At 35.9% G+C, this 144,179-nt stretch overlaps 1 long non-coding RNA gene across 1 annotated transcript; it reads right to left on the reverse strand.

Annotated features, from left to right (window-relative positions):
- Positions 1 to 9,315: 9,315 nt before the first annotated feature.
- Positions 9,316 to 113,764, reverse strand: LOC101788396 (uncharacterized). Its single transcript, XR_010045874.1, has 9 exons — positions 113,580 to 113,764; positions 66,354 to 66,405; positions 63,800 to 65,611; positions 63,541 to 63,573; positions 61,009 to 61,106; positions 20,714 to 20,855; positions 14,065 to 14,141; positions 12,272 to 12,374; positions 9,316 to 9,649 (listed from the first exon to the last, which is right to left on the reverse strand). It is a non-coding gene; the product is annotated as an uncharacterized LOC101788396 (long non-coding RNA).
- Positions 113,765 to 144,179: the final 30,415 nt, after the last annotated feature.

Here is a 144,179-nt window from a genome sequence, read left to right on the forward strand (position 1 = left end):
ATAATGTGATACTGGTGAAAGAGGAAGTGTCATGGTGTATGTTGTGTCCCCCAGGCCTCAAGAGTTTGCATCGTGCATTTGTGATTGGTTCATCGTCTAGTGCTTGGATTGATGGTGTGAGTGCTCCACCCACAGAGGGGTGGAGCCAGGATGTGATGTAATGGCAGGAAGAAGGTGTGTCAGGCTCTTTTGCTGGTTTCAGCCTTGCTGTTTGCAGCCTCCATGAACTGCGGCTATGCCATGCCACCCTGCCTTGGAGCCAACTGAGTATGGACTGAAACTGCCAAAAACTATAAAAAAAATCTTTCCTTTCCCACTTTGTGGGATATTTTGTCTCAGCAATGAGTAAAAAGTAACCAAGACAATAAGCAAAGAGATAAATGAATGCAATAGTGAGCCTATAAATAGCAACACAGAAATATAATCAACTGTGTATTGGTAAAACACATACAAAGTAGGTAGACGTAAATAAATGACCATGAAAATACTGGACATCTGGTTGCAAAACAAATTAATGTAGATACAAACTTTATAAACTTCACAAAAATTAACTCAAAGTGGACCATGTTCTTAAAAATAGACTTCAAAACTGTAAAACTCATGGAGGATAACCTAAAAGAAAGCCTAGGTGACTTTTTGATGATATCTCTAATAACAAAGATATTAAAAAATAGTTGAAAACACTCACTTTATTAAAACTGAAAGCTCCAGCCATGCAAAAGACAACAATAAGAAAATGAAGCCACAACCCCACAGACTGAGAGAAAATGTTTCTTCAGTAAACATCTAATGAAAGCAATATTCCAAAATGTACAAGCGCTCCTTTATAATAACAGTAAGAAAAAAATTCTGATTGCAAAAATAGGCAAAAGATTTGAGCAAAAGTCTCAACAAACACAATCATAAATGACAACATGCATTTAAAAATGCTTATAGTCACATGTTTGGAAGAGCTCTAAGATTCCCATCACCTTTGGTTATCGGTTTCTACTTTCTTCAGCCTTCCAGTTCAGACTTACACAGATGTCACACTAGTCAGTTTCCAGGCTTTTGATCTTGGACTGGTGCTGTGTCCTTGATCCTTCCTGTCCATCATCCTGGGTTGAACAGCTTGTGTATCTTCCAGTTCTCCCTCACACAGATAATCACTGTGGACTCTTCTGCTTCTCATTCTGTAACCTTACTAAAAAAATCCTCTTGAATAAGTGTTTGTATTTTCTACTTATGCTGTTCCTCTGGAGTACTCAAACAAATATGTCAACATACTAATTCCAACTCTATGACTTTGTGGAATACTGAAATCTGTAAGGACAGTAAAATGATTAATGGTTTTCAGAAATGATTAGAGCTTGAGGGAGAGGGATCCTTAGCCAGCAAAGGATATTTAGGGTGATAAAATATTGAGTTATGACAATGTGTATATGGTCATATATTGTCTTAATCTTTAGAATATACAACTCCCAGAATGAATTCAAAAGTAAGTTGTAGATATAGTAATAATGGTTTATATACATAGTTTCATAAACATCTACAGATATAATGCTCTGGTGAGGCATATTAATAGTATAAAGATTGTATAAATATGATGAGAAAAGTTTTCAAGAATTTGTAACTTTCATTTAATTTTTGTGTTTTTCTAAGAAATAGTTTATTAAAATTGATTACAAAAAATATCTTGTTAATTAAGATAAATACAAACAAGGTAATGTGTTTGTATATTTACAAATGTGCATGTGTATGCACAAAGTCTTTATAAAATGATTAAATTCATCATGAGGAGGTGATACATGTGAAAGACTCAATTAGTTATTTTTTTTACTATTGATTTCTCTGCTTCCCCCATCAATCTTTTGTTTCATAGATTCAGTCTTATCCAAATTTTCCTGTAACACATTTGGGAAGTGACTGGAAGTTCATTTATTTTTTTTTTTTTTTTTTTTTTTAACTTTTTTTTTATCGGTACCGGGGATTGAACTCATGACTGTCTGCTTGCAAGGCAGGTGCTTATGCCGCTGAGCTAAATCCCCAGCCCCGTGGAAGTTCATTTAAATTTTAGAGTATTAAAATAAATATTTTTAGGCTGATTCTCCATGAATTTCTCCTAACTCTAAAAATATGCTAGGCAAAGTGTGAATGCTGAAGAAAAGAAGGGCAAAGTATAAAATCTAGTGCATTTAAAGGACCTTGGATGCAATTCCTTGTTAAATGTTTTCTACTAACTTCAAACTCCCGAAGGGAGAACAAATGCCATAAGGCCATGAGTACCATAAAACAAAATGACGAACACTGTAGTCATTCTGCAGGGTTCATTTTTTGAGAATGCAAAACTAGTGATTATTGTAAGAACTGGCAGCACTCTGAAAGTAAATGCAATAACCAAACTACACTCGGTGCTGTCACATACATTTAATCAGAGGAACACTGCAGTCTATATACCATCGAAGAGTCCATTTATCTATTCAGTTATTCTGGATTCATTTTTGTCAAGAAATTTTTTATCATTGAAATTTTATACTTAGAATATATTTAAAAATGTAGAATTTAAAACTTTCTAACATTTTTCTACTGATGATGTTTCATTGTGATATTTATTATTACCTTGTGGGTTTCCTACTACAAAGAACAAAATTGACCTTGTTGAATAGTTGATATTATGCTTTTATTAATAGTTATGCATTGATTGCACAATTTATGTAACTGGTCAATAATTTGCTATTCCTTTTGAAGAATACACACTATATACAAAGTAAAAAACAGCATAAACATTCCATGACTTTATAAGTTATACTTTAGGTCCCAAAATATTCATAAATATATTTTTGTATTTTTATAGCAATATAATATTTACTTCTGTATGTTATAATGATATTTTATATTTAGAAAAATTGTATTTGCTCTTTATAGTAACTGCAAATGATTAAAATATTTTATAGGCATAAAAATTCAGGTAAATACAGAGTACTGCACCCTTGAAAATTGGTCAACTATGTACTCAAAGAGGGTTTCGATCACATTAAATAGTCTAAATTTATTTAAGTATGATATTTTGATATTCTGTTCCTCACCATAATCAAAGACTCTAAAGTCAAAATCAAGCACATTATCAATTCAAAGCAAAACTACACTATTTCCAAGTATAAAGTCAAAATTAGTAGATAGCAGTGAAGATTTTTGTAATTGTACATTATTACATTCTAAAAATTAATGTTTTTTTTACCCAAATGTCTTGTTTCTCTAGAAAGAAAAAAAGAAAAAGAAAAAAGTATGTGGCACTAGTTAGAGCAAAAGAGATATAACATTTCAGAGGCAGTGCAAGTAGCTCAAGATCAATAACTAGTATTCCCAAATAAGCCGCTTTATGTTAGACTTTTCCCTGCATTAGACATTGCTGACACTCTACTTCAAACCAAGGGAAAAACAGAAATATAAAAGTAGTCTTTAACATGGGGATGATAATAAATGCATTGCTTATAGGTCAGTGAGTTGACAATATTATCCTGAAGATTAGTAAATCTATTGTGTCATTCCACATTAATTACTACACAGTCATATCTATGAACTGTTCCAATAATAGAATAGATGAAGAAAAGTGAATGCAAGCAAATTATACATTCTCCATATAATTACTCTAGTGACTCCTGGTAAAATACACACACACACACACACACACACACACACACACACACACACACACAAATGCTAACAATGTGAAGACAAAATAGCAGGACATACTTGGCAAATGTGTGGCTTGTATGTGTTTCTGTGTGTTGTACTGTTGGCTGCAGTTAAAAGAATGCATAAAGGAGAGAGAAATTTCCTTACAAAAATCATGTTATAATTTTGAATTTTAGATAAAAGGTGATCAAAGTAGTATAGTATATCATGTATCTTCACCATCAAAGGAAGACTACGCATTGCTCAACTTTATAATTAAAGTTTATAAAACTGTATAATAGGCTAGTAACCAAAAATATCAAAAAGTTATAAGCTATAAGGTCATTTAAAAGAATATGGAGTTTTCTCAATCTACAGCGTGTTTTATGCTAATCAGTAAAACATGCTCTCTAGAATGACATTTAATTATAATGAAATATTCAGTAGCTATTTAAAATATATGGTAAGATTTACAGACAAAGATCAAAGAAAAGTTTCACTTTTGGCAAAAAATTTAATAATGTTTTGTTAATATCTTATTAAAAGTATAATTTGATCCTTTTTTGATTTATCACTTAAAACTTTGCATTTGAAAACATTTGCTTTGCTTTGAATTATTAAGATTTTGATATTTGTGTTTAGTGAAGATAACTTGTCTTATTCATAAAATCAACAAAAAAATTTTGAAAATTGTGTTGTGGCTCTGCATTTAACATCTCTACATAAGGAATATAATTGAATATAAATCCAATGAATCCAACGAATATAATTGAAAAACAAAATTCATTTTATTATTCCCTGTGGATCCCTCAAATTGTATATTAATTTTAGTGTATATAATATAATAAAAAATAAGGTATACATTTAAATTTGTAAAACTATCACTGTAAAAAACACATAAACATTAATTCCCATTAAACTCTCTCCTTTCCTTTAAACATATTTCTTTCACCATTCTCCTCAGCAGTTCTTAATTTTTAGTGAGTGTTTTGTTAAATCTGTTTCCAAGTTTCAACTACTCTGAAATAATTGGAACTATTTTATATTTTTTCTTTATTTTACTTTATTCAAAATTTTAGATTTTAAAGAGAATTTTAAAATATTTTCAGGATTATCTGTAAATTGGAGTTTGTGGCTTAAGGTATAAAACATAATTACTGGGTTCAGATTGACTTTTTTCTTCAAATTAGTGACTCTACTGACAGTATAAATTAACTAACTTCTCCAATATACTATTTGTCTCATGTGTAATTTTAAAAATTTATAATCACAATGATAATTTGTCATCTGTTAGCTTGTAGACATAACTGGGCACATGTGAAAAATTAAAGAACTGCTAGACCTTGTTAGTACGTGACAAATGGTCAATTTTTTTTAACAACTTAGAGATTCAATATATCGTGCAGTGGATCGAGCCCTGTGCTTGGCAAATAATTTTTCTTTCACTGCTTCCAACATTAATTGTTATATTCTTCTTTCTTTTTAGTGTCCAAACTTCCACTGTTGCTCTGATAAACTTTATTTCTAAGCTAGTGAGTAAACTGTACATGCAATACTTGTTCAAAGAATACAAAATAGAAAAAATATAAAGGAAAATATTTCCTCTGATAATTATTTCTTGGCAGCACAAAGGCATATGATATTAGATAAGGTGCTTATACATTAAAATTTCCACATTTCTAATAAACTGTCATAATTTATATAAGAAATTATGCTCCCATTTGCCAGCTATAGCTCTTTGAACTGACTTTTCAAACTTGATAGGAGAATTCAGCAAGAAAATATTCTATCATGAGTTTATTTTAGAAATGACTGGATGAAAAAATTTAATGATAGATGACAGTGAACTGTAAAAGTTCTGTGTCATAAAACTAGTGAAACATGAAATTACCCAAATCAATTGCTTAAATAACTTAATAACTTGAAAATTTGAAATTTATTCATAGATGGAGGACAAAGAGGAATTATAATATATCAATAAAAGGTCACTGGAAAGTCTTCATTTTAAGTATTTGCCCTCAAACTGTATTTCACCATTTCTTCTTAACTCTCAAATCTCTGTTAAAATTTACTGTTGTGATAAATTTTAATATTAAATTCATAGTGAGCAAGCAGATATATTTCCTTTGGTAACAGGTCAAATGGCAGATGAAAAATTCAATACACTATTAAGAATAAGAAGACAGATTTCAGATAAACTCAATTAAAATAAAACTGATTAGAAATAAACACATATGGGGCCTGTGATCTTAATGATGAAAATGATTTATTTTACCAAATAATATTTGAAACTTCAAATATATATTGTTACTCCTTTTGCATTAGTAAGGCTTACATAATGATTTGAAAAAACTTTCTGAGGAGACAGCTACTCAAAGTGATTTAATTATGATTTTTGTTTGATCAAAAGTTATTTTTGTCTCCACAAAGAAGAAGAGTAATAAAAGTAGCTAAAGTGAGGGCATTGTAGTTAACTTCTATATGACACAATGTTTTAAAATCAATTCTTATTGAGCTATTCTTATTATTATATTCACTTCTATTGTCGTTAATAAATATATGTTATATTTCTTGACAAAACCATGGTCCATTTAATCATTCAACATTGTTTACACACACGTGCATGCACACATGCACACACGGACACAGGAGGCTCCAAACAGTGACATTGTGCAGACAACTACGGCATAGACTTGTTTAAGGACCTCTAGCAGCCCAGCAGAGACACATGTCACCACAAAGTGTAGGAATATTTGATATAGATATGTTCCTAAAACATTAAGATTTGATGGAGAAGACATATAATTAGGTGAGAGAGGCAAAAGAGGGCATTTTGTGTCTGTGGGGAAAACAAATTCAAAGAAATTTATAAGCTTCAGCAATGTATTATTATGCGGATTGAGTTTAGAGCAGAGATGAAGGATCCAACCTCTGAGGATGCTGAAGAAGGGTAAAGAAGGGAAGTAGTGAAACTTGAACTCTTGAGGAAGAGCTTGCAAACTGAAGGGGACTAAGCTTAATGATCTCCTTGAACTGTGGGAACTGAATGGCCCTGGAATCCTATAACAATGGCAAGCCATGAGTGACACATTTAAGGGGATGGCAGGGATTCAGATGAGAATGACCTAGATCACATTTTTTCTTTATTTTACAAGGTATGCATGTAATGTGTGAATGTGCATTTCTGTATCTATAAATCAGTATTAATTTAAACCTGCTCATTAGTGTCTTAGTTACTGTTCTTGTTGCTGAGAGAAAATACTCAGCAGCCAAATAAAGGAGGAAACATACCTTTAGCCCACAGTTAAAAGATTTGAGTCTGTAATTGGCTGGATCCAAGGGAGGTGTCATGTCAACAGGCACCGGGGAGGAAAAACAGTTCATGGAAGGGTGCAGGTAGAAAACCAAGAAGGGACACCCATAGCTCTTTCTATCCCTTATATCTCATCCAGGACAAAATAGGATGAGTGGCACTCACACCCTTAATCCTAGTGCCCTAGCAATGCACCGTGAATCAATTCAAGCATCCCGCACTCTAGATCCAGTCACCTCTGAAAAAGCCCCACCAATGACTGCGTGAGAGCTGGGAAGGCATCTTTACACAAGCCATAATTAAATTTAAATTTGTTCATCTGATAGGTTCTTTAGTAAAGGAGAGGTGATATTATGCATTAAAAGTGGTGCTATAGGGATTGGGGATTTAGCTCAGCGGCATAAGCACCTGCCTTGCAAGCAGGCGGTCGTGAGTTCGATCCCTGGTACCGGTAAAAATGAAAAAGACAAAAACAAAATAAAAGTGGTGCTATAGTTTCAAAATGAAGAATTCTATCCCAATTAATTAACAATTTGATGCTAAGAAAATACTTTATCAGTCTTAGTATTTCATTCTTCATACTTGTCTAAGATTTACACTACTTGTCTAAGGTTACTAAAAATGCATAGAAAAATATAATTTAGTATAAATCTACCTTAGAAAAGTGTAAATATATTCAATGAAAACAAGATTCTTTGGTTAATACATAGTGGGACCAAAATATAGGGCAAAGGTTTAAACTACGTAAAAACTTACACTGTCTGAATTTCATCTCCACTGAAAATGTTTTTTTCAATCATCACCTTCTGCCTTTGTTTTACTAAAAGAATTTCTAAATGATCTCCTTGATTTTAACAAACCACACCTGCTAAAATTCATCCTTTATGCAACGGAATAACACATTTTAAATGTTATATTTTCAAATGTGTCAAAAATAGGAACAATATTAAATTGTCCTTACAAAGTATATTCAAATGCTCACCTAAGGCATAGGCCCATCCATGAGCTGTGCTGGCCCATTTATTTGCTCTTGTCCACTATTCTATTCATACTCACTTATGCTACTCCAGTTGTACTGGTTTCCATGGTATTCCTCATTCAGGCCAGCCCTATTAATGATTCAGGTCCCCTACACCTTCCTCTTTCAGCTAGGAACTTTAATGATATCATTGTATTTCTGTTCCTTTTCATCAGATTTCTCTCGTTAAAATTCACTTTATCACAGATGTCTTCCTTCATCATATCACCTAAAGCTAAGTTTAAATTTATTGTTGTTGATGCATTTCTGAGTTAAATTATTTTTTCTTGCTTTTTCTGCATGCTGTATCTCAAAGTTAATACTTGGAAACAGGGTTGTTTTCTTCATTTGCCAGCCTATTTGTGCCACTTAAAATAGAAGCTGACACACAGCAGATGACACAATGTATGGAATTGAAATTAGTTTGGTATGAGAGTTTCTTCAGTAATTAGAGAAAACATTGTAACTACTGCCTAGATAAAATGAAAACATAGAGATATCTAGAAATGATACAGATTGTAAAAATATCTCCTAAACTAGAAAAACAAAGTATTTATAAAATTTTTATAACATGTCTATATCACTTACACGTGAAATAAGCACTACTTATTAGAAAATAAAATTTGATTAATTTTTTTTCAGAATCTAATAACTGCCAAGCACAACTGTTAATGTTGCAAAATAAATATACTGTAAAAAATTACATATGAACCATTGTGGAGAGATTGGAATATAAGGCAGTAAATATTAAGTCTGAGAACAGAGGTGTGAACCTCACAGAACAGAGGTATGGACTGAAACCATGCATCACATATGTGGACATAACTCAGAAATTGTTAATTTTACACATTTTAATTTTTTGTGTCGTAAGCATTTGAAATCCACTGAACATTTCACAACTATAATGTATTCTAATTTAGACTATATACCTCTTAAATGTTCATTAGAGTTAAGTGCAGTACAGACCTGTAATTTCAGCCTTATCCGAGTGTAAGCAGGACGATTTCAAGTATGATCCCAGCCTGGGCAGCTTAACGACTTACTGGCACCGTGTCTAAAAGATCCACATGCACACACACGCACATGTGCGCGCACACACACACATGTGCGCGCACACACACACACACGTAAGTAAATGATTACAGTCACCTAAGGTTGTAAAGCTCAATTCAAAAGCCCAGAGTTCAATGTCTAGTATGGAAAAAAGAAAAAGAAAGTATTCAGCACAAACACTTTCCTACAATCATATCATACCGGCTTACTCCAAGCAAGAGTTTGTCTCTTTGGTCTTGTAATCAGATTGTAAATGACTGGCTCAATTTTCCATGTATTGAGTTCTGCTCACTTTGCAGCAAATTGAAGTTCCTCAATCACATGTTTTGTATGTATAAATGATGGCAAATGACATAAATGAAAATGTGAGCCAGCAATGAAATATTCTGCAGATCATCAAAAATTGTGAGTCAAATGTTAGGATTCCTTTAAATGTGCATGTCAGAACAAGAGATCCAGAAAATAAATATATTATAAAGAAAAAATACAGAGGTAGAGATACTAGAAATAAAATACATATCCATATACATACATGGCACATATAGGTGAGAGAGATGTTAAAGAACTAAATTAACAATCTTGTGGGCTGTCATGGTCTCACAACTTCAGAACTGTATAGAGTGATAGAAAGTTGGTATTAACTGTGATGAAGAGTATATTACAGAGAAAAACTGAATTAAATTAGTAAGTAGTTTACCAAAGTCAACCATAAGAATTGAAAGTTATAATTGAAATTATAAGTTAACATTGCAAGGCCCTGATACTTTAGTGTTCATAATTCACTTTTTTAAAAAGGTCAATTGGAGCAATTCTGATGCACAGAAAACTCTCACATCTAAAATTTTATCAAAGTAAAATAGCATCTTCATAGTACCAAATATATTATTAATACATTCAGTATTATGGTTGTATTAATTTAACTTTATAATTATATCTACTAGTTTAATCATTAGACACAACTTAATTGTAATTTTACCCACCACTCTTATTACAAATTCATACTTTGTTTTTATTTTTTACCCTAACTAAAATTTATGATTTAGTCTAGCACAAGTCACACCATTCTAACCCATATTCTAATCAATCCATGTGCAATTTTCAGAAACAAGTTATAGCACAATTCATATTATATTAGGCCATCTTAAAATAGGCTTATTATCTGAACTGTTGGGATTCAATTTAGTTGTAAGGTCATATCATGAACATGAGGCTAGTAATGATTCATTTTCTTCCATAATTTAATAATATTAACTTAGTAGCTTGAAAAATGAATCAACAAAGTCCTATGAATAGATTAACAGTGTTTAAAAATGTAAATCAATGATAAAATATAGGTTATTTCACTGAAATTGTTAACAAAATTCACTCCAAATTTTATGGAAGCAAAAGTAGTATTTTATTGTTAATTGCTATAATATGGGATTAATTAGGCACCTCCAGAAATGTATTAAAACTCTAGGGTACCATCTGGTAAATTACCACTTTAGTACATCAAAGGGTACCTAAATCATTATAGTGCTCACTTCCTTCTTATGCTAACCCTGAACTTTTCAACTATTAAGGATAAAGATTGCTCAGGGCATTTAAATTTGGAATATGAAGTAAGAGACTATGACTGACAGTGTTTGATGGATTCCTGGGAGGCAAGTGGACCTTCTCTTTCCTGATAACTCAGACATGAATCATGTAAAAATCATATGGATGAGACTAAGAAACCTCTTCCACGTGGCCTATGAAGCAGTTTCTCTTCTTATCCTATTCTTTACCTTTAGTATTTGATAGTGTGCAATCTACTACAATCTAATAGAAGTAATAATCTAGCTAAGTGCTCATATGTTTATCATTCTTAAACAACATATTCAGTTTTATATATTGTGCAGCATTATTGTACACTTGCATAATTAGCTTTATTAATTTGATAATGTTTGCATTCATATTTGTATTGATTAAATTTTTACATTAATGTTTAATAATTAAACACATGCTCATATGGCACATATTCTGTATATGCAATAAATATTTTTAAGTTGCACATTATTATATAGAAAACTTTCAGGAAATCTACATCCTAGTCCTTGTGACCCTTTCTATACTTATAATGGTTGTTCGTTTAGTGCATGTGTCTGCAAAAGTTTGTCTGTGCTCTGAAAGATATATCATATACCTGCATGCATAAAAAGTGCATTTCTTAAGTGCATAGACATTAATAGGCATAGACAAATATTACATATGCTATGCATAAGTGTGCATATTTATCATCATGCCTACATTTGTCTTCCATATCAAAATAATATTCTTTGGTTCCATTCTTAGTATTTTAAGAGAAGTAAAATGTTTCATAGTGGTAAGTAATTCTTTGCTTTTTCACAGATTTACAGTTTTATGTCAGTTTTGTTCTCTTTGATGTAGCTAATACAAACAATAAAATGAATATTAACTCACATGACATGATATTTACAGGCTGTGCATTTTCAGGAAAGCGAAAACCACAGCAATATAAAATATTCAAATACTTAAGTTATTTTCCCAGTATGTTTATAGCCATCTTCAGAAGGCATTATGAGTACCTGACAATGCGTCACATACTTTCACATTTATTACTAGAAAAAAAGACAATCATATATAGTGAGAAATTATATTAAATATTATTTCCAAGTTAGCTATGGTGGCATTACATTCCCACACTTAAAGAGTGGATTGCACAACATTTATGTCACCCACTCTGTTCTTCTTCCATAGCTCCAAAGGAGTTTATGAAACACAATACCTGGGGTGGGGAGTAAAATTTTTACTACCAGGAAAGAGATGAAAGAATGGCTATTAGACAATCAACTGGATGTGTCTGCCATAAATTTTATATTCTATGAATCAGTTTACCAAATGTGATAAATGATGTTTACAAAAATATTATTTTGTATTTCTTCTGTGATTTTCTAGAGAATTTCTAGAATTCTAGAGAAATTCTAGAGAATTTCTAGAGAATAGGTGCAAAGAAAAAGAGGGCTGTATTATGGAATTCAATAAAAACATACAAATATTCCATTGACTTTCATCATAGGTTGCAACTTTCTATCACTGTGACAAAATACCTGACAGAGACAACTCAAAGAAATAAAATTTTTATCTTATGATTTTGGAGGTTTTAATCCATACTCATTTGGCTAATCTTTTTCTGGGTGTATGGGGAGGCAGAGCGCCATGGAAGGGCATGTATAAGGAGCAAAGCCACTAACCTTATGGCGGTAAGCTGGGGGATGTATCAGGGTCCATTATATCCTCAGTGGCCTATTTCCATCAGTCCTCAAATTCTAAAGCTTCCATCACCTTTCAACAATACTTTATGGTGGGAACATGTCTTTAGAACATAAACTTTTCTGAGGCATTCTAAATCCAAACTATGTCACATGTAACACATAAATATTTGCACATTGATGATTACAGGATGCATTGCTTAATGGCAATGAAAGAGCTAGTTAAAATTATGTCGCATTAACAAGCAATTAAAAGAAATTGTGCTAAACCAAGTGGATAATTTTATCAGCCTGTAGTTATACACATGACCAGCATAGCACTTAATGCAGGGAGGCGAGCCCAAATTTTCAATGTTATTTGAAAGGTAATAAAAATGAATTTAGTATGTGTCAACTGGTAATTTGATTCTTTTTCATTTTTGAGGAGCAGCTCTTTTTATCTTATATTTTTATCAATTTGGGATAATTTTGAATTCAGGGATAAATATGAACACACATATATGATATGTAAGCTAGCATATCTATCACCTATCTCTAGGTAAATATATATGTATATGTATAAATATATATAATATATATATATATATTTATATACATACAGAGATGGAGAGAGACAGAGAGAGATCACTTACTTTCCTAATTAGCAACAAGTTTTTCAAATCTTTTTAAAATAGTGGTTGAAAAATTAATAAATTCTAATCTATGCTTCTTTCCTATTGTGACTCTAAATTTTATTCAGAAGAGGATTAAATAACTGAATATCTTAAATATATTTTCATGTATTCATTTTTTTCTTGTTGCTTATTCGCTATTTGAATTATGTTGGGAAATTGTTTCTCAAGAATCATTATTTCGGGGCTGGGGATTTAGCTCAGCAGCATAAGTGCCTTCCTTGCAAGCAGGCAGTCATGAGTTCGATCCCTGGTACAGATAAAAACGAAAAAGACAAAAAAAAAAAAAAAAAAAGAAAAGAAAAAAGAAAAAAGAAACTAATCGTTTCTCACATTTTGAACTTTTTATGCATAATTCATTGATCTACTATATGTGAATAACAATAAATGATTTAACTGTCTAAGGCTGGAGAAAGCTTTTTTTCAAGTGGTTGCCAACTACCCAAAACCATTCATTACATGGTTCTTCCTGATTTTAAAGACAATTACAACAATCAATTGGACAAAACTTTTACTCATGAACAATCCATTGCTATAGAAATTAACATATTGTCATAAATAATAGAAAAGTTTATAAAACAGAGCTCTAGTTTTCAAGTTGTGTTTAGGATGAAGGAAAGGATGCAAATTTCTAAGAGAACAGAACAACTAGTCCATCATGTGGAGGTGGATTTGAAGATATAGTGCAAGAGTACAAAATTCAAATATCCAAGGAAATTAAAAGGACAGAATATGGTAAAAATATCCTAAAAGTAAGTGACAAGGAGCTAAACAGTCAAATTTTTTTTTCTAAATGAGAAAAGCACTTAAAAAGATATATTGACCAAAGTGATGTAAGAATGAGTAAAAATTTAAAAGTTCAATATTGCCAGTTACTAATACAATTCAAATTAAATCCACAGTGAAGTAGCACTATGTATAATCGACAATTGCCACAATTAAAGAGGCTAGTAATTCCAAGTGTTTCTAGTGAGTTAGAGCTATCAGATCTGGTGGATGATTTGAATAACTGTACAATCATTCTAGAAATTATTGTGGTAATTTCTTACACACATAAAAATACACTAATGAAATGATTCAGCAATTCCTTCAATAGGTACTTACCCTAATTAAACACTATGAGTGTGGACATTAGTTAAAAATTATGAGCTCACTCATCCAAACTGGCTTTATTCACCGTACTGAAAGTCAAACAAATGAAAAAGTACATTCAGCATAAATAAATATACAAATGTCACTAAGTTCAAAATGAAAGCAAAATATTTACTCTGATTTTTACTTTTCAATACTGAAATGCAAATCCTAGATAATGTAAGAGGATATGAAATACAATCTAAATGTGTAATTACTAGAAGGAAGAAATATTTTTATTCATAAATGATGTTGTTGGGTAGAAATCTCGCTCAAATCAATAACTACTCAATTGTATGGATATGGTACATTGTCTGCTAAGAATTACAAAAGCTTTGCTATAAGAATGAAACTAAACCTAACATGATGTGTTATAAAGCTCAACATGTATGCAATTACAGTAAAGGTAAAACTACTGTGTAAAAGAGTAAATCAGTAATTTCGGAGCCTACTTGATTTCAAGGTGCTCAATTTCATATAAGAAAAAAATGAATGTTCTGAGTGTAGAAAGTTGATCTTGTCTCAATTATGGTACATCACTATATATATATATATATATATCTCCAAATTTAAATTGATAAGCTAGATTTTGACAGTTGACTCTTTATAAAAGTAAAAACAGAGCAATACAATGCTTAAAAATTTGCTTAATGTAAACTAAAACAAAAGTTTCCAGAATCCAATCATGAGACAGTGTTTTTATGAATATAAATATAAATAAAAATCATAAAAATACTCAAATTCATCATGATATCCATTCTTTCTAATTTAAATGTTTATTATAACTCAGATTACATTTAGATGCTGAATATTTAGGTGTTGACAAAGAGATTCAGAATTATAAAGAGAGCTGGAGATATGGCTCAGCTGTAGAGTTCTTGCCTCGTAATCACAAGGCCCTGGATTCTATCTCTGGCATTGAAAAAATGAAACAAAAACAAAAACAAAATTAAAAAGAAACACAAGAATCAGAATATCTAATACTATAGCACTACTTTAAAGAACAGCAAAGTTAGAGAGTGGACACTATCTGACTTAATTTATGCTACAAAACTATGATAATCAAAAAGTTTGATTTTGGGGGGTGGGGGAATAGAATTGGCAAATAGATCAATGGTACAAAAGGCTCAGAAAGCTCATAAAAACATTCGCAAAGGTATAGTAAACTTATCTGAGAAAGATTGTCCTCACACGCTGAGATAACTGATCATCTACATTAATAATTTAAGAAAGAAGAACACAATTGGCTGGGCATGGTACACACCTGTAATCCTAGCACACAGGAGGCTGACACAGGAGGATTGTTGCAAGTTCAAGAACAGCCTGGGCTACAAAGTGAGCTCAGGGTCAACGTGAACTGCATAGCAAGACTCTGTCTCAAAAAGATGGGAAAAAAAACCACAGATGCCTTGTACATTTCAAGTAAATACATAAAATAGAAAAATATAAAATTCTTAGATGATTACATAAGAGAAATCTACAAAATAATGTGTTAGCTGAAATTATATACAATAAAAAGCATAATTTATAAATTAAAAATTCTATGTTGTGAAATCGAATATAATTCAAAAGTTCTGCTGTGTGACAAACCATGTGAAAATATAAATACAGGTCTGAATTTCTTTGAAAAAGGTTACTTGACATCTATAGTATTTGATAAATAACAATTTAATAAGTAACAAGAATAAAGAATAACTACTAGAAAAATTACAGCAATAATTTAATATTTTTATAAATGTAAGTATGTTCATTGAAAACCTTCTATTAGCCAACTGTGGTGGCTCATGCCTATAATCCCAGCACTTGGGAGACAGAGGCAGGAAGATCGTTGTGAGTTCAAGATCATCTTGGGCTACACAGTGACCTCAAGGCCAGCCCAAACTTGTCTCAAAAAGACAAAAACAAAACAAAACAAAACTAAACTAAACCAACAAAACAAGAGGAAATCTTTCATTAGTTCATAGACTAAAGAGATCTGACTGACATGACTCCTAACCTGACAATATATAGATCAGTTAAAACTTCTAAACAGCGCATATTGGCACAGCTCATGTTCAATAATTCAAAACAGTATTTGATCCACTGAAAGTGACAATAGTATTCCTAATTTTATAATCTCATTTTTATAGAGTAATGAAATAGTATAAAACTGTATAATTAAAAGAGGACTCCTATGATTTCACAAGAGATCACTCATATTTCTGCTGCATGCTTGGGTTCAGTGGTTCTAGGTGGGATAATCTATGCCCATTTGTCTTGGTTTTGCTTGCTGACTTCTGTATATGCCAACCGCACATGTTTAATCACTGTGGAGAGTGGATCCTCTGCAATAAATCTTCATTGGACAAGTAGATCACCCAAAATAAATCATTTGTGGGTGAAACAACTCTGCTCACACATGAGCTGCTGGACAAGGAGCTTATCTGTCATAAACCACACAGAGATAAGTGGCTCAAGCTTGATTTACTGCCTCTAACCATAACTATGGTTTTGCCTCACCTAAAATATACCATGATTTTACAAGAAGCACAGTTTTTGCAAAATAAAAAAGTGTTACCTCCTTAATATTGCCTTTGCAAACATATTTTCTAATATATCATGGCCAAAATAAAAAAGTAAGATACTAGACTATTATGAGGTTATATTAATTTAGCAATAAATAAGACCAAAAAATTGAAATTATTAAAGAGTAAATACAAAAAATTCCATACATTAATGTAATATTAAGTATATATTTCCTTTGTAAAGTTTCAGTGATAATAAACAGACATATGGATATTACGAAGGATAGGTTAGATGCTCAGTAAGTACAAAATTACACTTGTCTGCTTGTCTGTTTTTTGTATAGGCATATGAAATATGACACACACTACATTATTCTTATTTTATGAGTTTGTAGCAAGGTATATAATCAGAAAACAGTATGATAATATTCAAACAGAACTATGTTGTCAATTATTAGAACAAACAGAAAAGTTGGACTGTGATAGACAGCAAAAACTCCCCCAAAATTGAACTTCATGAATACTCTAAAAGTTCAAACGATACATTAGATGGACAATGGAAATAGGGACTTTATACAATAAGGATTAAAATTAGTGTTGGTGTTAGTGGACACTAAATATGAGAATCTGTAACTCTACACATTTGGACATGTGTGAAGTTATAAAAGAATTTAAATCACTGAAAATTATTTTTTTATCCTAGACCAAAAGGGCATCACTAGCACGAAGAGAGAGAGAGAGAGAGAGAGAGAGAGAGAGAGAGAGAGAGAGAGAGAGAGAGAGACTCCTGTAACACTTATTGGTCTTTTCTGATCTTATTTTGTCTAAAATGTCACTATCTTAATTTGTGTTACATAGAAGTTGTTATCCTGCAAACCATACCATAAAACACATTTTGCCAAAACATTTTCTGTTAGAATTGACAAAATATATAAATTTAATATCTGTGGAAATAAACTTGCAAACATTTTGGCAATACTAGGAACCTATTCACCACCTTTTGACATTTATTTTTCCGTCGCATTTAATATTATATTTTAAAACTCATTTTAGGACTTTATTTTCTAATATGTTGCTCATTCATAAAAGATGTGAGGTTGATTTAAATATATTAAGTTAATAATATTTTGATTCTAGAGTAATACAAAGCATTTGACTTTACCATCTAAGTTAGGAAGTTTGTGACTGTGTAATAAAAGAAAATATTATTTACTATTCTCTTGATATTCTTTAGTACAATAAAAAGTATGCTTTAAGGATTTATTTTTATTTGTGTGGTTTATTTTTGTTCCTGTGATTTGTCTAAAAAATATTGTTCTATACTCAGAAATGAACACAAAACTGTCTTTTTTTTAAATAGTAGAAGTATAATTCAGGGTGTGTTATATAGACATTTTTTCATAACATATTGTGAACTGATAAGGGATATATAACAGGTGAAGTAAATATTCCTTCTTAAATAAATTGCTCCTGGTGTAAAAGAGTGGATTAAATAATTTTCTCAGTACCTGGATTTTAAAAGAGAATTTTTCACATCATTAAGAATGGCTTCATTTTTCTCCCAAGGTGAATATATTTCTAAAGTATATGTGTAACATTCTAGATATGAAATTCCTGAGGAAAAATTGGTAAAACATAACAGCAAATGAGAAAATATTCTAATAGCGAATTCCTCTTTATTGTGTCTGAAATTGTCTATGGTTTTAGATAGATAGACTCAAGGATACATAGATACACAGATAGATAGATAGATAGATTTTTTAGGAGATTATATATATATATATATAACCCTAAGATACATCAATATATTTTTATATGTATACATCTACTTAACAATATGAAGGATTATATCAAGATCATTTGTATTCCTGTAAAGATACAGATACCAGTGATAGGGAATATTTGGAAGATTGTATAAATTCTTCATTATCTCTCTAGTACGACATTTTCAAGAAAGTTAAATTATCATAAGCTGACTCCCTAAATTACAATTTTTAGAGTTTCTCTCTTTTAAAATTTTAATGTCTTTAGTAAATAAGAGTTAATCACTAAATATCAAATATAATGTGTTTGCAGTGCAATTAACCTGTATATTTTTGACATAGAAAGTTACTTAGAATTATGATTGCTTGCACACACCAACTTCAGACAGCTTCTTTCCCAGTAAGGGGAGAAAGAGAACAGAATCGATCCTTTCTATGAATTAATAGTTGTTCCAAATAAAGCAAATTTAATTATATATATATATATATATATATATATATATATATAGTCAATTTCTTTCTTTCTTTTTTTTTTTTTGGCTTTTTTCTTTTTTATTGGTACCAGGGATTGAACTCATGGGTGCCTGCTTGCAAGGCAGGCTCTTATGCCACTGAGCTAAATCCCCAGCCCCCTATTATATCAATTTCTATAAATTAGTTTGATGACTGGTCTTAGGTATAGTAATTGAAGTGTGACACTATTGGTTTACTATACTATATTTTTTTCCTAAAGTATTTGTACCATAAACTACATAATGACTGTCAACATGCAAAAAGATAGATAAATGTTTCAATCTGTAAATCTCTATTTCTTCTACCAGACCGTAGTCAGGTTTTTGCCATGGCTAGCTGTCCTGCATGAATAGTTTCATGATCTGTATTTTAGGAAGAAAGGAAAATATTTTCAAATATTTGTGGATGGAGAAAAACAGGAGCTAGATAGCAAAGTATTCACATTCCTGAGCTTAGTTCTGAGAACTCTGTCATTGCCCTACTCACTGCTCTTTAAAACACAGCCTCCTCACTTGTAGAAAATTAACTGCGGGCGCCCTAATGCCAAGGCATTTCCCTATCACAGTAATTTACTGCCAACTCGTCATATCTCCATAAGTCATCCTTCTGGACAGGAAGCCCTCAGCATAATCTCTGCTTGGACAAAAAGCTGATCTATGTGATGTGCATTTTGTTAGTTGCTGATGCAAAACATCATTGTATCATTTATTGTATTTTTGATATGTAGGCCACATTTTCCATGGCTTTTACTTGCTAAGAAGTTTTTTGCAGTAATATAACTTTTACAACAGTTCACAATCAACATAAGAGTGAGTTATTTTTAAATTCTCTCCTCTTCTTAAATTAATGGCAATTTGATGAAAGATGGATGATTTGTGCTGCCCTTTTATTCTTGGGTACTGTTGGACCCTTTCTTGGTGACTTTTTCTACTTTTCCATTCTTCTGTTGCTAATTTCCTTATTTTTCAGAGGCTTTTTCCCTCCACATTTCCTGCTCGTCACCTTGGACTTGAACCTTGCTGATGAAGTATTTTCTTTATCCCATTTTCCTTGGGAAGTTTGAAGGCACTCTCTGTCCAATCCTCCTAATTCTTCCCATTTTCTTTTTCTGCTGTCAACACTGCGATCCAACTTGCAAAAAACAGACTGGCTTTCATCATGTGTTGTTCCTTTGCACAGTTCATACAGAGCCAATCAGCAAGCATTTGTTAGACAGCATTTCTCGATATGTCCTTTATGTGGTTTAATTTTGATCTCTCCCTCCTAATTGGATATCTTGACTGTAAAGTCCCATTTTACAGACAGTCTAATCTTTCATACTGCATTATACAAAGATTTTTCAAGGGAAGTAAAAGTAATAGAGAAAATGTTTGATATTTATGTCATAAGTTTTACTCTTATTTTAGAAGTTCTTAAGTTTTAGTGTGCAAGAGATTAAGAAAAGCATATCTGCTTGTTAATAAGTACATAGTCTACTTTTCACCTGTAGACATTTTTATGGAGCACGAGTAGAAGACCAGGAACACGTACTTCAGTGGCAACTTCATTGTCTTTTGCTGCAGACAGCCTGAGCTAATTTACCAATTTCCCAGTAGCCATATTTTATTTTTTGGAAGATTTTATACATTTTCAATATTTGTAAATAAATTCTTACTTTCTTTGATGTTTGGCCTAGATTGAGTCTTCAGAAAGGCATTTCCCTTTCAGTGTCCAGGGAAGAAAAATTCAGTCAGCTCAGTGAATTGATTAATTTGCTTTAATGTTTACCTCATAATCTGATTTCTTTAGAACATTTTAAATTATAAGTTTCTTATAAAAATATAAGAAACTTGTGATACCTACTCTTTGAAAAGTGCATCTTGTATCTCTTCTGTGGCATCGTCATCTCTTTGCCTGTGCTCTAATATCTTCCCTTCTTATCCTCGAATGCTCCATGTTCCTCTGAGGGCCAGGCAGAAAGCTGTCATTTGGTGCTGAAAGAAAGCTAACAAAAATGCCCTAATATAACTTTATAATGTTAAAAGTTTGGGGGAACAAAATCTCATATGTTAAGTTATTTTTTTCCTCAATGCCAAATGCAGAAACCCTCATAATTTTCTGAAAGTCTTTCCCTAAAACTGTCACACTAGAGGTATGTGTAAACACTTACTACAGTGTGGACTTGTGGCCTAAAATTTTACTGATAATCATACATGAAGTGGGCTGCATGAAATCTGTCCTATTTCTCAACTCATGCTTTGCATCCCTCCTTGCTTCTTTTCTCCACCATCTCTCAGTCACCTCGAGGCTATTTTAATACTGCTGAGCTGAATATTTTATATGGCATATTCCTGATATCACATAAGTTTAAAACCAAATAGCACTTTCACAAAATAGACTTTACCAATAAAATAGCCAAAGAATATTTCCTCCGTCAGAGCCCCCAAACTAATTTATGTTACACCATGATATTATTTTTTCTAAGTAATTCTAGTACTCTGGAAGTTTTTGACTCACTTACCTACTTATTAATTTTAGTATTTATGTCTTTCATGGCCTACACAACAATGGTAGTCATTGTACATTTCCCTCTGTTCTCTCTTCAATATTTGAAACACACACACACACACACACACACACACACACACACACACACAAAGTCTTGTACTGCAACTTGGTCGCAGTGACTTACAAGATTAACTTTGTTTTGCTCCTTCTAACTGAATTCAGAATCATGTAGATAGCTTGAAACTAGTCAATGAAGAGCATTTTTACCACCACAACCAGAAAACATTAAAATCGAGATTTTTTTGAGAATCAAAAAATAATATTACCAGTAACTACATCGATGGAAAACGCAGAATTTTTCCCTCCCTTGCTTCCCTCCCCCCAAACTTTTCAATTCTAAATATCAGACAGAAAGTGAAAGGACAAAATGATTTCTTTCCTATAACTAAAATCTGAAATAATATAACAATACGTGAAAAGAGACTTCATTCTAGCTGGATGGAGCATAAAAGTTTTATGTCCTGTTTTGTCTTAATCTCTTTAAAATAAAATGAAAGAATTTAAAAGAATAGAAAGCAAGAAAATAAGACTGAAGGAAAGCCCTTATGAAATAATGCATCCCAACAACCACTTGGTTTTCCAGTTTTGAAATCAAAAGCAAATGTGATTAATAACTCACTATAATTTTCATCCCAAATATATATAAAATCCAATATTAAACACTTATGAAAATAGAGGGAATTGTAAGCTGTTTTAGCATGTAGACAAGAAAAGCTTTCACACTAGGTAATTATTGTCCATAACTACTACTTGCAATTATAACTACATTCTCCTTCGTTCTGGCTATTATTCCACTTTCCAATTATATAACACAAAATCATTTGTGAAATGTAACTCTACCTTTTCTTAACCACAGTAAGTATTCCAGTGTGCTTATTTATGTGCCAACATTATCAATCCATTATGATGTATGGAGAAAAGAGACTTTTTATAATTCTTTAATTTCTAAAGAATGCATACCAAAATTAAGGACTGTAACTTCTGATAGTAAGATAGATTTTTAATCATAAAACAAAAGCTTGAGCTGAGTATGCCAGAATTTCAGTGCTAATGGAAAGAATATTTAATAGTGTAGATATAAAAGTTGCCACCAAGAATGATTCAATGTAATATATTGTTTATGTAAAAGGAAATCTCAAGGAGGAAAATGCTATTGAACAATTAGTTTCTTTTTGTGTTTATTACACCAAACTGTATAAAGTACTTTTTCAGAAATTTTCTCACAAAGTCAATATCATAGCAGTACTTGTAAGTTTTTTCTGTTGTTTCAATTTCTAGATTACACTGACACCCTGTAGAAAACATGAGATTCAATGTTAGATGCCCAAAGTCTATATTCCATAGGATCTCATATTCTATTCCATAACATAACATTAAGTCACAAAAATTGTCAGTGATGACAGATAAAAGACCATAGGACCTCAAAGGGTATAATCATTATCATCATCAACATCACCAATTTCCACTAGGAGATGTTGCTCTAAATTTTAAAACAAGATACACATGTGTATATTTCTGTTACTGTCTCATCAAGATATACATAGATAAATGTATACATATGCATATTTGTTCCTCAATTTTTATTTTTTATCAACGTTTTACAGTGCAAAATTATATTCAGAGCCAAACACAGCTTGATCATTATTATTTTGGAATGATGGTTCTATTGTATTTAGTTCCTTATCTTAACATGATATATTCATTATTCCCTTTGGAATATGATGTATCAATTCTATTGCTTTTCTGTAGACTCTTACAATTTAGTAATGTGGAATTTAGATTTCTTTTGGGTTTGCTGACATCAAGTTTGAGAAGCAAACATTCTTAAGTTTGATGCTCAGTACAACAGCAATGACTGTACTTCTTTTAAGGCATAGATCCATTTATCAACTTGATGATGGGAATTACTAGAAAAACACATCTAACATTATGCAAAAGCAAAACAGCATAGTTAAGAGTTGCTTATTATAAATCATCTTAAAAGAGTAGATATAGATGATAATATAAAAGATATAGATAAAGAAAAAACATTACTCATATTTGCCATTTGTGCCAAATTGGTTGGAAGTTTAATTCTAAAATATAAATTGAAGATTCTCTGAGGGATGGAAAAGTGGGAAACGTACTCAGATGTGTATTTTGAGTCTTTTTAGTGCAGCATTAATCATCCTGAAAAACAGTTTATTTGATAATTTAACTATTAATTTATTTTGCTTGAGTAAAAATAGAAACAAATATGGAATGCAAATCACACTTGTTATGTTCAGTTAGGCAAAAATACATATGAATGTTACAATGTGTGCATAATAGTTTACATTTATGCAAGGAGTAAAAGAAATAAATACTATCTATAGCATTTTTTCTGAGATAAGATGTGATACAAAATTTGCCTAAAAGATATAAATTATTTGATTTTAAGGAAAAAATCTACATGACATTAGAAAAATTTATCTTTTGTTGGTTGGAAAATAAGAATACTCTCATAATAATTAATAACATTGTCTTTTCATCATGAAATGTTCCTCATTTTTTAAGTAAATGATTTTGAGAAGAATCTCAAATAATGGGCACAGTAAGTTAAGGTGCAATCACAAATAGAAACACTGAAGTGACACCCAGGATTCTGAGACAGATCTTTTTTACATCAACTAGCACTGATTGGGATCATTTCCAAAGTATCAGGCCCTGATCCTTGGCAATTTGAGGCCTATATGTGATAAGCAAGCAGAAAGCACCAAAGCAGAGTAATTAGTGTTTATTCATTGGGATTTTTTTGTTTGTTTGTTTTTTTGTTCTGGAGATTGAACTCAGGACCTTGACGTAGGAAGTGACTTCTCTTAAATTTTCTGAGACTGTTTATAATTTGTATTACTTTTTCCTTAAATATGTACTAAATTTTCAAAGAAGTTCACTGGTAAGGAGTTTAGTTTGTGGGAAAGCTTTAAAATGGAATTTCAAAGTCTTTGATATAAGTATACAAGGATACTATTGTTTGTTGATAATAGTATACAAGGATACTATTGTTTCCTTGAGTGAATTTACTTTTGTTCTTCAAGTTGTCCACACTACCCGAGTTACCAAATTAAATGACATAAGCCTGCCCATAACAATCTCTTATGTGATTTTTTTTCTTTTTGCTAAATTTTTCCCTCAAATTGGTATCTCACTATTTTGTGCAACATGGATTCCAACACTGGGCTCAAGTGGTTCTCCCATCCAACCTCTAAAGTAACCAAGACTCATTATATTCCTATGAACTTGGCTGTACAATTCTCATTTATATCTATGTTTATGCAACCTATAACACTGTCTTTGTATTACTCATATTTATGTTTTCTCCTTTGAAGAAAAATAATCTGCATAGAGGTCTAACAACTACACACTACAATACAAGGAAATAGTTGTTGATTTTGTTGGTTTTTTTCCTTTTAATGTACTATTTTATAATATTTCTTTACTGTGTACATATATTTAGATTTTTCTGTTTCAAGTTTCTTTTGCAGTAGGTTTACATCTATGATAGGAGATTTCCTAAAAGGACATTAATTGCTATTCAGTTTTCTATGAGTATTTTCTCAAATGCATGACAACAATTGTTTAGGTCACTTTATTTTCATTTTACCCAGTTATAACTAATTTTTAATTGCATTTTTAACTTTTCTCATTGCTTTGATCATGGTTACTGTAATTTTGTTAATTGCTTTCCGTGTATGTGGGTATTTTACTTTCTTTCCTTCTTTCTCTATGCCATGCTGGGGATTGAATCCGTGGTTAAAGGCACTATGTGGAGCATGCTACAGTGAAATAAATTCCAGCCTGTGTTCTCAGATTTATATTCCTTCCTACTATTGTTTGATTTTAATCAGAGGACAATCTACATGTTTCACATATCTTTATAATTTATGGGCATTGTGTCACAACCTAAAATATGATCTACCCTTGCAAACTTTTTGAGTAAATTTAAAAATGTTTTCTTCTAACTTTGTTCAAACTTATGTAATTGTAATTAGTCAAATTAATTGATAATATTATTTAAAATTTTAACTCCTAGCTAAATTATTGTATATTTATTCTGTTATCAGTTGAAAGAAATGTATGGCTGGCACCATGTTTTCCACATGTATTACTATCATATGTTGTTGTTGGTTTTGAACCTTTATTAGCAGAGGCAAAGTTATTTTGTGTTTACGTGTACCATCTATAAATTAAAACTTTTTAATTATGAAATAACCTTCCTTATCTGTAGTAGCATTATTTTTTCCAAATCTGCGTTTCTGTATGTTCATATGCCAGTATTATTAGGTATTGATTAGTATTAGCTTTGTTTCTCCATCATTATTTAGATATGTTTATGGTTTTAACTTAATTTTAATTACATATACAGAGGGAATAAAGAGAGACAGGACCCACTTCAACTCACTTGTCATTGAGATCCAGGCACGTTGCTCACTGGGGACTCCTGCCCGAGCCTATTTGGAAATCCCAAACCCAAGCTACCTGGGCCCTGCAATTTCCTCGGGAGCGATTTACCTGGCCTCCTCATACCAGGATAAATTAAGGGTTATTTGCTGCAAAGGAAACCTTGTGAAGGAGACCGGCACTGAGCACCACCAGGTCCCCTCCACCTCCCGCAGCAGCCCCAACAAGCGAGGCCCCCCAACGTACAATGAGCACATCACCAAGCGTGTGGCCTCCAGCCCAGCACCACCTGAAGACCCCAGCCAACCCCGGGAGCCAAGCACACCCCACCGCTACCGCGAGGGGTGAACAGAGCTGCAGAGGGACAAATCTCCCAGCCTGGAGCGTGAGAAGTCCCCGGGCCGGATTCTGAGCCTGCTGCCTGTGGGAGCTGTGAGGACTCCACTGTCCCAGGTTAACAAGGTCTGGGACCAGTCTTCAGTATAAATTTCAGCCAGAAAAATCGACTCCTCATTTCAGTTTGCAGAAGAACACCAAACACACTATGGAACTCTGCTGCAGGGGACCCAAGCACCTCTCCACTCAGCTGCCCCATGGCACAGCTAGGCCCAGACCCACCTCGGCACAGACACCTCTGTCTCCAGGAGGTGCAGGTGACTGAGGCTCTTTGAAGCTGTCAGTGCTCGGTGTCTCCTCTGGGCACCTTCCTGCAGTCATCCTCTTTGCACTTTGTTACTCTTTCAAAGCATTCATAAACTTTTGTACTTAGCTCTAGCCTGTACCAACTCATCAAAAAGGAACCAACCAGATACTGTGTGGTTACAATCCTAATTAGCTACTTCAAGACCCTAGGCTTGGTTGGTTTTTGTTTTGGTTTCTTTTCTTTTCCTATTTGTTTTTCTTTTTTCTTTTTCTCTCTCTCTCTTTCATTTTTTTTAAGACAAGAGAATTCTTAATAGATTTGAATAGCAATGTAAAAAAAGAGAGAGACAGGAAAAACAGTTGAATCCTACTTTTTCTGTGTTACTCTAAAAAATTCTTGCTTATAACTTTCAGCTTGCTTTCATTTATCTATTAATGTAACTTTTTATTATTTTGGTTTTTTTGTATTTGTCCTTTTATTTTTCCTCTATTCCTTTTAAAACATTATTATATTATTACAACTTTATTGTTGTATTGACTAGATTTACTTTTAAAAACATTTTTTTGTACTTTTTGGTAGTTCTGGTGATTTTACCCATGCATGTTAAGCAATAGCTCTACCACCAAGTAATATCGTCAACTAATTAATACCTTTATTTTAAAAATAATTTTGGGTTTATGGAATAATTATAAGACTAATAAAAATAGACATTTGCCATATACTAAATTTGTTCTCTAATTTTATCTCTGGAGACTTCACTTACTCTTGGTCTACTGAAAAGTATGCTGATTAATCCAAATATTTTTAATTTTTCCAGTTATGTTTCTTTTATTGATCTCTAGTTTTAGATCATTGTGTTCCAAGAAGACACTTCATAAGATTTCTGTTCTTTTAAATTAGTTTAGGTGTATTTTGTGGTCCAGAAGTGTTTTTCCCCCCCCTTAGGAAATGTTCTATGCAAACTTGAGACAAATGTGTCGTCTGCTGCTGTTGGATAAGCCAGTCTACAAGTGTCAATTAGATCCAGTAGATTTAATGGCAAGATTTGCTGTCACTGTACTCTTATTGATTTTCTGCCTGCTGAGTCTATCAATTATGGCATGAGAACTGTTGACACCTCCACTTGTAACTTCAGATTTGTTTATTTCTCCCAGCAGTCTTATTGCTTTTTGTCTTCATACTTGGGCATGTTTCTGTGAGATGCACATAACCTCATGATTGCTCTGTCTTCTTGAAAGACTGATCCTTTTTATTGTTATCTTTTGACTCTTTTTACATCTAAAAATTATTCTCCTCCTGAAATTTACTTTAGGTGAAATTAGTATAGCCAGAGTAGTTTGCTTTAGTGTTTGAGTGAAACAATTATCACTATCTCTTCATTTTTAATCTACATGAGTCTGGATATCTAAGTTGTCTTTTAGGTGGTATGTTTCTCCAATTAAAAATCTCTGTTTTTGACTTGTATGTGTAGAACATTATATTTCAAGTGATTACAAATATAGGTCCTATCTGAGTAAAATCTATCATATCTACCTGACTGTGGTGGTGTTTTCCTGTAATCTCAACACACTGGAAGGCTAAGCAAGGAGATCACAACCTACGGCACAGCCTGAGCAACTGAATGACTTAGTGTGACACTGTTCAAACAAACCAACACCCAGGCAGACAAAAGCTACCCTGTCTGTTTTCTATTATTGAGGATTTTTATTTTCTTTTTATTTTCTGTACTTTTAGATTCCCTTATTTTAGTGGAACTTTTAATATGACAAATATATGGGTACAAGCCTTACACATTTCTATTAAAATTTTGTGTTAATGTTTGCCCTACTGTGGACAATGCACATTAAGTCTATGACCTAAATCTTAGGTCCTCTTCCAATTTGTACTACAGTGCTACATTGCCAGTGAAGACATAATAGTTTTTCATTCATTACAATATATTGATTTGACTTTTTCATATTTAATATCACAAAATACATTTTTGCTTATTTCAAATAATTATCTATTAGATTAATTAAAAGTTAAAAATAAATTCATATTTTACATTCATTCACCAGAAGTTTTCTTTATTATGAAAAATTTAATGTATTTAGAAGTCAGATCTGCTACTGACAAAAGACAACTTTGATGGATACTGGGTGTTGTTTTGATGTATCTTTTTATTTTAGCACTAATAATTTTGATGTATGTTTTAGCGTGCTTAAATGTAAAAAATTTTGATGTATTTTCTTTATTTCTTAGTGGAAAAGTTTTTCATCTGGTTTAATTTCTTTTGAGATGTGCATGTGTGTATGTGTGTGTCTCTCCCTCCAGGAAGTTAAAATTGACCTGATTACATGTTTTGCTATTCTTTTTTTGGTATTTATTTTTTGCAACTCTGAATTAATTAGACTTACGGTTTGTTTTCTTACATTGATTTTGAAAATAATTGTTTATTGTTACTTCAAGTATTTCTTCTTCTCTGTTCTAGTTTTAGTCTCTGATATTTAATTATACTTGTTATTTCTTTATGAATTGTTTTATATTTCTTGGATATTCTAAGTCATTTCATTTTTCTCCATTTCACAGTGAGCAGCAAATCTTTCATTTAAATTCATTTCATTGACGAATTTTTCAGCTTTTTATTTCACAAAAAGCTTTTATTTTACCTATTTTTTACAAAACACTGTTTTTGAATGCAATGGAACGTTCACTGTCTTTATTTCTCAGTACATACAGATACTTCTCTGTTTTCTTATTTGCACTGCTTTTCAAGAGCAATGTAGTGCTATTGTTTCTTTTTAGCTTCTTATGTCTTGTATCTTTATTCTTGATGCTTTGGAGGGTGTTTGTGCTTGTGTGTGCACATGCACACGTTTGTGTGTGTCAGATGGAATTTGCACTTACCTATGTCCCTACCCTAGCTTTGTGCATTCATTTTTACTTTGAGATAAAAATCTCACTGAGTTACCTATGAAAGGCCTGTCTTAGCCTGCTCAACTGCTTGGTTTACAGGCATTAATTCACGGAGTGAGTTCATTTTTATTAGTTGTTTTTGCAATCCTATTGCCATGTACATTAATTTTATATCTTATTTTTCTGAATTTTCAATTTTTTCATTTTTATTGTATTGGTACATACTGTTTATACATATAAATGAAATCCATTGAAGCATAACTATTTTTATGTATAAAATAATTTGATGTGTAAAATATGTAATGATGAAACTCAGGACACTAAGGATTGTCATTTCCTAACATATTTATATTTTATGTGTATTGGGAAACTTTTGGCTCTCATATTCAGTTTTTAAGAGTAAAGCATAAATTATCTCCTAAAGTTATCCCATGTGTTATCCTACACCAGAACTAGTTGCTCATATTTAATTGTATTTTGGCATGCATTATCTAATCTATCGGTAGTTCTCATCCCTTAACCTTTTTGTCCCTTATGACTATCACTTTATTTTCTACTCCACTGAATTTTTATCTTATACAAATGAATAAGAACATGAGACATTGTCTTACTCTGACTGACATTTCACTTAGGATAATTAATTTTCTCTAATTGTCACATTGCTGTGAATGACTGCATTGCATTCTTTCTGTGGTGGAAAAATTCTGCTTTCAATATTAACCACAACTTCTTTATCTCTTCTCTGTTTCATAGGCAGCCTATATGACTGTGTTTTTTGACTCAATAATGCTATAATAAGCATGAAAGTTTAGGTTTCTAAAGATTTCATTTCCATTGGATGTGTACCCATGAATGAGTATGGTGGATCATATGGTAGTACCAGTATTAAAATTTTTTTTGTTAGGTAACATTCTACTATTTTCCTGAGTACCTATACTAATTAAAATCATCAAATAAAAATTCATTTTTCTCAATATTTTTATCAGCATTTTTATATCTTTCACTTAATACAACATTGTAAATTTTCTTTGTTTTTCACTCATGTTTCATAATATCAGGCTTAATCAGAAAATTATTTTAAATGGAATGTTTTATTATATATGTAAAATGGATTTATATAAGCAATGAACGGGAAGCTTAAAAGTATATATATTCTCTTTATATAATTTAAGAATTACAGAAATATGCTCAATTTCATTTGCAATATATTGGCTAAAATATTAAAAATAATATATGAAAAATTTATTACATTGCTTCAGATATGACAAACAGCAAAACAGAAGCAATTTAAAAAACAATTTGATTCCTAGAAATGAAACTAATAGTTTATAGTAAACATATTTTCTGTTAATAAATAAACATAATACTGTAATATATCACTTAATCAAGTCAATTTTTCAAATTAAATATACATTAAATCACATGAGAAGCACCCAGTAAAGCAATTAATAAACTATATGTATTTATAGCTCTACATCTGATAGTTTTAAAATCAGCAGTTTTCTTAATTTTGATATCAATTTATTCAGTTAATTTCAGGCATGTAACTATTTTTTCAATTATAAGCAGACCTTTTATATTTTTATTAGAATTTATTTTACATAAAATGTATTGAATTTACCTTTCAAAAATGTTCTTTACAGTCTAATTCTAATTAGCATGTTCATATTTGGCAAAAAGGCACCCATAAAACCTCTCAGATATAAATACATGCAGTGTAAATGAAAAAATTTGTCAACAGTACTGTATTTGTATCAGCTCTGCCTATCCATTCCTCATCTTCTCATGTTGAAAAACTCAAGATGCATCTGCTACAACAATAAATCACTTGATCTTCCATTGCAAATACTAACAGAACTCATTCAATTAAAATGCTTACAAATTTCTGACTACATCATCCTATTTTAAGTCTTATGCTCAAAAATTTCTTTTTTCACTACCATATCAATACAGTAATATATGAATATTATAGTATATTATAATATATGAATGGTATTTTTGAAATGTATATCAAAAATATTTTTCTTCATATCTGCCATAAATACAATTGAAATAGATTGGACATCTCCAAATAAACTATGGAATTGTTTCCACAGAAAATAATTTAATATCTGTTGATCCATGATTCAAGTGTTTGATAACTTCTATTTGATGAAAGAGAACATCTAGTTGCTCAACTGATAGCGCAAGATACATTGAAATGGATGGCTTGTGCACCTACAGTTTTCCAAATATGTAGACTTTTCATAATATTACTGCCATTAAAAATGAATGCACAGGAAGCATGTTCATCTGAGTCTGAAAATATATGCAGTATTAGTGAGGATGTTTGACGTGGTATACAGCTTAGTTCAGTCACATCAGGTCCTTAATATAAGAAAATCCTAGTCTATAATGACAATTTCATTACTTACTATTGAATATAAACTTTAACTGTAACTTATGTTTCTCTTGGATTTATTGTTATTCACTTGACAGTTATCTGAGTGTCATTATGTTACAGATACTTTATTTGATATTTCTGCTATTCTGTTTCATATTAAACCTTCTTCTACAGACTTACATTCAGATCAGACAAAAAGATAAGCAATAAAGGTGAATAACAAGCAAATATCACTGTGCATAAAAGCAAAATAAATGGTATGAAAAAATATCATGGTAAAATTTTCAATATTTAAAGGGAAAATAGGTAATATGGAGAACTAGACCGGACACTTTAATATGTGTGGTTGAAATAGCAAGTCTTAATTTTGGATAGCAGGGCTAAGAAAGTTTTTATGAGGAAGTGAGAGATCTGTAGATTCACCTCTAGAACTGTTCCATCCATGGTGTATGACCAGTGAGAATATCTGAGCACTAGTGGAAAGCTCACACACAAAGTACAAGCTTCACACATTCCAGTGAAAGACAAGAGATGGCAGACTGGTGAGAAGAAATAAGACAGAGAATAGGCCGAGTAAAGGGAGAGAAAGTGAAAGAAGGAAGCTTGGACGTATTCTCCTCAAAAGGTGTTTGTTTGGTTTTTGGTTTCTATTTATAAGAATTATATAATTAGACATACATATAATAATTTAGAAATATTTAAACTTATAGCCCTATGTTACTTTAAATCATATTGTGCTAATGCATGTTTGAAAACATTTGCAACAGTTTTAAGGAATTAGATATATAATACAAAAGAGTTCTGTAATAATGTTCTTAAATTGTTTAATATATGCATGCTTTTATCCATTCATTCAAAAAGAATTACCCAATAAAATCTAATACTTGCCATCAAATTTACAACTTTGCAAAATAGTTGTCATTATTTATATATTCCTCTAGATTTTTGTGTTTTAATATGTTCTTAAAGCTATTTAGATAATCAATAGTTATACATTTGAGTGCTTTTTATGTTAAGAAAGAAAAAGGACAATTTCAAAGATATATTCCATTTTGTTATTTTATATTTCACATACTTTCAATTAAAAAAAGATTAAAGCTAAATGGATATTCTACATTTTAAAGCACATTTTAACTGTTATAAAGAAATATATTTAGAACAGAAGTGGTATTATAAAAGCAATGCATTGGTATCAATAAAAACTGGATAATAAAGATTTGCTTGTGTTGCATGAAAAATATATGATGTGATTCCATGAAAATTATGAGTTACACTAGCACTTAAATGTACCTTATTATATGGTATGTAAATGGCTAAGAAAACCAGAAATAAGTTAAATAAGTTTGCCACTATAATATCATCCTACATTTCTGTGAAAATAATACTATTTTTCAAAATTATTTATATTTCACTTAGTGAAAGTCTCCCATGACATATGTTCTCGTTGTGTCTGTTATCAAATGAAGTTATCTTACCACACTAAAGTTAATGTGCTATCAATTTGTTTGCAGCGTGTTGCAATGATCATTAAAACCAGGGTTATAAACCACTAAAAGGAGTGCTAAATGTTCTGAAGTTTTGTATAAAAGTTATTCTTGCATTACCCCCACCACACAGCTGATAGATAAGAACTTAAAAAGTCTACCATTTATCACTAATATACATATTACAAACTTTAAGCTTCAAAAGTAATGATGATAAATCCACAAATCTATAAGATATTAAAATAAATGCACCTGTGAGTATTTGACTATTCTGAAAACAAAGAAAGTAGTTTATGAATTGTTGTGTTATAGTTTAGTTTAATATAGGATTAAAGAAGCAAGAGGCCTTCTGGGATGGCAGGAAGATGGTGACACATCTTCTCTGATATTTGGAATCCAGATGCTAGAAGAGCGCAAGGGGAAGAAGAGAGAAGTGGCTTCCCAGGACTGAGCAAGTATCTAAGGTGAGAATTAGGGCCCGCAGAGAGAGAAAGGAGGGGGACCAAGTGCAGACATGGGAAGTGAGGAGTGGCACTTTCTCTCTGAGCTGTAGTGTGGGAGGGGTGGCTCAAACCTGTAGAGGTACATTGACTACGGGTGACTACAGAGAGCTCCAAAGAGAAACACACCAGCAGAATGGAACAATGGATGCTGCAAACTGCTGTGCCTGGTGAATAACTCAGTTTCACTTCAGAGATGATGACCATAATAAAGGTCATGATTAGTGAATCTAGAAAAGAGAAAGAAAAAAATAGAGGAGCTTAGGAAAACGAAGCAAGCCATAAAATCCCAACATAAGAAAGAAATGTAATCCATGAAACAGATTCAATCAGATATCCAGGAGTGAAATATGTGTAGCAGAATGAACCATTATCAGGACAGAGTATCAGATCTGGAAGACAGGATTATATCGTGGTCATGAAAATAAAGGGTTCTTAAAAATAGCAAAGGGCTGTGAAAATATCAATACAACATTTGCAAGATGATGCAAAGAAAAATAACTTAAGATTGACTGAGTCAGTGATAAAACAGAAGACAGCACAAATAATATAAAAATGTATCCAAAGAAGTAATGGCAGAAACTTGTTGAACATGTAAAAAGAATTTTACAAACAGATAACTGAGACACATACAACTCCAGTTACCATATATATATATATATATATATATATATATATATATATATACCCGAAGGTGTATAACAGTAAGGATTCCAGGAATTCAACACAGGAATGGAATATTAAAAGTTCATACATAAAGAAACAATTCACTTACAAAGGAAAGCCCACCAAAATTACAGCAGTCATCTCAATTTAAACCCAAATGCCAGTGTACTCAACTATAAAAAATGAATATTAAATACATGAAAAATCAGATAAGCACTAATGCAATTGTAATGGGGGAACTCAATGCTCTATAGTCAGATATAAACTAGACCAAAAAGATCAACAAACTCTCAAAAATGCATCAAATTTTTGAAAAAGTGAATTTAAGTGATACCTGCAGAGTGTTGTATCCCACAACATCAGAATACATATTTTTTCAGATGCATTCAGAACTTTCTCTAAAAGGGAACATATATTGGTTCATAAAACAAGCTTGAGTAAATTTAAAGGAACTAAAATTATTCCATGCATATTGTCTGATCATAGTGCAATGAAATTGGCAATCACTGGCAAAAGAAACCAATAAAACTACTTAAAAACATGCAAATTAAATAACATTTCAGAGACATGCAACTCTTTAATGAAATTCAAAGTGAATCTACTCTCCCAAATTCATTCTTGGAAATAAGCATCACCATGAAACCAAAACCAGTGAAGGACCTAATGAAGAAACAGAGATACGGGAAAATCTTCCAAATGAATATAGATGTAAAAATCCTCATAAGATATTGGCAAACAGAATACAGCAAATCATCAAGATTACACAGAACAAGCAAGGATCATCCAATGGATGCAGGATGGTTGAAAATAAGTATATTAATGAATTTAATACACAATATTAACACAGCTAAGGACAAAAATGGCATGATCATCTCAACACATGCATAAAAAGCATTTGACAAGTCAAATATGCAAACATGGGAAAAACACCAAAAAGTTGGTATAGATAATTTTTATCTGATACAACATTTATGAGATCTATGAGAAACCAACAGCCAAACCAACAGCATACTGAATGGTCAAGAACTGAAAGAATTCCTGTGAAATGAGGAACAAGACAAGGGTGTCCACTGCCAGGAATCCTGTTTAATATAGTTCTGGAAGCATTAACTGGAACAACTAGACAAGAGAAAAAATTAAAAGGAATAAGGATAGGAAAAGAAGAAGTTAAATTGTGAGTATTGTGATTGACATGATACTCTACATAGAAGACCCCATAAACAGTACCAAAATAATTCCAAATTTAATAAAAAATTCACTACTGTAGTTGCAAAGAAAGTCAACAAGCAAAAATCAAAAACATCCCTATATATGAATAGGATACTCACTGAGAGGAAAATTATGGAAACAACACCTTTCAAAATTGCATCCAAAAAATTTAAATATTTAAGTTTCAATGTAAGGAAAGAAGTAAAATACTTTACATTGAAACATACAGTTCTCAGAAAAAAAAGAGACTGAAGATGATATGAAAAAAATGGAAAGATTTTCCTTGTTCTTGGGAAGAAAGAACACATACAATGAAAATGGCCATCCTGTAAAAATGATTTTCAGATTTAATGCAGTCTTGGTCAAAATATCAATATCATACATTACAGATTTGGAGGAAACAATGCTAAAATTCATTTGGAAGCTGAAGTGATAAGCAAAACCCATTCTTGGAAACAAAGGCAAGGTAGGATGGCATCACAATCCTTGACTTCAATTATACTATCAAGCTACAGTGACAAAACAGTATGGTAATGGGGAAATAACAGACCCATAAATCAATGGAACATACTAGCATATACAGAAACAATTCCAAACACAGTCAGCCACCTTATCTTTGACAAAGGAGCCAAACACTTTCATTGTAAAAAATACACCTACTTAATAAATTATACTGGAAAAACTAGCTTTCCACTTGACAGATTAAAACTAGACCCATATTTTCATGATACACTAAACTAAAATTGATCTGGATCAAATCCCTAATTATTAAAACAGAAACATGAAATCTGCTAGAAGACTGAATAGAACATCGAATAGATAGAACTCATGATGATATGGAAAAGACATTATGAATGTTGCAGAGAAAGTATCACAAAGAACTTACAAAAGGGATCTAGTCTTATTAAAAATCTTTGCACAACAAAAGAAACCAACAGAGTGGGAAGAAACCAGAGAGTGGAAAAATATTCCAGATAAAGCACTAGCTAGATAGCTAGAATACATAAAGAATTCAAAAAGTTCAGACCTGGCAAATTTTTTTAAAAAATAATTTTCCTTTTTATCGGTACCGGGGATCGAACTCACTACTGCCTGCTTGCAAGGCAGGCCCTTATGTCGCTGAGCTAAATCCCCAGCCCCAGACCTGGCAAATTTAATGATGCATTCCAGAAATGGACATTTGGAATGAATACATAACTGCTCAGATGAAGAATTAGAAATTGCAAATAAATATACCAAAACAAATTGACAGTTGTGGTCATTCAAGAGATGCAAATTACAATAACATTGAGGTTCCATCTTACTCTAGAAAAAATGGCTGCTAATCAGAAATCAACAAATAGCAAATTCTGGTGGGGCTATGTGGAAAAGGAAACCATCTCCGTTCCTGTTGAAAGTATAGACTGGTGCAACAATTATGGAAACCAGCAGAGAGATCCTTCAAAAAACTAAAACTAGGCTTTGTTGGTTGCTTACCAAAAGAATTAAAAGCATCATACCACAGCAATATATGCACACCCATGTTTATAGGAGCACAGTTCATAATAGCTAATTCTTGGAAATACCCCAGCTTCCCATCAGCCTATAAATGAATAAACTGCATGTAGTTTTTTATACAATGGATGTGACTGATATTTGAAACATTTCTATATCCGTGAACACACTTTGAGATGATACTCTATCCGTGAACGCACCTTGAGATGATACTCTTAAATGAAATAAATTGTGCACACATGTGTAATTTTTTTCCTCTGGTGTGAGAAACTGAAAGTATAAATAAGGACCAAAATGTATAATAGATAGTGTGAAACAGGAATAAAATGTTCAAATTGAAGTGAAAATTAGGAAGGGGGATGGGGAAATGGAGGAGAGGAAGAGGACAAAAAGAGAAAAGGAGGAAAAAATAGAAACAAAGCTTTTGTAAATAAGCAGGGGAAAAAGAGTGAAAGGGAAGAGAGAAAAATACAAACATAAAGAGGAGTCAAGATGTATCATGTCTAACAGCTCCTGCCTGGAAAGTGTGAGTTTGATTCTCAGTACAAAGAAAAGAAAACATCATTTACAGGTACAAGTTCCTCCATGATGAATGTGGACATCATGTATATATAAAATACAGCAATAAAACTGATTTAAAATAAAAAGTAAATAAGTAAACAGCAAAACAGTTACTTTAGGTACTATGATTACTTTTTAATTATACATTTATGAGTTTGAGAATTATTTTTGTGTCAGTTTGCATCTATTATGTCATAAATACTATTCTACTCATTCATGTTCTTACTTATTAATTCTCCAGCAAACAAAATTTTAAAGAAAAATTGATACACAGATTTTAAAATAAAAGAAACATTATGCAGATTTCCAAATATCTGATACTTCTAAGAAAATAGTTTCATTGACTAGCAGTTTAATGTTACTGTATAAAATATAATATTACAAGTATTTAAGCAATTTGAAATTTTTGACTGTATTCATTGAGAATTATATAATATTACAAGTATTTAAGAAGCAATTTGAAATTTTTGACTGTATTAATTCATTGATAATTAAAAATGTTAACAATTTCTTGATATTAATGATTATAGCATCAATTTATTAATTAAAATTTAAATTTTAAAATATTATGTTTTTCTAGTATTGTCAGCATTTAACATCTTTAATAAATACATAACATGTTGAGATTCCATAGTTAGACATTAAAAGTAAGCTACTGGAAAATGTCAGTTGCTTTCTAACCCAACCCAGTGCTGACTGTGTCCTTACTGGGCTGTAAATATTCCATGGATTTGTGGTGTGAGAAGCCAAAAGTTTAAATAAGGATCAAAATGTTAACAGGTTTTGGGAAAAGGGAAAACAGTGGTCACATGAGAAGGAGGACAAGGCACTGGGGTTGGGAGTGGCAAGAGAGAAAGAATAGAAGGAAACAATGGAAATTTAACTTGTAAATCAAGAAAAGAAGAGGGACTGCAGGGAGGGGAGGGGACAGGAAGAAAAGGAGCAGCAGGAGGTACACATATAGGCTCAGCTTTCCTATGATGAATGTTATCACTGTATACTAAATGTACCAATAAAAAATTAGAAAAAACTATAGCCTTACTGCTTAATCAATGAAAATGAAAATTTTCCAGGGAGTGGACACCAGAAACTGATACTGTTCCCAGATTCACATTATAATGGCTTATTGAGAAAGAATCACCGTTGAAATTGGCAGAGTGAGGTCATAGGAAGTGAATCTTCACCACTTGTCTACTAACTCAGAATTGAGATCAAATGGTGGAAAGCATAATTCCAAGGATCTTCCACACTTGATGTCCACAGGTGACAACTACATCTAATCTATGAACAGATGAAAAGTACAAAGGTTCTGATGATTAAAGAAAGTAAGGGGGGTGTGAATGTAATACCTATCACATTAGAATTCTAAGTTTGTAAACATTTTTAGTTTTAGTTTGCTTTTAAGATTATACATATATATATATATATATTATAATCAGCTTCACTAGAAATTATTGAGTAGAGTCTCTTTGTTATTGGGAATGTAATATAATAGTTACTAATATTGGGTAATCTCAGTAATCAGAAGATATCAATCTCACATGAAGAAACCCATATGTTGGTCAATTAAGTACTCTTTGCTCAATTATGAAAAGTAAGAAATTACACTTCACCTCACCTGTTCTAGTCTACCATCTTTACAGAAGAATGTAGCAAGTGAAGCAAAAAAAAGAAAGTGACAAGTATATGAAATAGAAAATAAAGCACATATCTTAGAAAATGATGACCCCATATGTAGGGAAAGATAAACAATATCAAATAGAATATTATGAAGAAAATTCAGCCAACTCAAAAACAATTAAAAATCAATTGTACTTATATATTCCAGCATCCAAGCATTGAATATGTAAACTGGCTCTTTATATCATAAAAAAGTGCCATTAGAGGGGAATAAACATCTGTCATAGTGTCTTGATTGTACTCATTTCTGCTCAGTGGTCCATGTCTCTCTGTCAGCGTTCTTTATCTTTCTAGAATGAACCTAATTTATTTCTTATTCTAATTCATTCTTTTGTCAAAATATTTTACTTTGCCGTTAATTTCACCATTGATTCTGTAGAAACTGGGTTTAAGTGTATATAGACCTATTTATCATTATGAATTAGAAAGTCAGAGATGAATTTTGAATGAAAAAAATATCATTAGTTAACAAATGCCATTAAAATGAATATTATGAAATTGCAATTTTCTAGAAAAATTAAAGAAAATAAAATAAACCATTAAACAGATATATTTTCATGAAGTAGATGAATATTACAAATTAATGAAATAATACATGATTTAGGCTTTCTAGTAAGAGTCAAAAACAAAATGATTGAAGTACCAATAATTACTTTTAAAACAAGTATGAGGGGAAAACATGCTATTATCAGCTAAAACAATGTCATATTTTCTGTACATAATATCATTTAACATTCTTTAAAATGGTACATGGATATTTTAATAATAATTAATATAATCATTCATATTCTAATAATTTAAATAGTGTTCATCTTTTATCCTCATCCATAAAAGCTGTGAAAAATAATGCAAAAAAAATTACAAGAGAAAACATTGCAAATTTAGATAGTAAAAATATTATTTAGTTTTAAGTCTCTAAATTAGAATACTTTTTGCATATAAAATGTGCATGGTTTGCTTAGTTTATGATAATCATTGTTCACACCAGATAATGCATTTTTCCTTAAGCAAAATGAACCATGTAATATAATGCAAGCATACTATATAAGTAAAATAAACAGTGTTTCTGAAATTCTAATAAAGAAACAGCAAATAATCCAGTAAAATGCTTTGTTATATAATGCCAATCACACTAAAAATGTTGAAAATTAGAAAACATCATCACCAGTTATAATGTAATGAAGTAGATACCATGTACATGGGGGCCCACTGTAAAGTGGTGATTAGTAAAGAATTCTGAATTGAAATAAATTAAATTTAAATAAATTTATAGCTCAATTCCTCAACTGTATTAGTTGCATTTCAAATGCTCATGAAGCACAAGAGGCTAATGCTCATGGCTACCATAATAGATCATGAAGAAAAATGGGAATTGCCATTCTCACAAAAATTCTTATTTTATAGTGTCCATTATAGGCACATAATTTGTTTCTACTTAAAACACTTGTCTTAGAACATTTTTCTATGTTTTGTTCACTTTTAAAATTTGCTTTTTTGGTTGAAATTTTCTTATTATTTTAGGCTGAAAATATAAAGAAGATAGAGATTTGAGGTTTATACTGAACACTTGATCAGCTGGCAGAGGCCTCAGCAGCATCTTTCCCCACCTGGAGGATTTTGGAGGGCTGGAAGAGTGCAGGTGAACCTTCCCAACACCCAAGGGAAGCTGGTTGGGTCTGCAAGATCCCCTGTAACACAGTAGGACCCCGGCTGTAGTGTACTCCATGGACAGGCAAGTCCAGTGGCCTGGAAATGTATGAACCTGCAGCAACAATATTGGCTAAAGTTTGTATCATATCAATATGCCTAGGCTGGTTAGCTCAGGAAGAAACCAGGACCAACCCAACTGACCGTGCAGGAGGAATTTAGGTGACTGGCCTGTCTCCTACAGTGTGGGGCTCAGCAAGTAGGTGAATATTAGCCAAAGTATGACACTGACTGAAACACACAAAAAGGATTGACAGAACTAGTGGGATTGAAATGATTGAAATATAAACCAAGAAGTTAAAATGACAATATAAAAAACAAAATGCAGTCTCAGACCTCCAGCCCATCTGGAACAAGTACAGGAGATACTGACATAGAAGACATTGAAGAAACATAATTTAAATTTTTGTAAAAACACCAAGTAAAGTAAAGAAACAAATCCATGAGGCTATAGAGAAAATCAGATCAGAAATAATCTCTAAGCTAATGTAACAAATGACAACCTTAATGAAGGAATTTTTTACCTCAGCTAGAGAAGACATAGATGAATAAAGGAACACAGATGCACATAGGAAAATGATAGACATTTTGAAAGAATAATATAAGACATAAAATGCATGAAGCAGATACAAAGAGATATCCAGGAAATTAAAATTCTATTGAAATCTGGCAAAATAGCTTGAACAAAAATGAAGATAGACTTTCAGATCCTGAAGACACAATTGTAGCTACTGATAAAAAATGAAAAAAATCTCTTAAAAATATCAGAGAACCATGAAATAACAGTTCAACACCTCCAAGATGATACAAAGAAAAGTAAGGTAAAACTGATTAGATATCAATTAAAAAGCAGAAGTCAACACAAGTGATATAAAAAGAAACTATTTGAATAAGAGCAGAAAATTGCCAAAGCATGGTGACAGAATCCGAAATACAGGTAACTGAGGCATATAGAATCCCAAAAAGGTATAACCAAAATAAATATACACCCAAATATATAATCATCAAGATTCCAGAAATTCAGCCCCCCAAAAATCCCAGAATGGTAAAAATTGTTAGACCAAAGATACGGGTCACATATAAAGGAAAGTTTATTTCTGAATCACACTGACTTCTGAATACAAACCTTCAAGTCAAGGAGAGCTCAATAAAGGTTTTTGAGTCCTTAAAAATCAAATTAAAACAGCTTGCTGCCCAGATTGATATAACCTACAAAAGTGTCTTTCAAAAATAAGAGACATAAGATATTTCCATGACAAAGAACAAATGAAGAAATTCATGTCCACTGAAACAATCCTAGAAAGGTTACTGGAAGAAATACTAGATAGAGATAAAAATGATCACAAAAATAGAAAGAAGCCACTGGACAAGACAAACAAAGAAAAGGGAAAAACAAGTAAAAAAAAAAAAAAACACACACACACACACACAAAAAAGCTAGGCCAATTCTTCATCAGTTATAATCATCAATGTAAATGGCCTCAATTCACTAATCCAAAAAAAAAAATTGTCAGAATGGGTCATGAAACAAGATCCAAAGATATGTATACAAGAAACACATTTAACTCAAAAAGAAATTCATGCTCTGAAAGTCAAAATATTGAAAGCAGTACTCTATGCAACAGGAACCCAGAAAAGAAATGGTAGATACTCTTTTCACAGATAAACTGAACTTAAAACCAAAAATGACAGACTGAGATAAAGTGACTGCATACTTGCTAGGGGAAAAGTTCAAGAGAAAGGGGTAACAGTCTTAAATATGTATGCATCCAACATGGGAGTGCCCAAGTATACAAGAAAAATATCAATAGACAGGAAACATCAAATATGAGTAACACAAGGATAACAGGGGCATAATAACCCACTATCACAAAGGGATAGATCAAAAGACAGAATGTCAGCAAAGAAATAGCAGAAATGAATCAAACCTGTTAACAAATGGATTTAATAGATGTTTACAGAGGGTTCCACCCAACAACATCAGAATACACATTCTCTTCAGCTGCACGTGGGATGTTCTCTAAAATAGAACACGTACTACCCATGAAAGATGCCTAAGCAAGTGCAAAGGAACTAACATTATCCCATGCATATTATCTGAACATAATGCAATGAAATTGGAAACTAATGGCAAAGAAGCTACAAAAACTACATAGACACACGAAAATTAAATAACCCCCTCTTGAACAACCAATGTGTCACAGATAAAATTAAAGAACAAATTGAACAATATCTACAGTTAAATGAAAATGCAGATATAACATACTTAAACCTGTGGGATGCGATGAAAGCAATCCTAAGAAGGAAATATGGCAGTGAATTCTCATTTCAGGAAAACAGAACAGCACAAATGAGCAATCTGCAAGTCAAGACCAAAGCTCATAGAAGGGAAGAAATTGTAAAGATCAGAGTAGAACTTAATGTAATTAAGACTAAGAAAATAGTACAAAGAATTAATTGAGTTGGTTCTTTGAAACAATCAACAAAATTGGTAAAACCCTAGCCAACATTATCAAGAAAAGATAAGAAAAAACTCAAATGTATGCAATGAGAAATTAAAAGGATGAAATCACTACAGATCATGTGGAAATTCAGAAGATCTTCATTAATCACTTTAAAGGCCTTTACTCATGCTGGAAAACACAGAAGAAATGGATAGATTCCTAGAAACTCACCAGTCAGCAAAGCTGAATCGAGAAGATACAAAAAATTTGAATAACCTACTATCAACTACTGAAATCAAATATGTAATTAAAAACTTACTAACAAATAAAAATCCTTGTGGATTTATGGCTGAATTCTAGAAGAAATTTAGAGAAGATTTAATGTTAATACTCTTCAAACTCTTTAATGAAACTGAAAGGGTAACAACGCTCCCTACCCCATTCCTGGAGGCAAGCACCATCCTGATACTGAAACCAGAGAAAAACTCAACCAAACAGGAGAACCACAGGCCAATCTCTCTAACGAACATAGATGCAAAAATTCTCAATAAAATAGCAGACAGAATGTAGCAAATCATTTAGAAGATTATACATCATGACCAAGTAGGATTCATCCCAGGAATGGGTCAGTATATGCAAACCAATAAACATAATGCACCACATCAAAAGAGCCAAAGACAAAAATCATATGGTCATAGCAATAGATGTAGAAAATGCTTTTGATAAAGTCCAATAGTCATTCATGATAAAAACTCCACAGAAAACCAGTATAAACAGTCTCTACCTCGATATGAGAAAAAGCATCTATGACAAACCAATAGCCAAAATCACACAAAATAGACAAAAACTGGAAGCTTTCACTATAAAGTCAGGAACAAGAGAAGGTCATCCAATATCACCACTCCTTCAATACAGTTTTGGTAACAGTAACCAGAGCAGTAGACAAGAGAGAGAAATAAAACAAAGATAGGAAAGAATAGGTTAAATTATCATTATTTGTAAATGGCATGATACTCTACATAGCAGACCACAAAAACTCCACCAAATGAGTAGACTAAATAAGTAAATTCAGTAGCATAGCTGGATACAAAGTTAGTACCAAAAATTAACAGCATGTTTGTACACAAAAACCAAATTGACTGAGAGAAGTATTGTAGAAATAACACTTTCACAATAGCATCCAAAAAAAATGAAATACCTTGGAATAAATCTAAGAAAGTACATAAACAATCTGTATACTGCAAATTACAAATTACAGTATGCTTTGCTCATGGATAGAAAGACCCAATATTGTGAAAATATGGTCATACTCCCAAAACTGTTACACAAATTGCAATGCAATTCTGATCAAAATACCATTAGCATACCTCACAGATATAGAGAAAACATTTCTAAAAATCATTTAGAAACAGAAAAGATCTAGGATAGCAAAGCCAATCCTGAGAAACAAAGGCAATGCAGGAGGCATCACGATCCTAGATTTGAAATTCTACTACAAAGGGACTCTAATAAAATCAGTATGGTACTGGCAAGGAAAAAGACATAAGGAACAATATACTAAAGTAGAAGATGAGTACAGAACTGTAAAGACATTCAGCCACTTCATTTTTGGCAAAGGAGTCAAACATGGTCACTGGGCAAAAGGCTTTGTAATAAATAGTGCTGAAAAAACTGGCTTTCTACATGCCAAACACTAAAACTAGACACATGTCTATCACCATGAAATAAATTAAAATCAAAATATATCAAAGATCTAAATATTAAACAGAAAAACTAAATCTAATGGAAGACAATGTACATAGATCTTGAAGACGGGTAAGCAGTGATTTGATGAACAAAATGTAAACTGCACACGAAATACTTCAAAGAATCAACAACTGGGATCTCAATTTATTAAAGAGTTTTACACATCAAAAGAAATCAATGCAGTGAAAAGAAAACACACAGAATGGAAAAAAAAAATTATCTAAGTTTCCCTCAGACAAAAAACTTCTATCTAGAACATGTAAAGAATTGAAAAAAAAATATGATATCTAAATTCAAAGATGTAATCCAAATAAAGGCATTTTAGAAGAATATACACATCTCAGATAAAGAAGTATAAATGGCAAGTAAATACATGAAAAAATATTCAACATCACTGGTCATTTGAGAAATGCAAATTTAAAAAGCACTGATATTTCATCTCACTCCAAAAAGAATGGTTTTCATGAAGAAATCAATCAATAACAAATGTTGGCATTGCTATGGGATAAAGGAACCCTTATGCCCAGTTGGTGGGAGTGTAGACTGCTCCAATCACTGTGGAGGTTCCTCAAAAGGAGGTTCATTTCTAACCAGCTATTCTCCTTCTGGGTATTTTCCAAGAAAAAGTTAAAACAACATACCACATAAAAGTTGTGCCATCTCTCAACAGTTCCACAATCTGTAACAATAGAGCACTTGGGGATATTTAAGATTTTGTCTTAGTTACCTTTCCCTCATTGTTGAGACAAAATACTTGACACCCAAAATTGAGAAGAGAAGGTTTATTTCTTACAGTTTTGGGGGTTTCAATGCATACTGAGCTGGCTCCCAGGCAGAGTGGCATGGTAGGCTCGCAGTTCATGACCACCACAAACAGCAATAACAAACAAAAAAAGAAGGAAAACACACCTTCTTCCTACCGTTAGAGTGTGCTGGCTCCACCCCTGGCAGCTCTTACACCACCAATCCCAGTGCTAGACAATGAACCAATCATGAACACTACTAGATTCACCTGCATCCACATGGGATTATTACTTGCTTCCTTTAAGAGTAGTGGATTTAAACATTTGAAGACAGCAAATAATTTGCTCTACTGAAGTCAGATTGTGAATTTCAACAAGAACAATCCTCTAAACAAGTAGATGAAAAATTAAAAGATGTATATCGGTTGGCACTAGTGGCTTTCTAGTTGCCATGAGCAGCATTTTCCCATAAACAATATGAAAACCTCTGATGCAAAGCTGTCCAACATTGTCCTATACATCTTACCTTCCCTACAAAGGGACACAGATCTTGTCTTCTTGTTAGGTCTTTTCCCTTTAATCACTATGCAGGAATACATATAAAATTATAATAATAATAAATGTGACAAAATTACGAACTCAAAGAATATTTCCCAATGCCTTGTCATTGCTCCACATCCCTAAATAGTCATCTACATTAAGAGATTTTATAAAGACTGCTGGAGTGTGTCCTACTTAGTATTGTTCCTTTGAAGTTCAGCTCATTCTTTATCTACAGATTCAAATTTTTCTGAAACTAAAATCATATCTACAAATGTAATAGAATTTCTTCCTGTGATGTCCTTACTGTCACTCAATAGGTAATTCTTACGTTAAATACAGCTGTTTCCTTGAGCATCATAAGGTTCTGACTGACTTAAGCAGTTCTCACAAAGACTAGACTCAAGTGAAGAAGCAGCATGTGAAATGAGAAATGGGATGGGAAGTGACAAAATGAGTGGGTACAGGTGAACAAAAGCCCTTGAAGGATTCTTTCCACACGCATGACTAATGCTCTGCGGTCAAAGCCTTTACAGTGTACACTATGTTCTTTGTAGTTGAGTTTTACACTGATTTAGCAAATATCCCCAGGCTGGGGATATAGCTCAGCAGCACACAGTCTGCTTGGTAAGTGCAAGGTCATGAGTTCAACTCCTAGAAGTAAAAAAACAAACAAAAAAACCAGTATTTCCTATATAGATTGATGCTTTTATATCATCATTGCCATATTTGCCACTTTTGATTCATCAGTAAACTAGATCTTTTTGTTTTGAAAATGTATTAAAATTATTCATTTTAAAATACATTTTATTCAGTTGGCTTTGTATAATTTTGATGATTTGGTACAGTATATTTTAGTTAATAAACATGATCATGAATGTACAGTTCATACTGAAAATTATTTGATAAGACATATAAAATATAATAAGAATTAAATTAAATAAGATTAAATTAAATTAAATTAATTAAATATAATAAGAAATATAATATAAAATGTTAGAAACCAATATTTTAAAATTTTTCACATAACTATTTCAAAATATGCATTAATTATATTTGTACCAACTCCCTTCAAAGAATGTGATCATTATGTGCTACAAAATCATGCTGATAAAACATAAAATGTTGAGAAAAATATTTTAAAATATATTCAAAATCAAATTTAAGTAAGGTAAACATACACAAATTCAATCATGGAGTGCTCTTAATTTCACACAGATTTTAAAGTTATTTACAGTGCCTTTAGTGCAAATATCTTTCATTAAGTTGCATAATATTTCTAGTTTAAAACATGTTTTAATTACTTATTTTTTAATGTTGATCTAGATAATTTTAGCTTAATGATGCTGCACTTCTTAAGAAATGTCAGGGTAGTTGAATTGCAATTTTAAATTTTTACATGAGAAGATATACCTGTCAATCATTCAAAATTGCTTTTAGGTTTAATGAATACATTTCCAATACTTAGGAAACAACCAAAGTAAAGACTGTTGAGAGGACCTTGATGTAGAAAAATAAGAATGAGTTTGAATATTTAAGAGTAATAAAATCATTCTGTTGCATATATTTTCTTGTGTTTAAAAAATGTTTTGACCTGGACGTGGTGGTGCTTGCCTGTAACCCTAGCATGTAGCAGGCTGAGGCAGGAGGATTCCTATGTGTTTGGGGCCAGCCTGGGCTACAGGGTGATTTCAAGGCCAGCCTGAACTGCATAGCAAGGCCCTGTCCCAAAAAAGATAAACAAAGATTTTGATTATAATCAAATTAACATCATTTAAAATATCTGTGGCTTATACATTATTCACTTCTAATCAAACTGTAGTTCTAAATATCAAAGTGTTACTTTAAACATGAATGTTACCATGTTTCATTATCAATAGTAATGTTTTAAATGATAGAATTCATCTAGATATAGAAAAATATCCATATAATATATTAGGATTTGATTGACCTGTTTGCAAAATGAAAATCACATGTTTATTTACATTTACTAGATGATGCTTCACACATTTAAAACAAACTTTCTTGTCAATCTGATGTGAAACACACCAAAGAAAAGCTGTTAAAACTTTCCCTGTGGGGCAGCTTTTGTGCTACTTATTTCACTAGAGCTAGTGAACGTATCGCGCTACTTTTTTTCACCCACAGGGTCTTAACTCTTGTTTCCAGGACTCTGCCTTCTAACTACAATGCCCTATTACTCACCACCTCTCCTATGAAAATTTTTAGTTTGATATGGTATCTTTCTCACAATTAATAGAGTGAGCATGTGCTCATTGATTTCCTCTTACTCTTTTTCCCTCCACTTGATTCTGAATGGGAAATAGAATTTACTCTCCACTGAAACATCCACAGTAGAATTTAAACTACAAAAGAATTCATCAGAAGTTCAGTCTACTTTTGCAACAGGATTTTTAAGTTTCAGTGAAATAAAAATCAAATCATTTACAACCTCAAGAATGGTGTCTGAAAAGCAGCTGAGTTTTAGAAACATGTTATGGTACATAATGGAAAAAGAGAGAGAGAGAGACAGAGAGAGACAGACAGACAGAGAGAGACAGACAGAGACAGAGAGAGACAGAGAGATAGACAGAGAGACAGAGACAGAGAGAGAAAGAGAGATGTAGGTATATATAAACATTACAGAAAGACACAAAAGTTACTTTTGAAAATAATGTCTACAAGTAAATTAAAATTCATATTTTGTCTTTCAAAAAGACAAAGCAGAAGAAATAGTAACTGAGAGAGGAAATAATAGCCAAAATAATTTTAATGCTTAAATCCTAATAACAAGTTTATGCTCTAATATGAAAAGACATTTCATATCTGTCCTCCCAAAGAAAAATACAAAAGTTTGTAGATACAAAATTTTAAACTGAATGTGTTGCAATATTTCAGACAATAGTAATGAGGGATATAGGAAGAAAAATACTCTGGAAATAATTCAGTATTGACTGATATGAAACTTGAATCTATTCTATAAAATAGAATGTATGTATAGTATGTATACCCTAGGAAAACTAAACTGCGTAAAAGAATATATTGTTATCTTACAAGGAGTTGTTCAAGTTATAAAATCAAAGCATAAAAAATGATCAATCAAACAATGACAGCACCAAATATTGTTTGATGAGCTAACAAAAAATTAGTAGTATGGTTATCTATCTTGCACTGGTTTTGCTTTTTTTCTTTAAATAAAAAATAATATATTAGTGTATAATTCTGAATATAATTTAGGAAATAAGTAAATTAAAATCATTTATGGTAATATGAAAATTACTTTTAAATGCAATGATGTAAGAAAATTTCAAGAAAAAGGTGAAATAAACACCAGATTTCCACTTATGTACAATGTACAAACATAAAATACAATCTTTATGCTTATAAATACATTTAAAATCATAAAATATAATATGCATTACAGACATGAGATTTGAAAGAGTAGTTATCTTGGGATATCTTAGGTACAAATAACATTACTAATATACTATTTAATGGATCTTGTATCCAAAAATAGTTTTATTTTTATCATTTTTTTCACAAAGTATTTATTGTTAAACATGACAATGACAAGAAACTATTATTACCCCTCATATGTGCAAAGAAGACAAAAGCAATAAAAAGGTGCTTTAATGAAATACACTAACATTAGATAAATAAGAGAAAATGTTACCCGTTAAAATGTCAAGAACTTTTTAATATTTCCTGACTGACTGACAGACAATCATAAAACCAAAAGATGCGAACCCTGGAGTAATTTCCATACTGCACCTGCAGCTTGTCCCTCTGACCTCACCTTTCCTCTCAGTGCCATCCCCCTTCTGTTTCACCCTTTTCTTGTGGAATAGTTGGCAGAATACCAGCAAAGATGTGGAGATGATCCTTCTAACTCACTTGGGTAAATCTCCAAAGTAACGTAAAGCACAGATCTCCAGGAATCAGGCAAGTGTGGTGGGTTCTTGATCTTTAATCTTATTGCTCAGAGAAATTGTTTACTAAACACTGGAAATGTAATAAAAACCAGGAATCATGCAAGTCAGTGACAAAGTTAATAAAAAATTTTATCCAAAATAGTAGTGTTAACTATATTTATATTTAATTAGCCTCAACAATAAATAAATCACACTTTTGCCTAAAATTGTAAACTACATAACAGTACCAAATTAAAGATAACATAGTCTACTAGCAGTAGCTTTTCTCTAATCACAAATTCTAAAATTTGATTCTGTGAAAATTCAGATTCACACTGTTGGTATTAAATATAAATTTTAGGTCCTGCATTATGTTTTCCTAATTCACAGAAAATATTATTTTCAAAATTGTTAATTCTATGCAACTCCTATAAAATGATCACTTATTTGCAAATTAAACAGATTTATGATTCCTTGACAAATAATCATGTTAAAAACCAAATGACAACAAAAGTAACAGAAATTATGCCACATCATATTTATAATGCAAATTCTCAAAAAAGACTCATTGCATAATCAATAATATGAGAGCTGTTCAAATTTCACTTCAGTCTCTAGTGTTCCCACTGTCCTCATTTCTAAACTTTATGTACTGATTGTTTTCACCTGGGAACAACGTGATGAAAACTAAATAAAACACTTAAGGTTAAAAAAAGGAGGTAAACAATGAGTAACTGTTAGATATTCAACAATTTTATTACTTAGGTATTTATGTTAATACACTTTTTATTTTGTAAGCATGTTCATGAAACACTTATTTCATGTTTCCACAAGGTGAATTGCTAAATACTTAACTCGACTGTAGTATTTTTTTCCACAATACAAAGGATATATAGGAACAATTAAAACATGTTTTTATGCCTCTCCTAGGTGCCTTTGATAACATCCTCTGTTAAAGGCCTTTTTCACTCCACTAATTAAGGGCTAAGATTGAGTTCAGTAGTGAGAATTATATGCAGTTAATTTGGTACCTATTGGAGGATTCTGTAGTTCATTACTATCTTATCAGGCCACGAAATTCTTTTGCTATATGAAGAAAAGTCTCGTGTTAGTTACCTGCTGCTGAAAGTATCTGGCTATCCCCCATCTCTGTACTGTATTGCTTTTTTAAGAGAATCCACTTGTAACACTTCTTGTCCTGAACTCTTTTTTGTCAAATTATGATTACACGTGGATACTGAGTGCTGCTAACCAAGCAGCTGTCCTCACTGGAGGCTGGCAACAAAGGGGGTGCCAATTATTTTCTACAGAAAATCTTCAGGAAAAACAACCCTTGATGTGAAAAAGCTGCACTTTCATTACTCTCTGGTCCTATGTCAATATTTCTTTAAGTAATTGACTACAAGTTATAATTAACCAAGTGGGGACTACCAAGTTTTAACAAGTTAAAAACAGCTCGACTATAGTTTCAAACACATGTTTCTTTCTTTCCTGAGAGAGTGAAAAAGTAAAAGATACAGTTAACACTCAAACTAATTTATTTTTACATATTTTATAATCAATATCATGATAAAAGAAACACCAACAACCTATGCAATAAAATAATCTTGATGTTAATTTTTTTTAGTTAAAGGAAAGACACTGGAGGCTGAGTCAATGATATCTGAAAATGATTTATGCTTCAGTGTCTGAAATTCCATAACAGTCAAGCACACAATGATCTAAGTGAACAGCTAAAATCTGATTATCCATGAGTAGTAACTAAAAAGGCCGCACAGAGAAAATCTTTGCCAGTAGATGAAACCTTCATGTTTTTAAATTTTATTAATCAATTTTTCAAAAAAACATAGGGGTAACAAAGCTTTTAGACTTAAATCCTGTGAAAGTATTATTTTTCACTCTTAGAAGAATGCTTAACGGACATCAACTTTCTCAATCTTGATTTTGAAGTAAGCTTAGCAGGAAAGAGCTTCAGCTAAATGGAAAGTGTATTAGAGTTTTAAATGCTTGATTGTCTTTCACGGATATAAATCAGTTTCTAGTTTCTGATTCCAACTTTATTTTTGGATAGTTATCCCAATTATAAATGCTTGTAGTTTCATGATAGTGTGTTTCTGGGCACATTGTTTTCTATTTAAAGCATTCCTTCTCAAAAACCAAACACTGTGGAAATTGAGTAGGTTCAAGAAGTAATTGTGGTGAATTAAAGAAACTTTATACAACACAACACATAGTAACTTGTGTTGTAAATGCTGAGGTCCACTTAAAGCACCTGAAGAGAAAGTTTTAGTATCACAAGATTCCTCTCTTCAAAAGTTACTTTATCATTTTTCTAAAGTAGAAAATAGCATGAGGAGCCAGAGGCATAAGCAAGTCAATGGTAATGTCCAGGCAAACAATAAAGTAACAAGAGGAAATGTAACTCGTGAAGTAAAGAATGATAGTAAAATGAAGTTGTCATGAAATCTTCAGTCACATTTCATAGCAATGTTTTGTGTGGCATTGTGAGTAGTCAAATAATATCAATAAAAAGGAAGTTGCTTTAAATATCAAACATCTACATTTAATAAAAATGTTGGCCATAATATAATGATAATTTCCATATGGGTCAAGGGAGAATGAGAAGTTGTCAGTCAAAAGATACCAATTTTCACTACACAAAGGAAGTAAGTCCAAGAGATCTAGAAATTAACATGTAAGTGACTATAGTGAAAAATATTGTATACTTCACAATCACTGAGAATTAACTTAAATCTTCTCACCACCAAATAATAAATATGCATGATGATTATTGAACACATTGGCCTTTGAAAATCTATACATATATGAAAATATCAAATGTAATATATGCATGCATATATATACATATATTAAAAATAAGTGCAAAAATTAGTGGTCAGATGGTATGTTCATGAATTTGGAACATCAAAAGTTGCCAAATGATGTTATATTCTAAAGGATTTGTTATTAAAACATTAACATACTGTTTCTTCATATAGCAAAAGAATTTCGTGGCCTGATAAGATAGTAATGAACTACAGAATCCTCCAAGAGGTCCCAAATTAACTGCATATAATTCTCACTACTGAACTCAATCTTAGCCCTTAATTAGTGGAATGATAAAGGCCTTTAACAGAGTACATTTTCCATACAGTCTTTTAAGTGTGTTTCTGTTAATACCATTTCCTGTGCTGCACCATGTCACTGGCCTATGAAGATGATGTCCCTGGCTTGCATAGTGTGAAGCTACTGTGGTCGCATAGTCCTATTCTGACACTTTGGACAGAGTCTTCTGAAAGGATGGACAAGAGGTGGGAACAAAGCCCCAACAGGAAAAAACTACATGACTGCTACAAAGAAAGATAATGTGACTGTGTTTCAGCAGCCATTTGCATATTGTAAATTTTGCTCTAAGTGCTAATCTCATTAAAATTAAAAAATAAATTCTAAAACTTTTATTATTATTATTATTATTATTTTGTACCAGGAATTAAACTCAGGACCTCATGCTTGCCAGACAAGCGTTGTTCCACTGAGCTATATTCCCACAAACTAATGCTTACTAAAAATAGTTACATGCAGTTTATTAGCTAAATACCTTGATTCTGTATGTAAATAGCTTTCACTTATGGTTAAATTACTTTTAGTCAGCTCTATTTGACACACTAAGTATCACTTTTCTCCCATCAAAGCAAGCATGTTGTTTAGTTCCTATTTATAGCAATAAATTGCCACTTAGATCCAGAATGTCACTTCAGGGTCACCATATTAGGTAAGCCATATTTCCTTCAAGTTCCATGAATGATTATTTATAGTATTTGTAGTTTAATTTTAAAAAAAAACTAAGAAAATTGCTAGTGACCTCCATCTGGGTCTTGCTTCAGATGTAATTCCTTTTACTTTACTGCTGATCTGAGATTTCAGATTCTTTTTTAAAGCCATGATATATTTTTTTTCAAAAATTTCTGTGAAGTTTATCTATAGTTCAGCTTTTAAAGGATGTAGAAAAATGAACTAATAATTGTTGAAAAGAAATTGATGTTTTAGCACTACAAAAGACACAGCTCAAGATTAATAGCCTGCTCCATTATCTGTTAATGCCTTAGTTCTTTTTATACAAAAATATTTCCTTAAAATTTTCATTTTCAATGATTAAAGATATTTATTTTTCTTTCCTTTTTCGGCATAATGTTTGCTTTTTTCATGTAATAGGAAAACCAACATTGTGGAAGAAAAAGAAAAGGTCCAATAAATTCTAATTCTCTGGGTCGCAGAGACCTATTGGAAATGCCATCATGCCACAAAATGTCTTCCTGTGTCATCACTGCAGTAGCATCTGGCCACATTTGACCACACAGAGCTCAGGTCAAAGGACGGGAGTAACGAAGAGAGGGATATTCTGTCTAACACGTATCTTAGACGATTAGAAGTACACTACATATCAGGTAATACAGTACACTGACTATAAAAGCAAACATACTAAAAGAAAAAAAGTGGTTGACAATAAAGCAAATATTTTTAAATTACACACTTAAATTTTTATTTAGCAGCACAAAGAGGCATCTAAATTTATGCTGCAGGTAAACACAATGAGAGCGCATATAAGACCATTATTTTTTTCTAGCAAATGTTAAAATTACAAGATACCTACCACATAATTATGACGCTATGGAGCAGAGGTGATTATAAATTCAAAAGTGCTGTATATGTCACTTAACATAGTACTTTTGCTTTCTAGTAAAAAAGAAAAGTAATAAAATGAAATCATGTTGGGACTGGGGATTGGCAAGTATGAGGTTTTAAGTTTGATACTCTGCCTGGTACACACATATACACACATACACAAGAAGAAATCATGCTGACATTTTTAAATTAAACTCCATACTTCCACATTCAATAATACTAGTTTAATTAGCACTCATGTTGTTGATTAAAAGATAAACAATGAGCTGGGATTTAGCTCAGCAGCAGAAGCACCTGCTTGGCAAGTTCAAGGTGGTGAGTTCAATCCCTGGTACAAAAACAAACAAACAAAAAGATAAACAATGAAAAGTCAGTTGTTTCTGTGACATAAAGAAAATTACTGAATTTTAATCTTAACATAATGCCAGAACCACTAACAAGTACTATCCTATTGGGACTAATATTTAACTGTTAGTTTTTCAAAGATTTTACTGAGTGATATATACACAATATTATATTAAATTATATATATGTATTTATTCTTTTAAAATTGTGTCTGTTCATCTGCATTACCAACTTGAAAAGATGAAGAGACTTTGAAAGAAGTGATTGGATTGTGAGGATATCAACCTCATCAATGGGTGAGTTTATCATTGAGTTTACAATGAAGTGGGCTTTAGGGTGTGGGTCCGGCTGGAGGAAGCAGGCCACAGAGACAGGACCTCGGGGACTGCATCTGTCCATCAACTCTCTTTGGCTTTGCCCTGTTCTCCCACCCTTCTGGGATATTTTGAGCTGCCTTCCTGTGAATGCTCTACTGCCATGATATTTGAGCCTTAAAATTAACCAATCATGATTTGAAAACTCTGAAAATGTGAACCAAAATAAGCTTTTCTTTTAAATTATGAGGTTTGGAAGTTTTGTCCAGCAACAGAAAAGTGAACAGTTCAGAAAATTTCCAATAGATAAGTGAGGTCATTACTGTAACTACACATGACCATGGGGCTCAGAAGCCTTTGTAACTATTTCTCAGGAGGAATGTGTGATTTGGTGATGTGGGCTTCAGACTCCTAGAAAGCTATAAACAGAGACTGATAGATGATTATCACAGTAGCTCAGAAGCTCTGAATGTTAAACAGAATTTAGAATAAAAATTGTACTCAAGAAGCTTTAGACTTCTGATGGAAAAAGAGAATTCTTTTGACAATTGGACAAGAGACCAAAATGCTATATTCTTACAAATCATTTTTCTACAGTTTATCCACACACTAAAATTCTGTAAGGTGGAGTTCAAGGATGATGCATTAATTGGTCTGGTGGAGCAAAAATACTATAAGACCAGCATCCCTGCCTGCTATGAGATCCTGAGGGGCTGCTGAGTCCCTGGGAGTGGAGTGAAGCTGCAGTGGATACCACAGAAACTTGGAGATGCCAGGAAAATGGAACATGGTCCAAAAAGTTATAAGCAAGGAGCAGAACCAGCAGAAGAATGAGGTCAGGGTGTATTTGAAGATCAAATATATTTGAAAGATATAAGGTTATTGAGAAATTAATCATAGTTTAAAGATGTGTAATTAAGTGTCAAATTGATAAAGTGATAGTCTTCAATCAGTTGAGCTTCACTGTAGTCTTGACTGGACTGAGAGACTCCTGGAGAGGTGTTAGATTGTGAGGGCAGTAACTTAATTAAAACTGAGTTTGTATTTGAATGGGCTTTTAGGACATGGGGTATAGTTTAATGAAATGAGTCAAGAGAGCATAACCTTGTGGACTATATTAGTCACTGAAACTTTTTTCTTTGGCTCTTTGTAATCTGCTCTGCTTTCCAAATGCCATGAGTGTAGCAGCTTTCCTCTGTGATGCTTTTCCACCAGGGGGACTGAAATCTCTGAAAGTATGGGCCAAAATGAAGCTCTGTGCATTTAGATTGTAAATGTGAGACATTTTTGCCCCCAAACAGAAAAGCGACAAATGTGATTCTCAAACAATCATAAAATTCAGATATCTATCTACCTAATATATTGTATGCTCTAAATACATTAAACACTGACAATCAGTAAACTTAACATTTTCAGTAAGAATATATATATATATATGTATATATATATATATACATATATATATATTCATCTATATCATATATAATGTATATTTATTTTTATTCTTAACAACCTAGACTGTGCAAGTGTCATAAAGACATCTACAAAAATATGTTTAATATTTGGAAGCCTCTTGATAAGAGTTTTACTTTTCAAGTTATAAAACTTTTTTCATACTTGAATTCACAAAACAATTATATAATGCAGAAACGAATGCAGAGTCATTATATGTATTTTAATATGAGTAAATGGCGAGTGAGAAATAAGTGACATACCCAAATTCACATAAAAGCTAAATAATATTCTTAGACTAGGTCCTCTAATTCAATTTCAGTATTTAGTTGTTCAACTCTGGAATGTTCCCTGAAAGTCCACATGTTAAAGGTGATTCCTGAGACTGCGAGGCTGTAGAAACAAGAGTTGGGGCTTGGTGAGTGCTGTGCAGTCATCATGAACACATGCTCTGAGGAATTATGACTCAGACTGTCTCTCTGTGCTCACGATGTGAGCAGGGTTACTTCACCACAAACTTCATGCAGTCTTGTGCTGCCCCTTCCTCATCAGAGGACTGAAACTATTAAGTCTTTCTCATCTAGACTGCAATCTCTAAAACTGTCGGCAAAATTAAACCTTTTCTTTTCATGAACTGACAATCATACCTTAATTGACTAATACATTTATTTCACCGCCCCTCATCTCTGAACTATGGTGGAGAGATTTATGCATTCCAGTTAATACCTCCATGAGATACTCTTAGAAACTGGTTCACATTTATTTACTATTCTTACCATATTGAGTTTTTGTTAGAGACATGTTTTTGTTACTTTCATGCTATTCTGTTACTTAAAATGAAACATATTTAAGGAGACATGGAAGCCAATCTGAGAAAAAAAAAAACTGTCGATTTCCCTATTTATTAAAGAGTGATATATTTTTGAAAACAATAAAATATACATCTTAAATAAAAGTTATCAAATAAATGTTTCCTAGATGTGAATGTATGGGCTAGTAACTAAAGCAATGATTTACTTTATTTTTTAGCCTTGACTAATAACAGTTCTTAAAGCAAATCCCACAATTACTATTATACTTCATATTGTATTGAGACAATATACTAGGTGTTATAATACCTATTAAGTACATTTAATAATATGTTACCATAGTGATATAAAATTTCATATTTTTAAACCACTTAGAAATTTTGAATTATTCACATTTTACTTTAAAATAATAGAATTTAAATTATGCAAACATCTGAAGTACTATTGAGTACTTTGAATATAAGCATTTTACTATTTAGCCACAAAGAAAGATAAATTTGAGTTTTTAGGAAAACGATTGCATTCTGAGAACAAAATGTTAAATGACATTAAACAAGTGCACAAGTTGAATACCACATGGCTTTTCTTATATGAGTTAGGAAAAATGTATAAAGCAAAATAAATGATAGGTAATAAGAATTAGGAGGATAGATCTTTCTCAGTGGAGAAGGGGATCGCCAGGTGGAAGGGAAGGAGTACTGTAAAAGGAATTAAAGTGTGTTATGTACTTGTAATAATTCTCCACAAGACATATAAATAGTATATGTACTATATGCGTATACAAAGTAGGATAAAAATAAATATAATTTTAGAATGTCATTAGTAGTATTACTTAAAATGTAGTTAACTGAATATAACTAAATTTCATGGGCAATGTTGCATTTGTAAATCAATTTTTAAATTTTCAATTTAGACAAAAAGTGCATTTAGCTACCAGGACTCATTTAATTTTACATAAATAATAATCTCTTTGAGACTGTGGCAAATCTGATTGGTTTTCAATGTGAAATTAAAATGCAAAAAAAAACTTCTCTTGGGCTTACTTATGAATAGAATTTTTCACTAATCATTATTTAACAGAGAGCTGTATGATGATCGGTATTTGACATTTTCATGTGGTAGATTTCAAAGTTTGAAACTACAAAAGGTAGGTCCACCCCAAAATACTGTTTATCTTGGAGTCTTGCGAACTTTGTCCCTGTGAAAAGAGCAAACTTAGCAGCAACCCTTTGAATTCTATTCCTCTGTTGTAATCTGCAAGTGACAGAGCCACAGCCACTGCTAGTGAGTAGCCTAGCAGCAAATGGGAAAATAAACAGGTTAAAATAAATTAAGAAAATTTATTTATCTTTAAAACATGTTTTGATGTAATTACTGTTAACTTTATCACTGAGTACTAAGTACTTATATTTTGCAATGTTGTTGAAAAGTAAGCACAAAATATTCATTGTAAAAATGTTACTATAGCGTGAGGGCAACTACTGGCAAGGCTGAGGGGTATGGGGAAGAGGGCCCCCCTCACCAAGCCGGCCTTGGCTCCCTACTCACTCAGAACCACGAGAAGGGCACCCCTTGACTCTGGAGGTGCAGGCACGTTTTTAACCAGCAAGAAAAAGTCACCCCGGACTGGCATTTCTGGAGCAGAGCGGGGTTTGGGGCTCCCGTGAGGAGCCAGGACCCCTCAGTGCTGCCCTGTCCTCACCTTGACCATTTCCAGGTTGCTGTTGGAAGAATCGGTCCCGCAGCCCCGCGTGCCCAGGCGGTGCCAGGTGTGCACTAGCCTGAGCCCCAGAGTTTGGGGTCATCGCTCCCACTGCCTGTCAAGGAGCTGCCCGGCCTCCTGCACACTCTACAGCTCCTCCGGTCTTGGCCTGCCTGCCCCAACCCTAGTGACCCTCTCTCAATCCCAGGAACTGGGCTGTCAGAGGCCCAGGATTTTATGATTCAATAAAATCACCAATAAGCTGGTGATACATTAAATGTTCATTTTTCTAGTATTACAAATAAGTTTATGCAATAAGAAATAATTTATAACATTATCTGATCACAAATAATAGAAATATTCCTTTAAAACTCAGTAAGCATTTGTATGTGCATCTGAAAAGAATATGTACAAAGCAGATTTATTTGCAATTTTGTGAGGTCTTCCTCTGATCTTTATAGTATTTATTCTTGAATCTTTACTACTCACATGTAGTGATTTAAGAGTACATTTTCCTTTTAAATACACTAATGTTTTTCATCATGTAAATAATATTTGAGTAAAAATTCTGGCTTTAAAAATAGCTTTCATACTTTAAAGAATTTCAAAATTTTCAATAATCGAGGCAAACCTAACTAAATTACTTTGTATTTTATTTCATTTGAGAAAATCAGACAAGAAGCATATAAAACAGAATTATGATACAAAATTTTTTATATCAATTTAAAATTTATCCATTCCAAAATAACCCAAAATGGATTGCTCATTATAAGTATAGTTCAATTGATTTTCAAAATATTTATTCAAGTTTTTCAAAGGTAAACTGTCATAGTTTTAAAAATTGGTCCATTTTACAATCATAGTATTGGAATGATTTTGATACCTTTCTAGGCAATGTAAAATTATTAAAACTCATGTATGTAATTGGATTCATAAATTGTGATTGATAACTTAAAAGATATGAAGAGGCCTCTTCATCCTGTGTTATCTATAATTTGGTATATTCGTAGAACAAATTTCAGGTCATAGATTTTAAAATGAGAAGTTTTTACCGCTCAGAAAATAGTATATTTACTTTTGGCTCCCTAATGCTGCTTATAAAACTAGATACAATTAATTTTGTACTCTGCCACATGTAGGTTTCAAGATAGCCATGAACACTGGAGAAGGCAACAGGGTATCTATAAAACATGTAACAGTACAGATTTGAAGGAACACTTGACACAAGTTGTTGGAGGGGGGAGATATCTGTCCACTTACCTAATCTTAGTTGCAAAGTAGAGGAGGAAAGATAAGTCCTTCTATTTTAGAAACACCATATTCTAACCATCTCCAGGAATGAAATGTGTGCCAATAGCCTGGAATATGATCAAAGTAATTTAAAAGATACTTTTGCAAAGTCAGCACCGAGAGAACTTTTACGATAACCAAGCAAGACAAATATCGCCTGAAAATTCACGGCTATTGTTTTATTTATGTGACCTTAGTCTTAGCCAGCTTTGGTGCTACAGGCCTCTAATTTCGGCTTTAGAGAGGGTAAAGAGTCAGGAGGATCACCATCCCAGGCCACTTAGTAAGAGCTTTTCTAAATAATAAATTTGAAATTTGGCTGGGGATATAGTTCAGTGATTCTTGAGATCAATGTCCAATACCTCAAAATAAACAAAACAAAACATACAATATTTTAAATCCTTGAGGTTTAGGACAAATAACTCTCCTGAAGTCTGAGGAGATATTGGACGAACCTATGAGAGAAGTAAGTGGTCAAGAATCAAAAAGAGAACAAGGCCCCACAGGTGACATATCAGAGCTCATGTTCACAAACCTCATCAAGGAACCATAAAAGTCTACCTGGAGACCTGAGAAAGCACTACTCAGGTTATTAACCAGAAGAAAGCAAGAAAAGGAAAGGTGCTAAACTGTAATGACATTATCACGGATCCTTTTCCTCCTTAGGAAAGCCTTAAACTAAAAGCAAAGCAAAAATATTTTAAGGAAATAAAATATTGTACAAATATCTCCCATTGATATAGACAGAAATAAACAAATACTGCTTTACAAAATTTAGGGTTTATGAGAGAGTATCATCATGATGTGAGTGAAGCAAGGCTATTCCAACAATGAGAAATAAATTATTTACTGATTAAAAGACTAAAGATGGTTAATAACAAATTTGTCATACATGTGGGACAAAGAGGAAACGATTAAAAAGAATTATAAGTAGGAATTATTTTTTCAAACACCTATTACAATGATGTTTTAATATTCATATTCAAAATCAGAGTTAAAGACCTAGTGAGGCCAATAAGTAAATGAAAAAAAATAGGGTAAACATGTCAAACTCCAACCTGTATATGTGAATGTGTGTTAGTTATAGTATCAATTGTGTCTCAATAAAATGATCAAATAATTAAGGGAATAATCAGTAAAAAATAAATGAACTAGAATTAAAAAGCAGAAAATTGATTATGTAAAACTACTTGACAGTTGTACATGGTACTATTTTAATGTCAAATATATCAATAAATAGAAAATGAGAAAAGATGTCACTCTTTGCAAATGAGATGATTATCTAAATAAAATATCAATAAAAATCCAAAACATGTTTACAATCCAGTGATAAGCTGTAAGAAACAAAATCAGTATATAAATTATATATGTGAAATATCCATTATCACAGGAAAACCAGTGGAATTCTTACCCATAAATCTAGAAAATATCTGTGAGAGACTTGTGTTGAAAATAATAAAACTTCCTCTTCCGTAGTCCTCCTGGTGTTTGTTACCCCTGTGTTCTCTGGGCTTCCTCTTGTGACATTCCCGCTTACTAAACATGTTTCACACTTACAGATAAGAAAATTAAACAGGTTTTCATTGTACTTTCATCCAAGTAGTCCCTGCTGTCCTTCTTATTCTTTAATGATTATGCTGTCGGACTGTGAATCAGCTGTGTATTGAAGTTATAAATGTGACATAAGGCGCTTTTATGAAAGCCATTTTGCATATCTACATCTTCTTCCCTGCATTTTGTTCTGGCTTCTACTCAAAAACCTAATGGGCTGGGAAGGCAATAAGGACCCAAGAAAGATTTGAAAGTTTTATTAAATGACTACTTTTTAAGCCATGCAAGGAAACAATAACTGTCACAAAAGTCTTCAAAATCTGAGGTATGAAAAAGAGTGGGGTTATTGACCACCAAAAAAAAAAAAGTGCAAAACAAGACAAGAAAATCTTGCACAGAAAGAGCTTGAGAACATTCCACAAATCTGCTGCTGCTCCAGGGGAGCAGGAGAAATGAAGAGCGAGGCTTGGCTATGAAATCCTTAGGAAATCTGAGGATGAAATGAGAAGCAATACACACATAAGGCTGAAGACTGGAGCCCATGGTAGGGCCACCCATGAAGCGAAATCATGCTCAAAGGACCAAAAGAGAAACAGCAAATGGCATCTTTCAACTGACAACCTACACTCAAAGATGGTTGTTACCCTGCATTCATTAGATGACCTCACTATGTCAGACTCTGCAATGAGTCATTGAAAAGGCTTAATTCATGTTTTATGAAACAAAAGCTGGTCGAAACAGTAGAAGACAGGATTTTCTTGGTGTGATGATTAGTTTTTTCTCCAAATGTGATGGGGATTTCCTTATGAATTAAGCTTAAATATCATAATTGATCATGTATTTTTTCTGTACATTACTTTTTAGGCTTGTGAAAAGTAGTAAGTGTTTTCACAGTTGTACCTTTTTCAAATAACCACAAGTAAGAAATTCCAAATATTTTAAAAGACTTACCAAAGTAGAGGGTCTTTGAGTTTGATCCCCATACTGAAAAAAAGAAAAAGTAGAGAGTCGTATAAGAGAATGTATAACACTGTGATAGAAAAATACCCATTGAAATTTAAGAGGGAAATATAGAAAATCAGAGTGCCCTTGGGGACTAAATTGTATATTAGTGAATCAAGGGAATTTCTATGAATCAAGTAATTAAACAAAGGCTTTAAATTCTGAGTAACTCAACAATTCAGTCACTCTACGTGGAATCAGAACTTACATTTTTTTTTTAAAGATGTGTTTGCAATTTCTTTGGGAATCTGAAAGCTGGTCTTTTCATGCTGATTAAAAATAAATCAAAGCTGAAAGATGTGTGTCTATTTAATTATTTCAGGAGGAACTGTTCCCGGGGCTTAGGAGGGTATTCCTGATCCACCTTTTTGCCTAGTAATGTTGGAGGGGTCTTCTTGGGAAGCTCCAGGACATTCTCCATGAGTCCAGCCCCAACGCACTGCACCGCCTGTGCCGTTGGTATGTTACAGCAGATCCTACACAGCAGCTGCCCTGGTGGGGAGTCAGGGAAAGCTGAGAGGTCGGGTCCACGTGGAGGTTCCCGACTGGTAGGATGTTTCTACTTCCGGAAACATTCTGTTACTGTAGATTTTCCTCAGGGTAGGAATGGCAGCAATGTTTTCCCCTCAAGCTGTGGAGAGACTCTGAGATACTGTTACTAAATGTTAGTAACAAGATATTGTTACTAACACTGTGGTAGTGTATTGTTATCTTCTCTACACTGAGGACACTCTGGTGCAGTTCACTAGACCAAACAAAGCCAAACTGAAAAAACAACAAAAGAAAATTCTTGTCATCCAAGAAAACACTGAATGTCCAGTTCTGCCAGTGATTAAAATGGTAAGCCTTTTAATTGGTCCCAAGTATAAATATGCTCATTTGGCCAGTCAAATCCCCAATCAGCATTAATAACGCTAAAGTCATTTGCTCATCTACATTTTTAATGGACCTTCTCATCTTGGTATTATTTTATTCTTGTCTACATTTTACACCATAATTTTCTCCATATGTAAAGTCAAAAGAAAAGTATTCCAGGTTTTGGCTTTTAAAACACCAACAAGCACTCTGTCTATTGTATCCACTTACAAACAAACATCTCTCTGTGCATGTAGAGTTTCAAGAGGAGTGCAGCTGTTCATTAGTTCAAATGGAGATTTACATCTTAGCCTGATGCTGGTGTAACAAGTGTACTTTAGGATTTGACATAGGTAGTTAACTTTAGTTCAGGGAACACCAAGATGACAAACTCAAATTTTATTAATTTTGGCAGGCCTCATAACAAATATTATCAGTTTGGCCTGGAATCAGATAATCTTAGCAGGCCCAGTAGGGAAGCAAACAGATTACACAGAGAAAAAATGAAGACCAGGTGGGAAGGAGGCAGCAGCTGATACAGGTGTGCATTTAAGACCCTCTCTACTGAATTACCTTGGCCTTTATTCTGTTTTGCCTCGTTAGGCTAAACAGCATGATTTTTCCCACCAGCACAGCTGCACCTGAGGAGCCTGCGCAGGAGCATCCTGACTGTCTGCCTGCACTCTCGGGCTTACCTGAGGCTCTCTGTTCATGACTACCAGAAACTGAAAATCTTCATTTCTAATTTCATGATAAAACCCGAGAACGGTATCTGTTAACTTCTTCATCTTGTTTAAGTGGAACTCAGGTCCTTGTTCTTTGACACAAAGTATATTAGATAATTACAAAGGAAAAAATACAGGTTTTCCAGGTAAAGAATCAAGATGATTGTGACATATCCGAGAGCATTTTTCTTTCTGCATGTCTCTTCTACTTCATTTCATTTTTACTGCCTCCTTCATATTGTGCAACTTTCTTTTTGCATGCACAGGGATCCTTTGCTGTTGCCCGACAGCATGCAGTGCTGTTGCATTTGGCTTGATATCCATCTTTTTCTATCACTGCAGTCTTGTCTTCTGTTTTCTGCTGTTTCCTAGCTGACCTCTCCGCCTGTCCTGTGGGTTACAGATTCTCAGTGAACAGCTCACACAAGTATAGATGTTCCCTACAAACAAGAGAATAGTAAGAACAGCAAAAGAATATAATGCAATAATTTGAAAATATATTTTAGTAGCTAAACACACCACTAATATCATCAAGTATTGTTAGTTCTGTCCAGTCAAATGGCTACAATCATTTCCCTCCTAAGTCACATTTCAAATTAAACCTTGTATGTTTCCGTGTCTCTGCACTATGTTGTCTTTATGTTTGCCTCTATTTTTCTCTACTTGCTTTAATTATTTGTTATAAAAATACAGAAAAAGTACATTAATTCTTCGTAGTGTTGTAGTTTAATAGGTAGTAAAGAATATGTTCTGGTGTCATTGGTTATCCCCAGAGTACTTCACAATTAGTCTGAAATTTTAGCTAAATTTCATAAAATTCAGACAATTTCCAACTATTTGATAGATGCTCTGCTGTGCGCACAAAGGACACTGTCTTTGTTTATAGCTTAAATATTTATTTGGTGAAAAAGTGACCTATCTCACAGTTATTTATCCTTCAGAAAAGAGAATCCTTTTATCTGCCCTTAGCATGTCTGAGCCCATTCAATGACAACTTGGTTTCCATCTATGAGTATTACAACTTACCTCTTTTCTAAATAGGATATATATGTAACTTTCCTTCTTGAATGCCATTTTTATGCCTTGACTTCCTTGAATTCTGTATAATTAAATATATTTTTCCGTAATTTTATTTTTTTACACCCTTATTGCCTGTACTATAAAAAAGTACATGATACTTACACTCACAAAAAATATGTGTAGCAATTTTGATTATTGATTCAACCTGGTATTCCTAGATGGAGACAAAGTTAGAGAGAGAACGTAAGGACAAACATTAAAGAATGAATTTTTTTTAAACTATTTGCTTTTTCCCTCCTCAGATTTCAGGATGTATTTAGAGGAGGGAATAAAGATTTCATCTACCAGACATCATCCACACATCTCCCAGAAGGCAATAAGTGGAAAAAAGGGCACACGAATGCTTTGTCTATGACTTCCATTCTACCATGTGATTGAAATGTCACCACCAACTGAAAAAAGAATGAGGAGAAGCCAGTAGGAGCCAATACTTACAATAATTTGAACCAGGTATGTCAATCCAGCAAAATTCACTAACAGCAAATGTTCCGTGGGTCTCTCTTGCTCCCCAAAACCTTGCAGTGCGTCGACTAGAGAAATTTAGCAGCTTATATGTATAACTCAGCACTTCTACATCCTACAGTGTAGAGGACATGCCCTTAGGGCTCTAGGATATTGTCGGTGTCAATTTGAAAAGTTTAGAAGTTTAAGGGACTCAGCAGGGGGTCAGGGTCCTCACTTGGGAAAAGTTCTGAGACTGTGCAAGAGAGGGGCAGAGGGTCTGAGTGTTAGACCAGCAGAAGGTGGAGAGCTTGCGTACAATATAAGAGAGGAAAAGAGGTTTGTTCTCCCCTTTTTGCTGTTGTTGCTTTGTTGTCTTCTGCAGCCTTGAACTGTCGCCCCTCAGTCAGGCCACCTCCCTTGGAGCCAGCTGATTATGGACTGAAACAAACTGTCTGCCATATCAGGTGGTCAGAAAAGGAAGAAGAGTGGCACACTTTTAACCAACTACCAGAGTCTAGGTATCTGTGAAGTGCACTTATTTCATCTCTAAAGTCTATGTCTGATGTGCTTGGGAGATGGCAGGTGTTATGTGCCTGAAAATGATCTGAAAAATAGTTATCCTCCTTGGTCTTTCTGCTTGGGTTTCTTGTTATCTACATACAATATTTGTGTAGGGAAGCATTTGCTTACCGAAATTATTATCCACTTTATAAGTTTCAGAATAAATGTAAGAATATTTAAAGTATTAATATTTATGTAATTTTAAAATTATTATGCACAAAATGTACATCAATGAAAACATATTACAGTAGGTTAAAGTGCAATAAAACTATGACATCATTTTTGACAATAATAGATTTTTAAGGTGATAATGAGGATTAAATCAAAAGCTATTTTCATGCAAGGTACGTGTTTTACCACTAAACAACATCCCTAAGTCAGAAAAAATAATGTTTTAAAAATACTTGTATCTATTAACGTATAATGCTATAATGAAGTACAATGCAAGTATTTATGATGGAATAGAATGTATGATTATTTGAATAGGAAGGTCAGCTAAAAGTACTTCATGTGAAGTATTATGTTTATACTATGTGCTTCATTTTAAACATTTACATTTTCTTTAGTGAGGACTTAGACTTCACCAGAGAGTATCATTATAATACCATCAAATATGGGTTTCTACTCCTGAAAGTTAAACAAAAATATTTAATGAAAAAGTAAAGTGTTCAGTAAAATATCAAACCAACAGAAAAAAATTTAAGTTATACTTTGGTGTGCCTGTCTTATCTATCTTCCTTTCAGAGCATTTTGCTACTCTCAAAATTATAAAATTTTACCAACAATATCAGTTAATTCTCACACACCAAAATTTATTTAATTTTTTCATTTGTCATATGCATAAGAAAATTGATATCTGAAGCAAAAAGACAGTTATATTAAACATCAATCTATATTTAAAGAAATACATATGTGATTTGTTAGAGTCACAGGAAACAAAAATCTCATTATATGTACAATATTACGTACTCAGGAAAGAAGTCAGCAGTTCAGATCAAAATTTATGTATGTTTACATTTACTGCAGCATTGTAGATAAAAGAAATCAGTGTAACTACTTACATGTGTTTTTACTTTTCTACCAACATTTCACATCTTCCATAAAAAGTATGACACAATGTATTACATATTCATTATGAATAAGTTGTGATTTGTATTTATCAAGAAATTTGGTTGGTATAAAAGTATAATACAGTAGTGCTACAAAAATTAATAGGGAAACAAAGTTTTTGATATATGTGTCTACCTTTATGACAAAAATGTGAAAATTTGACATGAGGGAAAATTGGAAGCTTCATACATAGCTGCTGAGACAATGAGGGGTTGTAGCTGCTATTGCCATTAGTCTGCAGGACCCAAAGTCTCAAACCGAGAGACACCAGCAATTCCACGTCTAATTAAGTAGACAGAAATGCCAACAAAACTTGGAGGCAAAAATTCATTTCCATGTCAGGTTTTATTGCTCCGTGGTGATGTTTAATTCATTTTCTTATTGTAAATTCCACTGAGGTTTTTCAATAAGAGTGAAATAGGCCATGAAAGTCTTCTGCTATCACTGTGGAGCTGTTTATTTTCCTTTTAATGCAAAATCTTCAAGCAACACAACTGTTCACCAATTGTTGAATTAATTTTTAATATATTATATAGGAATATGATGCAATATTGTCATCACTAAAAAAGAATGAAGTTCTAATAGGTTCTATCACATGAATGTACCTTGTAAACATCATGTTAAGCGTAACAAATCAATTATGATAGGGGATCTTTTGTATGTTTCCATTAAATGAAATATACAACAGACAGACTTAACCAGACAAAAAAGTATGCTATTATTTTTCCAGGGTTGTATGTTGGAGCTTGTTGAAGGAATTCCATGAGGAAAAAGATGTCCCTGTTAGTGTGCATTTATCTTTTCTTACTGGTAGGTTATATATGTAATAAAGTTAGATTTTGATAGTGATTGAAGAATCATGGGAACTTACTAAAATTATTCAATTTTCCTTTTAAAATAGATTGTATATCGATGAAACGTCTAAAAACTAAAAATATTTAATTTCAAAATCATTATAGTATTTTATAATTCTGATTACTTTTATTTATTTATTTAATTTTGGTACTTGGAATCAAACTCATGACCTCGAGCTTGCCAGGCAAGGGTGGTGCCACTGAGCTGTATCCCCATCTGATTAATTCTAAATGATATATAAAGCTCAACAGTGGATAAAATCTCTTTTAAACATGTGGAAGCCATTAACATAAAATACATTGAGTATAATTACCATGAAACTGATAAATATTAAATAAAAATTCTGCCTCATTCTGCACAATCCAACATTTAATGCCTGAGAATTCTACATACTGAATTTTACTGAAGTTATTACAACTATAATTACTTTATAATAAAAATTCATCTAGCAGTTATGTCTGAAGATATTTTTCTATACAATAATATACAGCTAAATCTGTTTATTAAAAAGTCACTGTTTCTTGAAAACATCACAGTTACCCTTACCTAACATTATCCACAGATGTAGTAAGGCTCTGTATTGTTTTGATTATCAAGCTACTATTAACTTATGCATAACTAGAGATACCCATAAGGAAAAAATGCAGTTTGAGAAATCCTGCTGTGATAATTGAGACATGTTCTGTATTGATCCAGGAAGTACTTGGCTTATAATTTAACATTTTCCAGTTTGATATAACAAAATAAGCATTCACTAAACTGTTCACCTACACAGGGAACCATGATCTTTCAATTACACTGAAGTTTATTGAGGCCATCAATAGTAGTGATTTGTAAGGTCAAGAAGCTCAAACTTCTAACTCTGTGTTGGAGATCTGGTCACAGATTTTGTGGATGAAAATATAAAGGAAAGTAAAGATGTAAAAATTATAATTTATATTTTATGATTTGAAATTGTCTGGAATTTAAATCAACTATTTTTCATAGTATCCTCTTAATGTTTATTAGCTGTAAAAACTGTTTTTCATTCTAGTGAAGTTTCAAAATAACAGGACAGTATACTTTTTTGATTTCTAACAGGAGAACCCATGTATTTCATTCATTTTCATGCAAAGTACTACTATTATAACTGATATTGTTTATTTTTAATGCACAGCGGTATGATATTTGGTAGTATTTTTACTTAATTAGCAAAATATCATTGTTAATTTTACTACTTCATTATCAAAAGACTATGATATTAATATTATAAGTAAACACATACTATCAAACATAAATCAGGAAAAGTTAGTAATAAATGATCCTTAAAGAATCAAATGAATATTGTATTAGTTACTTTTCTTATTGCTGAAACAAAATGCCTGACACCCAAAGTTCAAAGAAGAAAGGTCTATTTGGCTCATGGTTTGTAGAGGCTTCAGTTCATAGTTGGCTGGTTCCAAGGCAGGGTAGCATGGCAGAGGGGCAACTCACAGGAGGAAAAGGTCATGGTGGGCAGAAGACATCAAACAGTGAAGTAAATGAGAAGCAGCTCACAACAACTACCCTCTTTCTATCTGCTATATCTTATTCAGGCTACCCACCCTTAGCATTCACACCCAAGGTGAGGCATCCTTCATCCTAGCATGGCTCCATGAATCAATCCCAACATCACATCCTTGATCCCAGCAGCACACGTCTTAGATTCATCTGTGTCCCAAAAGCTTAACCTATGACTGCATGAGGATGTGACGTGATGTCTAGGTACGAGCCACAACAAATGTCTGGGAAATTAACACATCAAACAGAAAATAAGCAATAGAATTATAAATGAATTTTAGACTTCTTGACTTCTTGTCTTTTAAGTTATAAAATTTATTAAGTATATATTTAATAGGCCTCACCACAAACCATATGTACTATCCACCACATGCTTCAATGATTAAATGGTGCTTCAAGTTCAAATACGAAGTTGTTTGTATTATGTTATCAATAATATTAAAAGAGATAAAATACTTTTATTTTTTGTTAAAAATGAGATGCAGACAGACATGAAATGCATAGTATAAAGTTTTCCTTTGGATGTTACATGAAAAATTTAAGAATTTTCTAAATTATTTTTTTTCTAAGTTATTTCTTAAGGAGTAAATATATCGCCTTATCGGTATAAGACTGGATGATATATGAGGATGACTTACCTAACTACATGTTGCTTGATCTTTACAATTTTATTTGTCTCACAAAATCTTTTATTACTGACTCTGAGTTCAATGGCTTTAAATATATAACAGTCTGAGATTTCTTAAATGCTATCACTGCTTTTATAGGCCATATTCAATTACTTGATACCTTATACTCTCAATCCAGCTTTGTAAATGTCTAGAAAATATTAAAGTTATCATTTCAGTCAAACTATTAGGTTGTATGAAATTTTCTTGAATATAAGATAAATATTTGATTTAGACTTACTGTCTGTATATTTCTTCACAAACTGCAGAAAGGTTTGGACAGCAGATTTGAGAGGAAGCATAAAAGTAATAAATAAAGAACAAATTTTGGCCTTACAATTGATATATTTTGGATTATTTCCAAGGAAATTTTATTTGGACAAAAGTTTTCAGGAGACAGAAGGTCATTAAAATTGCTGAGTTAAAAAAAATTACCAATGCAGGAAATTTTATGAAAACGTATCTTTTGTCAGTATATTCACATTATTTAATAAATGAAAACAAATAAAAATTTTACAAAAAGAGTAAAACAACCAGAACTAAGCTCTACTGCTTATTTTTTCTACTGGAAATCCACCTTCTATAACATTGCTCTGGTTCTTATAAATAAAAATAAAATATTATTGTATAAAGGACCTTTGTAATTCATCATGAAAGAATACTTAAAGTAGGAAGTTGACATTAAAAATAAACTATTCTAAACAGTTTTACCCATTGCTTTTTTGGGAATTACATGACATAGCATCGAGCAATAGCTTATCAAAATTGTTTTACCCGCACTAGCAGAAAACTATGTATACTGCAACATTTTTTCTCTTGTGCCCAAAAACTTCACAAGTTCAAATTTTCTATAGTTGTACAGGAATTTAATTCAAACAATTTTTGATAATTATGTATAATAGTGTTCACTTAAATTTGCTTACATAAATGTTCAGTGAAATTAAAAAATATTTTAAAAGGCAGTAGTCATTGAACAGCTTCCTTATAAATAATTGTGAATAATATCATCTTTATGGAAGAGATCTCACTGTTCGATACTGATGCTACAAATGTTACATGAATTATATTATAAACTTTGAGTTGAAAATTATGAAGTGTAACCATCTTTATTACCTTAATTTGTTTTCATACTTCTTAAAATAGTTTTAACCCAATGCATTTTATCATAAAATTGATATCATTATTAAAGGGAGTGTCACTAATAAGAAAATGAAAGGGGAATCAGCAGATGAGAAATAGACGTATCAAATCACAGATAGGATAAAATACATATTGAGAATATATACTGACTTGTATCTCGAATATATACAAAGACTTCAAAAGCCAGCATACAACCCCACACATAAATTCAGAAACTATCTGATCATATATTTCACCAAAATAAGAATAATGAATTCTTATCATAACATAAGTGGATATCAAATTAACTATGATTCATAAATAAAGACAGGCAAAACTAGTTTTATGTAAACATTTAGATTGATCTATTGGAAATATAATTTAATTTGTTATGGCTGAAATTGCCTTGATGTTTATTAAAAACAAATTACATAGAGGTTAATGAACGTTTTAGCAGAGAATGTATATCATCAATATTTGATTATGATAATGATCTGCCAGCCATATACCTACATGTAAACCAATTAGCTGAAACAAGTAAATGATTTGCATTTTTGTTTTATATTGGGTATAGCTCAATAAATGTAAAAATATTTTTAAAATGAGTATGTATAATGCAAGTTCTATCTTTGTGGGAATTTTCAGGATTTAAAATATATGTTTTGGAAATGTTGATTGAAATAAGGTCAAAAATTATTTTAAGTGTGCTGCTTTTGTGAGTTACCTAACACTCTGAATAGTAAATGTTTAGTCAGATGGTTATTCTTCATAGAAAATATTCCAAACTAATTGTGAAAACTTTTATTCATGAAGTAATAAACTTAATATGTAGATATAAACTGAAATAAAATCTAGCTTGTTATTTATGTTTTTATTTCTGACATTAATTTTATTACAGTTCATTAACTGTCACTTAAACCTACCCAGATTAAGATACTGTTTTTTAACAAAACATATATTCAGAAAGCGATAGCAGACTAAATTAGGTAACCACCACAGGCTGATCCAGGAATTCCATCCAAACCATCAAGTACATGGTGCTGTGAGGTTACAGGAAAACCATGGAAAGTGTGAGACAGAATTTGAACAAGGTAGGAATTTAAGTGATTACAAATAGGGAAGAAAGAAGTAAAATTATCCCTATTTACAGATGATTTAATTCTTTAGCAAAAATCTGCATCAGAATTCTTTCAGTGCTTATAAATTAATTCAATAAAGAGGCAGGATATAAAATTAATACATGAAATCAATTGCATCCCTGCATGCTAATAAACAATATGCTAAGAAAAAAAATCAAGAAATAATTTCAGTCATGATAGCTTTGAATTATGTACCTTGGAGTTAACCTACCCAGGAAGTCAAAGTCATTTAAACTAAAATTTACAGAACTCTGAAGAACAAAACTGAAGCTGACTTTAGAAAATGGAAAAACTAAACTAAAAGAAAATTGAAATGAATTGTTACATTATTAAAATGACCATATTACCAATAATTGTGTGTAGATTCAGTGCAAACACTATTAAAATACTAACATTGATTTTCGCAGCACTAGATAAAAGATATTAAATTTCATTTGGGAACAGAAAATAATCCTGAATTTAATCTGGGATGGAAAAAACAAAGGATAGCTAAATCTCAAGATAAAAGACCAAGGCTGAAGGCATCACTATGCTGAATTTCAAGCTATACTGCAGAGTCAGTACAATGGTAACAAGTATTACATGGAACTAGCATGAAAACAGAAATGGAGATGAGTGGAGTAGGAGAGAAGACAGAGAAATAAACCCAAGGGGCCATAGCTGTTTGATTTTCAACAAAAGTGGTACAACACATCCTAGACAAAAGACAATGTCTGAAAGAAGAATCTACTGATAGAATTTTTAGGGTCTCCTATGTAAGTAGTCACATCATCTGCAAATACTTTCCTATTCATAGCACACTTACTTCCTGATGTAAACTGCCTGGCCTGGCTAAATTTTAAGCACTATATTGAACAGGTGTGTGGAAAATGCATACACTCTTCTCCTTCCCAATTGTCGGTGAAAATTTCATTGTGGGGTTACAATGTATGGCTTTTATCAGTTTGAGGTAAAATATTTCTGCAGCTTCAAGGTTTTTAGTTATTAACATATGTTGAATTTTGGTGAAAGTTTTGTTCTGCGTCACTGAGATGCTCACTTGTATATACATGCATGTGTATACATATCTGAATTATGTATATATTATTTAAAACATATTTTATGTACTTGACCATGTATATATAATACATATATTTATATGTATATAAGTATAAATTCTATATAGCCCAGTTAAAAGCATTGATTTTACTTTGTGCTATGACTTTTGCCTTTGTTATTAAAAGTTTGGTGATTGTTATTCAAGAATTTTTACTTTTAACTGCTATTCATAAGAAGATTTTGACATTGGGAAACTTTTTAGGAAATTCAGTAATTATAAGACTTTGGCCATAATATATTAGGAAATTCAGTAGTTATAAGACTTTGGCCATAATATTTCCAAAACTATATATGTGGGTCAAAAATACAATTTAATTTATAAATTTCAATTCTTATACACTAAATAGTAACCAAAGTGTACATAGTAACCATAGGTAAAGTTCACATTACACTTCAAAGAAAACCCCTAATTAAACTATCAGTTGGGCCATACTTACTTTCAATACCCTGGAGGAGAATTCTTCCTTATCCCCTCTACCTTCTGGTGGAGTCTGACATCCCTTGGTCCTTGGCAATATACTATATCTCCAGTCTTTGCAAGACATTCTTTTAGTATCCTTGTATCCCATATTCCTACCTTTTCCTTTAAAGACATGTATATTTGGATCGAGGGCACACTTTAAATTCAGGGTGATCTTATTCTGAGATTCTTATTCATGTCTCCAAACACTGTCTTTTTTTCCAAACTGAGATCATATTCACAGGTTCCTTGGATGGAGAGGATATACCTCTCTGGGAGTCACTATTAAAGATGCTACTCATACCAGCTTTTCTGAAAGTAACTACTATGCAGAGTTACTGAGATATTTTCAAGAAAAATATTTAATTGATTAAAGAAATAGCTTCTTAAAGATTTGCTTCACGTTCTGTTTTCTCATATTCTCTCCCCTCCTCTGTCTCTTTCTCTTCATCCTTTCTCTTACCATTTCTCATTTCTCCAAACACACACATACACACACACACACACACACACACACACACACACACACACAATTCCAGTGTATTATTTTATATAGTATATTATGTTATTATTGTATCATTTTAATTCCATTTATTTAGCTGTATGTCACATATATCAGTAACTTTTTAAAAATAACTTTACTAATTTCTCTGGAAATATAATTTACGTGTGCAGGTACAAAACTGGAATAGCAAGAAAATCTTATGCCAAGCTAGAATGATGACAAAAGTTCTGAAATTTGAGTAACATCTAATTTTTAATTAGTTATTTCTTTTTATGTTAACAACAAAATTTAAAGTATAAGCATAGGCATTTATAGCTCCTGTTGATATGAAAAGACATTGCAATTAACAAGATTGCAGTTTTAGTAAGATCAAATGGCAGGTAGAACACAGGTAAGCAGGAGGACCATGCATGTGACTTCATACTCTAATTTCATCAGTTGCAAACGTACTTTCAAGATCACTTCATACACCAAATCGTTCCCAACTTACAAGTCATCCTACAGTCATCCTGGCTTGATCTCTGTTGGGTCAACCCATTACTACTTTATAGATCACCTTTTCTTTGAAAAATGACTTCACCCTATTGTACATCCTCAGATGTACATCCTCTGCCTGCCATTTGGAATAGATGCATTCTCTAAGTTTAAAATGTGTTTTATAAAATTGATGGCTTTCCAAACACAAGTGTTCCTATAAGATACTTTATGCTTGATACTAAGACAAGATGTGATTCCAATAGATAGGAGAATTTCCAACCAATGAAAAGAAGAAATATTAGGGAAGGACAGTTTCTTTTTTTAACATAGCAAACAACAATATCATTGATACACATTTCTATAGTAACCTTTTTCTTTAAAATTATTTTCTTAATAAAAAGTTTTTGGTATGTAATGCAAATGTTTCTTCACAGGTCTTGGCAAATGTCATTTGGATAGAACAAATATCACTTTATTTCATATTTTGAAGGACATTTAGTGACATGGATACAGCAAGCTATTTTTAACTGTTCACTATTAAAATTTTAACTAAAAGAGTATAGTTCAAATTTAAAATAAGACCTATAGCTACTTACAAGACTACACGCTTTGAAAAGTTTAGAAGATCAGATGATTTTTATTTTAGACACTAAGCTATTAAAATAATAGTAGCATATGTGATTTGGGTAGAAAGTGCACACAAGAGAGATAGAGACAGAAAGACAGAGACAAATAAATTTCTTCTTTACTATAAATAATACTTCAAGATATATGTCAGTCATTTCAATTTTCTAAAATATTATGATATATTGCACATTACATTTAACCTCAGCCTTTCGGATATAATTCATCAAATGATGCCAAAGTCTCAGTTTTGTTTTGTTTTGTTTTGTTTTATGAAACAGAGTATGTAGCCCAGAACTTGTTACATAGTCCAGTGGTGTCACTGTGGCTTATTTCAATTATCTTGCCTCAGCCTCCTCAGTGCTGGTGTTAGAGGAATGTACCATTATGCCCATCTCAGTATCACATGTGAAATAAAAATATTATTACTGTATCAGAAAACTACTCAATTTTTTTCCTAAATGGCTCCTTTACTTCATTTTATCAAGATATTTTACTGAGATTGATATTATTGAAAGATAGTTACACACCAAATAAAATTATCAGAATAATTTTAAATTTAAATACATATTAAGTTACTGTGATCATTAATCATGATATATGGACTTGAATGGATTATCAGCTCCACATAAAAATGTAAACATTATGTGCTGCAACTATGTACTAATAAAAATATAAAAATAAACATCTAGGGATTTGTAAAACAGTTTTCGTAGTGTCCGTGGATGTTTGATGTAAAGGACAGCAAGCTGGGGTGAGTAGATCCACCTTGGATGTGATTGGCATCAACCAATAGGATTGTAGCTTGAAGAGAATAAAAAGGGAAAGAAAAAGGAATTGGTCCCATTTTGGAAAACATACTGACTTTGTCTTAACTTTGGATATGATCTGTAGTGTCTTCACCTCTCAATGTAAATTCACACCTGTGACTCTAGACTGAACTTCCAGGGCTCTAGGTTTGGGATGGTGCTGTGTTATTAATATTTCTTTTTCTGGCACTTTCATCCTCTTGGACTTCAGAGATATTGGACCTTCCAGCTCTCCATGGTACAGATGGTCATTGTGAATTTTCTGCTTCTGATCTTTCAAGCCTACTTGATAAATCTATATTCTGTTCCTCTAGAGAACTTTAACTAATACACTTAAATATTATTATTCTAAAGAAATGTAACAAAATAGGATTTGGTAAATTAGTTTAGTAAATTGAATCAAGTCAAGGTATACACATGCGAAGGTTGTCAGTATGTCACATTCTTAATTATTCAGAAATTAATTATTAATCTTCAGCTAAAGTAAACTGAATTGCAAAATGTAAAGAATACTTTCCTTGACCAAATAATTGTATTGATGTTTTATACAGTCCATTCAAAAATAAACTTCCTAACCTTGGCATGTATGAAAGCAAGTGCATATATAAGTGATATAGCAATGATTCAGTTAATAAGGTAGAGACTGTAAAATCTGAAAATAATGCTGTGTTTTTTCAATAGATATTGGCATGAAATAGCACACTACACTAAAATATAATGTACTCCTTTAAAGTCACAGTTCAGAGTTTGATGCCTCGGTCCTTCTCTGAGTTTTCCTTAAAGTTTAACTAACTTCTGCCACTTTGTGGTGAAACCACACGTATCTACTTTAAGTGGATGTTCTCAGTTTTGTTCTTAGAGTCCTAAGGTCCTTAAGATGATACGAAAATGCAACCTGAACTTTTTAAGCTTTTATAAGTATAGTTATTTTGTTGAGTTACATAACTGTGGGAGACAGGGTATTTAGGGCTTAAACTATAAAAACAGGCTTTTATACGCATTTTTCTGACCATAATTGGAATTCGCTGTTTTACACAACTTGCTGGTGCTCTAGGAGTGTAACCAAAGCAAACTTTGGTGGAACAATCTCTTCTACATGTTTTTAATTGACATAATGATAACATTTTTTTCCCATAAGAAGCGGAATGAAGTCACAGACAGCTTCATAACCTTTTTTTTTTTCCTCAGAAACCTTAAGGAAATAAAGACAACGTACAGAGCATAAGCTATATACTTACATACAGATAAGAAGAAAATTGATGGCACATTTATATATAAAAATAAAGAATGCGTACTGCTGAATTATGCCCCAAAATCATTCTTGCTTTGAGAGTGGTGCCAACATACTGTAATCTCAACTACTTAACAGCCTAAATCAGGAGGGTTTCAAGTTCCAGGCCAATCTGGATTGGTCTCAAAATTAAACAAATTAAGAGCATTTGATACTCTGCTGTATGGTCCTATCTCTGCTAGTATAAAAAAGAAAGGAAAGGGCTAGGGATTTAGCTTAGTGGCATAGCGAGAAAAAAAAATAGCTTTTATACAGGGGATCAAACTCAAGACCTGGTGCCTACCAGGCAGGCACTTATGCTGCTGAGCTAAATCTCCAGCCCCCTGATTTATATCTTTGGTAAATTTGTCAGTCATGCTTTGTTGATTTTGGCCAGATCTTATTTGATTCTTCTTTAAACACACTGGCCAGTTTGTCAGTTCCACTCCCATTTTAGGAGCTTACAAAGTTTCTTTGCTTCCATTTTAACCATTTGTGCAGATTAGCTATTTGGTGTTTTTTTCTTTTTTCCCTCTCCAGGAGTCTCCCTTGTGTCACCTTGGAAAAATTGAGAGTCAGTAAGTTTGTGATCTCAGAAATTCATATGGTTACAATCTACTCATGAGTATGGGCATACTGGGAAGTGGAATCTTTGGAGGTTATACGTTAATGTGAAGTTATAAAAGTGGTGCCAAAGAGTGAGAGTGCTGTCCTCATAGGAAAAGGAGGAGAGATCATAGCTCCTTCCTCCCCCATGTAAAGACACAGAAAGAAAGTTCTGTAAGCCAGGGTGAAGCCTCACCAGAATCAATCAGTATTTTGCCCCCAGAATCCCCAATATAGTGACAGCAAGAAACTGTCTCTTGTTTATATACCTTGCCTAAAAAATATTTGATATGATAGTCCAAACAGATTAAAATACTTCATATAAATTTCAAAGGAAATTGTGGAGAAAAAAATAAAGGGAAAGAGTATAGAAAGAACAATATGCCTGCTGGGCTTGTTGGTATAGACCTATAATCCTAGCACTCAGGAGGCTTTGGCAGGAGAGTGTCTGGGAACTTGAGGCCAGTTAGTGCTACAAAGTGAGTTCAAGGACAGCCTGAACTGCATAGTGGGATCCTGTCTCATATAAACAATCCAACAAAAATCAAAAACAAACTGCATTCTTTTTATACTTAAAATTGAAGAATAAAAATCAAACTAATTTATATTAATCTTTGAGAAGAAAGGATAGGCAGCCAGACATATCCAGTTCTTTCATCTTGCTTAGAGGCATTAACTTTTAAATATGATCCAACCTGGAAAGAGAAGTGAATCTGCAAAGATGGTAACAGATGAAACAGTATGTTTTGGGAGAATTTAAATGAGGGAAAAATATTGTGACATAAATAGTGCACCTGAAAAACAAAGTCTAACATGACTTTTATAAAGCAGGTGTTAAAGACTTGTGTGGTATAGAATGACAACTGGAAATTTTATGGTAAAGTTGGTGTACATTATCATTTAAGGTAAGTAAAATGCAATCATTAATAATTTTATTTTACACACAGGTATGATCACAATGTAACAGCTTGGTCAGAAGCATGGATGTGCTATTTAACTAGTTAGTTTTCATGACTAAAATTTTCTCTATAAGAAATATTTCAGCCCTTCCAAAATTATCCTTTCCAGATTACTACAAATTCTTTTTCTTAGGGACAACACAATGGCACTGTCAGATATTTTATCATGGCCACTTATTCCTGTTTCCAATGTAGGTTTTCTATATTTTTAACTCTGGCTTGAGAGAGTTATTCCACAAAAAAAAAGTCTTCAGACTCACTTTCCTTTTAGTTTACAACCTAAGAATTCAAATTTTCAGGAGGGATATGTGGTTCAAGCTAGAGACTTGCCTTGAGGATATTTTTTCTCCATTAAAGTAAGAAAAATCATAATATATATAAAACTTCTTTCATGGTTTCTGCTTTAGGCCTGAGGTTCTTTTTGATCCTGGGAAGAATATATGATAATTTTCATAGTTGCTTCAAAGTTTGACACTCCCATTTTACACATAAAGGAACTGAATTGAAAATGAATAAATTATTTAAATATACACTGGTTTTTAATTATAAATGTTTTGTTGAAAGTTACATAAAAAGTCACTAAATTTATTCTTATCATTGAGATAAAAGGGTATCTGTCAGAGGTTGAAGATTATATAAAGGTTCCAAGATAATTACGTTCAAAACATTTGCCATGTATTGAAAAAGTTTGTTTAATATACTTAATTAATGAATATGTTTAATATGCTTAATTAATATGTTTAATTCACATTAGTGAATTATTTATATGAAGTATTTTTTTCTTTTGAGAATCAATATTTTACAATCACTCCATATCAAGTGAGTATTCTTCCAAACCACAGCTAATAAAATTATATTTCTCAATTACATAGAAGGTTCAAAGTCTATATCTTAATTTGCTTATCTTGCTTTAGTATTTTACATTTAAATACCATTATATTTTCCTCAAAATACCATGTTTCTTTCATGAACCCTGTATATCATAGGCAAAAACTTTTGTTTGCAGAAATTTGGATGAATAATTATGATCTGATTAAAATGTAAAGTCTTCAGAGATTCTGTTAATCACACTTCTGTTGATTTTCTATTTGTGCAAGTGAGTGAAATGTCTTTCATCATCCTATAACTGGGTAGCAATTCATTTTCCCTGTGTGTAAAATGTACAAATTTAAAAGACAGGTCACATTTAGTGCCACATCATGGTCACCAAAATAATTACTTGGCAGTTTCCCTTTAGGATTCTTCTGTATAAAGTTGCATAGATTTATGTGTTTTCAATCTAAATAACATTTAGGTTTAAAATGTGACTTACTGCTTTTTGAACAGCTCCAAATTCAGATCTGTAAATGGTGAAATCTAGCTTTATAGATCATTATTTTTCTATGTTTGAGAAGTAGTAAGTACCAGTCAGCCTAATTCATTTTGTTAGTCCTTGATCCAGTACAGAATCTCTACCAAAAAATTCTATGATATATTTTCTATATTAATAAATTTAGAACAGTTGAATATTGTCACCAAATAAATACAAATCTAAGAGTTTAAGTTCATATCTACAAATAATAGTTTCAACTATGCAGCAAGTTACAGTAAACAGTCACAACCAAATGTATCTTACATACATAGAAGTAAACACTTACATCATTCTTGAAAACTGGGTATTTTTATAACCTTTTGCTTTTGTTATCTTTGCATTACCATTACACAAAGGAGACTGGAGGTGAATCATTAGGACAGATTGCCCTGTTTCCTATAGAATGATATGAGCAAATTAAACTTCTGAGAGCTAAGTTCCTCTGAATTGTGTCAATAATCAAAGAGGTATTTCTTAAATTCAGAATGTACTGATTTTTTACAGAACACTGATTGGAATGCTTTAGTCACTCACTAATTCCTTCCTCCCAGATGTTTTTCTGGAAAAACTCTAATTCTTATGCACCAAATAACAAATTTCAAAACTCTGAAAAACTATAGAATCACAGGGTACCATGGAATCACAGGGTACTATGTTAGTGTGTACATTTACATATTAAAATAAAGTGAAATGAAGAAAGTTATTCCTTAAGATGTATGTAGTTTTATCTTTGATGCAACAACATACTTTTCATTGATTTCTATTTCATCATATTATAAAATGCATTTAAATATTTTTGAATGGTGCACGTAATTAAACCTAGGAGCTTGTACATGCTAGAAAAGTGCTCTAAAGTTGGTCTGTAAATCCATCCCTCAGATATATTTGTTCAAATTTTATTATAAATATTAATCTACTAGATTTCTTTGCATTTGACACTATAATTACCTCATATGCTACATTTTTACCTACACCTTTTGCTATGATGGCCTCATAATTTTCTGGAACAAACATCACTGTTGTTAAATTTATTAAATGGATATCATTGAAGAGGAAGAAATGAATATTAGGCTTACAGGAATATATAAGTCATTGACTAATGAAAAATATATGCAAAAAGAGAAAAAAGTTACTATAATCCAAAACAATGTAACTTAATTTAGTAAATTGTCTTATACATTTATGATTTTTAGCCTACTACTTTGTTTTTTTATCCATATGTATGATAAGTAATTTATAAAGACTCATGCTCTAAATATATGAATCTAATGCAGACCATAACAAAGGAGCAAGTGGAGAGGAAGGGGAAAAATAATTGAGATGTGTTAAGTAATATATATATCAATTCCCACACTGAATGTGATCATTTTGTACTGCAAATATATAATAAAACTTTTTAAAGAAAAAAAAATTTGATAATGATGTGACATTCACTTTGAACTTAACTTTGTAAACTAGAACAATACTTTACAGTAGCATATATGTTAAAATTGTATGTTTTGTACTAGTACAAAAATACATGTACAGCAGAGCAATATATTTCCTTTTCTTTACAGGAGCTTATACAGTCACCAGTGATTGGAATGGTAAAAGCAGTCAATTACAGATCAAGTGCCATCAGTCAAAAATTCACTTGATTTTTCAGATGTTTTGTTCTCAGAATACTAAATGTATATCATGTTAAAAAAAACATGATAGTGTTATCTAAATATTGTATTATTGTACCAAAGGAAAACACACACAAAATCCAAGATTTGTTACCTAGTACTCTGAAATCCTTTCATAGTAGCTGTTCTGTGAGTTAAAAGAGATAAAATTTGAACAACTGTATTTATAAATGAGAGCAAACATTTTTTGGTTAGCATAAGTCAATGTAAAATGCTGTTTACTTAAACTATCTTTATCATTTCTTTTTTGAACAATGAACTAACTCTTATGTATGCTATGCCCTAAAAGTAACTATTTTCTAAAATAAGTTAATCTTGCTGAAAATATTGAAGAACAAGATTAAAATATTCTTTTGGTTAGAAGCAGATATCATTTGCAATGAAGTACTGCTTTATAACTAATAATTTTTGATGAATTATTTGTCTACACACATCTTCAGAATTTCAGAATCCAAAGAGTATATGAAATAACATTAAATATCTTTCCATTTTGGTAGATTAAGCTGATTTAACTAAGCCAACTCCAACTATATCTATTTACTTATTTCTTATATAATTGTATTATGCACCACGATTAAAGCTAGAGATTTAGGTGCTACTAAATGTCCTCAAATAATTTATTACCTAACAGTGGAGACAAATTTATAAGCAAATAATCATTGAATCAAATTAGTACTACAGAGAAGTGTGAATTTTATGAATCTTCCCTATTGTCTGCAAAGAGAAGGCAAAATATCATTGTAAAAGATCCAATTATGAAGCAAGCAAATGTTAAGGCCTGTGTGTCCTTGAATATTTTAATTCCCTTTTTGTAAGCTGTGTTCAGATAGAAGATTTTATAATTTACACAATTACATGTCAGTAGTTGAAAAAAGGAGTCTAAAGTTTGGAGGGAATGTGTGACACATAGGCTTTGATGGGAAAGAGAACAGTAATAGGAGCCCGTGCTCACTACTTGTTAGTTTTGTGAGTTTACATGTCGTTGACTTAGTTGATGCTCAATTTTCAAAATAAGAAAAATTAAATGAAATAAAATGAAAAAATTGTGATGCCAATGTGAGACTAAAACACATTTAAGAATTCTCACATTGAAGAAAGGAGAATTACTTCTAGCATCTTGGATCTGGCTGCAGTAGGAAGAATGTCACATCAGGGCCATAACTCAAATGTGGGGTACAATCTGCTCTTGGCAGCCCTTAGCACCTACGTATAAAGCCTGACTACATGAGTATTTAGGTTAAACTGTCCATTCCCAGAGCAGCTGAGGACACTTGGAGATGCACTGGGGCGCAGTTCACGTTTCTGCCATTGCACCATCTACTCTCAGATTAGAAGGTAATAATGCCTCTTAAATCCTACAGATGAGACCAAGTCCCTGCTGAATACCAGCTAGTCAGCCTCAGCTGGAGCAAAAGATTTGCTCAGCCCATACACTTGTACCAACAGAACAAAACTCATTTTAACTGATATGTTCCTGTGCATTGGGGGATTATTTTCACACTATTAGATAATTGGAAAAAATGAAAAATAAAAGCACTTAGGGTTTTGTTAGAGATGAGAAAATCATGTGGAAAACTTCCCACCATGTTAGAATCTCTAGAAAACTGACTTTTGAGTTGAAGGCTGACACTGTGGCCATTAATTCTATGGAGCTCTGATTTTACTGGTGCATATGCAAATGTATACCAGGAAAAAGATGAGAAAAGGAAAGGGAAAGGAACCAAAGCAAGGGGAGGGCATGGGAGTGGAAACAGAGGATATAAACAAGGCAAGGAGATCTGATGTCATCAAAGCAGAGAAGGAACACAATTACATAGGAAGAGCTGCATGTATTTCCCAGGACTATTAAAGAGCTTTGGCTGTGAATGTACAGTAAATAGGAATCAATGCTGGACACAGAGTGCGATCTACACTCAAGTATAAATGAAAAAAGGAAAACAAAGATAAATTGGTGTATGCAAGAACAAATTTGTTTCTTTGGTGATAATATTAAATTGGTTGACCTTGTTGACAAAATTTGAAATGATGGAGTAGTTTAATGTGTATTTTCAACATTTTTTGGGACCTGTCACCCATGGCTTTGGCTCAATTTTAACTCTATTTGTTCCTATAGCCACATCCTAGTGACTTTTCTCATGCTTGAGACAAAATATCCAACATCCAAAGTTAGAGGAGGAAAGATTTACTTAGCCTATAGTTTGCAGAAGTTTCAGTTCATAGTTGACTGGCTTTGAAACAGGGTGGTGTTGGCACAGGGGCATCACAGAGAGAAACAGACTAGGGCAAAACAAGAGCAGGCAGTAAGCTGCAAGCAACCAACAAGCGATGGCTATAGCCCACTTTCTTATATTTTATCTAGGCTATCAGCCCTTAGCCTACTTACCCTTAGAGAGGGTAGCACTCACCCCAGGTTGGGACACCCTTAATCCCACCCAGAAGTATGATGAACCAATCAGCGGTCCAATTCAGTAACCATATAATCATAATCCCAGCATTATACACTTTAGACACAGCCACCTCCAAAATTCCCCATTGGCATGAGAATTTGGGGAAACATCTAGAAACAAGCTATAATGTCATGTGCTCCAGACTGAACGTCCTAAATCTTACCTTTGCTACACCAGTAAATATCTCCCACTTGCTTCCCTAGAGACTCTGCAATGTGGACCATGACAGAAACTGATTAGTTATTCTACAACATGTGTAAACCTCAGTAGGGAATTAAAACCTGTTGCATGGATACTAAGCACTGTAGTAAGAATGCTATTGATTTGTTATCTAGTTGTGAATTCTGAAAATAACATCCTTCCATATAAATACTGAAAATTTCCATCCCGTTAAGATTTGTGAAGCTACATTTTAGGAGCTACTATTTTGCATAGCAAGAAAGGGCACTGGCTTCACCACAGTTGCCTTCCACAAGGCTTTCTTATGTACCACTATTTGAAATTAAATATGTGTCCATTTTCTCTGTCATTTAACTGTATCAGTATTCGTGAACATGCAATTAGCTAATGGAAAATCTTCACTGTAGTTATTTATCACTCCTGGTTTGCTTAACACAGAGTGATTATAAACTGCTTCTCTATACTCTACTGTGTTTCTTACATTTTATAAACACTACTTATAAATTCTATATGTTGACTTCTTATCAGAAACATGACTTACAAATGTTTTCTCACCCTGTAGACTTCATTCCCATCCTGTATCCTTTGATGTACAGAATTTATTAATTCTGACATGCATGCAGTCTCTTTCCTTTAAAGAAAGATACCTATGATACACTGAGTACACACATATACATATAAATACACATGTATATAATTCTAGTTTAGTATACAGTGACTTAAAATATGTGAGTCTGTTTTTCTCTGGCACTTCTCAAAATGTTTTTAATGTTTTTTAATAAATTATCGAATCCTAGGACTAGAGTCATAAAAGCTACAGACATATGTGTACAGACTTTCAAAGAGTGAATTCCAGGGAACTTGTCCAAAGTTTTCTCTTTTTTTAATGTGTTTTTGAAACAGGGTCTTGCTATGTATGTTCAGGCTGGCTCTGTACTCACTATGTAACCCAAATTGGTCTCAAATTCCCAATCCTTCTGCCTTGGCCTCCCCAGTGCTGGAATTATAGGAGTGTGCCACCATGTCTGACTTCAAAGTCCTTTCTTATACAAGCTGGCAGCTTCCCTACCCCTTCCTTAAATCTGAGAAATTATTCCCAGTTAATATGAAAATATGCCCAGCAGGCATAATTCTTAAACAATAAATAATAATCAACAATAATAATAACAACAATAAACAACAATAAAATTGGAAAATCACTGCACTCCTAAACATATAAAACTATTCTGTTTTAGAAGAGTAGAAAGAGATAGTATGAAGAAAAGGGTTAACAGTCTCTAATAGGTTCTTTCCCAAAGAGTAGAATTTTGGCATTTAGTTCACCATGATATTCAATATGGGCGTATGGTAGAGTTTTGTACATTTTGATGGCCATTTCACTAAAATATATTTAAGATAGAACTGTATATAAACAATTCAAAATAGGTTTCTTTTTTGCAAGCACTGGAATAATGAGTGACTATAAACTGCTTGTCTATACTGTACTGTGTTTCTCACTTTTGTTAGGCTAAGATTGTAATGCTGTGTATATCTGATGCATTTTTCTCACCATGGTGACAAAATATCTGACACTCACAAAATAAAGGAAGGGAGGCTTATTCATAGGTCATGGTTGCAGCCCATGGTTGGCCCCCTTCAAGAAAAAAACCCAAGGGCCTGAGGGCAGAGGGTGAACTGAGAAAAGCTGCTCTGGTCATGGCACCCAGAAAGCAGAAGGTGAGGGAAGACACAGGGAGACACAGGCTTCCACGTTATGGTCCAAGGCCTGTATCTTCCATCCGAACCTCTCTTCATGGCATATTCAGCTATGAATTTTTCTCTACTAATGAGAATAACATTCCCATGACCCAATCACCTCCTCAAATCCCACCTCTGAAAAAATGAGTTTTATTGGAGTGGGGCATATTCTAGATCTAAATCATGACAGTGAATCAAATTCGGAAAATAAAAGATGATGGAAAGATTCATAGTTGTTACATGTGTTAATTTCTTCAATATAACATCTTCACCTTATTTTGTGGTTAGCCTCAGAGTTACTGAGACAATAACTTTGTGATAGTTTTTAAACATAAAGACACTGAAATAAAAAAGTCACTATCATTTTGTGCTGTGGCTTGTGTGCCTCTTGATGGTCCCCCAAGGGTCCACTGCGATTGAGCACTTGGTTCCCGGGTTGGGGTGTGAAGGTATGTGTGGAACCCTGAAGAGGGGGCACTCGGTGAGGATTCCCTAGATTATAGGGTGTGTCTCAGAGGCAGTTCTGGCACCCATTGGTTCATGTCATGGAGTAGCTGATAAATGCCTAGCCTAATAGCTGCTAATAGCTGCCATTATTCTTTGTGCTACCTGTTCAAGGTGAAATCCCTTGTTTGCTCTCAGAAGACCTTCTACCGTTGGTCAGCTCTACCAGGTGATGCTATCAGGAAGCCACATTTGCCATGGAAACGTGCTATTTGGACTTTGAAACTCAAAACCTTGAAGTGAAAAAAAAAAAAACAATTCTTTTCTTTTTTTCTTTTTTTTTGTCTTTTCCTTTTTTATCTGTACCAGGGATCAAACTCACAACAGCCTGCTTGCAAGGCAGGTGCTTATGCCCCTGAGCTAAATCCCCAGCCCCAAAAACTTTTTTCTTAATAAACAGCCTGTGTCAGGTATTTTACCATAACACAAATCTAATAAAATTTACATTAAAATGCATGTAAAATGGACTTTTAATTAACATTTTACTTTATATTTATATTATGTTATTAAATCTAGGATGTAAACATCTATATGAATCTCTACTGAAACCTTGTGAGTGTGGAGGCAATGAAACTAATGAAAGAAGCTGATTATTTCTCCAAGAGTCTGTTATAAAATTGTTTCTTGTTTTACATTTTCCAGATGTATGAATGTGTGTTCATGCATGAATGTACACATGCATGTTTTAGTCTATTTTTTAAGATCATAAATATGGAATACATGGTCTTAAGTTTCTTCATTATGATTTTCATGGAACAAACGCTCCAATATTGACTGGTAGACAAAAATTTAATTAAATATTTGGAAAATAAGTGGTATTTTCATAGTCAATATAATTCCTAACATGCCTGTAAACATCATGAATTCAAGGCATGCCTAGGCTTCATAGGGAAACCCTATCTCAAAGAGAAAGATAGAGAGAGGGATGGATGGAGAGAGAAACAGAGAGAGAGACACACAGAGAGAGAATGAATGAATGAATTTCCCAAAGAGAAATTTTTTTTCTGAAATCTAGAAGAAATTCCTTTTGGGGACTGCAGGATAATTAGGGCATCTTAATGAAATGAAAAAAAGAATAATTATGTTGCTCATTACCATTGCAGCTTAGAAACGGAGCAGTGTTTTTCTAGCACAATGGAAGAGGAACTGTAAGTATTACTTAGCTATTTCCACATTTGAAACTCTCCCTTCATGCTGGAAGGTTTATCTTAGATAGGACATGCAACTGTCTGTGTGGATGCACAATATAATCACAATAAACACATGCATTTGATCAATCAATAGAGAGTAAGTGGCATTTGCCAGTGATCTTCTATGTTTTTTATCCCTCGGCTGTGTTATTCACTAGCATTCAACTTGTACTGTCAGTATTTTGTATCAATGTCAGAAAGTGGTCATCTTGTCTTTAGTAAATAGAATAATGAGAGTTAAAAGCTGAACAAGACAACAGCTATTGAGACAATTTTAGTCTCCAGAAGACAGACATTTTGTCATAGATTGATAGCTGTTGTACTTTAAAACGAATTATAAAAATCCATTTTCAGAGTATAAGAGTTGTGAATAACAATTAAACAGCTTTACTCTGTCGAGTCCCCAAGTAGTCAGTCACATCTGTGTTCCTTTTGCCCAAAGTACGATGTTGTTGTACATTAAATACTGGTTTTATCAACTGATGCTTCTACCCAGCATTTTGTTTCCTTAAATGAAAAGCAATTAGAATATATTGCAATATGATGGTTGAGAAAGGAAGCCAGAAGTAGGAAGATGAGGCTGGCATTTCCTCTGCAGCACAGAACCAAGCATGCTTATCATGGCAGCACCTGCGGGAGTGGAAGCATGAAGGTCTACATGACAATACTCTTGACCTCAGTCTTTGAACTTACACCTGAATCAATTCTGCGGCATTGAGTGTACCATGAAGTCTGGAGGAATACCAATGTGAGTGACTAAGTAACATTTCAGGGCTTCTTGCAAATATATTTTAATCATAAAAGCAGCTTAAATGTCCACTGAGGGATAAGTAAAGAAAATATGGCATAGTTACAAAATGATATTAATGAGGTATAAAGAAGAGTAAAATGTCATCTCTAAAAACAAACTGAACCTGGGATAATTATATAAAGTAAAATAAGCAAAACTCAGAAAGTCAAATTTTCAAGTTTTCTTTCATATGTAAAATCTAAAAAATAAAAAATTAGAAAGGAAACACAAGCTTATATGAAAGCATAAAGGAAGCTATTACAGGAAAAAATCAGGGAGGGGATGAAGAGAGGAACAGGGAATCCATGAGGGAGTGAGCTTGCTAAGTGTAGGTTACACACATGAATAAATATGTCAAAACTTCCCACCGTGTATAACTAATAGGACCCAATAAAACAAACATGCAAAGGAGGTAAGAAAAATGTTAAAGACACTATAATGTAAATACTATTTTTTGCCTAAAAATATCCCAGGATCTACATCCCAACACTTCTGATCTCATAAATAAATTCTATAAAGTTGCAGGATACAAAAATAAGTAGCATTTTTTCATATGCTAGTTATTCAAAAAAGAAATCAAGAAAATAATCCAATATAGAATAACTGAAAATATATACTCAAGAATATGTTTACCCAAGGAGCTTGAAATTCTTTTTACTTGAAAATATAAAACACTGTTAAAAAAATTGGTGAATAAACCAAGAAATGGGAAGATGTCCTGCGTTTATGCATTGAAAACTCAATATTGGTAACATGGCCATGTTTACCCATCTGGGACTCTTCAGAGACCCTGCAATCACTATTGAAATTCTAATGATATTCAACGTAGGTCTATAACATATAATTTGAATTGTACATAATTCCATGAAAAATCTGGAATAGCCAAACTGATTATGAGCAAAAAGTATGTGTCTAGAAGCATCACACTGATGATAGGTATACTTTAAAGCTATTATAATAAAAACTGACTAGCATAAAAACAAGAATACAGGCTAACTGAACAGAATATGGAGCTCAGAAATACATCTATGCTTTTGCAAACAGTTGCTCCTTGCACATTTCCAAGAGCGCATAAAAGAATGGCTACCTCTGATGCCCAGAGTAGTAGATATCTACAAAGCAATGAAATTATATGTTTTCCTTATGCAATAAATAAAAATAAATTTTAAATGAAGTTTTAAATGTCTGAAAACGTAAAATTTTTAGAAATTTGAGGAAAAAGTTTGTGAATACTATGGAAAGCTGTAGTTATAGGTCACTGTATGATAGGGACTTGTTTAGCTGTATGTCTCCTAGAAAGCATATAATCCATAGTTTAGACACTCATTGTTAGACTAAAAATTTTAAAGCACCAAAAATAAAACTAAGCAGTTTATTTAGAGTAAAAAAAATATGAAGTGGGCGAAAATCATACATGTGATTAGAGTTTAACATCCAAAACTAGAAAATACTTCAGCTCAATAACCAACCAAACAAAAATAATGTGAATAAAATGATTAAATGAAGTTATAATATTCTCAATTGACAACATAAAAAAAATCTATCAGTTTTGTGAAAAATGCTCAATGTCATTAATCATCAGAAAAGTACAAATTGAAGACACAAGGAGATACTGATTCACAAATGTCAGCATGACTGTTATCAAGAATACCAAGGATAAGAAGTGTTCGAAAGAGGTGAAGAAGAGTAACATCTTGCACACTGTTATAAGGAATGTAAACTGATATTGAACACATGGTGGAAGTTTCTCAAAAAAATAAAACTAGACCTGGTATATGATCCAATAATTTTATTATTTGGTACGTGACTAGAAATTTAAACTGTTATGTGAAAGTGTGATCTGTATTCTCCTATGGATTACAGAATCTTTCAAAATACTCAAGACATGAAATGCACTTAGATGTTCACTGATAGAAAAATGGATAATGAAAATATTATTCATAAGTGCTGTGTGTGTGGGTGTGCTTGTGTGTGACTGAAAGCTTTTCAGTCTTACACAAGAAAGTATTCTGTCATTTATAATATATAGAAGAACTTTCACTTGTTAAGTGAAATTAGGCAAAGAAAAATGCTACATGATCTCATCAGGGTAGAATGATATTTAACAAAGGCTGATGCACAGGAAGTGGGGGTTCGTGGTTAATCGAAAAAGGGCTGTTAATGAAAAATCACAAACTTCATTTAGGTAGAATGTTAAGTTCTGTATATTCATTTTAAAAAATGGTGACTATTGATGATTTAACACATACTTAGAAATTGCTGAGAATGGATTTTTAAATACAATAATACCTCAGTATATGAATTCTTCTGTTTGCAAACAATTTGGTTTGCAAACAAAACATTTAGCAAACTTTGTTTCCACACATGTTTTACTTCCGTGGTTATACCCATGCAACCACAGTTATTTTCTCCAAAATTGTGAAACAAATAGATTGTAAACCAAGGCACTACTGTATCTCACCACAAGAAATTTGTATTTTTGCCATATTAAATTCCTTTTCTTTTAATCTCGAAATGGGTCTACATCAAAAGCCACTATATTTTGGAAGTATAATTTTTTAACTTTCAATTTTCTGACCGTAAGTTCCCCTCTTCCAATTATAATTAATTTACTTTCCTATCTTGAAATAACTTAGATTTATTTGAAACTATTCATGTATTTTATGGAGTAATTATTAACTATGTACCGTATATCCTCTTTTGATGGTTTATGTATTTATATGGCTTATTCTACATACTATTAATAAATTGCATCAAATTAAATATATTAATGGTATTAAAGCATTGTTTTAGCCTAGGAAAACTGCTCACATTTTTAAACACTTCTGTTGTTTTTAATGGCTATCTGATTTCATTTTGGACTAGTAGAATGGAATACTTGAGACGTGGTAGATTAAACTTAACAGACATGTTTCAGCATATGGGTTCACAGGCTGTGAAGGCTACGGTCAAGGTGTAGGCACTTGTCAGCAGCCTTCTGTGGCATCTCCCACAAAGTAGGAACAAGGTGGTTGAAAAGATATAAGAATGGCCCTCACACTTTTGTAATGACAGAAATCCCAACCATGAGCATAAATCTCTAGACACAAACACCTAAAGCTTACCATTTAATTTCAGCAAGTCTTAGCAAAAGCTATAAACCATACCACATAGTTTGTTCCATGTACCACTTAACATTTTACATCATATTAAATAAGCTAATATTTTAAAAACTCTAATTCAATGAAATTCACTCAAATTGCATAATTTTGTTGTTTTTGACTAAATATTCATCAATTTTAGCATGATTACATTTATTTTAATGTACTTTCCCCGTGTTAGCATTTAGTCTCATTTAATGCATTGTAAGTTTAATTTTATTATGTAAGAAGGTGTTCTAAGCCTTACATCTCATTTATAAATTTCATATGCTATTTTGCTTTACCTTTAAAAAACATTTAATATGTGTTCCAGAACACTGCTGAAGTAAATCACCTTGAGAACTTTAAATTTTACTGTAAAGGTTCATTACATTCAAATGGTAATTAAAAATGAGAAGAGGGATATAGCTCAGCAGCACAGCGCCTACCTGGCAAGCACAGTGTTCTGAGTTCAGTGCCTGGTACCCTCACGCCGAAAAGATTAGATTCCCAGTTTTCAGTGAAAGCATTCGTGATGAAATTATCCTACTGTAGAATTCTTGCAGGGATCTGTGAAACAATTTTGGTTCTGTAGGTGGGCAATGTGCCATCTAGTTTGTCACAGTTCTTATCCTTTTTAACTCAGTGATTACCATGGATTTTTAAATTCATGACCATATATTACATAGAAATAGATGGCAGGTTAGGACAGGATACCACGCAGTATTAACATTTAGGATAGGACAATATGAAAAGACCAACAAATCAATTTAAGATTCAGATATTCTTTATTATTTTGGGCAGAATCTTTCAGGATTTTCATACATGCTTAAGCCATGATGAATGGGAGAAAGAGAAATGAATTGTGATGTCCAGAAGAATTACTGATCACTGTTTAGGTGCTGTTATATTTATTGTCATTGATTTTTCTATCTAATTTTTTGAAATTTCATGATCCATAATTTTATATTTTAAAAAATTCATTATAAATAACAGAAATTTATTCTGATAAACAAATATAATCCTACATTATTCTGCTGAATTATTTGGTTTTATAACCAACTAGAAGAATCTTGCATTTAGTTTCATTCCCTAAAAAAATATTTTAGTGATTCTCTTATGGTAAATGAAAAAAGATTTCAGTGGACCAACAAGCTTGGAAAATATTGAAGATTTGGGATAACTATTTGCGTAGTACTGGTTCTAAAAAGTTTTGTAGGAAAAAATATTTAACTTTATTTAATTTAGAGTTTCCCAAACTTTAAGGAAATGAGTCATTCTTTCCTAATCAGGCCACATGACATTGAAACCACTAAATGAGATCCAGCAAACATTCTGCTCCAGCACTGTGCTCACAACAGGTAAATAATGTCCAGATAGGAAGACGTAAGAGACCGCCTGCTGTGGCCCAGCTGCTTGGACAGTTCATATAGCCCACCTCTTCATCAGTGATTCAGTCTTTCTCTACTGCTCTCCTCCTGAATCAAGAATAAACAGGGAAAGGAACCCCTCCCTGCAAGACTGGATCCCAAATGATAGACTGTAGTGCTGACTTCTGGAGCTGACTGTCTTCTACAGTGCTGATATCCACAGAGGAGTGCTTGTACCAAAGAGATTTACCTCAGGCTTTTTATTTCCAATTCCATTTGATTTCAATGGTAAAAATAAACTAAAACTAAATTTCAAAACATGTCAATCAGGAGACAACAATGGTAAATACTTTGCACACTGTCATCCCCCGATCATTCATACCAGAGCACAAGACATTTGTATTCAATTTTCCAAACAATACTGTAATGGGCAGCTGAGTTAGTCAAATAATGTTGGCAGTGAGACAGGGCTAGGTTCCCCAAGGATCCCATGCAGAAGCCCAGATACCTTCAACTATAGGGAAGGCAGACACTTCCTGCTAAGCATCAGACTTCAGGACAAAAGATTAAGCAAATGTATTCATATGGTAAGGATTGATATTTGAAATGGTTCTCTAGCACTCTGAGGAAGTCAGCAGTTACCATTCAAGTAAAGCCTGCTATTCCAAATAATTCCTATCATCCGGGTAAAGTCATGAGTCACCTTCTGAACCCCTTAATTGAAGAGTTACTACTGCATAAAAATGCCTAGTTTCTGTGTGACAGGCTTCCCCATTTGATCTCAATTTAATCACTTTTACCAGAACTATTAATTTTATTGGCTACCATATTTCTGTCCCATCTTATGCATATCTGCCTTGTGAGCTCCCAGTATTCCCACCTTAAATCCATCTCACAAAATGATTTTACTCTATAGAAGTCCCTAGAAAAGACAGTCTTTGGCAACCCACTCAGGACCCCTTCTCTTTCTCAGACAGCTTTCTTTCTCCCAATAAACATATTCTACTCTTAAATTCTGTTGTTCCTAAAATTTATGCTTTACTTTTAGAGAGCACAAACTCACACCGGACATAGTAGATCAGGAGTTTCTTTCCCCTGTAGCAACACCATTATAAATTTTTCTCTTTAGTGAACTCAGATAAATGAATAGCAGTTTGTGTTCTATAAAGCTGATCTAACATCTTCAGGGATACTCTCATTGAAGGCCTTTATGCCTGCATTTAAGTGCTGCTTCTGTTTTCTGAAAGTGAACTGATCTGTAATTTTGGTTATGGTATCTACAATTTATTAAGGATATGACTCAAAATATTTCTTGTGAATGGTTACCTCCAGCATTGGAGGAAGACACATAGCAAACCTTCTTTATTTTCATTTCATCATTCAAACTGAGGGATGTACTTGAAAGAGTTTTGCCCTAGAATGAGTTACAGGACCTCCTGGTGGTAGTTGAACATGGTGGAAGGCCCAATCAGGGATGCTAACCATATGACCACTTCCTCTATTTCCCTGATTACAACCTTCTCATTCCTTTCCCAGGGGCCTGAGGAAAATTCCAGTCAGCTCCTCACATGACAGAAACATCTGTTCCAATCTCCACATCTAGTCAAAAGTCAGATATACCCCTAACCGCATAGTAAAAAAAAAAATCTGGTTCTTTTTGGGCTCCTCCTCACATTCCTTACATAGAAAGGCCACTTTTACTTTTTCTTATATTCTGCTTCTCTATTGCCCCCCAAAATGCTAACAGTACTGATTCTTGTCTATGTATGTGGCTAATTTACCTCCTCAGTAATTCATATGATCAATGCCATGGATATATAATTTAAATTAATGTAGTGGACTGTTGCTTCACTCCATCAGTGTCAATGCAGTGAGTTTAAGCCTAAGATAAAAATAAACCTTCATATAAACTTCAATGCAGAAAAAGCATCAAAATATAAACAGGGTCCTACAGATGTACAGACTTCTTTCAATAACATAATAGAAGCCTTCTACAAAAAGGCAAAAATACACATTTCATGTATCTTAAAATTGTTGAAGGAGCCAGTAATGTAGAAATTCTTCTGAACAATTTTAGTTGAACATTCACTTTTATACGAGATAACCTACTGCCATGGCAATATCTAGTTCTTGCTAAATTATACACTCAAAACAATTATTTTACATTTATAATGACTGATATATACAACTTTATACATTGCCAGGAATACAACCACTGTGAGTTGTATTGATCACTTAAAACTGCATGAAAAGTGAAAAGCATTCAGACAAATCATAAAGATATTTATGTTAATTTGGCTCATGTTAATGACAGAGGGGAATGAAACTCCTGACCTACTATATATCTGGGATGAGTTTTTGTTCTCTAAAATAGGAGCATAATGTTTAGAATGATGGAGTTTAAGAATGGAATATATTTATTGAGAGAAAAAAAGCTTCTGTCGAGGAGACAGAAGGGGTCCTGAGTGGGTTGCCAAAGACTCTGTATTTAGAGAGTAATAACGGAAGTTAGATGGGTCAAAAGAGGGGAAGAATGGGAATTTGCAAGATGAGCATAAGGCAGGATAGAGCTGTGTTCAACTAATAGGGTCAACTGCTCAGGTAAAATTGATTCAATTAGGAACGAATGGGGGAGCATGTTCCATAATAAGTGGGCTTGCTTAACAGCAGGGCTCTTGCTGTAGGGGGTTGGGATGGTGAGTCTTGACTTCTTCAGGGTGATACAGAACTATTTGGACTAATGGTTCTTAGCACTTGATTGTATTTCTGTTGGCATTTGTCTTGAGATTTGGCCCAGAGCAGGAGGTGATTGTCTCTTCCAAGGCTATAAGCAATCTGAATTTAGCCTCTTGCTCCTTTGAAGTCCCAGCCCTGTTGTTACAGGCAGCTGAGTTAGTTAGACATATATAGGCAGTGAGACAGGATTAGGTCCTAGAAATGGCCAATGCAAAACCCCAGATACCTTGCAACCATGGGGGAAATGGGATACCTCCAGTTGTGGGTCAGGCCTCAAGATAAAACATTAAGCAAATGCATCCCTATCCTAAGGGCTGAGCCAGAGGTGACAGACAGGCTTGAACTGGCTCTGACCTGGCTGCTGCCCCAGTCTCAGCCCCACTCCTGGTCTCATTGTTCTGTTGCCCCCTGCATCATAGAACCTTTTTTTTTCTAGAAAATATCTGGTGGATCATAGCACAAGGAATCCAAAGGGAATTTATAATTATCTCTTAACTGTAGCTTTTAAACATCCAGCAGATTAATACCACACAGTACAGGACAAGCAGTAAACTTAATATAGAACGTTAAATGGAAGTGTTATTTTCTATTAACCATTGGTGTTTTAACATTTGAGCACTGAAAAAATTTGTGACATATTTTGGACTGCTTACTATTACATTACATAAATTTTTGTTAAAAATTATTATTTGAGAGAAATTGAGAAGAGCTAGGGTTTAAAAGTCACTATCTTGTCACATCATCTTCCCAGCAAGAGCACTGAGATCTCTCTCTCTCTCTGTCTCTCTCTCTCCTTCTCTCTCTTTCTTACTAAAGACTTTTAAGCAGGGATGTGGCATGATGTGTGTGGCACACACTTAGGAAAATGACATACAATGGTGTGGAAAAAGGTTAAAGAGTGAAGCATGGAGATTCTGAAAATGGCGGTGGGCTAGGGGATCGAGCGAAGAGTCTCTCCAGAGAATTCATACTCGAAGCTAAAAAAAGACAGCATGGAGAGGGCCAGACAAATCGATAGCGATTCTTATTAACCAAGACAGTACAGCTGGAGGATTTAAAGTCGTGCTGAGACCTTAAAGGCCGATAACGGGAGGCTGCAAATCCCGCGCCCTTAAATCAACAAACTGACTCGTGGACCCAGCACGAAAAGCTGAGTTGCTTTTGGGGACTGCGGGAAACTGAGACCCGGACTGGGACTCCAAGTAGCAGCCAGTTCTGCACCGCTGCACCAGAGCGGATGTACAAAGCTCTGGCGTTTCAAATCTAAATGGTGCACAGATATCTGACCAGTCAGCGCTGTGCCGGGAGTGCGGGAAAAGTGGACAGCTTGGTGTGCGGCGGTCCCAGAACGATGACTTGCACCAGACTCTGGTGAGTACAGAGAACCCTGCGGCTGCTGGGTTTGGCCAGAGAACAGCTGGCCTGCCACCACGGGGAAATCAATAACACAGAGTCTGGTGCAGACATATTAGCCTGGCAGCAGAAACCGCAGCTTGGTGACATCACCAGGTCCCCTTGTAGGGAGGGCTGGTGGAAGACATCTTGAGTCCTGGCAGAGCCTGATTACTTGCTGGCTTCAGCTCCACACAGAGAACTTAGTGGGAGCCATCTTAGTTTTGGGCAGATCTGCTATTCTGGTGCTCCTGTCACAGAGAGGTTTGGAAGAGAACGGCTGGGACTTGGGCAGAATCCTGTGCCATAGTGACATTACTCAGCTGCTTCTGATACAAAGAGAACTGGCAGGAGCTACTGGGGCTAAACCAAGCCTCTGCTTGGGGCCCAATAAGCGGATACAAAATAGTCACAACTCAGTGACAACCAGAAAGTACAGCCTAATTTATGAACGAACTGACACAGAGGCTAGAGACTAGACTGTACCGCCCCTGCATCCCAGCCTACCCCAGATAACAGCAAATTGGGGAGGACAGCAAAAACTCAAGCCAGCACGCTTCTGAAAGACCCTAAGCAATTCGGAGAGGGCCAGAGAACTCCAGGACAGTCTGAAAGAAACCAGAAACATGACAAGAGATAAAAATAAAAAAAAATTTCCAGCTGTTCAACAGGAGAAAATAAACCCAAGAGAACTAAACACTGAAGAGAACAAACACAGTAACAATCCTCTTCTTGACACAGCATCAGCCGAAATTAAAAAGTACTTACATGATCTCATAGAGGAATTTAAAGATGTACTCCTGATCCAAGTTAAGCAAGATATAAAGAGATTAATTAAAGAAATGACAAGCCCCGCCCAAGAGAACACAGATGGAAGAACTGAGGAAATCAGAAAAGAAAGAGAAGCATCTGAAAAAGAATTTAAGCATAACTTAGAATACATGAAACAGATCCAAAGAGAATATCAGGAAACTAAAAACTCCATTGAATATTGGCAAAATGCCTTGACAGAAACTAAAGACAACCTTCTGAAACTTGAAGAGAGATTTAGGGCTTATGAACATGAAAGAAAAAGCCTTTTAAAAATAACAAGGAACCAGAAAGAAGAAATTCTAAAACTGGAAGATGATAAAAAGATACATAACCTAAGAATAAAGAATGTGAGTGAGGAAGCAGGAACATCAAAAATGAAATACAAAAAATATTCACAGATATATTAAAGCAAAATTTCCCATGTATAGCAAAAAGAAATGATATCCAGATAAAAGAAGCATACAGAACGCCAGCTACCTACAACCAAAACAGATCTACGCTGAGGCATATAATAATCGAGATCCCAGAAATCCACCAAAAAAACAGAATATTAAAAGCACCCAGAGAAAAGATGCAGGTTACTTATAATGGGAAATCTATCAAAATAACAGCAGACTTATCAACACAAACTCTTAAGTCAAGAAGGGAGTGGGGAGAAATATTCCAAGTCCTGAAGGAAAAAAAATATGCAACCGAAGTTCATATATCCGTCAAAACTCTCTCTAAAAATTAATGAAGAAATAAGATACTTTCAAGACAAGGAGGAACTGTGGGAGTTCGTGGCCACCAATCCAACCCTACAGAGAGCGCTGAAGGACATTACAGAGAAAGAGAGGAAGAGATATCAGGATTCCAGCTACAGTGGCAGAGAGGCCTCAGTGAATGGGGCAGACAATGTAATGAGGGAATAAGGTGGACAAATTATAGCAGAAAAGTGGAGTAGCAGACATGAGGCAGAGACGGTAAGCTAGTCTTTAGTAGAGACAGCTCTGAAACTATATTAAAAAAAAAGCAGAGGTCATTGCTAATGGTGTATAATGATTTAAAAGACACAGTAGTCCTAGTGCCATATTTAGATTGAATTAAATTTGTTCTGGTCTGTCCAGTCATGTCAGATTTGAGGACACAGACCTCTAGAACCAAAAATAGCAGGTTATACCATGGTAACTATCCTTACTTTCCTATTGACTTAGGCTGAAATCCTGTATTACTTACATTGTCTTACTATGACTGATCTTAATTGTATCTGAATCATAAGACTATTGGTTGGCCTTGACTGATCCTATTTGAAATCGGTATGCGTGTTAGAATCAACCCCAAAAGTAGAGGAAACTACTCTGAGCATGACAAGATGTAAAGGATATCCATACTGGTATGAATCAGTAACAGCTCTCAAATACTACAATGCAGTCAAAGTTAAGTTTTTATAAAAATAGGTGATAGTATGTTTAAATATAATAAGCCAGTGTTGTGGACAAATCTATTGAAAATAACAAGAGAAAACATAGTAGCTACGGAAGATCATTTATATTATAGTTTTATAAGTCTTATCCATTGCATGTTTTTCTAGGAAATTGTTTCGCTGTCTAGTTATGACTTGGTTTGCCCTATAATAACAGAGAGGATAGGAACAAATACTCTGAGGAAGAGACCTGAAAAACCCGAGGCTTATTTTGTAGCATTATAATATAAATTCTAGCAATCTATTGTTTGCTGATTAGAATGACATTGGACTGGTTTCTTCAGCTCGACTTCAGCATATGCAGAGATGGGGACGGCTATCACAAAGAGAATGAGAGATGCGATGGTAGTTGCTATTGTCTTCCCTAATTTGGAACTTGAGGACCTAAAAAGACTTCATCATCCTGTAATGATTTGATTAGTTCTATAATATGCAATAAGTATATAAAGTGGATGAAGTTAGGGACAACTATTTGTAAGAAGCTAGAGACAGTTAGATAAGGAAGATCTCCAGTGGACTTGCTTTGAAATCTGTATTTCTTTAAATTGTTTTTTTTTTAAATGTTCTGTTCTGTTTTGATATGTTAACCTTACCCTCTTTGAGATGTAAAACAAATAGGTGGGACTGATAATCATATTACGGAGCTTTTGTTCGATCATAGAGCCGAATGGTTTGTAGGGTCACTTTTTTGAATGTCATTCTAAATACTTTAATTCTATAACCTGAACAGCCATTTCGAAGATGACAATTTGTAACTTATCAACCGGCAATTTCTTACCTTTTGTTTGTCTGTAATTTAGTATTATTTCTACCCTTTTTTTTAATCTCCATGTATTTTTTTTTTCGTTTCCTTTTCTTTAAATAAAAAAAAATATATTATTTGACTGGTGACCTTGTATTGGCCTGATTTAAATCACCAGGCTGGAACACAAGAAAAAGGCATAAGACATCTAGGTATGAAAGAAAACATTTGTCATCATAAACAATCACAATTTTATATTTGAAGGCATGAAAATACCATCATATCAGCAACAATGAATTGTCTTAGTAATATGAACTTTACTGGAACTTTTTCCAATGAAGCTAAAGTGTTTATTTGGACCTCCCTTCAGTGAACCTGACCTGGTTAAAGTACCTGGTTGTTCATGTGTAAATACCATATAGTCTCCCTAGTGTGAGAAATGGTAAGAGTACATAAGAGTTTGTGGTAATCGTGCTTCCCCGTTACATTGCTTTGGAGCCTTATAATATTCCCATTCATTACTCAGAATGGTTTCATCCTGGGTTGTTTGATTTTATTGTCTATGATTATTTGAACAGTTATTCTGAAAAAAACAAAACATCATAGTAGTCAGTGCTGATTTAATATCATCTTGTTTTGAAGTGCAAACATGCTTTTAGTCTTCTGTTTCCATTGGTTCTATTTTGTTGTATCTTATTGGATTGTATTTTGTGTGGTAGTATAAACAAGTATTTTATGGACAATGAGATAATATAGTAACCATTGTTCATTTTGTGTTATTTGGTTCTGAATAATCTGTAATAATTTCATGCTCTTTAATGGTTTTATAATATTTTGTTATGTTTGATACTACTGTGTATGAAGATATACTCAACTACTTCAAGGAAAGAGACTTTATGGTAGCTACTGATATGTCAGGTTGTATTGTATTGAAATACTTTGTTGCTTAAACTGTTGTGCTCCAATCACATTTATTAAGTGCTCTTTTATTTTAATCTCTTTAAAATTAAAATAAATTTTTAAAAAAGTTACCAGGTGCCACTTTCTTGTCTACCATTTGAAGTACTGTCTAATTTTGCCTCACCCCAATGGATTTTGTTTAACCACTTATAGCATCATTTTGACCAGCTGGAAACTTTGGTGGAAGCATGTCTTTTAAATCTGTTATCCAAATAAACCTTTATTACATGATCTGAAAATATAAATGTTGAGGAAAAAGTTGTCGAGCTCAAATAAAAAGAAAAACTTGCTAACAGAGCAGACAATTGGACAAATGGACAACAGATGTATATGAACTGACAATCATCTTATAAAATTAGAATGCCCTCAAATATATTTGGCCAACTTGAACTATAATAGAGTGAACCTTCTTATAGATCAATTAATAGAGATCTCATGAAATAAGAATACCAGAAAAGGAACCTAATTGATGGTTAACCTGAGGTAGCTCAGAAAGTTAAAAAGAAGGAACACAAATATTAGTTAATCTTTTAGGTCCAGCCTGTTCCCAAAGCAGCAGTAGAGATGAGCCCAGAAGGTGCATGTGTGTAATCAACATGGCTGCTGGCAACCATGTGGCCTGCCAAAAGACTGCAATGCCTGAGACCCAGTATGGTGGGCAGGCAGAGAAAATGGCAATGCATGGGAAGGAGAAAAACAACACTCAGATGGAACAGAGGGCTAGAGCAGGGGGATTGACAAGTCAGAGCCTTGTGAGAAATGCTAGGGGAAGGATTAGAGACCCTAGGGGAAAGACTGGAGGCCCTAGGGGCAGGATTGGAGATGCTGGGGAGTGGAGGATGAGTGGATGATGCAGGGGGTATAGAAACCTATGGCTAACAAAGCAGCGGGATTTGGTATGAGAGATATGGGGAGAAACTGTAAAGACAGGAGCCACATCATAAGTGAGGGGAAGGGAGAGATCCTGGTGGAGCAGAATGAGCCAGGAGTACTTGGGCCATCACAGAAGACAGAGTGAGAGAAAACCATGTCCTTAAAGTGAAGAGGGCCTAAAGATGAAGGGTTTTTGCCAAGTTGTCACCATTGTGACAAAAGCATAAATAAAAGATCAGTTTTTGGTTGTTGTAGCCTTTTAGAGACCAAAAGCACCAAAGTTATGAACCAGGCACCACAGAGGTATGTTTTCTGGAGGACAGGAAGTGGTCCCCATGACCAAATTATAAGGGAGCTGAGAGAACAATTTCACCTCAGGAACTAAGAGCTGTCGCTCCCTCAAGGAACATGGAAGCTGTGCTTGGTCACACACAACTAATCTATTTTGAAAGTGTGACAGGCAAAGTCCCAACACCCATTCTTCTTGGCAGGTAACCAAAGAGAGCGGAGCGGGGTCCCAGCACATAAAAATCTCCATGTTACCTCCAGCTGTGTGGCCTAAGGGGTGTGGAAACTAGTAACCCTGTTTGGGGATGGCAGGATGTGTTTTCTGTCACAAGATTGCTAAGGAACAGAAACAAACAAACAAAAAAAAAAACCCAAAAACAAACAAACAAATAAAAAAAAACAGAAGGTATCTCACCCATGTTCAGTGAGTAAGGTTGCTGTTACATGCATATTAGCAGTGGCAAGTAAACCATCCAGGAGGAAGAAACAGGTGGTTTTAAAACAAAGGAACTCAAAATGGGAGGGATTCCCAGGAGACACTCAATCTGCCTTACTAGTCAGGGAGCCAAATGATAGGATTTTTGGCATGATAAAAGAGAGAATACACAGTAAAAATGTCATGTAGGGCCATACATATAGTTTTCCATTGCGGTGGTGCTTAAAGGTGGCATTGCTGATGTGCAAGTAGCTGATTGGGACTCTTTTCATGCCACAGGTAAGTTGCATAGGAGAGGGGAAAGAGACCCCTGGTCGCACATGCCAGTGCTGAAATGCCCCAATTGGAGCAAAACCCTGTCAATTTATTTCTCTCAAAAAATATATTCTGCTCTTACCTGCATTGTTCCTAATTATTCATTCTTCAATTTTAGAGAACCTTAACTTATATTCAACATAGTAGGTCAGGAGTTGCATTCCCCTATATCACTGTCTGACTGCTTATATTTCTAACTAACTCAGCTGCCCATAACATTAAGAATCGTTTATCAACTTCTCTTAGCATAATTGCAGCAAATAAAATGTACTTAATGGATATAGTGAAATATATGATTAAAATGAAAAAAATAATTATCACAGTTTGTCTATCTAGCATCACCAAATATTTTCAGGTTTCAAGTAAGGGAAAAAATAAAAACTAAAAACAACTCTCAGCAAATACCCATGGTATAGGGGACAGTATATAGTTCACTGTATTTACCATGTTATGTGTAGATATTTTGTAGAACACAAAAGAAAAATTGAGCTACTGAATGAATATCTGTCAATTTCAATAATTGTGCTCATAGCATTTCATGGTTGGCAACTCTAGAATTTTATTTTTCATACCAGGGATTGAACACATGACCTTGTGCTTGCCTGGCTGGTCCTTGTACCACTGAGCTCAATCCCCAGCCTGAACAACCTTTGATTCTAAACATGACTATTACCACTCTTTAATTTGTCATTGACAGATTTAATTGAAAATTTTGTTCATCTACATCTTCACAAATGAAATTATTTTCTTTCCTTGCATTTTAAATCACTTTGTTTTTAGGTACTGGGGATCAAAATCACAACCCAGCTCTTGCCAGGCAGGTACTTTTGTTTGCTGAGCTAAAACCCAGGTCTCTATTAAATAATATTTTCTTAAACGTATAAATATCACCTTATCCATTCAAATAGTATTGTGATTTTACTACAGGAGGCCAAGGTAGACAGAAATTGATATACAATAAGAGAGGAAATGGAACCTCAAAGGAATCAATGTAAAAAACTAAATACAGCAATCCCTGCTAGAGGCACAGCTGAAGAAAGCCAGACCTGAAGGTGAAGATGCAGTGACCATGTCTACATGCCTCTTAAAGAGAAAAACAATAGCTTGAAACGTACTACAGTTACCACCACCTTCCCCAGGAAGTCCAGGTAGGCATCTATTACCATACTCAATGAACAGAACACCTGGGCTATTGTTCCCACAAAATTCCTTGGCTCTTTGTGCATACTTTTTCTGGGTGACTTGCTGCCCTTCTGAATAATATTAGTTAAGCTATACACTTATAGGTAGTTTGTAGTTTGAGACCCACACTGCACTCACATTCTGACTTTGCTGTATAAATGACCGCTGACAATAGATCTGTGGCCTAAACACTGAAGATCCCTCCTGCAAAGGCAGGGCTATTCTGTCTTTTTTTCCAAGAAAATTTTTTGAACTTCTTTTGATTTGTGACTTCATTCTTCATTGCTGTGAGCCAACCAACTTCCTGAATTTGCCATCAAACCAGGTAGGATTATATTTCTCCTATTTCAGCTTGAATATCAAACATCTGCAAAAGCCCATGATTCAAAGCCTTGATTTCAAGCTGCTTATTTGCTCTGAGTTTGACATTTCCATGAACTTTTGGACCTCCTGTCTAGTAGACTGCAGATGTATTGAAGGAAGGAGGTCACTATTGTGATGTGGCACAATAGGTCCCATTCATAACTGTATTTTTCACTGCCTCCTGGGTAACACTTCATGACCAGCTTTCCTCTGCAGCATCATTCCATAATTCCCATTTTAGTTAAGTCAACTTTCATTCAGCCCTAATATTTTAGTTTTCCTTTAATAGTCTTTCTCTGTTCCTCAGTTTTTATATTTTTTCATTTTTGTTTTCTGTTTTTAAAGACATAGTCCCACTTTGTAGTTCTGGCTCACCTTGCACTCACTATGTCAGGTAGTCTGTCCTTGAATACAGGGCCATTCTCCTGTTTCAGCCTCTTTAATGCCAGGTAAAGCGGTGGGTATCATAACACGTGGTGTTTGTCTTTTTTCTTCCCTCCTTTTCACTATGATTCTTTCCTTAAGGTGACACTGTATTTAATCTAGGTTCTTGCTTGTGTCAGTAAACCTTTCTGGAGCTTGAGGTCAGTTTGTGAACAACAATATAGGAATCCACACAGACAAAGGATAAATTTGGAATTTAAATAGCTGTGCTCAGAACCATTTCTCCCATTTCAAAACCTCCCCCATTTCAAAATCTAAACAAGTGATCCTGGACTGGAAAGTTAAGAGTTTTTAAAAGAGAGAATCACAAAGAACATCCTATTGGAAACAATGTAGCTAGAATCTTATGTTAATTTTTGGTTGACACCTGTATCCTGTTTTCTTTCTTTTTTTTTTTTTTTTTTTTTTTTTTGGTTGAGCGGGTTAAATTTTTTTCTTTGGGTACAGCTCATTTTGCTTTTCTCATTGTACTTATATGCTGAATCATTTTCCATTTTCCTGGCTCAAATACAAGGCAATAGTGAAATGTAGGGCTCAAGATTGTATGATTTATGCCAAGCTACAACACACCTAGGATACAGTGCTAAGCCTTAATATTTTCTAGGTAAAAACACACATAATATTTGACTATTTCAATATTTGTGATGTTCAGCATTATAATAAAGCCTGATCTAGAGTCATGAAAGGGTAAAGTCACCAGGTCTCTCATTATTTTCCACTGGTCTTTTCACTCATCTTCCATAAGTACTCTCTTAATTCATAATACTGGTGCTCAAATTTGATACATATTCCTAGCTGTGATGTCTCCCATTTTTGCAGTAGTGTAGTCTGTTATCCTCAGACCATAAGAGATAGAAACATGTCTTCTGATTCCCTACACTCTAATGGTATTATGTGTTATTTTGGACACTTTTCCTTTAAGGAAATGACAGTTAATGAATACACGTGTATCTCATGACTGTTTCCTCATCTTTCAAATAACACCAGGAATTCTTTCAGGCGTCAGTTGCAAACCTGTAATCCCAGGAGTGGGAACGCTGAGGTAGGATTACCAGTGTGAATTTACTGGACTAAGATGTGAGTCCACAGTCAGCCTGAACTGCATAGGGAAACCCTGTCTCAAACAAATAGGAAAAAATGTATCTATTATTGCTGATATCCTTGAGAAGAAGAACTCAATAGTTTGAAACTCTTAGGATCATACCTTTTAGGATACATCAAGTGAGTATAAAAACCAATAAGACTATGTTTAAGGATATGGAAAACTCAAGAAATATCATATTGCAGACTCTTATACAGATTTAATGCAATGCCCATCCAAATACTATTGGTATAGCTCACAAATATAGAGAAAACTTTTCTAAAATTCATTTGGAAACAGAAAAGATCTAGAATACCAAAGACATTCCTGGGCAACAGAGGCAAGTCACGAGGCATCACAATTCTTCACTTGCTATAATACTAGAAAGCTACTCTCACAAAATCACTGGAGTCCTGGCAGAAAAACACACCCAGTAATCTATCAAACAGACTGGAGTTGGAGACACAACTACAAACACACTCTGCTACCTTGTCTTTGATAAAGGAGCCAAATATGTTCACTGGAAGAGAGATAGCCTCTTTAATAATGCTGAAGAAAATGACTTTCCCCATACTGAAGACTTAAACTGGGTCTATGCCTATCACCATGAAATAGACTAAAGCCAAACTAGCTTTGCGATATAAATATTACAACAGAAACACTAATGAGGATTCATGAACAATCACAAAATTTGAAGAATCAACTTCAAAGAATCAAGCACTAGGACTCCATCTTATTAAAAAATATTTGCACATCAAAAGAAATCACTAACACAGTGAAAAGACAATGCAAAGTTTGGGCAAGGGATATCTTTCCATTTTCTGATAATCTCTTCAGTATCCTTTTACAAAATACTGTAATTTTCAACATGTAAGTCCTTGACTTTCTTTGTTAGGTTCATTCCAAGTATTTCATTTTCTTGGAGGGTATTGTTAAGGGTGTGATTTCTGTAACTTTTCTCTTAGTGAGTTTATTGTCTACTGGAATGCTCTTGATTTTTGATTGTCAACTTTGTCTCCAGCTATATTATTTAATTTGGTTAAGTCGAGAAGTCTTTTTGGTGGAGTCATTGACATCTTCTACATAGAATATTATGTCATCTGTGAATAATGATAGTTTACCTACTTTCTGTTATATGATTATTCTTATTTGTCTCTTATCTCTAATTGTTCTGCCTAATGTTTCCAGAGCTATATTGAATAAGAGTGGTGATGGTAATCATTCTTTTCTTGTTCTTAATTGTAGTGTGAAAGTTTTTAGTTTTTCACCATTTAATATGATGCTGGGTGTATTTTTGGCTTTGCTTGTTTTATCAGATTGAGGTAAAGGCTCTCTATTGTCACATACTGCAGGACTTTATTACAAATCAGTGCTTGATTTTATCAAAAGCTTATCATGCATTTATTGAGATGATCACCATGTGACTTTTGTTTTTGACTAAGTTGATATAACATTTAAATTTGTTGATTTGCATGTACTGAAACATCCCTGCCTTCCTGGGATGAATCCAAGTTGTCAGGTTTTAAAATCTTCTTGATGATTTGCTACATTCACTTTGCTAGTATCTTATTAAGGATTTTTGCAACTATGTTCACTAGGAAAACTTCCCTGTAGTTCTCTTTTTCTGGTTGTGTCTTTCTCTGGTATTAGTATCAGTGTAATGCTGGCCTCCAGGAAAGAGATAGCGAGAACTGCTTCTCTTTCAATTTCATTAAAGAGTAGGGGCCTTCAATATTCTATACATTTCTTATAAAATTCAGCAGTAATTTCCTGAAGACTTGGACTTCTATATGTTGGTCAGTTCCCTTTTTGTTGTCATTGTTTGCTTCATTTTAATGTATTTTGCAGAGGGTCTTATTAGGCACTGGAGTGGCCTTGAGCTCACATTGTAGCCCTGGTTAGTTTCAAACTCACAGCAATCCTTCTACCTCAGCCTCCCAAGTTCTGGGGTTACAGGCATGCACCACCTGGCCAGTACCCAATAAAATTTAATTAGATCTTCAGTCTTATTGACAGATACTGCATTATCTAGAATTTTTATATCTTCTTGAGTCAGCTTTGGCAATTCATATGAATCTAGGAATTGATTCATTTCTGTTATGCAACCTAGGGAAGCATGAGTTTTTGAAGTAGATACTGATGATCTTCTTAATTTTCACACAATCTGTAGTTATCTTATTGTTTTCATTATTCAATGAATTGTTTTGAGTGGTTCTTTTCTTCTTTTAATGTGGTTGGCTAAAGGTTTATCAATTTTATTTATTCTTTCAATGAACAAACTCTTTGATTCATTAAATCTTTTTATTATTTTTATGTTCTGCACTGCATTACTTTCTTCTCTGATCACTATAGTTGCCTCCATTTTATTGGCTTTGGGGTTTTCATGCCATTTTTTTCTGGAAGTGTGAGGTGCAACAGTATATCTTTATTTATGCTCTTTCTATGCCCTAAAGTGAAATTTGAGTACTATTAATTTTCCAATTTGAAGTGATTTCATTGAATCCCATGAGAACCAAGGTTTGCATCTATATTTTTGTTGTGCTGTAGATACTTTCAGGTTTCTTCCTTTATTTCATCTGTGACCTGTTGATTGTTTGGCAGAGTGTTACTTAATTTCCATATATTTATGAAGTTTTTGTACCTTCTTTTACAATTATTTCCCAATTGTATTGCACTATGGTCAGGTAAAATGCATGGGGTAAGTTCAGTTTCTTTGCATTTACTTCAGCATGGTCTGTGGACTAGTTTATATGGCATGTTTTAGAGAACCTCCTCTGCACAGCTGAGAAGAATGTTTATTCTGAATATGTTGGGTCACATACTTGGTAAACATCTATTCAGTTCATTTGTTCACAGATTCAGTTCTACTTTCTTATTTGTTTGCTGATTATTAGTCTAGTTCATCTATTTGTGATAGTGGGATATTGAAGTGTCTTGGGTCAATTGTGCTATTTTTTGTTTGCATTATTTTCAAGTCTTTTAACAATTGCCTTATATTGTTGGGTGCTCTTGTATTAGATGCACACATATTTATGATTGCTATCTTATCCTTTTAAAAACTTTCCATTAACATGTATGCAGTGAGGCTCTTTATCTTTTTGGTCATTCTTGGTTTGAAGTTCATATTGTCTGCAAAGAGAGTAGCTTCTCATGCTTTTTTTCTGGGCCTCTGTTGCATGGAAAATTGTTTTCTCATCCTTTGACTTTCAGTCTCTGAATTTCATTTTGAATTAAACATGTTTTTCTGTATACAGCATATTTTTGTATCTTGTTTCTTGATCCATTGTCGATGTCCGCTCCCCGCGGCTCCTTTTGTGCTTCAGTCTGCCCCAAAGCCTCTACCGGTCCGCTCTCTGCGGCTCCTTTTGGGCTTTTACTTCTGGGCTTCTACCTGGCTTCTTCTTCCGCCCAGGGGTGGCACCGGTATATATACGGGTACAGTGTCCAATCATGTTAAAGTAAGCAAGGCAAGCTGATTGGCTAACATCATCAGTTGCCAGGCAGACTATATTGTTGAGCGGGTTGTTTACGCGGTAAGCAGGAAACTAACATATTCGATGGGAGGGGTAATCTACCTCAGGCTTTGCTCTTTACCACAGGCCGCACGTCCGCCACGCAAGGCGAGCTATCACAGACGCGGCTCCCAACATCTCCCCCTATTTTATTTTTTTATGAATGTGCGCATCGTAGCCCTTCCTGGACTGGGTGCAGAGGCTTATGCCCTATGTGTAGGTCCACCGTAGGTCCTTGGCTTAGACCCTGGTTGGCCATGCCATGGTCTGCCAAGGCCCTGAGGCCCTCGTCCTTTTTCTAGGGCCAGGCACAAACTGGACGGAACCTGGATGCACACAAGCTTGCACTCATTTCCTCTCCGTAAAGAAATCCCCTCGGAGAGAAATTTAGACCTGGGCAGCATCTAACAGTCCAGCGGCTTACGTGCAGGATGGGGTAGGGCCTGGCTTAGGTCGAGTCGTGCTGGGGAGGCACGCTCTTACCCGTCATTGACTCACCTACCCTGCTGTGTATTGTCACCTTATGGAGGAGAATGAGGGATGCCCGCCATATCTAGACTCGGTCGTGGGCCAATTGAGCAAGCCATGCATATGCCTGAGGATCTTCTTGTCCATTTCGGGCTACCGCTATTTCTATTCATCTTATTGGTTGGTCTGTGATGGATCTCCAGTAGGGCAGGTCTGATCTTCAGTCGAGGGCTTTGTTGCCCGTGTCAGTCTCTCCGGTATCCACAGTGGTTCTCGTCCCGGTTCCTGTGGGAAAACACAAACCGCGCCTCGGTTCCAGCTGACCACTGGATCCGGGCCCATCCATTGTCCTGTCAGGACATCTTTCCACTTCACCCACCCTTTATGGTTGGGGGAAGGGTTGCAGTGCTCCACAGCTGGGGAGCGATTATCATTATTTAAATTTAAAAAATTGTGTGTGAATAGTGCCATGGATAATCGTGCCTTTGGGGCCAGGCCTTGGCTTACTCCCCCTTTTTGTTTTTTATTTTTTATTTTTATCTTTTTCGTTTTTTTTTTTTTTTTTTTTTTTTTTGGTACCAGGGATCGAACTGGCGATTGCCTGCTTACAAGGCAGGCGCTTATGCCGCTAAGCTAAATCCCCAGCCCTCATTTCCTCGACCGGCGTTTTTCTCAGCCTGCTCGGCAGAGAACTCTGTGTACCAGGCTCGCCAATCCAGGTAACTGCCCGAGGGCAGACACGTCTTTGCCAGCTGAATCCAGTCCGCGGGGGTGAGGGGCCCAGAAGACAGATTCTCCAGCATGGCAATGGTGTAAGGCGCAGTCGGCCCAAAGGTTGTAACTGCATTTTTAAGTTCTCTAATCTGCTTTATCTCAAAAGGCTCCCATACATTGCGTCCCTGACCCATAGCTACTTGTACAGGAAATATCCCGTAGGGGCCACTATCTATCCCAGGTGGATGTACCTCATGAGACAAGCGTCCCCCCTGCCAAAGCCGCCTGTAAAAATACCGACCCGCCGGCGGCAGAGCATAAGACAGCGGCCGTAATTGGGCGGAAAATGGGGGCCCGTGCATCACTTCCTGTTCTGGCGAAAGGGGAGAGAGCTCCCAGGCGGCCGCCTCGTGGCGAGGAATCGCCTCCGGAAACGGCCCCCAAGGTGGGGCGGAAGGCTTTGCCTCCCTCTCGCGCCGGGGAGCGCTCAGGAGCTCTCTACTCCTCCGCAGACCAGGTTGAGCAGAGCGCAATTCGCGGGGCAACGCTGGAAAAGAACCCTGCGACTCCTTATTGAGCGATTTAGGCTCCTGACAGCTGGTCTCTTTGGCCTCCTTGCCATTCAACTTTCCCTCGTCCTCGGAGTCAGACGACTCCGAGGCTAGAGCCCCGTCCTCCTCCTTAGCATCCTTGTTCCCCTTGACGGACCCCTCTCAGGAGCTCCCTGACTGGGCCTGCTCAGATACCCTGCGTACTTTTGTAAGCTCTTGAGAGCTTTCTCCACAACCACCCTCGCTCTTAGTGTTGCTACCTAACATGTTTCCCATCTTTTAATATGTTACTCACCGCGTGAGGCCCAAGGAATCCGCCACTTACGCGTGAGCCTGAGGGGAGTCTAAAAGCCCTGTAGGTGCGCGCCACCCAGAGCCCAGGCTTATCCCCAACTCACCTGTCTCGCAGCTCTGTACTGGAGCGTTGTCCACTTCCACGTCTCGGGGGTGATCAGTCCCCGGGCGGGCCTCCAAATGTCGATGTCCGCTCCCGGCCGGCAGGAAGGACACACGACAAAGTCTGGCAGTGGACAACCTTTTCTTTTTATTTTTCTTCTCCGTACAGCCTGCCCTGGGTTCTCCCAGCTGAAGCCTCCTCTGGTCCGCCCAGGGGTGGCACCGGTATATATACGGGTACAGTGTCCAATCATGTTAAAGTAAGCAAGGCAAGCTGATTGGCTAACATCATCAGTTGCCAGGCAGACTATATTGTTGAGCGGGTTGTTTACGCGGTAAGCAGGAAACTAACATATTCGATGGGAGGGGTAATCTACCTCAGGCTTTGCTCTTTACCACAGGCCGCACGTCCGCCGCGCAAGGCGAGCTATCACAGACGCGGCTCCCAACAATCCATTTCACCCATCTATTTCTTTTGGTTGATGAGGTGTGACCATTAACAATGATATGTATTGGTTTGTCTTTGTTGTAACATTGTTCTACTGTTGATTCTGTGCTTTTCTCCTCTGTTTAATTATTTGTCCTGCCTGGTTGTTTCTGTGTTTTTCTTGGAATTGTGGCCATTTTTACCTCTCTCTAGTATAACGTTCATTACTTTTTCTATGGTCAGTTTTGCAGTCATCTATTTCTTCAATTTTTCTTTGTCATGGAAGTATCATGTTTCCATTATTTTTGAAAGTTTTGCAGGATACAACAATCTGGATTGGATGTTCTTTCCTTTCAGGACTTGTACTTCTGTCCAACTTCAGGACTTGTTCTTTTGTTTCAACTACAGTTTTCTTCTTTACTTGGACATTTGTGTTGAGAAGACTGAGGTAGGTTCATGAAAAAAAATAAAGGAATCAAAGCATACAAATTGATAAATTTGGAATTTGATTAATAGAGTTCATGGCTGCTCATATAGATTACCTGCCAATTTCAGAGTCCAAACAAGTGGCTGAACTGGAGACTTACAAAGCTTTTAAACAGAGAATCACAAAGTGACATCCTATTGGAAACAATTGAGCTAGAATCTTACATTAATTTTTAGTTGACACCTGTATCATGTTTCTTTTGTTGAGCAGAGTAATTTTCCTCCAGGTGATGCAGCTAATTCTGCTTTTCTCACAGGACTTGTACTCTAAGTCATTTTCCATTCTCTTGGGTTAAATATAGGCCACCAGTTAAAAGCAGGGCTCAAGATGATGTCAGTTATGCCAAAATAGTTATGCCAATAACAAAGATGGCTAAGAATTTGATGTGTTTTCAATTATAAGTGATCTGTGACTTTTCCTTAACAGCATTTTATACTGTGATCTTGTGCTGTATTTCTAGAATCTTGAATATTATGTATCTTGATGTAGTTTTATTTTGGTTATGCCTATTTGGAGTTCGATATACTTCACTTATTTGTATGGCAAGTTCTTTAATCATGCTCGGGAAGTTTTATTCCATTATTTTGTGAAGTTTTTTATGGTATTTGTGTTGTCTCTGGCTTTCTCATTGACGCCAATAAATCTCATGCAATTCTTCTTTGATGAATTTTGTACCTGTTGAATTGATCTCTCATAGTCCCTTGCTACTTTTAAGATAGCATTGTTTTCATGACAACTAGCTACAATTTTGTCTTCAAGATCTGAAATTCTAAATCTAACTTTTGTTCAGTCTGTGCATATAATTTTAATCTCTTATAGCTTTTATATATCTTTCATATAGCATTGAACTTGTTGAACTCTTGTTTGGATCTCTTTCATGTATTCCATTTCTTCACTATGTTGGGCAACCATTGTTTGTCATTGTTTTCCTATGTTCATCTATTCTTTTATTTGTGTGTTCTCTAATATATTTGACTTAAAGTATGTTTTTGTATCTGAAAGATTTTCTCTGTAAAATTTTCCACTTTTTTTCAATTCTGGGTAATCAATGCAAACAATTTTGAGAACAGTCTCTAGTTGATGGTTTGCACTGTCATGCACCACATAGGATCTAATATGCATTCTGCATAATAAATAAACCATGTGCCTATCATCAGTGTAATCAACATACACTGCAAAGAAGTGTATATTGCATCAGGCAAGGGGTCCTTCAGGCAAATGCAGGCTCACGAACAAAGCATCACCTGTCCTCAAGTTAAGACCTCGGTAATGGAGTTTCTGGGACCAATTTTTCTATCATAGGAACATGCAAATTAATACTTTGCTGTATATACAACCTAACAGAGACACATGGAGATCTCACTGTGTACTGACTGCCCCAGATCCCCAGAAGCAGCCCACTCTTTTGAAGACAAGTGAATCCACACCACCAATATCTGGTGATGACTGTGTCATGGAACAAAAAGCAAAAATGAAAAGCAGGCAAATCTTCTGGAGAGCCCTCAGTCTGGCACCAAAGTCCTGCCTTTGTAGCTCTGTTCAGACCGCTGATTCTAGCAAAATGTTCAAAACTGCTGTCTCCTCTCTGACCACAGGCTACAGGCTCAGAAGTGGATGTAACAGTGACAGCTGAAGGTGCCCTCTGCCCTCTGTAGCTGCTGTCTTGGAGGACAAAGACACTTGCCCTCCTCCACCGTCCTCCCTGCCTCTCCCACCCAGCTTTGAAGGCTGAGCTTCTACCAGACAGTCTGGGTGGAGATGCTTAGCGGGCCTTGAACATGTATTTATCTGGCACACAGCTTCTGAGTAACTTATCACAGGAAGGAAAGTTATAGTAAAAGGTGACATCTGAGTGTCAGGAATCTTGCTCTGTACATCATGACTGCAGCAACAATGTGGTGGGGATCAAAACACATAGGGTTCTTGCCACAATCCACAGCTTTTCACAACACAGAAGCCCTATTGCTGGTGGCACAGGTGCTTGCCTCACACCAGCACACTGGCCTACAACCTCACTGTGCAGCTGGACTTGGGAAATCAATGCTGCTGTGATTCAGGTGAGAACACAATGGAAGCCTGGCAACTAGGCAACCAAAACAAAAGAAGAATTGATGGTGGCCATAACCTGAGGCTGGTCACTGAGACAACATCACATTGTACACAAGTGAGCCTTCTGCCTGTCTCCTGTCCAGGTGCTATCTAGCTCCTGAGGGGCCCAGAGACATGCTAGTGTGGCTGACCCCACTGCCCCACCTTATAATACCTTCCATTGCTCTTAGGACAGGACCAAAATGCATGAGCCCAGGGGGCAGGAATTTGCATGCAGACACATTTGGGCTGGGGCATACTTATTTGCCTTTATTCAAAAGTGTTGTACAGATCTGAGGGCCCTGCTTCATGGTCTGGTGCACCCAGCCTTTGTTCCCTGAGCAGATACAATTCTGCCCATATCATATGAGCCATTTCAAAGATACTGTATCTACCTGGATTCTGCCAGACAGGAGCACCTGCATTTGTCTTCCCACATATCCAGGAACACATGCACCACACAGGGACCCAAACCTTAGGTCAGGTCCTGGGTTGCTCCACAATCAGATTGATCTTGATCCCCCAGTTCTGACCACCATGTCCTGAGGAGAACTCTAGAGCTTAGAGCCAAGAATAGAATTCCTGGTAGCCTCAGGCCCTCATTGTGAATCAAGGACAACACATTTTTGTTCTAATTTGTTGTGGGTGACAACAAATTAGCCATACCTGTGGGTACTGGAGTCTCTCTTCTGGGGGAGTGCAGAGCAGCTCCCAGTCCAGCCAGGGCTAGCACAAGCCCAGATGTGTGCTCTTGAGAGGAGAAGGGTGTATAAGAGGAGGGTGGAGGGATACCTGGGGAAAGAGAGAATGGAAGCTGGAAGAAGAAGTCTAAGAAAATTCCCTGAGCTGCACAATGGCTGGCACTTTATTTTGTCACCCATCATACCTTTTGGCTGATAGCACCAAACTGCACCAGCTATATTTTGGGCAGCTACACATGCAGTGTCTCCTCTTGTGGCTCCACCGAAAGTTTCAGAGAAGACTGGGGTGGACCAGGAAGGACCTGGGTAGAAAAAGTCAAGCAGTCACACAATCTGTGTTGTGCAAATTCACTGCCAGACAGAGCCAATGTCCACTGCCACACTGACCCAGAAATAGCAGGCCAGGAACTCCCTTGTTCAATGCAAAGGGCTATCCCGATGCCCTCACAGGCAGTGGGGTCCACACATCAGCGAAGGGCTGCCCACCTCTGTGGTTTCCACAGCATCTGCTCCTGCCCTTGTTTTGTGCCCTCCCTTGTGGTGCTCAGCTCCCACATGGTGCCACACCGAGGGGCCTGGATTTTTCCAGGCTACCTGGCACTGATCCTGTGATTCAGCTTGCTGTGCACAATACCAGTTCAAGTGACTCCCCTCAGGCTCAGGGAGTAAGGGAGGCCACACTCCCAGTTATATTGCTGCCATGAGTGAAAGTGGGCCAAGGGATGCTACTGCCCTGGACTTTCAGCATGGGAATGATGCCCATCAGAAGGTGGTCAGAGCAGCAAGCAGGGGAATGGCACATCTGCTGCTTGGAGAACCATGTTCCAGTCCAGGTCAGGACAGCTGAGACCCTCAGTAACCTGTGCGGCACAGGGGCAGGATGGAAGTGAGGCAAATGTCATCACAGGGCTTAGGAAATGATGCATGGGAAGAAGAATGAAACTCAGTCCACTCTCAAAAGGTGTACTCACCAGGGATTTGGGCTTTAGTTAGTCATCAATGCCATGGATCAGGGCACAAGGTGTTTGGGTTTGCTCACTGTGTCTGAGGTATGACAGTCCTTGCAGGCATTGGTAACAATGACCAAAGAGGATGAAGTTGCCTCAATGGACAATTCTGTCAAGAACAACCTCCAACCCTCCCAGTTTAGTGGTGGCCCAGGAAGAGACATTCCTAAAGCAGTTAGGGGATAGGGTTAAGCATTGTTTGGGAAGGTGAGGGTTAAGGAAAATACTACTAGTAATCACAAACACCCCTTTAAGTTGTTTACTTATTTCAGATGACATCCTCAAGATAATGAGAACCACAGAGGTCATTGCTTTAGGCTGAGGACTTCGCTCAGCAGCTTCAGCATTTAGAAAATGCAACGTTGTGAGTTTGATCCATGCTACTGAAAAAACCAAAACAAAAATGAGAAACTACTTTAAACCAACAAAAAGAGCACACACACACACTCACACACACACACGCACACACACAGGCACACACACACACTCTTGTAAGTCATCTAGAGTAAACAGTGTTTGTTACAGTCACCCTATGAAACTGGTGTAGTTTTGCACAACTGCAATTCCCATACTGTAGGAATCTGAGAAAGGAACTTGAGAAGTTCAAGCCTAGGCTGAAGAATATGGAAACTCAAAAAAATGGAGAGAGAGTGAGACAGAGACAGAGATAGAAAGAGCAAGGAAGGAAGCAAGACTCATAAGGCCATGAGTTCAGTCCCCAGTGAGCGAGAGAGACAAAGAGAAAGAGAGAGAGAGAGAGAGAGAGAGAGAGAGAGAGAGAGAGAAGTTAAACAGAAAAAAGCTATGCACACATTATAATACCCAAATCTCTACTCAGAAGTGTTCTTATCCACCATTTGTTTAGTTTAATTTTGTCTTTTTGAAACAAGGTCTCACTTTGCAGTTCAGGCTAGACTTGAGCTCGCTGTGTAGCCTAGGTTGTTCTCAAACTTTCAATAATCCTGACTCAGCCTCTTGAGTGCTGGGATTACAGGTCTGCACCACCATGCCCTGCTTCCACTATTTTTTAAAACATAGGCTTCAGAAAGGTTTGCTAGAGGGAGACAAAAAATGCACTCAAGCGTGGAACGTGGGTGCTCAAGAGATGAGGCACCTAATCCACCAGTTTTGATGCACAGTGCACAATGCAGCATGATCTATAATGTGATTCCAGGAGAACAGGAAAGTGTCTCCCTCTAGAGGTGAGGAACAGTCCTCCCCATATGGGTGTGATAGGTCTCTCCAGTACAATCCAGCTGCCCTTGTGTTGGGGAGGCAGCTTTGACAGTTCCCCCAGCAGCTCTCTTCAATTGCCAATAGTTACAAATCTGTCTTCACTCTGCTATTCTCTGGCAGTGTATACTTCTGGCATTGAACTCTGCAGGGTGCACCCCTCAATGCTGTTCCTTTAGTAGTTCGGAACCAGTGTCAGCAAAACAAAGGGCCCAGAGATACGGACTACTGAACATTCATCATGATTGTCAAGACTGTTTTGAGAGATGAGCCTTCCATAATCCTGCCTCATGAGCTGGGGGCAATGAACCAACCAGGTTGATGGCCAGGTGCAAGGAAGGCAACTGGCAGCCTGAATTTCTGAAGATGCAGGCAGATGCCAACCAATGATGATTCTGCTCTCAGGCAAATACTTAGCAGTCAGGAGGTCATTTAGCCACTAGTCCATGAAATTAGTGCCCTCTGGAAGAGCATGGGGTGGGATGCAGCTGCCTCCCTTGTCTGTGGCCTGAACCTCACAGAACAGAAAGGGAGGTTCCCCAACATCTGCCAGGTCTCTCTGCCTGTCCATGGGAGCCTGGCAGGAAGTGGAAGGGTGCAGAGTAACCTCCCTGGGCAGACACGCTACCTCTCTCCCAAACCTTGACCACATACTGAAATCCACAGTATCTTGTTCCTGGGACCCACCACACCCTGCCTGACATGGGATTCATGCTCCAGGTGACAGAATATGGTCCCCTAGGGTATGGTTCCCACTGAGCACAGCTTCCATAGATGCCTCTGCCTTTTGAGTCCCAGGCTCACCCCTCCCCTGTTGGAACCTTCATTAAGTACTGCTCTGTTATTCTGAGACTGTGAGGCAGCTTCAACACAGACAGTCATGGCCTTGTCCATGACCAAGTGCTAGGTCACAGGTTTGAGCAGCCATAGAAAGCATGGGTTGAGAGGATCACACACAGTGTCTGGGTCACTGACCCCAACACTCTATTCTGTGCACCCAGGAGGAGGGGGGCTTCCTTCCTGTGTAGACAGAGGCTTGTGGTGGGGAAGAAGCCACTGCCCAGCTCCTGGCTGCAGACCGCCATCATGGTGTTCTCTTTTACTCTGCATAGCTCCCATGGAGCATGAAGTTCACTCTCTAAATGGACTTTTCCTACTAATAATCAACCCCAAACACATCAGGAATCTGACTTTGACAGAAGCTTACTCTTTGGAGCTGAGCGGCCTGAGCCTGGATTTTTTGGTGTGGGATTTCATCAGTCCAGGTTCACCATGATCTCACAGGTCAAAGGCCCAGTCTCAGACAGCACAAGGCTTGAAAGGTGGCCTGTGAGACACAAGGTCAAGTGCAGGTCTCTAATTACACAGGGCTGGCACGGCTCCTTTGTGTATCAGATGCATGGTCTATACAGGAAATGGGTAACACTCAGCTGAATTCAGCAATGTGAGCATGAACTCCTGAGGCTGAGAGCATGGGAACACATAGCAGGCTGGGTCTCTTGTATGCTGTCTTAGTTGCTTTTATCTTGCTGGTGAGGCAAAATAACAGGCACCCAAATTTAAAAAGGGGAGGGTGTTTTAGTTCTCAGTTTGGAGAGGTTTCAGTCCATTACCTTCTGGCTTCAAGGCAGGGTGGGACATGGCAGAGGTCAACAGTCCATGGCAGTGGAAAACAGTAAAAACAACAGGTGAGGAGGGCAGAGGAAGTCTCCTTCCATCCCTTACAATGTAAGCAGGTACCAACCCTAGGGCAGGTGTGCCACAAACACCCTTAATCTCAGCATTAGACCATGAATCCATCACAAAATTAGTTTCAACAACTTTTGAAAAAACCATTCTCCTGTGACTAGTTGAGGCTTTGGGGGTACAACCAGACACAAAATGTAATGTGTGCAATATGCACTACCAGTGGGAGATGGTACAGCCTTCTGACCTGGCTCTAATGCAGAAACTTCAATCCAGAAGCTAGGGACTCACTGCTTAATTTCTAAAGAACCTTCCTGTGTACATAAGAAGCTCTGTTACTCAAGTGCTCACTCAGGTGGCCATGAGTTCCCAGGAGGAAACAGGAATAGAGATGCAGTTTTTTCAGGCCTCAGATGCAAAGCAGAGGCCATGCAACCCAGGTAGAGGGAGTTTCACTAGGGCTCTGCGGAAGTGCCCTGGGGGACTGATAAGTGAGCCTGAGCTGGTCCAGGGTTTGGGGAACCACAGGGTGAGAATAAATTCTAGATGGGGAGGGGAAGGGGGGTGAGTTCAGATTCCAGAAGGACCGAGCCTGGCTTCCCCACCAGGCCAGCAAGCCCCAGGTGCTGTCTGAAAGGCTGCCATGGGGAACTGTACTAAAGGACCTGGTTCATCACATGGCTGGTGGCTTCTGTGCTGTCACTAGAAAGGTGAATCCTTTCCCACTTAGGCAATCCCAAAACAGACAAAGTGAGACCTCTTGGTTTTCTGTCCTGGCTGGCTGGTGGCTTTGAGGGCTTCCTGGATCACAAATGCTGGTGAACACCCTTTAGTGACTATCTGCTCTGTGGGCCTGGGTGTCCCTATCATCCCTACCATGGGGGAGCAGGGTTATGAAATAGGGCATGGCCCCTCCCAGCTCACTGTGCAGGGCAGACCCTGCAGCCTATGCTTCCACAAGCTGCCATGTCTCTCTGCGCTATGCTCAGGACTCCGGGAGACTTTAGGGGAGTCCTGATGGCCCCATTCTCTGGTTTTCTGAGATCTCAGAAGCTTCTTGCACACTACTAGTCACTGCACCAACAGTGCTGCCCCAGACATCAGCCTGGAGCTAGTCCCTGCAGGGCTGCAATCCACATACCTGTACCACAGTGGAGCCTCTCAATAACAACAGAGGCCAGCAGGGGGAGAGAGTGAGCTGAGGGGACTCTGTGATGAGGCCCAAAGAGGACAGAATATTCAGGGTCAGATTACATTTTCAGCACTTCCCTCAAGGGTGGGTAAACAGCAGGCCTGTGGTCCTGCCCCCAAAGGAAACTGGGGTCTAAGTCTTCAACTCGGCCAACTCGGCCAGGTGCCAGGTCACTGTCCACACATTAGTGGGAGCATCAAAATAGGGACATGGACACTAAGTCACTTCGCCTCCTGTCATGATTTACTTCTGCTGTTTTAGTTCACTGTAATGCCTGGGCCCATTTATCACTTTGGCACTGGTGTGACTGTGCTTCTACCCTGTCCCCAGCTCTGACACATCATCACATCAGCAGGGGTGCACTCACCCAAAACCTAGGCCCTTGCTACTTTGTCCATGTCTCAGGGAAAATATCCAGCCCCTCAGGTCAGAGGTTGAGGCCCCACTAGTCTAAATGACATTGTACCAGGAGAGAGTGAACAGAGCCACTCAGCCTTTCAAGGCTAAGGAAACTGGACCCAATTTCTTCAGAAGCACCACAGGGAAGTACCCTGTGTGTCATCACATACAGGTCCGCAGTCCCACACCCAGGACAATCCTGTTTGCTCATCTCCAGAATGTGTGGTTGTCACAGGACACATGGGATGATACTCTTCATTTAGGGAGGTAATGACTTATTAGCTCACAACTGATCTGAAAATGCTATTATTTCTAACTGTTCCTTATGAAATTTAAACTTTGAGTATCACTGCAGCTTCCAGCACTCACGGAGGGGCATGGCTGGGCCAGTAACTTCAGGCTTCCCACTTTCTCATCACAGACTGGAAATCAGTCAGTGGAGAACCTGGCAGTGGTCTGCACAGTGAGGGTGACACAGGCAAAAGGGCTGCACAGCCTGATGGAACCCCTGGAGCAGGATTTTCTGCACAGCTGCCCTATCCACAGCTCTTCCTTCCCAGGTCCCTCAAGGGCCAACATTTGCACCCCACAGGTGGGAAGATGAGTTTGCTCTCAGGTGCACAGTGTGACTCAGCCACCTAGAGCTGAGTCTTTGAAATGTGCTTATATCTCTCAGCCTCAGTTCACTGAGAAATGAGAATTGCACCCAGTAACAGTGCAATTCTCAGAACAGCGAATTGCACTTAAGGCCAATCTTACAGGGTCGCTATGGAACAAAATGGGGTTTCCAGGCAATTGCTGACCCCAGCCAAGGCTCTGTGGAAGGCCTGCTTGAGTAGCCATGTTTATTCTCCATTGAGCTGCTCTCTCCATGGTAAATGTTTGTTTCTCCTGCACTGATCCCTACACTGAATAAACATTCTCTAGTCATTGTAGAGGAGATTAGAGAGTTGCTCTATGGGCTTTGGAATGTATTATTCAGAGCCAGATTCTCTGTGGACTGGCAGAGGCATCAGGCCCTTTTAGACATCAGGGCAGGAACCAGTTGGTACCATGAGTACATGAATATACATAGAGCTACACCATGCACAGACACTTTTCCAGGCACTGACCATGATCCAATGACCAGGAAATAGATATCTCCTCCCCTCTTGACCCTCCACCCTAGTGGGGGCTACCCTGAGTTGCAGATCATGTATCACTGACATTATGGTACTTGAGACCCCCTCTGGGCTTCCCTAGACAAGGATACACAACAGTGGAAGAGGAGCCCAGAGGAAGCACAGAGTACTGGGCGGCAAGTCACTGCGCCATCTAACAAATGAGGAAAGGTGGAATAGGACACATCCCTCTGTCCCCTCACTTCTCACTTATTTATGAAAGACAATCCCTGTTCCATAGCAGACATTTTCCATCCCGCATATAGGTAACATGCCACTGGGGAGCACTAGACAGATGTGTGTACTGCTTCCCTGAAGAAGGGAGAGATGGTCACCCCAGTGTCCACAGACTCTCCCATGGAGTCATCTGTCAGTCTCTCAGGGCTGTCTGGGCCAGCACTGCTTCACTGGTGGTGGAGACAGAGTGAACTCGGCTCTCCACTGCTGGAGCAGCAGACAGGTGTGGAACTCAGCAGGTTGCCTTAGGTGAGCAGTTTGGGAGGGAGGACCAGACCTCACACTCAGCTCCCCACACCTGTCTCCTCTAGAACCACAGCCCTGCTTCTTAGCTCTAAGCAGCAGCTCCAAACCCACATGGACCCTCCAATGCAACTCCACTTTGCTGAGCTGGAGCACTGTGAACCCATTGAGGCAGAAACAAGGGTGAGAAGGACTGGGTATAGGCTTGAGAGTATGTGAGGTGGACAAAGCTAAGTGACCACCCTGCAACTCTGAGACACAGCAGTCAGTGGGTGGATGCAGCATGGGAAACTTCCTGATAGTGGATTTTTGCACAGAGCTGTCTCTGACAGGCACTGGGAAGTTTGTTTGCTCTACAAAGAACATGGGAAATTGATGATCTTTCCTCCTTTTGCTGTTGAAGGGTCGGCTGAACACCAAGCTCAAGGACAAGCTGAAGAGTTTGTACCTGATTCATCTCCAGTGCCTTCATCAGCTCTGGGACCATGGGAAGAGGCAGCACCAGGAAGCCCATCTCTGTCAGCTCAGACGTATGATTAACAGTGGCTCCACTGCCGGTGTCAGCTCCTCAACTCCACTAAGGCCAGCTCCTGCTGAAAAACTGACTTTCCTATCTGCTCCACTATTTTTTCCATTTTCTTGCACTTACTTCTATACTCTTTTTAAATATTATGGCATGAATTAATTTTAACCAAATTATAGGATTTCATTTGTTTTAATTAAAATCCTCAGGGAAGTGGCACTATCACATTCTCAATGTGTACAGCCTTCATTTCTGCCCACTTCCAGAATGTTTCCCCCAACTTCATTCCCATTTGGACACCATTCCCTCTCTTCAATGCCATCCCAGCCACCACTGATCTTTCTGCCTCTGTGATTTATTACCCCAGGTTTTTACATCAGTGCATCACGGCTCTGTTTGGCCAAGCAGTACTGCAAGAGATTAACTGACATTTGTCTTTGATAAAGGGGACTATCCTAGATAGACTATAGGCTATAAGTAAAACTTCAATACTTTCATCTTTGAGGTTGGAATTACCTTTCCATTTGTTTCGTGAGATATGAGAGGAACTCTTACAATTCAAAAGGGGATCTGCTCATATGGCCAACAAGTGTGTAAAATGCACAGTATCCCACTGCAGATACATTCAGGGACACATCACTGAGATGTGCTGTGTCCCCATTTGACTTCAGGTTTTAAGGCGGGTGGGGAAGCGCAGTCGGGAGAAAATGGAGGGGCAGAGCAGAGCCCTTTCCCTTAGCTCCCATCAGACCTCTACACAGGTCCCTGGACCTCATTTAGCTAAGCATAGAGGTTTCTTCCACACAGAGAGCTACATAACAACAACACAAAAAAAAAAAAAAAGAAAAAGCTGCATAACTTAACTTTCCTTTCTAGATTGTTGTTCACAGTACTGTTGGAAGCAGAAAGGAACTGGGACCCTCCCTACCCTGCAGGTAGATGGTGTGGGCACCAGTGTGGGCCATGGGAACCAGGGGAAGCTGCAGGGATGCTGAGCTCAGTCTCTCTGTGCCCACAGGGAAAGAGGCCAAGGAATCTGGTCATGAAATAACCATGGATGCAAGATGGATGTGTGTGAGGAAGGTCTCAGTTTTTACAATGAAATACCTCTGACATCAATGTGCATACACACAGAGATGTGTGTGAGGCAGAGTGACAGATGTGTGTGAGGCAGAGCATGGGAGACTTGCCCATCACTTAATGAAGTGGAGCTGCAGAGGACAGAAAATGTGAATGCTCTTCTTGGTTTTACTCTCAAAGCTCTTTATTGTACAATGACCTCTTTGAGTGGGGAAGTGGCACAGGGAAGTAACAGGAACCTGGAGAAATAGATAAATATACCAAGATTTTCTTTTTTCTTTTTCTAAATATGGCATTTACAATAAGAGAGAATATATTAATGACATACAAATAGTTCTCCAGTAGCACAGTCATCCATGGGCTTGTCATTAGCTGACTCAGAAGACAGAGGGTGAGGGAAGGGAAGGGAGGTCCATATAAAGGGGGAAATGGGGTTTAACTTTAGTTGAAAAAAATGTCACCTGAGACTCCTTACTTAAATCAAAGAGAGATGCCACCACTTCCCAGTGTGTAGGGGGAGGGCGGGGATGCAGCACAGAGTACAAGGCTGGGTTGGAAGAAGACCAGGGCTCAGCTGTGGGAGAGGGGATCACAGTATCCCTACAGGGCCACTATGTCTCTGCTTTTCTTCTGCAGTTAAAAACTAACAAGAAAACAACCCAACTACCAGGTGAGAAGAGTTTCTGAAAAAGGAGCCACCAGAGACATGAACAATAGGACCATGTTAAATTTTTAAAAACTATTTACATGTCAGCTGTTTGAACATTGGCTAGTTCTGTAGGAAAGGTGGGAAGCCGTGTACCACTCAGCTGCTCCACAGATATGAATGGTATTGCTGTAGGATCCCCTCATTAAAAATCCTTCAGTGTAGAAATATGAGGACTTAAGCTGAAAATATTCACTGAGATAATGGCGTTGACAAGGGGAGAGACAATGTCTCCTCTTCTCCTGGAAAGGAAGAGAACTTGAAGATTGTATCATTAGCAGCTCTGGGAATGTCTACCAGCCTCAGTACTCCTACAATGACGTGTCAGGATGGCCCCTCCCACAAGTCACAGACCACGGGTAAGGTGGAAGTAGGAGAGTGTGTGGAGCATGCTGTGCACGGTTGCTGGAGAGAACCCTGCCCTGGCACCATGGTCTCAGACTGCGGATTGCACGATGTGTTTACATAAAATCCTGTCATGATTTCAGGATGGGTGGCAGCCTCTTGTCTACTGGAAATTATTTTTCAAGTTTGGGCACAAAAAACCTTAGACAATGTGCTTAGACAGCTGAGCAGAAATGACATTATTTGGAAAAATCTAGGAAACACATTTTGCAGTGGCAGATTCAAGCTACTGAATCTACTGAAGCCCATATTTTGGGGATAAAAAGACATGAGTCAGGGTTTGCTGTACAAGATGCTGGGAGGCACAGAAATGTGCCCAAGTTCATTTTCTGCTTCACTTCACTCATTCTACCAAGCTTCAGAGTAGATTCTGAGCATCCAAGAACTTAAGGTTTGAACTGCAGTAGAAATCTAAAAACTCAGGCAAGTGGAGAGTAAAAACAAAAGAAAAGCTTTTTTGGCAAAATACAGTTTTAAATATATGGTTAAATAAATGAAAAAAAACCCAAAAATGAAAACAAAGAAGAAGAAAAGGTAATGTTAATGCTGTGTTTTGTTCCAATGCTGCAGCCATAGTCAGAAAGGAGAGGAGTGAAATTTGCAGACTGGAAGGGTCACTGTGGTAAACGCACTTGGCCTAGGAGGCTGAGGGTGTGTAGACCCACTATGCGAGCAACACCCAGGCAGTATCAGGCACCTGGTGGAGGCGGATTTAGGACTGATGTGGCAGAGTCTTGGCTGCATCCTGGCAGCTCTGCCTTGTGTCCCTGCAGGGCTGCAGCATGGATGTGGTGGGGGAGAGGAGTGTAAAGCAGGTGGTGCTGGGCTCCTCTGCACACTGCACACTCCATGTTCAGCCTGGCAGCAGGAAGATTCAGGTCCTCCTCACTGGTAAATGAGACTCTGAAGAAAAACTCTTGATGTCCTCTGAGAGTTATTGGCACAGGTGAACTGGTGGTTTCTAGGGGAGGAGGGCAGCGCCACCCCACCATGAAAGGACTCCTCATGTGTTAAGGTTTTAAAAATTAGTCATAAATGATGTGCTATTTTTCTGAATAACAAAACTCCTTATTTGTACATCTATAAGGTGATGTTTGAAGTTTCTGTACTTTTCATATGCTTCATTTTACATAAATGAAAATTAAGTCATCCATTTTCACTCCTCTGTTTGAGAAAGTACATACTATTTTTTTCTTAACTAGGTTGGGTACAAGAGCAGAAATAGTGAGTTGGACACTAGCAATAATGCAATGGAAATTAAAAATTGAAAAACCACAAAAGCATCCCTCCGAGGATGAGTGGTCTGTCACTGACCAGCTCCTCTCTCCTGTCCTCACCTGCTGTACTGGCCTGTGTCTCTTCACTGCTGGGTGGAGAGAGGGCCAGGCCACAAGCTCCTGTCATCTCAAGTAAGACTGGGGTTCATGGCCTAGGACATGGCCTTCTTTCAGCATTTTCAGTGCCTGTAAGTTTATAATTCACTCAGCAGCTTTGCTGTCATAGGTTCATGGCTTCTAACTTTTCACACCTTAACTGACTAAGAATAGAATATGGGAAACTGTAAGTCTCACTTTTTGTTATGAAGACTTAGCAGTAAATGTTCCAGGAAAAATGTATACATGTTGAATTTCATAGTGACAGATTTCACACCTGAAGTCTCCACATTGAGTTGGAGCCAGGAAGAGCAAGTCTAGGGGGTGCTCAGATCCCTGTGGAGATCTGATGTCAGTGGAAAATGGTCCAGGCAGACATAGAGGACACCGTGGCACCAGGGGCAAGAAAGGCCCAGGTCCCGGCCTCCTGATCCACAAGTCAGCTTTTCAGCAAAAGAGCATACACGGCACACTGGACAGAAGAGGGCTGGTGTGGACCTGCTCCCAGAACTCCTTCCTGAAGGCCCTAGGCCCCTTGGCGGACTCAGGGAAGCACTGTATGAGAAGGTCAGCCTGTTACAGAGCCCACCTTGACTGAATGTCTTCCACCCAGGTGCAGATTTCAACTGCCGCATGTGGACTCACCACAGCTATGGAGCAGGACAGTTGTTTACAGGGAGCAAATCAGGAGATGGGGACACTGCAGGCAGGCCGGAGTATGAAGCCTGAAATAAGATACGGCACCTGACCAGCTCCAGTTTCCTTCAGCAGTAACCTGCCGACAAGAACAGCATGCATTAAAGACTAAGTAACTGAAAGGAGTTACTGACAAAAATATATAAAATACAAAAGTAAATGGCTGCATCCCTAAGTAAAATGAGATGTGACCCTTAATGGGAATGTGGTCTCCTTTGGTGTCACTGACCCACACCCATAAGGAACAAACACACTGAGTAACAGAGCAAAAATTAATATAGACAATGTGTCAACAATCAAAACTCATCAATAACAACAACAAAACCAGGATAAGACAAATGACACAATGAATTTTTTCAAGTATATAATAAAAAAATAAATAATAATCATTTTTTGATTCTTCCAGGAAATTGAAGGGAAAAATCCAACACCAACTTCTTTTAGATGACAAAGTCACCCTGAGAATGTAGCCAGACAATAGTGTATTGAAAAATAAATTAAAATAAAATAAATGAAAGCACTGACCAATATTCCTAATGAACATAAGCAAAATTACTCAGCTAAATACTTGTCAGCTAAATTTGCCAGCACATGCAAAAGTTGAGCATCACGAACAACATTCAGCTCAATCTCAGTGGTGCAAGAACTGTCCCACTGTAAAAACCATTCAGTGTCACTTGTCACTCTCATAGAATGAGACAGAAGTAACCTCTCAATAGATTTGGAAAAATAGCTTTGAAAAATACTTAGTTTCACTATTTTGTCAATGTAAGAACTACCCACACACCATGTATTGGAAGAATGGACCTCAGCACATCAAAGATCATGCATGAGAAGACCATCTCTGACACTGTGCTCAGAGGCTGACAAGCTGCAAAATTTTCTTCTCAGATCAGGAACCAGACAAGGCTTGCAATGCCTTTCAATACAGTACTCCAAGTCCTATCCCTAGAATTTACTCAAGAATAAGAAATCAATGCTTCCATACCAGAAAGAAAGAATTAAGCATGGTCTCTGTTTCCTGAGGACACAACCTTTCATATAAGAAACTTATATCTCTCTGAAAACCTTTTAGAACAAATTCACAAATCACATAGGGTGCAGGGTACAAGATCCACATGTCTTAAACAATTCATATCTATGTGCTTCAAACAAACTGAGGCCTCAAATACAAAGAACACAATTCACTTCATAATTCATCAAATAGAATTAACACTTAGGATAAACTTAATGAAACTCACCTGTTGTTTAAAATTTGTAGAAATTGATGCAATCAGTGAAATAGCACTAACAGAAGAAAACACATAGCATGATGGTGGATAGGAAGAATTCATGTTGTTATAATATATGTGCATCCCAGAGCAACCAGCCATTTCAAAGCATTCCTGTCAAAATACCACTGATATTTTCCTAGAAGTCAAAAAAATTAATATGAAAATTCACAAAGAAGTACAACATCCTCTAGCCATGTAAAGAACATTAAACTTAGAAGTACCAAAATCCCTGGTGTCAAGGTATATTTTAAAGTGACAGGAGACCAAAAGGTCTTATACTGCAATAGGACCTCAGATTAAAATGACTAGCCCAGATACAAAAGAACTCATAGAATCACCAGGAATTTGGTATTGTATCTTCCTTCCATTCCTTTCCTTTCCTGTATTTTCCTTTTCTTTTTCTGGTCAGGGACTCTCTCTGTCTCTTTGACCTGAGCTGAAATCAGAGTGTGTTGCAGGCTTGTCTGGAACTCCCAGGAATCCTGCTGCCTCAGTGGCCTGAATGCTGACATGACAGGCATTTTCACCAATCCCTGCGCAGCCAATGAGTTTTTAAGAACACCATGATGAAACCACATCTGGTGGTGTGGCTTCTAAGCTTACCACTCTGGAAGACTAAAACAGGAACATCATAAATTCAAGGAGAGACTCACCAACTTAGCAACTTAGTAAGAAATCCCTCAAAAAAGGAAGACTTTTAAAAGTGGAAGGTAATGGAACTTAATACAAAACCTCTGTATTCAATTCTAGAAACTAAGTGTAAAACCAAATCCATAACCAAAAAAAAAATTTTGGAAAGTAGAAGGGGAAGGGAAAAATGTTTTACCCTGGCTTGACTTTCTGGAGGGCAGTGGGCCCCAAGTAGCTTTAACGTTCACATCTTTCTTGGGATTTGACATCAGTCATCAATTGCCATGAGTGATCAGAGAAAAAGAGACTGTGCTTCAAAGATACCAAGTCTCAGTCCCCCAGCAGAAGGCATTTGGAGTGATCTCCTGAACCCCAGGCTGACCACTGTTACAGTTGAAAAGCAGTGACTCTACTAATATTGTTAATAGGATTTTGAGTCTTGCTCACTATGAAAGAAACTGTGGATTAGGAAGGTAGGAGATAGCTTAACTAGATGAATTCTTTCTACAAAGAGTCTAAAGATCAAAGCCAAGTATTTTATTCCATGAATACACAAAATTACTGCCAATTGTCAACTCAGGATAATGTACACCTGTAATTCCAGCCCTCTGGGAGTGACAGGAAGGATGAGCAAGGGTTTAACTCTAGCCTGGGAAACTAAGAGAACTGGTAAGACCATGTCTTAAAATCTTTTTTAAAAACTTACAAATCTATGAAATGTGTAAATTTTGTTGTAAAAAACAGAGGGAAAAAAAGAGCTCTAAAGGATACAACAGCAAGTGTGTTTAGGGGTGTTAAATAGCTAACCATATTAATGTTTTTGGTTGGATCATTGAACACAACTGTTTGCAGTCTCACTGAATGTCCACTTTGTATTCTTTGATACTTCGATTTGAGCAACTATTTCTAAGATAATAATATGTAATCTATTAACTGGTGATTTCTTACTGTTCTCTTTCTTTCTTTCTTTCTTTCTTTCTTTCTTTCTTTCTTTCTTGTAGTTCTGTATTACGTGTAGCCTTACACTGCTTTGTTTTGTTTTGTGTTTTTCTCTTTTTCCTTTTAAATAAAATTTAAAAAAAAAGAAATCCTGGAAATCACTGTGAAAGGTGCATTAACCACTGTTATTCTACAATTATTTTTATCTTTCCATAGACATAAAAAAGAGTATCTTTTATATGGTCCTTACTATTATTTTTAAAAAGTAGCAATCCCTTGATCAACTTCTAATTCTAAATATAAATTTAGGTGATGATAAAAAGCAATGATCATATTCTCTTCATACTGAGCTATGCAAATCCTAAGAAGGTATATTCAGTAGCATATCTAGAGTCATTTCAGTAAAACTTTCAAAAAAATTGAAACAATGCAAACCTGGTAACACATCAATGTCTACATGATGGTAAACCTTATTCTACGTGTGCTAACTAAAGTAACTTGCTAGAAAAACTCACATATGTTTTTATTATGTATTCAAAGGCAATATTTGACTTTATATTTTTAATTGTTTTTTTCTTATTCTTCCTTTCTCTCTTTCTTTCTATTGTTCTTTGTTTGAGACAGGGTTCTGCTACGCAGTTGAGGCTGGCCTTGATCTTCCCTTGTAGCCCAGGATGACCTCAAACTTACAACAATCCCCTGCCTCAACCTCTGAGTACTGGAATGACAGTGTGTACCAACATCGCTGACTAGGTCTTCCTTTTTTAAATTTTCTACAAAAAATACTTACTCAGAGTTATGTGCTATTCTTATACTTTCTCAGGTTGATTATACAAAATCAAATCAGAAACCACAGAAAATACAGTTTCAAAATCCTCACCAACATATAACATAATGTAAAATAGCATAGCATAGCACAGTATACCATAATAAAACAAATCAAAATAAAATGAAAAGCAACCACCTAACTCTGCTAAACAACTGCTTCCAATGATACTTTAATAATTTCTAAGTTAGCCATAAACCAGCAATACGATCCAGTAATTTCACAGTTAAGTAGTTTTTCTTTAAAAGTCTGCATTGACTCAAGGTCATGTATAAGAATGGCTGTGGCAGCTCGTTTTCATCGGTTGACCCAGAAAAAGAAGAAATGGCCATCAGCAGATGGGTGAGGGGTGCATGAACAAGTCACAGCTGGTTTTGTTCAGCCCCCCAATGGCATGTGGTGGCAGCACACTGGGTGCCCAGCATGGAGACACTGCTTGAAGGAGACCAACCAAAGAGCATTGTGCCTGATCAGTCTCAAGGCCATCACCTCTAGGAAAGGTAAACTACCTAGCAGGGACACAAAGCCCATGGTCTATTTGGGATGGGAGGACAGGAAGTCATACCAGTTGCTATGAGACAAGTTCCCCAGGAGGCATATACATGTGTCTTTCCTCAGCATGGGGTGATGATGTCCATGGCCTTGGAAAGCCACCCCTTGCAATCACCACCTGCTGACACCTTCACAGGATGTCAGAGTGTGGAGCACTACAGTGTGTGGCCAAGGTAAACATCTAAGGATAAGTAATCATTCATATGCATGTGAGAGTAAAACTTGCTAGGAATCCTCCCCTGGACATATGGGGGTTATAACATGAAACATTCACATCCTTTGGGAAAATTATTATGGGTATTCTGGAAACTTCTCCATACTCTCTAATGGAATTGAAATGAAACTAACATGAAGCCAGGAAAGAATCTCATCCTAAAATTTGACAGATCTCTAAGTGAAACCTAATTCTCAATGAAAAGAACTTTTGGATGGAAATGTGCACTTGGCACCCAACCTGCCACATCTGAGGCATGTACATGTTTGTTGTATTAAAAATTTCAAAGTGAAGAAAAGTGTAAAACCACACTCAATTTTCTAGTTTTTCACTTGCCGTTTCTAAGGAACACAATAAAAAGAAAGGGGGCATCAGAGGGTGCAGGGCAGCTATGGACCCCAGCACATGACACAACTTCCTTGGCAACAGGTCTAAACAGAACTCTGAAGGCTCTGGTCACCAGGCACCTTGTTCTGGCAATAGTTGACCTTTAGAGGCACTTGGTTCAAAGAGTGACCAGTGAATATACTGTGCTGCTTTCCAAGTCCTTGAAGCCCCAGCCTCAAGATCCCGCATGGGAAAACCACATGGGAATGAAGGAAAGGATGGTTCACCGGGCAAAGATGCTACAGGGTGCTTACCAGGAACTGCCCAAATGTCAAGGGCAGCATAGGCTTCCCAAGGGAGACAAGAGGGAGCCCAGGACATGTGTCCCTAGGCTCGGCCACCTGCCACTCAGAGACACCAAGTACAGGACAGGTACATTAAGGCCTGGCCACCTCTGTGAGTTCTCCTAAACATTTCCCATTCTAAATCATCAGTAAAAGGGCTCTGAGGACAGACACCAAGGGCAGATGCTCTGCAGAAGGGGCAGGCACTGGGATGCATGAGCCTGTGCTCCTGTCATGTTCCCACCCAGGACAGGGCAGCCTCAAGGACAAGGGCAGAGCTCATGTTTATCCACAGCCTCCAGAGTCATCTCTTTTCCTCCTGGTTAGACATCTGGTACAGATCTGTCTGTCTTTAAGGAACATAAGGTAATCTGGCTTCACAAAGGGAAACCTGTGGTGTCTGAGTCTCAGGCTTCCTGTTGGCGGCTGGGCACTGCCCCACCTGAGCTGCATACAGGACATCGGCATGGAGATGGACCCTGGAACCTGTGTGCCACATCCCTGATCCAGACATGGTACCCACAGTAACAACATATATTGGCTCCTGTGCAGGGTGTGTGAGCAGAAGGGACTGTATGGAGACCCACAGATGACTGAGAGGAACTTCGTGTCAGATCAATCCTTCCAGCACCTCCCTCCAGGGCTTTTCAAACACTGGGACCATGGTCCTGCTCCAAAGGAATCTTGACTCCAAGTGCTCAACTACCATATACTCTCAACTCTGTCTCTACCTTGTCACAGGTAATGTCACTGTACACATATCAGTGGGAGCAGTAGAAAGGGGACAGACGAAAGTCATTTCATTTCTTGTCATGATTGAATTCTGCCATTGCACCTTATTGTCAGTCCTGGGCATGGTGTCCAAGGACAATTAGTGAGCTGTCTTTCCCCCGCTGTCTCCAGCTCTTACACAGCATCAACTTGCTAGAGATGTACTCACCTCAAATGTCATCCACTCTGTCCATTTCTCTGGCACTTGTCTCATGGGAGTTTTCAGGCTCTGCAATTACTATTGCAGGAGCCTCTGGGCAAAATGAGCACAAGAAGAGATCAGTGAACACAGCTGCTCAGCCTCCCATGGCAATGGAAGAGAAACTTAATTCCTTCCTGGGAACTTTTCATCAGAAACCTGAGAATATTCAGTGGTGTCTCATTAATGGACCTGGACATCTAGAATGAGCCTCCTTTTCTCATCCCTAAAATGGGGGGCCGTCTTAGGACTCATAGCTTTTGTTCATGCATAGACTTCTTGTCAACCTCTCTAGCGAGGTGATCTGAGCATACTAGTATTCCTAAGTGTCCCTTGTGAAATGTAACTTTTAATATGAGAATTCCTTTTCTGCAAGGACCATCCTGTGAGCCCATTACCATGAGCCTCTGTGGACCAATTGGATTGTGGGCTTTGCTTCATGCCCAACCCCTCCTGAGAAGCCACATGCAGGACACCAAGTCCATATCCAGCCACAGTCTCACCACATTCTCAGAAGTCAGGCAGCAGAGAGCCTGGCAGAGGTCTGTACAGGAAGCACGGTGCAGGCAGATGGGCCTCACAGCCTGAAGGAGCCTATGGAGCTGGCCTTCTGGATAGATCCTCCAGATATATCCAGATCTCTGGACTCCTCCAAGGATCACATCTCTACCCCACAAGCACCAAGGCTGAGAAAGGGAGTTCTAACTTTAGAAGCCCAGTGGGACTTGGCCACATTTGGATTCAGGTCCTGCCTATATGCAAGGGCCTCAATCAACCCTAGTTTACAATGCTGAATGGGTGGGGTCTGAGTGGATTAAGATCTTAGGGTCACTAAGGATGAAATGGGGGCTCCATGCCAAGTGTGGCCTTGGCCCCATGAAGACCTACTCTGGAGGATGTGATGATTCTGATGGATGATCTTCCATCTCATTCACTGACCAATACTTGGTGGTTGCAGTTCTATTCATTGGAAAGGAGATTGGAGAGTCACTTTGTGGACTTCAGGATTTGTTCAACACAGGAAATCTTAAGAACAGCAAATTTTCCATGGCTGTCAGATGTCATGGGACAGTAGATAGATGTCATCAACCCACAAATGTGCATGAAGACACACTGTGTGCAGACACTTTTCTGAGCATTGACCATGATCCTATAAGCAGAGCCAGTGCAACCACTGCCCTTTTGAGTTTTGATGTTCTTTGGAGGCCACAGAGTCACCCTTGGCAGCAGAACAGATATTGGTCACCTCAAGGCCATTGTTCTGGTCCCCAGGCCTCCCTAGATGTGGGGACAGACCATAAACAAGGAGTTATACAGAGGCTAAGAGAACTGGGCAATGCATCATTGCCTGAGCTAGAGACTACAGTGACACAGGACAGACACTGATTGATCCTTCACTTCTCAGATATTTATGGAGAGGCAGCCCTGAGCTCTTGAGTGCAAAGACAGGGAAGATTCCACTCTCTTGGTTCACCACACTGAATTGTGCTGGGGACGGGCAGGGAGAAACTGTGTCAGGATTCCCTGTACAAAGCAGAGGTATGATTCAATTGAGCAAGAAATCACACCCACTGAGACTTCTGTCAGCCTCTAAGAGCTCCTTGGGCTGTAACTGCCCAATGATGGGTGGGTGAGGATGGGGATGGATGTTGTACAGACTGGACAGGAGGCCCATGCACCCCTCTCTACAAGTGAGCTGTGCAGACATTGTGGCAGGAAAGGCCAGGCCTCTTACTCTGCTAGTTCCCTGTCTCCCCTGGTCTTCTGTGCTTGATGCCCCACTGGAAATGTATGCTCATGTGGATCCCCAGGCTGAGCTTCTCCTGGAACAGCTGGAGCCTTTTGAACCACCAGGGACTGAGCCCTAACATAAGTTGCCCTGAAGTGTGGGATGTGGGCTTTTGGGAGGTGATGGCCTTGGAACTCAACAAAGTGCCCATATGCTTGGTGACCTAGGAGTGTGACACATTCAGCATTCAATGTGTGAATACAGTCAGGGAGGCTTTGCTGGGGCTGTATTGGTGCACATGGCTGCCTGGACAGGCAGTGGGAAGGTTTTGCTCAAGAAGCCCATGGACAGTTGGCGATCTTTTCAGTTCCTGCAACTACAGGGCCAGGTTCAGCCCATGCAGAAGTTTCACCTGCAGAACTTGTGCCAGCTTCACCTGCAACTCCTTCACCAGCTGTGATCCCAGAGCAAGAGCCAGCACTTGGATTCCTTTTTCCAGCAGCTGCAGATCTAAGCCTCCTGGTGCCTCCACTCAGGAGTCATCTCTTGAGGTCTACATGTGGGCAGCTCTTGACCCACACCTTCCATTCCCCTCTTTTCCAGATTTACTTATTACTGTATTCACTGCTAAACTTATTTACCAGAGATATGTTAGTGATAGAACAAACAGAGAAAATTTAAGATTTTAATGTTGTTTAAAATAATCAGCTTGCTGGCATTCAGTGCATTCTCAATTTGAAGCTAATTTCCCCAAGGTCCACTTCCAGAATATATTCTTGAAATGTTTACACAATGGTGTTTTCTTTTCTTTCCCCTCTTGCACCATCCCAGCCACCACAGATTGTATATTCTCATAATTAACGTATATTACATTTCCCACATCAGTGCCATAAAGTTCAATTTGGCCAGAAAATGCTGGTAATGACTTTCTAGGGTTAGAGTTAGATTTAGGGGTTGGCCAGACTTTTAAGTTTAGGGTTGGGCTAAGCTCCCAAATATTGTATCATTACCCACTGTACTGGTCATAAAGAAAGGACAATCAAGACAGTCCAGCACCTTGTGTTGCCAATGTCTTAGTCCTGAGATGTGTGCTCAATGCACAAAACTTTGAGAACAGTCACTGGTTGTTGGATTTTACCACTGTGCACAAGATGGGGCCTAATTTCCATTCTATGCATCACATTTGCAATGGACCTATCACCAATATAATCAGCATACACAGTATATAGATACCAATAAAATATACAATAATCTGTAAACAAAACACAAAGTAAGAAAGTCTATGCAGACATGTGGGAAAAGAGGAGCAACTGATGAAAAACCTCACACAGGGAGGACACGCTCTAACTGGCCAGCAGTGGGTCCTTCATGCGGATGCAAACCTGTAGAGCAAAGCATCAGCTGTCCTCAATCTACACCCTCGCTAATGGAATTTCTGGGGCTAACCTTCCTATCATAGGAATATGCTCTTTTATACTTTTGTCTATGCACTACCTAATAGAGACACATAGAGGACTAACTGCGCTGAGTACAAGAGATCTACAGAAGCAGCTCAATCTTGGGGAGACAAGTGAACCCACACTGCCAACAGCTGGTGTTGACTGAGTCATGGAACAGAAAGTGAAAACCAAACACAGGAAAGTCTTCTGGAGGAGCCCTCAGTCTGGCTCCCAAGTCCTGCCTTTGTAACTCTGTTCAGAACCCTGATTTCTAGCAAAGTGGTCAAAACTGCTGTCTCCTTTCTAGCCTCAGAATACAGGCTCAAAAGTGGGTCTAACAGTGACAGCTGGAGGTGACCCTTGCCCCTCTGTAACTGCTGTCTTCGAGGAGAAAGCCCGTTGTCTTCCTCCTCCTTCCTCCCCTGTCACTCCCACTAAGTTTTAAAGGCTGAGCTGCTGCCAAGCAGTCTGGGAAGAGATGCTCAGCAGGGCCTTCAATACACTTTTATCAACATACTTTTATATGTGACATACTGTGTCACATACAGACAATTTTCAGTAAATTATCATGAGATGGAAAGATGTAATAAAAAGTGCCAGTTAATTGGAAGGAACCCTGCTTTATATAACACAATACCCACATCAATGTGGTGAGGAAGGAAATGTATGGGATTCTTGCCCCACTCTGTGCCCATTCAAAACTCGGCTGCCCCATTGCTGATCACACCCCACCACACTTGAATAAATTCTCATGGACACCAGGACTTGAACAGTAGGTATTTCCCTCAAGATCCAATGAGCAGGAAAGTGAGAACACAGCAGTGCCTGGCAACTAGCTGGCCAGACAGAAAAAAGAGATGACAATGGCCATGACCATCTTACCTGAGGGTCGGTCACTGAGAGGTACATTATGCACAGGTGAGCCTTGGGCCATCTCCTTTCCAGGTGCTGTCCACTCCTGAGGGGCCCAGAGATATACCAATAACAGGGTGATGACAATTCCAGGCCTTATAACATGGTCATTTGGTCTTGGGACAGAACAGAGATGCACTGTAACAGTTGGGAAGAATTTGTCCCCATACATAGTTGGGCTCGGGCACCCTTATTTTCCTTCCTTCCAATGTGTGGTCCAGATCTCAGGTTCCTGCTTCAAGTTCTGGTGCACACAGCTTTTGTTCCCTGCCAGATCCAATTCTGCTTATTCTACAGAAGTTATTTCAATTGTTTCTATTTGGATTGTGCCAAATAGGAGCATCTGCATTTGTCTCCCCACATATCCAGATACACATGCATCACATGGCAACTCACAGTTTAGATCAGCTCCTTAGATGCTCCTCAGATTGGAGTTTCCAGACTGACCTTGAGACCTCTATTCTAAGCACCATGTTCTGAGAACTTCTAGAGCTGTGAGCCAACATTAAGGGATTCTAGGAACCTCAATCCTAGGCCTTGGACCAAGTGCAACACAGATTGGATTAAGCTTGTTCTAGGGGATAACCAATACTTGTGGGAACAGGATTCTCTCTGGGACAAAAAGGGATGGAAGGGGCCTAGAGCAGCTCCTAGGCCAGCCAGGGCTAGCACAACCCACTGTGTGCCCTTAGAAGGAGAAGAGTATAGAAGGAGGAGGGAGGGATGCCTGAGTAATGAGGGAATGGAAGAAGGAAGATTAGAAAAAGGCCCCAAATTACTCAGTGATGGACACCACTCAGTGATTTTGTTACCCACCATAACTTGTGGGTGACAGCAGACACCAGTGACACTGGATTTTGGGCAGCTACATGTGCATTGCCTTCTCCTGTGACTCCATTCAAAGGTCCATTGAAGATTGGAATGGAAAAGGGGGGCCCTGGGTATACAATGTCTGGTAGGCGAATGACAAAAGAATGACCTTGTGGGAGGATGTCCTGGGCATGGGGCAGTGGTACACACTCTGTGTTGCCCAACGTGGCTGCCAGACATAGCCAGTGTCCACTGCCACCCTGACCCAACACCCCCAGGCAGGGATATCCCTAGCTATTCAAGAGGGCCATCCCTATATCTTGACAGACACTGGGGTCCACACATATCTGAGAAGAGCTGCCCAACTCTATGGGTTCCATAGCACCAGATCCTGCCCTTGCTTTGTGCTCTCCCTCATAGCACTCAGCTACAACATGGTGCCACATATTAAGAACAGATGGCTTGCAGAGTACATGGGGAGCTGCCTTCAGGACGGTTTGTGCTGGACATGGGTTCTCCCCACCATGCGTTAATGCTGTGCCTGGTTTTAACACACTATGATACACAGGAAAAATGAGTCACCATGTGTTTAGGGATCAAGGGAGGCTAAGATATGCTGGCAAGTAGCTCCACCCATGTGAGAGAGGGGCCAATGGACCCTATTGTCCTGTTCTACAGCCTGGTACTGACTCACTTCAGACCATGGTCCGACCAAGCTGCTCGAGAACTGCACATCTGCTGCTAGGGTAGCGGTGTTCCACTTCCAGGTCAGAACATTTAGGAATATTAATGCCCTGTGGGGTACAGAGGAGGGATGGAAGTGGGGCAAATGTCCATCACAGGGCTTAGGAAGTGATCACCAAGACACAGGCATAAAACTCGGTCTACATTCTTAAGCTGTATCCCAACAGAGGATTGGGCTTTTGGATGTGATGATTGGCTTGGAACAGGGCACAGGGAGTTTAGTTTTGTGGGGTATTAAAGTGCCCTGTGTCTGTGGTATGATATTTTCTCAGAGTTAGGGAGGTGAGGGGATATTTTAGTGGGTAAGATCCCCAGGGAGAAGAAACCACACAGAGCCAACATTAGCAATGGTAGTAAGCAAGCATTTTTATTATCCAGCCTGTATATATCAGTCATCCTCAGGCATTATTTCTTGCATTCTGTCATAAACCTGAGCACATTCATGGCTGTCTATGTTAACTCATGCTTATATAACTATGTCCATGGTGTGCACATGCCTGTCGGTTGGGTGAGGTCCATATAGGTCCTCAATCCCTTTGATATTGAAACAATATGTAGTGGTTTTTCTCATTCCACCAACTCAAAAATCAGGGAAAATGTGCTTATTGTAAGTGACTCATAGGGTGGACTCATGTATGCAAAGAACACGACAACAGTAAATGTATAGCATAATACCACTAATCCCACCGCACTGCAGGTTGTGGCCATGCAAAGCTAGGTGGATCCCAAGGATTCAACCACTGCATAAGCAGGTCCTGCTTCAAGGAATCAAAGGCACAAAACTCCAGCTCCATTACTTTCTTTTTCATTTTTTATTTTTTTATTTAAAGAAAGAAAACAAAATTAAAAGAAACAAAATACAAAAAAGCAAAAAGGTATAGAATATAAATTCCAAAAAATTAACATCATAAAATCACTAGTTGATACATTAATTATTGTTGTCTTAAAAATAGTTGTTAAAGTTACAAAAACAAAGCATAAAAAGTCGCTGAACACTGAAATATTGACAGTGCAAACCCTCCTGTTCAGTGATCTAACAGAAATTTAGTAATATGGTCATTTATCTTACATACTATACATACCATTATATCCTTTAGAGCACTTTTCTTCCCTTTCTTTTTTATAATACCTATTATACTTTTTTGGGTCCCATTACTTCATCAGTTTTTATTATTTTTTACACTAGAGAGACAATGTGACATTTTCTAATGTGTGTCTTATTTATTTTACTAATGAGAATATTCTTGTACCTTCATTTACCTATAAAGGCCCCAGTATCATCCTTTTCTATAGCTGAGTAGTATTCCATTGTGTAAAAATACAATTTTTTCATCCACTTGTGGTTGATGGGCAGATTGGTTGTTTCCAAGATTTAACTATCACAACTGTGCTCCACATATGGGTGTACATATATCACTGTGACATGATATTTTCAATTTTTCTGGGAAAATACCCAGAAATGGAACAGCTGGATTAAATAAAACTTCCATCCTAGTTTTTTGAGGAATTTCCACATTGATTTTGATAGTGCTTTCACCAGTCTGCATTCCCACTAACAGTGGAGAAGTTCCTTTTTCCCTTCATGTTCACCAACATTTGTTTCAGTTTATTTTTGATGGCAGCCATTCTTCCCAGAGCAAAATGAAACCACAGTGCTGTCTTAATTTGCATTTATCAAATGACCAGTTATGGTGAACATTTCTTCATATATTTGTTTGCCATTTGTATATCTTCATCTTGGAACTGTGTGCTCATCTCTGATGTTCATTTTTGGAAAGGGCCTTTGATGTTTTTCAATTATTTATATGTTCTGTATTTAAGTCCTGTGTCTTATATCCAGATGCTTTCTCAATCTGTTAGGTTTCTTTTTCCTCACTTGTCTGATTTCTTTTGAAGTATAAAAACTTTTAGTAATATGACATTCCAGTTGTTGATTCTGTGAAATATTTCCTATGCACTTTGCGTTTTATTCATGAATTCTCGGTCTACTCCTATATATCTAAGATTTCTACCTACATTTTCCTCCAGTAGATTTTTGTCTCTTTTTTAATATTTAGATCCTTGATCCACTTGGACTTAAGTTTAGTGTATAGTGATAGTTATGGGGCTAGTTTCAGACTTTGGCATGTAAACTCAATGTTTCCAAAAGCATTTATCAATGAGGCTATCTTTTTCCAGTGAACATATTTAGCCCCTTTGACAAATGTAAGGTGGCTCTGTGTCTTTGTAGTAGTGTTCGCATCTTCTAACCTGTTCCATTGATCCTCAGGTCTATTTCTTTGCCAGTATCATGCTGATATTATTACTGTGGCTTTGTAGTATAGCTTCAAGTCAGGAATTGAGATGCCTCCTGTCTTGCTCTTGTTGCCAAGAATTGTCTTTGTTATTCTAGTTTTCTTCTGTTACCAGATGAGTTTTAGAAATATTTTCTCTAGATCTGTAAATATATTAATGTTGATTTGATTGGGATTGCATTGAATCGATGTAACAGTTTTGGAAGTATGTCCATTTTCTCAATGTTGGTTCTTCCTAACCAACAGGAAGAAATATCCTTTCATTTTCTAAAATTCTCTTGAATCTCCATTTTCAGAGTAGTATAATTTTCAGCATATAGTTCTTTCACATTCTTAGTTGATTCCTAAGTATTTCATTTTTTCAGATGCTACTATGAAACGCTATATTTCCATAACTTTTCTCTCATGGAGTTTTTTGTTTGTGTGTAGGAATGCTATTGATTTTTGAGTGTTGACTTTGTATCCAACTATGCTGCTCAATTTGTTTATTACCTCTAGTAGTCTTTCAATGGTGTTTTTGGTGTCTTCTATGCAGAGTATCATGTTGTCTTCAAATAATGATAACTTAACTTCTTTTCCTACTTTTTACTCATTTTATTTCTCACTCTTGTCTGATTGCTCTGGCTAGTATTTCCAGAAGTATATTGAATAGGAGTGGTGATAGAGGACATCCTTGTCTTGTTCCTGATTTTAGTGTGAAGCCTTTCAGTTTTGTCCATTTAGTATAAAATTGGCTGTCAGTTTGTCATACATTGTCTTTATGAAATTGAGGTACATAGTGTCTATTCTGAGTTACTGTAGGGCATTATCATGAACAGGTGTTGTTAGTACTTATTTTCCATTTGTATATCTTCATCTGAGAACTGAGTGCTCACCTCTGATTCCCACTTTTGGAAAGGGTCTTTGAATTTGGGGGCTTGACATTTTTCAATTCTTTATATGTTCTGCATAGAAG

The sequence above is a fragment of the Cavia porcellus genome, unplaced genomic scaffold (assembly GCF_034190915.1).
Source record: "Cavia porcellus strain 051 isolate PalLab524CR breed Dunkin Hartley unplaced genomic scaffold, mCavPor4.1 scaffold_45, whole genome shotgun sequence".
NCBI classification, from domain to species: domain Eukaryota; kingdom Metazoa; phylum Chordata; class Mammalia; order Rodentia; family Caviidae; genus Cavia; species Cavia porcellus.